This window comes from Osmerus mordax, chromosome 6, assembly GCF_038355195.1.
Source record: "Osmerus mordax isolate fOsmMor3 chromosome 6, fOsmMor3.pri, whole genome shotgun sequence".
NCBI classification, from domain to species: domain Eukaryota; kingdom Metazoa; phylum Chordata; class Actinopteri; order Osmeriformes; family Osmeridae; genus Osmerus; species Osmerus mordax.
Window position 1 is genome coordinate 4,474,218 of NC_090055.1, and position 144,179 is coordinate 4,618,396.

At 41.0% G+C, this 144,179-nt stretch overlaps 3 protein-coding genes across 9 annotated transcripts in view; 1 reads left to right on the forward strand and 2 right to left on the reverse strand.

Annotated features, from left to right (window-relative positions):
• The window catches only part of ptpn23a (protein tyrosine phosphatase, non-receptor type 23, a), a 12,375-nt gene extending 9,817 nt beyond the window's left edge, over window positions 1–2,558 (reverse strand). For all 3 annotated transcript variants that reach the window (XM_067238022.1, XM_067238021.1, XM_067238020.1), the window contains exons 1-5: window positions 2,417–2,558; window positions 980–1,054; window positions 714–841; window positions 476–552; window positions 127–176 (exon numbers count right to left, since the gene is read on the reverse strand). In XM_067238022.1, coding sequence (XP_067094123.1) covers window positions 127–176; window positions 476–552; window positions 714–841; window positions 980–1,054; window positions 2,417–2,500 — 414 coding nt within the window. In that variant the 5' untranslated portion in view covers window positions 2,501–2,558. The remainder of the gene's footprint in view (window positions 1–126; window positions 177–475; window positions 553–713; window positions 842–979; window positions 1,055–2,416) is intronic.
• A 1,288-nt stretch (window positions 2,559–3,846) lies between these two features.
• LOC136944266 (GA-binding protein subunit beta-1-like) lies at window positions 3,847–9,443 on the forward strand. 3 transcript variants are annotated; one of them, XM_067237951.1, is made up of 9 exons: window positions 3,847–3,949; window positions 4,644–4,751; window positions 5,090–5,257; window positions 5,507–5,701; window positions 6,084–6,192; window positions 6,704–6,790; window positions 7,215–7,379; window positions 7,529–7,641; window positions 7,771–9,443. In XM_067237951.1, exons 2-9 carry the CDS (start codon window positions 4,644–4,646, stop codon window positions 8,314–8,316), a joined length of 1,491 nt encoding a protein of 496 aa, XP_067094052.1. In that variant the 5' UTR covers window positions 3,847–3,949; the 3' UTR covers window positions 8,317–9,443. The 3 variants fall into 3 exon arrangements, with proteins under 3 accessions (XP_067094052.1, XP_067094054.1, XP_067094053.1); XM_067237952.1 differs by having other exon boundaries at window positions 3,865–3,949; window positions 4,641–4,751; XM_067237953.1 differs by lacking the exon at window positions 6,704–6,790.
• A 13,240-nt stretch (window positions 9,444–22,683) lies between these two features.
• sema6cb (semaphorin 6Cb) lies at window positions 22,684–102,187 on the reverse strand. 3 transcript variants are annotated; one of them, XM_067237592.1, is made up of 21 exons: window positions 102,046–102,187; window positions 90,462–90,568; window positions 67,898–68,064; window positions 51,696–51,894; window positions 49,957–50,071; window positions 49,642–49,699; window positions 47,994–48,050; window positions 47,583–47,684; window positions 44,914–45,004; window positions 44,526–44,648; window positions 44,242–44,330; window positions 43,869–44,086; window positions 43,616–43,747; window positions 43,222–43,377; window positions 42,463–42,636; window positions 42,133–42,270; window positions 39,813–39,893; window positions 36,843–36,901; window positions 36,575–36,625; window positions 34,184–34,339; window positions 22,684–26,384 (listed from the first exon to the last, which is right to left on the reverse strand). In XM_067237592.1, exons 4-21 carry the CDS (start codon window positions 51,835–51,837, stop codon window positions 25,069–25,071), a joined length of 3,258 nt encoding a protein of 1,085 aa, XP_067093693.1. In that variant the 5' UTR covers window positions 51,838–51,894; window positions 67,898–68,064; window positions 90,462–90,568; window positions 102,046–102,187; the 3' UTR covers window positions 22,684–25,068. The 3 variants fall into 3 exon arrangements, with proteins under 3 accessions (XP_067093693.1, XP_067093694.1, XP_067093695.1); XM_067237593.1 differs by lacking the exon at window positions 67,898–68,064; XM_067237594.1 differs by lacking the exon at window positions 34,184–34,339.
• Between the last annotated feature and the right edge of the window lie 41,992 nt (window positions 102,188–144,179).

Sequence of the window (144,179 nt, forward strand, 5' to 3'; positions counted from 1 at the left end):
TGTAGAGAGAGAGAGAAAGAAACACACAGAGAAAATATGAGAGAGATATACTTGGTTGTCTGAATAAGCCACATGCTTCACATGCTGAATGAAGACAAAACCTTGAACACGCGTTTCCATGCTCACCTCCTCTGACACCCGGTTGTCCATGGCTCCCAACATGGAGTGGAGAGCACCTAGAAATAAATCAATGTAAGGATATTGGGTAATCTAAATCAAGTGAAAATATCAAGTAGCAACATGAAGGTCTAGGAAAGGAAATGGACTGTTGGTCCACTTAAGAGTTTTTGCACTCAAATGTAGGTTAATCTCTTCATAACTTCGGTTAACCTAAAATCGGTCCAGCAAATATGCTTTAGGACACTTGACTGCTCCACCTTTTTGAGGTGTATTTGAAAATTGTAAAAGACACAGTTGGATCTAGGGCCAAAATCAGGCAGTTACGTTCTACGTTACAGCTTGCTATGACTCTCACCAAGGTTGTAGAGGATGCAGGCTTGCTCATAGCTGATGTCATCGTGGGTAACCGTCTTTCCAGAGAAAATCTCTGTCCTGACAACATTTTGTAAGACGGTCATTAGTTGTAATATACACAATCCAATATTGTTACTATTTGTATACAGAAAATGTACACCACTTTAATAGTTTATACCCTTTACAACCTTCAAGCCTACAATCAAAATAGTAAATACATTTGTGTATTCATATCTTACCATGAGATTGGTACAGCTGCCTCCTGTCCAGGGCCCAAGGGCACTCGGCTCTGGAGGTAGTGCAGTTGACCAAAGTACTTCCTCAACGTGCTGCATCCCTCAAAGTCCCGTGTCACATTCACCGCACTCTGGCAAAATGAGATGAACATTGTTAATTTATAGTGATCATTTGTGGCTTTTAAATACCAAGCTGTAACTCCACTAGCCAGATCGCCTACACAATGTTTTGTTGTCAGGGGTAGACGGCAAACCTGAAAAATCAATACCTGTCTTAGTGTTTCCAGCTTTTTCAGCTGTTCATTGTAGTTGTCTGGATTCTCCCCATAGTTCTTAAGGATGAACTGAAATAAATGTGAGACAAAATAGGTTTTTGGTTATACTCTGTAAAATAAATGGTGGAAAAATATAGTATTTCCATATTATTATTAGACAGTACCGCAGTGTGTACACTTGTGTTTTGAGCATTTAGAAAAACACATGTTTTAAGGCTACATGCTTAACTCACATAGTGGAGGGCCTCATCTTAACCTCTTAATGACTCTTTATCCTGTCATGCCTTGCTACAACATATTCTGCCCGACTGGTATCTAGTAATCTAATCTTCAGACTCATAGGACCAAACCCTTACATAAAGAGTTCGAAATGCACAGTATAATACATTTATTCATTTAGCTTGTATCCATTCCTAGCTTTTAGGATTCATTTTATCCAAAATTACGTACAGCACATAGGGATTTGAACCTGAGAACTCTTGATCTGCAGTCAAATGATCTTAACACCTCATCTACACTGCAAAGCTATTGAAAAGGTAAAATCGAAGGGATACAAACGGTCATAACCCAAAAACAAAACTGTACAACTCTGGATCTTTTCATATTAATCTTAAATAAGCTTTCACAAATATTCTATTGTATCAGAAAATACTGTCTCCCCATCAGTAATTACATTACAGCAAAGGTGTTGTAATATTATCTGGGGCAGTGAAGAGGAAAGAAGGAAAGGTGGAAGGAAGTGGACTTCTCGTAAAATTCTGAGACTATATACAGTAATGCCCTTGTATGACTACAGTGATTTAGCTAGCCTACATTGAGAAAAACGCAGTTAGCACTAGCTAGCTATCTCGTGAGCTATGTGACACATTCACTGCTTAAGCAATTAACTGCATGTGACAGTAACATAATGCTCTATTCTTTCCATCGACACGATGACTCCTAAGGCCGATTACTTTGCGATTCTGAACTGGATCAGGAATACTTTAGATCCTACTCGATACTTGGTTTGCTATTTACGGCAGTTAGGGGTAGCTAGCAGCAACTGACTGGTTGCCTGACCAATTATTAATGTAGCTTGCTCACTAGATAGTTCTATTTCAAGCGTTGACACTGTCAGCTAGCCGGCTACTTAATAACTTGACTCGCTCTGGCCTGATGTAAACAAAGGCGGTGCCGAGGGTAGCTACAGTGCTGTTACTAGCGACTCTTAACTAGCTGCATACGGTGACTAGTACTGTAGCTAGCTTGAGACAACGCAGAAGCTGGCTAGTTACTGAAATACGCTATATATTTGAGCAAAACTTTCAATGTTTACGTTTGGCTAATTAGTCAACCACTGTGTATCTCGTTAGCTAATCTTGACCGTTGACTTCCGATTCCAGCCCTCCCCCCACAGTGCCCTGTTGCTCCACTCCCCACAACCAAGCTCACCTGCCTTACAGACGGGCTGAACTGAAACTCCCCAGCCTCTTTCAGATCCAGCCAGATCATCGGCATTCGGGGTACCGCCTCCATAGCGGGGAAGAGTACTCTTGTTTTCAAAGCCTTCCCTTCAACTATACCCTTAACTGCGGTGCCTGATATAGTTTTTCTTAGAAATCATGAGAAAACAGTGACATGTCCCCGTTTACACCTCACCAGGAAACTGGATGGACGGTAAGGATATGACGTCAGTAAGGATTTTCTAATGCGCAAGCGTTCGCAGAAATAATTAAAGCCCGTATGGACTCAAAGATCTTAGAAATAACATTATGTCCACAGATGGATCGTTACTGTACTTAATTAATTTTGTTCTGGTATCAGTAGTTAACTTAACTATTTATTTTTCTGACAACTTTTTACTTTCCCTCTTTACATTTTTTTACACAAAGGATGTGACAGGGGGTTAGCGATGTCGACATGACTGAGAAAAGAGACATTCCTGATCAGTGATCATCACCCATGGCCATATATGAGGGAGATGTTACATTTACATTTAGTCATGTTCGAAATTGTCGGTCATTAATAATAAAAAAAAAATACACTACAGACACGCAGCGCATTTTCCAGGAATCCATATGATGTGAGTGAGGTCCAGTACCAGCGTACTTAAGTAGATTTTTCTGACAAACTTTTACTAAAACAGTTAATGAATACTTTTGTCTTAAGTACATGTCAGAGCCCATCCTTCTTAACTTGAGTGAAAAAGAGTGGTCAGTAGCCTACTTCAACTTTTACCAGTCTTTTTTTAACATTTAGTATCTGCACTTCTACTTGAGTGAAGGATGTAGATGTTGTGTCCTCGGGCAAGGCACTTCACCCTACTTGCCTCGGGGAGAATGTCCCTGTACTTACTGTAAGTCGCTCTGGATAAGAGCGTCTGCTAAATGACTAAATGTAAATGTAAGGATGTGTGTAGGTATATTTTGCCATCTCTGTTAGACCCACTGGCAAGGTCTTTGTAAAAATGTGTGGTTATACCCTCCCCCCCCATCAAGCAGAGAAGACTTCTGATTTTCTCACGATTTCAAAGCCTAATTTAAGATACTTGTCGGTGGTTTTTGTCCATTCCAATTTGGATGAGTAGTTGACAACACATTCTTCGGGTGATGAACTTAAAACTAATTTTCAGTTCTGCTTTACAGCCACTTTAACCGTTTAGTTGGCGAGACTCAAACTAGTCAACTATCACCGCAGCACAAACTGGATTTTGTCTAATAACATACCAGTTTCTAATTCACTGCTAATACAGAATGACTGAATAGAAACTAAGAAAAGGCGATTTTCAAAATGTTTGAAAAAGTGCGCCAAGAATATACTGCGCAGTCGGCACTATTTCCAGTTCCGTTGTGTCAAGCCGCCATATTTGACCCACAAATAATGAAAACAATGATATTTGCTTAGCTTGAAAGTTTCGAAAGTGTATCAAACACACATTCTGGTTTGTAAACATAAGAGTTTATCTTGAGCCACTGAGTCCCTAAGGTGAGTTATGCTTGATATTATTAGCTTTGTTAAAATTCGTAGAATGTTTGGCTGGGCTTAATCAAGTCTGCCATACTAAGCTGCAGTAGCTAAACTAGCCAGTCAGATAATACCTAGGGAGTTTGCAGTATGTTTGTTTAGCTAGCTTGTCTTGCATTACAGCACACGCAGTGTATATGTCATAAACCGTATTCTGTCTTTCTGACCAGTATAAGAATTACTTGTAAATAAATAATTACAAGGTTTTAATGTTTCTTAATGCTAGCTAGCCTGGTAGTCTTCTGTGCCTCTTTCGTGGTGCCTTAGTTTTTAGCTAGCGGATGTGGAAATGGCAAGTACTGTATCGGTGCCTCTGATTTGGCATCCGTAGAATAGGTTCAACTTCCACCGGAACATCAATTATCGGGACATCATTATACTTATATAAATAAATCCTTATTTCCATGTAAATAATTTGATAGGTGTGCCCACCTAGCTATGTCGAACTGTGCTGTGTAGTCTACATGCAACTGTTCTTGCTTTGCACTGAAAAAGTAAAAAGTAAACTACGAATATCTTAACAGTGAGGGATAGAGACACTTAAATATATTAAACTTAAATGGTGGACAATGTTTTTACGTCATTCCTTTTCTAAATGCGAATTATTGATGTTCCGTGCCACCTGGTGAAAAAAAGTTTGACTACATCCCAGCAGATGTCGCTAGTGGATCTGGGGAAGCGCCTGTTGGAGGCTGCACGGGCAGGGCAGGACGACGATGTCAGGTCTCTAATGGCCAATGGGGCCCCGTTCACCACGGACTGGGTAAGGCCTGTTACATACTGTACATTACATAGAGGGCCTTTTTTTTCTTCAAATTATTACACGTTATAAGCTGTAGTCAATAAATTGAATGAGGAGATTGTTACAGTAATGTCAAATAAAGCGCAAACCATGTTTACATTTACATTTAGTCATTTAGCAGACGCTCTTATCCAGAGCAACTTACAGTAAGTACAGGGACATTCCCCCGAGGCAAGTAGGGAGAAGTGCCTTGCCCAAGGACACAACGTCATTTAGCACGGCCGGGAATCGAACCAGCAACCTTCTGATTACTAACTAGATTCCCTAACCACTCAACCATCTCACCTCCATTTTTCCAGCTGGGTACATCCCCTCTTCATTTAGCTGCTCAGTATGGACACCATTCTACTGCAGAGGTGCTTCTCAGAGCAGGTGTCAGCAGGGACGCCCGGACCAAAGTGGATAGAACACCTCTTCACATGGCGGCAACAGAGGGCCATTCAAGTATAGTGGAGCTGCTAGTAAGGGTAAGGATAATGGTCCTCACTGCAGCTGTACTATTGTGGAGAAACAGAAAAGGTATATATTAAATGTTAGGTGGCTTACCCAGATCCTGGAATGTTTCTGCATCCTCTTTTAGTACAACACAGCATGATGTTCTATTACTCGGTTTACATTTGGGTGACTTTTCTCTGTTAAATCACTAATTATCTAAGGCTAAATTAAGGAAAAAGTCCTTCCCGTTCTCACCTATGCATCTCTATGCTCTTCAACAGAGTGGGGCGGACATAAACGCTAAGGACATGCTTAAGATGACAGCACTTCACTGGGCAGCCCAGCATGGTCACAGGGAGGTGGCTGAGCTGCTGCTCAAATACGGCGCTGACGTTCACTCTCTCAGCAAGTTTGACAAGACCCCCTTCGACATTGCAATGGACACCAGCAACACAGAACTTATGATACTGCTACAGGTGAAGGGAGGGTTTGTGTGTTGTTGCTCGAAATGTGACTGATGTTTTCTTGTTGTGTAGTGCTTGCAAATGGCAAACAGATCCCCTGCTTTTAAGTTTCTGCCAGTGTTGCTATGGTTTCAGTGATAGTAATATTCTCAGCTACAGAAATACACATGATCCTATACTTTCAGCAACTAAACCCTCATTTAGAAAAGAGAATTGCATTATGCAATATATTGAGGCCCTAGGCTGGGAACAGTTGTACAGTACTGTATGTGGGAGGTATTGTATCAGTATTAGATCTGTGTGTGTGTGTGTGTGTGTGTGTGTGTGTGTGTGTGTGTGTGTGTGTGTGTGTGTGTGTGTGTGTGTGTGTGTGTGTGTGTGTGTGTCTTTCTAGGATGGTATGCAGAACCAGGTTAACATGAATCCAGAGCCTCAGTACATCATCCCTGCAAGTGGTGTACTAAACCTCTCAGACCTAGTGACCACAACTAAGAGCACTCCAGGTAAGAGGCACCCCACCCTGCATCAAAACAAGTTCAACATTCCACTACTCCGCTATGGATAAATTAAGCTGAATTAAAATGACACTTCACAAGCAGGTTCATTTATGTCTTGTACAGTGAATGTATGGTGTATTGGGAGTATTTCAATAAACACACATTTCAACACTAAAAACATCAAAACCCCATGAAACAGATTAAATGTGATTTTAAACCAAATCAAAGATGAATCGAATAAGGTAGCAGCATTTATATTTTAAACAGTGAATTTATGGTCTATATGGAATATTTAACTCAACGAAAATAAAATACTTAAGACCATGTCTCCCCGGTGTTCTCGGTACGCTCTCTTAAGCAATATCATTCTAATCTTGAAATACATCAAAGACAGAAAGAATAGGGAAACAATTGTGCAGTGTGCAGGTGGCATACGTCTACTGTATACAGACAGTCTCTCAGAAATGCAAGGTGATGAAGTAAGAAAGTGAACAGTGCACCATCTGTTGTCACCCAGGAGAACCTGGCTCAACCACCTCAGTTCTGGCTACCCTTGCAGCCCTGGCAGAGGCCTCTGGACCCATGGGGAAGTCCAATGGTGCTGGTAATAATACTAATAATACACTTAAAATAAAGGGCGGAATCTCACATAGTGGGTGTACTGTTTGAGAGACCACACCCTTCAGAATGATAGTTTCAAACACATGTAAATTATTCACATGGGGGGGCATGGAAAACCTGTAAAAAAAATAATAATAATGGAAGAAAAGGAAAGGAAAGAATAAAATACTAATAATTTAATCGTAAAATCACTTTTGGAATGTACACGCAGAAAAGTTTTGAAAATTAGCTTTTTGGTCATAGGTATCAAGTTTAAAATAGGCATGGAAATCCATAGGTCAAAAGGCTTGGGGAGCCTGTTATAGACTGTGGTCACAATATAATACTAATGTATTTGGATCATGCCAGCATTCACTGTAGCTTTGAAGAAAAAAGGATTTGGATGTTATATCGTCTTTTCCCCTCAGGCAAATCGGAGGATGCAATAGCGGCAGATTCCGTGGACTCAGCCATACAGCATATGGTGGGCGATGGGGGTCAAAGGGTCATCACCATAGTAACAGATCAACATGGTAACCTGCAACCAGCTGGGCTTGGAAAGCAGTTCTTTGTTACCATGCAGGGCCAGCAAAGTGAGCAGAAAACAATAAAAACATATTTCTACATAATGTTTTATGTGTTGTTATTATTATGTATTTTTTGAGTTATGTTTTTTCTTAGTATATAGAATTGGACTGTTATGTTGTATGCTAAAATGCCTTGCTCTGAAATTGCTCTGTAGTGGTGGCAGTTCCAGCTGGTCATATCACAGAGGAAGTAGTGGAGGAAGAACTTCAGATACCCACTCCCTCACGGAAGAGGAGGACAGAACCATCCGCCAATCACAGCCCCAAGGTTAGACAATAATTGCATGTGCTTACTGCATGTATTACTGATCAATTTGCACCTGAATCCCATCTTGAGTTTCTGATGGCTTCAATGGCTTCCATCCTCTTCACCATGTGATTTTGTGTGTTTTTCCAGAAGGGGAAAGATAGTCGTGAGCAACTCCAAAAGCAGCTGCAGGAGGCTAACAGGAAGGCCCAGGAGTACCGTCAGCAACTCTTGCAGAAGGAGCAGGAGGCTGAGCAGTACCGCCTCAGACTGGAGCAGGCTATGGCCAGCGGGCAAGCCAACAAGCCTACTGCTGTCTCTAGATCACAAGTTAAGGAGGAGGTTGTTCAGGAGGAACAACTTGAGGTGGAAGAGACTGGTGGATTGGTAATGGGAGTTGGAGAAGTGGTGGGAATTGGAGAGGTTGTGGGAGGTGGAGAGGAGGACAGAGTTGAAGGAGATGAGGATAAGATAGAGGGAGAGAAAGAAGTAGGGGAGGACATTGTAGAAGGAGAGGAGGATGCTGTCATTCTCCCAGAAGACACCATTCTGGTAAAAGTGGGGGAGTTGGATGCAGGGGAGGAAGGGGAGCAGGTGGCTCTTGAAGAAACGGAGGAAAGGGAGAAGGTCAAAAGCAAGGTCACCACCCCAAAGAGAGGCAGAGGTCGAGGGAGAGGTAGACGTAGGAGGTTTTAGTCATGTTGTTTTTCTGCTTGTTTGTTGTTACAATATGTTATAGTCTATGTTTTTATATTAATACAACCTGTCATAATTGTCATGTGGTATTTGTAAATATATTGCTAAATCTTTTTATACAAGCCATTGCAGTTAGCACTAGTTAAAGCCCATACTGATATTCTTGGAGGGTGCTGCTGTCTAGGCACACACAAGTCTTAGTCTATTAGTCCCCAATAATCAGTAGCAGTATTTGACTGCATGAAAAGTTGTTGAATAGCTAACGCTGTACATATTGAGAGTTTGATGTGATAGAACCTTGAAGCAAGGTTTTTCAAAAGCATTTTTATAGATTACACTGCAATTAACATTTTTTACATCCATGAAAGAAATCTTGTCATGTAAATACAATTTAAAAGAATGATGTATGTTACATATACAGTACCATGTAGCTTTACCTATGTTTTTACTTCTTTAGCAGATTCGTAATGCCTAGAAAGTCATACCTAAAATGTTTAGATGGAACTAGCATTTGTTACATCAGTAATGGGTCTGTCTCCTCTTTGCCAACCTTTGTTATCTTTTGGGACAGCTAATTTGAAAATATGCACCCTCAGTGCTGTTGTTTCTGCCTTTCTTCTTTAAGAGTTGTTGAAAAAGTTTAAATACTTAATAAGACAGCTGTGAGTATGTGACCATGTGTGGTTAAGGTCGGTGTGTGCTATACTATTCACATGGTTGTGGTGCGACCTTAACTACAACTAAGCCTTAATTTCCCAACTCTGTGATTTTGTAGAATGGTTAGGTGTACCAGGCACAACATACTACCTATGTGTTTTTGACCACAAACATCTAGCAATTTTAATTTCTCAGTCATAGAAAGGTTGTATTGCTTAAATCTTTTTTCGTTTTTGTATTGTAACTTTAACATGCAACACCATTAATGTGATTTGTAAATTATTCTTTTTTACTGGATGTGATCTCAAAATACAGCATCATTGTACAGTTTTAAAAATCTCAAAACTTACTGTCAAAGAAACACTTATAACACTTTGCACTCTTAAGAAGGGTTTCTAATATTGGTTTGTAACTACATTTAACCTCTTTATAAACTGTTTTGTATTTTTTGTAATAAAACACTATTGGGATCTTTGTCTGTGTAGTAGTAGGTTTTTATAAAACATGAATAGTTATGATTGTGTTTATCTTGGAAAATGTCACAATAATGAAGTTGGTTTGTATGAGATATGACCCTTTCTTGAGCAAATAGATGTAATCAATAAATTACTCTACTGATATTATATCCATACACTTTTTGTCTATTGTCATACTTCAATTGACTTGCCATGACAATTACTGTTTTTGGCCTATTATTGAACTTAAATTAATCTTGCAATACTGAGTACAACACATCAATATTACAACACAAGGGAGGTCTTTGCTCTGCAAAATCAATTGTGTAATACCAACACTGTTCTTTCTCTTGGGAAATATGTTCATAGACCATTAAATTGACTTATGGCTGAATACAGAAATACATTTTTGGGGGGAGGGAAATATTAATTTGAGGCCTACAATTAGGGCGGCTGAGTGTAGACTGTAAAATGCAACTTAGCTTAGCCTACTTAAACTAAACTAATTAGCCCTTAAGATAAGTACTTTGTGACCCTGTTTAGAAGTATGGACCCTCAGTGGTTCATGTCTTTAATATTATCATTAAACTTAAATTTACTGTAGAGTATATGTAAATTATTATGGGATGATCTGTCCATCAAGGACAGGAAGACTTTTACATCCAAGATCGCTGCTATGAAGCATTTAAAATAAGTAACATATATACCAAAACGTTAATAAACATACAATCCATTCATCCATTAATAGATTTAGATCTTCTGCTTCAATATGTACAATTATTTAATGCAAATTTCTGTCTCAGATAATTATATGTCAAGGCACCACAGTTTCAGAGTAGATTGTTATTCTGCATGATATTGGATCCATCTCATTTGAAAGGACAGACCCTGCCTGCAGCTCGAGCAAATGTGGTTATGTCTGTATTGGCCTGATGAAAGCCAGACAAAGTGTCTGGATCGACAAAATCCAAGCAGACGGCTGTAAGCCACCTCTGTCACAAACTGATAAAACATTCCCCCAATACTGTATGCTGCTGATATCAGGAGCTTCAAAAAAAGGTCCAATGAAACAATGTCTGTTAATAACACAAATGCGGAAATATTTGTGATCATTTTTAATATGAAAAACAGATTACTTCAGGCAAACATCACAAGTTCAATGTACGTTTTTAACACTGACAAAAGCAACATGTGTTGCTATGTTTATGCAACATACCAAAAGCTGTAAAACACTTATTGAAAGCACTACACAATGCCCGCCATCATGCTATGAGAGTATACCATATCACAAACATGCATTAATACTTCACATCAACACAGACAGCAAGGTATCACTATTGAACAAATGCTTTTGGATAGGAAAAGGCCACAGCATATCACAAGAACCCCATACCAAGTGTCAAGTCCCAGGGTAGTGGAACGAGCATAATTTGCACTGTTTGGCAGTTTTATGACTCTTAGCAAAGTGCAAGCCATCTTAATGTATGCACAAGGCTGGTTTATCTCACAGCTAACTATTTGTAAACAATCTACACTATAAGGCATACAGTTGAAGATTTTCCCAGACAAAGAGCCACATACAGAGTTCATAAAGGGATGGACAAGAGATTACATTATCATTTGTGCAGATCTGGCATACCAACTGTGTATATGCCAACTGCAGGCAGTTATATGCTTTATGTTTTGTTTGTTTGTATGTTGTTGTTTCCTTTTTTTGTATAATTTAAATAATCGCATGTGGGTACTACACAGAAACATATCTAAGACAAAACTATGAAACCTTTTGATTCTTTTTCTTAAAAACATATTATTAGGCACAAGGAACAGCACAGTAAACATGTTTTTCAATATACCTCATTTGGTTTATGACTCCTTAAACACCAAAGGTCTGGGGCCATCTGAAAGGACCAACATTGAATAGTTAACACATCCATTGCTGACATTGAACATCTACGGTTGAGTCCAGAGAGAAATAAAGGGAAAGTTCACCCACTTTTGTAATACTGTAGGCCTAAACAGTTTTTCCATCACTGATTGTCTACATCTTTGTATATCCTTCCCACCAATCTTAACAACATTTGCAACAGAGACGTTGCAAATGTACAGGCAACACAGTAGACCTGGTTTTGAAATGGCATATTCAGAGTTATGGAGTTATGGAGTTTGTAAAGCTCTTTCTTGTAAGTCGCTTTGGATAAAAGCGTCTGAGGGTGGCTGTGGCAACGAGGTAGTCCATACCTGATGGATGTGATGCAGAAGTTGTGGATGTACCTTAAACAGTAAATATGATGTAAGCGTTGTATGAACTTATGTGGAGTTGTTTCTTACATTTTATGGTCAGCATTTACAGATTACAGAGAAGCTTTGACTGTGAAATGTGGTGCATCGATAACACACACTCCTTAAAAATGTACGGCGGTGTTTACCGCAAAGATGTAGCCCTGGTGATTTGGCAGTCATTTGTTCACAATGAGAAAATAAACGACGTTTTACAAGCACTAAACTTAGGAACAATTAATTGTTTTTCTCTTGCAACAAGGGAACTCTTCGGCCTTAAGGGCACTTCAGACGATGCGGTAGTCAAACGTGTCCTTTTCAGTATGGTCGGTCCAGTTGGAGGAGGGCATGCTGCGGTAGGGGTCCAGCAGGATCCGGAAGCAGCGCACAATGAGCAGTGCCAGGAATATAAACAGAAGCAGAACAAACACAAATGCAGCCTTCTGCTCCAGTGTCAGATAAGAAGGCATATGGTGGCCACCGCCCGAGGCAGACAAGGTACTGCTAAAGAATCCCTCGCCCATCCTGGGCACATCCATTACTGCTCACTGCTCCCAGTCTCTTTTTGCCACTCAGAGATGTAGGATGATGGTAGAGGCCTGAAGTAGGAAATTCCTGTGTAGGATGCCAAACAAAGCAAACAGAAGGCAAGGCATTGCATTCAATAACTAAAGCTGTTGAAAAGGAATGATTGAGGACCACAGTCATGCAGCGGGCAGGGAACATAATGTACTGTAGATGAAGTGAAAGCATTGTAGTTTAGAGCATATCATGTATTTTCCTCCTCAAACACACTTGTGTAAATGTCTGTGCATCACGATAAGAGGCACTTTTGGGGTTACGGCAAATCCATCATGGTTTTGCAAGCCTTTAGCGTTGTCACAGAAAATCACAACACCACCTGTAATTATAGGATACCAGAACTGTTTTTGTGTGATGGCTCATGGCGACAAGACAGGTGAAAGCAGTCTTTGCTCTCTACAAATCTCTGCCAGGGACTCTCCGGAGAAGAGACTTCAACCCTGCCTCACTTTGACAGACAGAGGACTGAGCGTGCTGTAATCCATCACACTTAGTGCTCAGAAATTCAATTTTACACTAGTGACTTATTGCTGTTATGGTGGAATTTGACAGCTGATGTGGCAGTAAACTCAGCTGAAGAAGGACCATGGCAAGAATTCACAATATCAATATATTATTATATTAGCCAATCAATATCAAGCTTGTTGGTAAATGGAATAAGAAATGAAATTCTGAAGCGAAATTCTGAAGTGAATTACTGAAGTGAATTATATCATAAACAACGCACATTTGATCTGCCATCAAGTGCTAACCACTTATCTATAGCCCCCCCCCCCCCCCCCCCCCTTAACTCCATTACGAAAACATGATATTGACAGCTTGTATTGATAATTATATGATGCCATTTGTTGTTTGACTGTCCTATAATGTTCATTTGCATCGTCACTGTGTAAGCCTGCGGCAGCCCTAGTGTCTGAAGCTATTTGGCCTACATCGTTTAGTAAGCTTCAATTACGTACAAAGGTAAAATCTACATTGGTGTTACACTGGATCAAACAATGAATTATTTAATTGCTTTTGTAAAATTGTGAAAGAATCAAAATGTCATGCTTTAACCACCTGGAACAATGGTAGCTATTATAATTTGCTTCAGTCCGTTTGTTAAGGCGTAGTACAGTCATTAGGTCTTGAAAATCCCTCGGCCTAAATTAAATGGCATTAATGAATTGTATGAAGAACTCCGTCACAGTTGGCATTTCTGTGTTAGCATTTTTGTTGTTGATGGAAAGAAGTTTAAGGTCCTACTTTATATGTGAAAACATTAAGTTGTCAAACCTTAACCTGATAGAATGGCATTGTTTTAAAGACCAATATACAGTTGTAGGCAACATTCTACGTTAAAATGAGGATTTTCAGCCACTATTAGTGCAACGTGCCATATCAACACGCATTTCTCAAGAATTGTGCAATGAAACCGGCACGTGTTGCGCATCGAGCATCTAACACATCGCATCCATTTGGACTGTAATGTCGCGTATAGGGCGATAACCTACCCCCCACAACGCCTAGTGTAAACAACAAATAAGTGTAGACACAAATTTGAAAAAATAGCGTTACTTTGAAATCCATAGCCTTTAAAAAGAAAAGAAAACCATTGATGTCATTTCATTTGAAAACGCCACTAACCTGTTACTGTAGAAGAGCGCGGGAAATGTTCTCTGTGCAAACCCTATTTCCAAATGTATTTTTCGTTACAGCCTATCATAAATTGTGAACAAACTATAACGGTTATCAAAACGTAGCTGGCTTCCCCTATATTTTCAAATATCAACGTTCTCTCAAACTCATCCTTTCGTCGTCTAGTTGCCCATCTCACACACACCTACACTGAAGAAAACGAAGTGGCGGCGGTATCTCGTCGCCAATGGCAACCTGTTGCCATAGTAATCCTCTCAGGCAGGTATTATTTGTGGATGTTAAGGTGTGGTTCCTCCTCACTGAGGGGAAATTAATTTGCTGATACCCTCAATATTATTGCCATAGCCTACTGAAGTCTTGCACTTTTGATTGGTGTGTAGCAACAACAATGTACACACTTCCACCATGGGAAATATAGGCTAGAGGCTACCATATCCTCTCATGGAAGATATACTTTCAGTCCTTACTCAATTAGGACTATATTTCAGATGACTATTTTATCAAAACTCAAAAACTCACACCAACAATGTTTTTAATGCTTTGTACTAATGTCTTAAATGACGCCATTTATCCTTTTCATGGGTCTTTCATGACATGGCTTGAAAAGCCTTGCTTCCCCAAATTTGAAATGAATATAGGGCTTACTTTTCTTCGCCAATGCGCTCATGTTTAACCTTTGAAGCCTATTAAATCTAAGTTCTCCAACCTTTATTCTGTTCAGACTTTTTTACATCAATTTAACCTTTGAAATGATTCCCTTGTTTGCACATTATAGCAATTAGGCCTATCGCTTGTATATTAGGATAGGTCTTGACAAACACCATACTCATGGATTGGAAACAGCTCTGCCAAGCTGTCTAAAAAGTGTTAATAATCTTTAAGTCATGACACATATTTTAATTTAATGTCATCTTATTTAGTTTTTTAATTGGTCCTGTGTCATTGGGTAGAACCTAGATTTCTTAGGAAGCAGTGGGGGGTTTCTGCACTTTAATTTCATCCACTAAAATCCAGACTGGATTCAATAATTATTAATTTGACTCCTTCAGTGTGAACAGGGGTGACTGAGGTGAGCAGGATAAAATCGTCCGAAGCAATGTCCAGGTTGCAGTGAAAAGAAACCTTTTTGGCAGTAATAATATGGCAGAGAGGTAGATTCAAGTTCATTGACTTACAGTCTAAACCTTCTAACATTTAGTAAATTGTTATATTTCTTAGAACCTGGCCTTATCTTTTTCGGCACAGCAAAATTACAAATCTAATTATCAAAGGCGTGGTCTGCAACAAGGCAACAAAAAAAGGGGAAATAATTCCACCATAAAGACTTATACTGCCCTCTGATGGTAGCTTGACACTACTGCTACTGACCACTACTGACACAAAAGTACATTAGGCTTTTTAGTATATCCTATATTACAGGCTAAGCTTGTTTGTACTGCTAATTTAGCATATGTAGTTTTGGGACATTAGGGCATAATCTTAACGGTGCCTTTCCTTGTGGATACGGCTGGTATAACGTAATGAAGTATCTATAATGTGATTATTACAAAGCACTTCACCCTTTAATTACTCTTACATGATTACTTAGGTCAATTATAATATCAACAACATTGAATGATCACACTGATCGAAAGGTAGTAGATGTTTGTAATCATCAGTCAAGCCAGTATTTGTATTACTTGATGGGTTTCATAGTAATGGAAAGAATACCAGGAATAACCATAAAATGCAGATTAGAATAAGAAACTGTTATTATGCCTAATGCCTTAGTTTGAAGAACAGTGCAGTACATTTGAAAGTAAATACATCGTTTCTAAAATGTTTGTGTAAGCATGTTGCATGCCTGCAGTTATTGCTAAATACCTTGTCTTAAAACTTGTTATATAGCACAATATTAAACATGACATAATAATTACATTTAGTCATTTTTTAGCAGACGCTCTTATCCAGAGCCAAATTACAATATAATGCGTGATCATACAATATTGCAATTACAAATTTGAGGTAAGCATTTATAAAATGATGTCTGCACATTAGCAATTTTACATTTCAATTTGTTCTTTTATGCTACAATCAATAGTCCTCTTCCTTTTTTTTCTTTTTTTTCTCAGTGGAATGATAGTAAGTGGGCATGTGAGTAACATTATTGTACAGAAGCCCCCAATGAAAATTGGGGGCTTGGAGTCAAATTAGGGCAAGCAAGGAGGGCTCTATGGTTTTGTGCCACCAGGTGTCAGTACAGAGCTATGAATCACATACTCATGATGCAAACGTTTCACAAGGACAGTTAGATGCCATACAATAAATTATATACCATCAGAAATGGCAAAAGTACACACATCCTTTACTCAAGTAGAAGTACAGATACTCATATTTAAAAAGACTCTGGTAAAAGTTGAAGTACTGACTACACTTTCACTCAAGTTAAAGTAAAGAAGTATGGGAGTATGGGAGTCAGGTGGCTGAGCGGTTAGAGAATCGGGCTAGTAATCAGAAGGTCGCCGGTTCGATTCCCGGCTGTGCATAATGACATTGTGTCCTTGGGCAAGGCACTTCACCCTACTTGCCTTGGGGGAATGTCCCTGTACTTACTGTAAGTCGCTCTGGATAAGAGCGTCTGCTAAATGACTAAATGTAAATGTATGGGCTCTGTCATATACTTAATTAAAAGTAATAATTACATTGACCTATTTGAGTAAAAAGTTGTTTATCTAATAAAGTATATTAAGTAGACATAGCGTTCCCATCTTTGCAACAGTGTAACAACAATGTAATCACAGTGTAATGATGTTGTAATAACGATGTAAAACTGTGTAAAAGTGTAATAAAAACTTAACAGTGTTACAACAGTGTAACTTGAACAGGAAGTGTTACATTTCCTGGAATGACTGAGAAAGTTATGGAGGCTTGGCTCTTGCTAGACGTAGCACTGTACTGCTCTTCTGTGTCCTGCTCAAGCTCTCAAAGTCCCATCTCCCTCTTCTTTGGCTTTCTCTTTCCCTCCCTCCCAGTGTCTCACAAACATGCGCACACTCACATCATAGTAAGTGTTGATGATGTCATATCATGTCTGACTGTCTTCCCTTTGAAAAGGGACTCAGAAATCATGTTAAGCTCCTAAAACATTTGAATGCATTTTCCAACCAAGCAGTCCATATATGTTTATTACCTCACCCTATTAACCTTTCCGTTGCCACAAGAAGGTTTTGGGTTGTTTGTTATTTGAATTAATAAGGCAGTGTGCTGAGAAGCATCAGCGATTTTACCGCGGGTGCAGGGGGTTCATTTGCACCACCTACTGTTGGGAAGAAAACATTTACATTTTCCAATTAATGTAAAAAAACAATGAAATGTTTTTAAGTGAAGTCAGAGTTGTTTGTTCTATCATGGTTTGCTGTACTCTAATGATAATTTTTTTATTTTAAGATCTAGTATACACTTTGAGCATGTTTTTGTTAGCAAAAAAATAAAAATCACTACCCGTTGCACCCCCAGTTTTAAAACCTAAAATCGCCTATGCTGAGAAGGTTGGGTTGGAATACAATAATGGTTACAAAATGGCTGGCTCACACATTGATTATGCTTTATGAACTATTGTAGTTATATTTCTATAAGAAATGTTCTATTTTAATTCTCATTTTAGCCTTCTTTGTGTTCTATAAAAAGCCATGCTATATTGTGCTTACATGAGTGTCTAATAGTGGGATGAATAAACCAGTTATTTTCCCAACAAATTCACCAGAAAAATTCTAGAGCAGAATATCCATAGAATCATATCTCAAGTAAAAACATTTGGTTTCTACACCGATCTTTAGACACTGCAACCCTGGTCTCTGGAAATAGCCCAGCCAATTTAAAATGACAAAAAGTAAAAATCTTCCCGGCATGAAAAGAAAATCTGCCTTTCTTAAAACTGTCAACCTCTCAGTCTCACTGTGACAGTAATGATTCTAAGACTGTAAGGCTGTGCCATTTAGAGCAATATGCAATTTAACACAACAAAATTGTTAAGATGGCAGATAAGAAAGAAGAAAATGATGTGTCAGGGACAGTTGGAAAAGAAGGACTGGAAATAGGGTCTGAATTATTAGGCTGGGTGTGCTTCTGTTCAGGAACTAATTGAGTACACATGAAATGGGTGAAGGTGGTTCAGGTAGTAGATTCTGAGGGGCAGTTGATTCAGTCGGCGATATCACTCATCATGCAAATCCAATCACACTCATCAGCGAAAAAAGTATATTCAAGGCCAAAAAGACTGATGGTTTTATTGTTTTGCATTTCAGCTTCATTTATGATTGTAAAAGTGTAAATGGACAGGAAACGTAGGGGAAAGAGAGAGGGGAGGACATTCAGCAAACGTCTGAAACAGAACAAATGATGGAATAAAGTCTTCAGAGGTTGGGTTTCTTGGGCAGGGAGCCGTCGCACAGCTGAACCATACTGCCAAAATACAAAGTGTATGAAAACTCATTAAAATCATGCTGGAATACAATGGGTCTCCTGTCTGAACCATCTTCAAGGATGTGGCCTATATTGTCAGCACTGGCAGCCTGTATGGCTGTCTGTGAATTCTAAAGTCACAGTATCTGAAAATCTGCTTCAAGTCTACTATGAGATATTCAGACAAGAAGTGGTGGGAAACAGGGGAGTACACAAGAGTAGGAAAAATGTGGGACACATTACAAGAAGAACAGGTTACTGTAGGTAAGACATTGCCTGTCGGTTGAACAATGCAGTAATGATAATGAACACCTGCTAAAGGCTGAGAAAACTTGAGTCATAGTTTGGGTCCCTGTTGGTCTAGTTTTCCTCTAAGAAAAAGCTGTTGCTTTGGTATCCAGGTCACACAGCTGATCTCAAAGGTGAACCACGGATGAATGCTGTATCATGATGTTGACATTCATATTTGTGCCTCCAGTCTCAAATCTCAAAGCAGAAAGATTGCTATTAAGCATATAAATGAGAAGATTCTCCCCCGGGATAAGCAGACTATCATTACTTTGTTTACAACCCATGCAAGTCATATAGGCTATTAACTGAAGGTTAGTATAACTCATATTTGATCAACTCTTCTCCATGGCAGATATTCCATAGAACATTGTATTGACATGGAGTTAGTTACAGCTGAAGACTAATCAACCGATCAGTCAGGTGGCTGATCGGTTAGGGAAGCGGGCTAGTAATCAGAAGGTCGTCAGTTCGATTCCCGGCAGTTCCAAATGACATTGTGTTTTTGGGCAAGGCACTTCACCCTACTTGCCTCGGGGGGTATGTCCCTGTACTTACTGTAAGTCGCTCTGGATAAGAGCGTCTGCTAAATGTAAATGTAGTAAAGGTAAATATTAACAATTCCAGTTCATGGTGAGGTGCTAAATATTTTCCTGACTAAGGCCTGATAAATGGCTGGAAAATCTCAAATTGTCACCTCCGTTACTCTGTAATGAATTCCTCTCAGTCCATGGCAAACAGATTGTCATGGGCACATAAAAACACTGTCAGGTCAAAAAACCAAGACTTGAACACATTTTTACAGACCAACAAAATCAGAACATGAAAAGTGGCATCTGGCTATACATTTCATTTTGTATTTTTACCAGAATATCATCAACAGTCAATCAAAAGTATACAGTATGTGCAAAATGGTACAGTTCATTTGTGTACAAGATATGCAGTACGATATATTAGTTTGGACTGAAGGAGGTCGGTTTGGACTGGTTGTGCTTGGGGACTTCCAGTTGGCTGACAATAGTCAGTCTGACAGGTCCAGACAGGCTGGAGGGGCCTGGAGGGGTAATTGGGGTGGGATGTCCTGGGCAGGACAGGTGCAGGGCTGAGCAGGTTGGGACAGGCAGGGAACATTGGCATGGATAGGGAATGGGGATGGCAAGAGATATAGGGGTCAGGGTAGTGAGGCAGACGAGGGTGGTGGCAAAAGGGAGCCTTTAGAAACAGACAGGCACAGGTGTCTCCTTGTCTCTGGGTGAAAGTGTCAAAAGTGCTGAGGTGAGACTTCTGCTGAGCAGGAACAAACTGGATTGAACTGGTACCGCGCCATGTGCCCTCTCTACTGTAGTGTTGGGGGTGTGGCGCGAGCCATGCGTTTTGTGCGTGCCAAACATACCAACCATACCACATTGCTTCCCACTGACCTAAGCTCTTACTGTGGCTGGGTTCAGTGTAACTACCCCCACACCCTCCAGTGTAAAGGCAACAGGGATTGAGTAAAGATAGCGTGGTTGTGTGTATAGTGTGTCTACAGTACCATATACCAACATGCAACTCAGCACTGTAGATACATTCAATGACTCTTCAAAGATTGATGAGTAGGCATGATTTTTATTTTCTCTGTTCCTAAACATTTTTGATTGTCTTTATGGAGAAGAAAATCAAATCAATTTTGGAGTAGTTGGCTGAGGGTAGAGAAGGCCAGGTCAGCTGGATAGTAATGCTAGACCTGTCTGCATGGGTCCAAATTTGGCCTGGTATACCACAGAGGAACCATTAGTTTTAGTAAAATCTGAGATCCTAGGCAATAATTTATCTATTACAGTACTGCCAGTCAAACTATGTTTAATTTCATGACAGCTACATTTGGTTGGTTATAAGGAAATTTCATGCACGTTTGTGCCATTCAGCCAAACTACACTACTGCCACTGCAATTGCCTTTCAAAAACAGTCTTTCATGAAAACAAAATAGCTGTGTGTTGATGTTGTGTGTTTCTACAAGTGTTTATGAACCCTATAAAGGCAAATGTGCTGTGGTCTGTGGCCTAGCCCTCCAAACCCCTCTCTGGGAGTTCATCCAGAATGGGGCCTACTTTTAGAACAAATATTGCAGGGAATCTAAGGAGCTTAACTTATGGATACTATACTTTGAGAGAGAGAGTTTTTTGCGTAACTATGTTTAAGCTATGCTTAATGTTTTATCATCAGTATTGTAGACCAATCTTGTAAATTCAACATCAGCCCTCTCAACACATACTATACACCAAAGTTAATTCAAAAAAAATTAAACAACTTGAATCATATTATTTTTCCCAATGTCAATGTACTCTGACAGGAGACTGAATTAAAAGTAAAAACGTCTTTATTGTCATCTTCAGCAAGTTGTTCCTGTCACAAAATAAGATGAAAGACTTGGTGGTATAAAATAAGCTTAAATTAATATCCGGCTTAATGAGGAGTTTCTTTAGATCCTTTAAATCGAGTCTTGGGGGCAATCATTTTAACACTGCTCATCCGTAAAATCGCAGCATGAATCTTTCCTCCAAAAGTTGGTGCCCACATCCCGTACCGTTGTTGAAGCTCAAATGCAGAGTCAGTGAAGGAAGAAAACTTTTACTCTCTGATTGAGGCAGGAGACTTTGTGGTGTACTTTGGAGAAAACTGTATGAGTAATGAAGTAGCTACTGTTACCTTAGCAAACGTTTTACAATGCAATGTCAAATGTGACATAACCTACGTTCGTAGACATTATTACAGTACGATCCAGTCAAATTTCATGTCTCTTTCACTGTCTGACACTGTATTCTGCGGACTGTCAAATACTTACCATGTGGTAAAGGTTATACAGTAACATTACATCAGGGTCACCACCTTTGTTTCAGGTGAGTGACAGTGATGAATGAGAGCACCACAAAGAAAACCATGAAAGGGTGATGGAAAGGTAAAATATGACCACAGGAAGGGGACAAGCAGCATTACATGTGTTCTGAAACTGGTATCAATGTTTCCCCTTTCTTCTGCCTTTTATATACAGAAAAAAATGTCTTACAGGCAGTGATTATTTCACAGACAGGTCTCTGTGGTGAAAAATGACGCCTGCTTCTCCCCCGGCTTTTCAGACTTTTTCCAGCAGAGACATAATGAATTCTGATGCTGGCTGTCACTGTGCTGTCGCTAGGGTTGACACGTTGGGAATAGGAAGTCATTTCAAGGCGTGTCTCCCATGATTCCACTAGAGAGTGTGTGTGTGTGTGGGGAGGGTCAGTATGGAATAGCTGACAGTATATAAACCTATTTAAAGACAGAAAAATACATGTTTTGTAGAGTCAATGGTCAGACAGAGATTAAGGCAGATGTGGGCCATGCACAGTAATTGGAAAATGTATTTTTCTGTCAATCACGTGGTGTTCTTTCTTAGCTCTATATTCTATCAGTAATTTGAGTCTGGTCAACTTAGTAAGTCGAATGACCAGACTCATTATACCGCAGGTTGCGTCTGAGCAGGTGAAAAGGGTTTTAAGGTTCAGATGTTTTTGTAAAGTTCATTTGAGAAGTCAGACACATAAAAGCTGACTTCCTTCTGATTTAAAGACAGCATTTTTGTTGCACGTCCAAAATAGTTAACGTTTTACTAATACAAGGTGCCTTATACAGTTTACTCAAGCAATTGAAGATATTGTTTTGTCTTTTTCTGATGTCAGCTTTGCTATTACTGTAAATTCCTAGTGGATAAAAATACATGAGTGAACACATTACTTTTGTGCTTCATAGTACAATCAACAGTGCATTAAATATATATTGGCTCATCACATTCAATTGTTCATTCTACTGAAACCTTAAAGAGTGTATTTCATGCAGTTTTCTTTAACCTGGTGGGATGATGTGGTGAGGCATTTTTACGACGTTGTTAATTGAAATGAATCAAGTTTTTCCTATATGTCAAAATAAAATAATTGACATATTTGTAACATATTCGACATGTAGATATTGTTACCATCATTTTATACATTTGTGACACATTTGAGACCGTGATTGGACTGAACTTTTTATTTATTTCTATTATAAGAGACATACAATGGTATTATTTTCGACCAAATTCATAATAGCTCAAGATATGTAGCCCCAAATCAACAAAAATACATAAAACTGAAACAATGATACCCCGTCCCAATAATGTATTTACACTCTGTGCAAGTTTAGATAATTCAAATACTCATAGCTAGTAGAGAAACTATTCCCTTTGCCATACAATCTCAATGCAAGCTTAGAAACTACACTTTAACTCACCAAGAACTGGTGTGAAACCGTAGCTGCCCCATTCCTCTAATGAGACATGGTCACATTCAAAACAAATCCAAATGTTTAATGGGAGCTTCCATACATAATCACATTTGGAAACTTGAACATGCGCATGTTATACCTAAATAACTATTTGGCTAACAGCACAGAAAATTGTCTAAAATTAGTTTGTAACATTATGTAGGTTTTTGTTTTATTCTGCTAGATATGCATTCAAGTGTGAACAGTAAACTTTGGGTCAGACCAACTCCAGGTACCTTAAGCGTATGTATTATAAAACATATGTAATGCTTACAATACCATTTTCAGATTTAGCAACAGTAGCTTTTTGTTTTGCACCAGTATTCCAGTAACCCATTCTAAGAATAACTGCCAGAAAGTACAGGTATAGACAGTTCCAGAGGGAGTGACACATCTAAGGCTGGTCCAACTGCCTCCTTTCTCCTTGAGGATAAATCTCATCAGACATTTGCAAAACCCGGAGGCCTGGGCGTCTCTTCCAAATGCTCTAAGGAGTGCTACTCTGAGGAACGTCTCTCCATGTCCAAGCTCATCGACTCAGAGAGTTCAGTTCATTTCTCCATAAACAAATGTCACAACTCCAGAACAGGTCTGAATGACTTATTCATGACTAGTCTTTGTCCCCTGCAGGGTTAAAAGAGGAAATCAATTGATATGTTTGAGTACCATAGGGTATGGTTCAAGAGATCTTCTCTCATGAATCTATTGAATACTTAATGTGTGAACAATTAAAATGTACAGATCATGAAATCCAGGGTGCCAGACATAAAAAGGAGGCAAACTAAGAATGAGTTGCCTCAGCTGGGATAGTTGTTCTGAAAATATGACAGGCTCACAGTTCAGAGATGTCAAAAACTCCTGGATAGAAATACAAATCTACAATAGCAATGACACATACAACCATAAAAAATTGAACACCTAGTATAATAGTATCATAGCTCCTTGCATTTTCCCTACCCCCATATCACATATATACTATTTAAATAAGGCACACATTTACACATACAATTAAAATTTGGCTAGTATTATTCCTTTATTTACAACCAATAGCCACAAAGTTAATAGTTATAGTAATCACAGTCCATACAATGAGAGTTTTTCCCAGATGGTCAGATTTCTAACTGATGGGGCTTCTGTCTGGTTGTCTTTGGGTCCTAAAGGGGTGAATTAACTATTTGTAAAGCACCAACATGAGAGGAACATCACTGAACGGACCTGTGCAATTGTTGTGGCCACCATTTCTTCATTTCCAACAAAACATGGTAAGTATTCACTTGTCAATTCACATCAGCAGTAAATAAGATACTTCCACTTTTTCTAAGAAGAAAAAAGCTCAATATTGTTGCCTTGGAACTTTCCTTTTTGACACAATTCACCAGTTGGTCATCATTTAAGTGGTCAAATTCACTACAGATGTGTTAATATACTGTATAATCAACATATGGTATCCAGCAGGATATTGCATCACTATTTTAGATGTCAAACAACAAGGGGTTAGATACTGAAAAAAGGATATTTACTTTCAAAGTAAGGCCTAAAAGGAGACATTTTTCATCCCCAGGTTACATATACTGCATATGTATATGTATACGTATACGGTGTAGATATGAACACACATATATACACACACACACATGCATATATTTATATAAACACATTCGGGGATCAGGTTTGGTTGCCAAAAGTACATCAGAAAAGGTAAGCAAAAGCAATTGTCATGGGAATTGCAAGAGGTTCTAGTTTGAAAGTCTTTAAGATGTCCAAACATTACCTAATGTCTCTGATGCCAGCCCCACCCATGAACTCTTTTAAATCCACACTGAGGACATTGGCAGCCTAATATAAAGTGATCACTTCAGCTACCAGAGTCCTTTCACTGTCTGATAGGCAAGTAGCAGTGCAATACCAATATGGTACAAAGATATTAATTGGACAAAAAGGGCAACAAAAAAGTTTGGTTGAGGTTTGGACAGCAGCAATGGCTGTCATGTAATCCAGGGCGATGTTTGTAACCCTTCACCCTCAGCCTTGTACTTTAGGGATAAGATGAGGCACAGTCCCTCTCTAGTCCAGATCCCCTTCTCCATTCTCCTCTCCTCAGTAGTTGAATTTTCCTTGTTGATTGACTGGTGAGGTGGCTGGGATGAAGAGGGGTTTTGGTGGGACATCGGGTTTAAGGGAGGCGGTCCGGCGGACGATAGCTCCACGGTGGAGGACCTCCTGTTGATCGCTGTTGTAACTGTGTTGCCGTGTTAAGTAGCCGTTAGGGATGAGTGGGTAGTGGACCTCGCAGGCACTGCCTGTCGAGTTCATCCGGGCCAGAAGGGGAGGTGGCGGATGGCCTCCACAGTTACGTTGGCTGAAGCTGTGCTGCCTGGGCACCATCCCTCCTCCTCCATTGGACATCTTAGTGGCAGCGGCGATAAGTGAGTGCCTCTGTGAGGAGTGCCTTCGCTCTAAGGTGGACTGGTGGTGCAATGGTATGTCTGGAGGCACGTCCATTCGGCGGGTAAGGCTGTCTCTAGGCAGGGTAGAAGAGCTGTAGTATGGCGCCGATTCCGTCTCTGGGATATGCGGCTGGACGCGGTTAGCGAAGGCTAGCTGACCTCCACTGATGCTGGCTGACAGTCCAGATGCAGTCATGACTTGGCCGTTCTTGCTGGCACTGGCTTCGTGAATATGCTTGAGCAGCTCGTCCAATGAGGTGACCTCCATGACCTTCTGGGAGTAGCAGGGATACGGCTGTTGAGCAAGGATGCGCTCCGTGTTATGGATCTTACGCTCTTCCAGGTGCAGGGGACCAGTGACCAGGGCTTGGCCGTTGGACAAGCCATGAGAGTAGGGGAAAACCTGCTGATGGAGCATGGCTGAGCTGGGCCTGGAGCTCAACCCCATATTGTGGGACTTTGGCTCCTTGGCATTGTTGCAGTTCTGGTTCTTCTCCCACTGGTTCTTGAAGGCCTTCATGCTCTTAATGGGTAGCTCTGGGGTGGAGTCCGGGGTAGGCAGACCTGAAAGCTCTGAGGAGTGGTGTAGGTGATGGGGGTGGACTAGGTCTCCCATGGTAACCCCGCTGTGATGTCCATTCCTTCTATGTTGGTGGTGCTCTTTGCCGTTGGGGAAAAAGGAGTTGTAGAGCTTGGGTGAAGAGACCTCTAATTTGTCCTCCTTGTTCTGACTGTCCAGGAGGCCGTTGAGCTTGGCCAGACTACGAAGGGACAGGGCATGGGGGATCGGTGCCTCAGGGTCCTTTGCTAGCCTCTTGGACTTGTGGCCTGTGTGGTTGCAGTAACAAGAGACCAGGAAGCCAGAGATGAATGCGCCGAGGACAAAGGCTACCAGCACACAGGCGATTAAGAGGGTGTAGTGAACACTGTGATTGGTCTTCTCAATCTCCGGGGGTCGCCGGACACCTTAAAATGAAAATAAGAGAAAATATCTTTTAGTACTATTACTGACAAAATAGATTGTACATTGTTGTTGTGAGCTAATAAAGCTTAGCAGCAGCAGCTTGGAAAGACAGGTTGTGTATATAGAAGAACCACTATGTGGGGGGCAAAGGTGTTCAAATTGGTCCCTCTGCTTTCTTCCATTCACTGATAATAAATCAATAAAATCTTTCTTGCCAGGACCATGGCTTTCGTCGCTAAGTGGAGAGAGCGGCAAAGGGCAAGAGCTCCCCTGAGAGTGAGAAATCAACTAAAAGTTAAGCAAAGGATTTAAATATTGATGAAAGTGCCAGCAGGAGTCTGATGTCATCTCCACAGGCTGTGCTTTCAATGTGAGGATCAGTGATGACACACCTGGCATGGTGAACTTGCCAAGTATGAAAAAAAGGGTCAGGCAACCAGCTCATTGAGTGTAGCATCCTAGCTAATACAGACATTAGCAAAGCTCTTATTTCAAGGTTAAGGAGGTGGTGCTCTGAAATGAAACAACTCAATATAACAACTGCAGTGAGAAAATTAAATAAAAACGTCCTTGCTTGGTGTGACCCTGCCACTTTATTTGCCTAATGGCATGCAAGGAGTGACAAGAGTGAAACCTGCCACCTTTCGCAATCAGTGCTCATTTGCGAAGGCTGCTACCATCTGTGGTGTTGGGCCTTTCTCCACCCTTAATGACAGTCTGTGGGAAAATGATTAGTCTAGGGATGGAATTGTATAGGCTGCACCAGGGGGAGAAGTGCAGGTGTTCCAAATGAGCTAATTTCAGCACGTAATAGATGCTCAGTTTGGGCTGCATGATAGAAAACTATGCAGCAAGTTTTTAAGCCTTGATGGTGCTTCATGAGATGTTGAGCATGATGATGATAGGGACAAGGAGTGTGAGAAATATAATTTGGTAAAAGGAGTGTTCCTTCTCCAATGAACTTACAAAGAAACATAATTTTCACACTGTGAGGCTACTTTTAACAAGGAAAATATTTTTTTGCAAACATTTTAGAGGACAGTTTGTGACAGTGCCTGAATCTGTCAAAATATATCAATAATATCTAATTTAATGTATTATTTTCAAACTGGTATGTATATCTAACATGATCCACTAGACAAAAATATTGTCTAGTGTAACAAACATTTATTGATGTACCAATTTAGGTAGTGGACAATGTTTTCAATAGAAAGCAGTGTGTGTGTTGCGTTGTGTGTCGTCTTGCTTTGAACAACCACTTTACAGTACATTTCTACATATTATCTCAACATCTCTCTGCATCCTAGTGAGGTGGAAAAGTAATTATCTCTGAGTGTGTTGAGAAACTCTTAGCTGGGTTCATGTGTTCAAAATACATGTTTTGTACCATGTATAGGGGATTCTTGAGTGAGACAATACTTCATGGATGCTGGTAATGGTTATTCCTGCTTTGCATGTAAAAACGTACATAATACCCCACCTTATAAGAAGTCTTGGTCTGTTTACAGTAAACGTGTTGCATGAACGATGGAAAAATGGTCGATCTGCTGTCTGTTCTTAGCTTGAGTTCATCACAACCTTCTTGAGCTGCAATCTCCCATACATTATGTATAAACCTTTACCTGATGACAATTTCAAGACTGCTAATAAGATTACTTACTAATGTTCCATAGCAACGTGTACGGCTGTCCTAGGACAATGTGAGACAAAGCAGCTTCAAATAGTTTCTCATGAACAGAAAGACCGCCTTTATCTCTGTGGCTCCATCCCACTTTCCTGTGGCTTTCTCTCAGCTACCTGTGACTCAGTCCCCTCGACTTCGACCCCCAAGGGCATGGTGACTTATTGAAGGGTTCCACATGGCCAGGGAGCTATGAGTCAAGCACCACAGTGGGGAGTGGGGAGTAGGGGGAGGGGGACACAGGGGAGGCACACAAATCTGACCCCACGCACAACTTGTCACAACATGTTTAAGAACCTGGCTGGATGACTCAATCGGCCCGTATGCGTGACATATGGTGGCGCAACCACAGTGAAATTAATACCCAGTGAATCATGTGGGAGGACTGGCGTGCTGTTTGACGGCACACAGGATGTCCACTACAAGGCAGGCAAACAATACACAGCACTGACTGTAGAACCGACTACAGAATTTTCTACAGAAGACTACAAAAGAACTGAAACTCTGAAGGGGGTGAATAGGGGAAAATAAATAAAATACTCATTGAAGGTTGATCATTTTTCTCATAGGTGACTGAGCAACAGGTTTGTGTCATGCAAATGATGATCTTCAGTGCAGAAGTGGTCTTTAAAGCTACTTGGAGCAACTCAATACTTACATGGCATTTGAAGCATTTCAAAGTATTTATTTTCACAGGTATAATTTTCAAATGGGTGTCTGTTCAAGAGAGACATAAAACAGCATCATGTGTGACGAAAAGGGCATCTAGCATTAAGGACACAGGTCTGCCAAAAGGTAGACAGATGGGATGTGAGTAGAGACAAGGAAAGGGAGAGAGATGTGCAGAGATGTGCCAAGAGAGAAAGGGAACATAGAGGGGGAGTGCAAAGGGATAGGCTAACATTCAACAAGGGGAAACTAGTAATGGGGAGAACATAATAAATAATAAAAGAAAATGACTCAAAAGTGGAAGAGGAAAAAAATATGAAAATAGAACACAGATAAAAGCAGGTGAAACCAAAATGACGGAAAAAGGGGGGGGGGGGGATTGATAAGAGAATATGCAAGGAGCAGATTGTAAGAGTGAGCAGGGAAGGGAGGAAAAGATGGAGAGACAGACGTGTCAGAGTGACAGATTGTCAAGTCTGGTGGGTTTTGAAGCACGGCGCACTGAAGCAGCTGTGTTGTGGTTCGAGAAAACTCCCGCCTGGCTCTCTCTCAACACAGTAGGAGAGGAGCTCTCAATTCTATCAATTCCATATTGTTAAAAATAGACAGTGCACCAGCTTATGTAAGCAGAATAAAGCCATAAACATGTCTGTTCACCACCAAACTAATTGGTGTTAGGTTCGGTTGGTTGGGGAGAACGTTATTTCCTGCAGCAGGTGACAAAGTGACTCGCTAAACAAATAGCAGGAACACAAAAAAAACATTTTACCAAGCTAGTGTTTACTCCCCAAGATCACATCTGAGAATACAGTACATCTTCAACAAAAGTAGTACAGTAGTGATTTAGAGCTATGATTGGCCATGAAGTGCCCATAGTTTAGCTATGGGCACTATTAACATCCAAGTTATCCTGATTTCAGTATTTGTTTACTGAACAACAATTTTTCTCTCAACCTCCAGCTCAATACCAAGGCAGAGTATCATTAATCTACTGGTGGTCAGAATAAATAGGATTGGTAACTTCAAAATTAAAGTTGCAAACTCCTTGACTCAATTTGGATCATGGTTTTCAGCCTTCCATATACTTCATTCATTGTAGGTTAGGTGACCTTGGATTTCACATTCTTTTGAATGCTAATGTAGAGCAGGTCTACTGAAAGTTAGGAGGATTTGGGGGATCTATGTGCAATACAGACACACTAGACTTTGGAAAACCTTTGACGTATGAAAATGTCAGTGCTGTTCTCAAGGGTGCACTTGAAGACTCATCCTTAAGTCTTTTTAATAATTGTTTTTACGTTGAGGGAAGAATCTCCAAAATAGACCAATTAGTTTCTGTTTCTCTACGCTGAGGAGAGCATCTAATAGTGCCATTAATGGCTGCTTCGTTCCATTGGGCGCCAATGAATCAAAATAGCCTGGGGATTTGGAGGCGAATATTACCCCGTACTAATGCCAAAGATTAATTTTTTGGGGTGGGAAAAATAACAACAAAATTAGTTCATGCAAGACTTCTGGCACTCTCAGAGTTGAAATAAAGTAGTAAAATGTAGAGAAAATAATTCTGACACAAATGTTCTACCACCTCTCAAAAGTACCTAGGTAAATGACTCAAAAGTAATAGCTTAAATACCTGATGTCTATGTGGGTTTGTGTGTTTGCGTATTTGTAGGTAAAGTATGTGTGTGTCTGCGTTTGAGTGTGCACCCGTGTAGAAGGGTCTGGGTGTTGAGTGAGTAAATTCAATCATGTACCTTCATTATACAAGATTTGCATAATATTCCACCTCAGTGCACAACCAATTGGATGCAGCTTGATTTATGCATTTTAAGTAATATGATATGTGATGATTTAACTGAATCATTAAAATGGAAAAATAGTGCTAATTTATTCCTTTTTCAATATAAATATGTTGATGCATGTAGAACATCAATATTTCATTACCATACATGTTGAATAGCTGTAAGCAATCAAAGTAATGTCAAATGTGGCAAGTAAAAGGACACTTGCCATATGTCTCTTTTACGTCACTTAACCAATGTTATTTCCTTTCACAGTTTGAGACCCCAGAACAGAAAGTTCAAGTGCTGTCTGATAAACTCATGAAACTCTTATCAAGACAGGCATAGCACAACATGCAATAAAAAGGTACATTTTACATGCAATTGCATCAGAAACAAAGAGAAAAGACATTCATCATTCAGTAACTGGCAAAGCAATTCCAAAGCAGTTCTCCGTTATTCATATAATCACCCACAATTATAATGTACAGTAACAGTGGAAAACCATCTTTGGATTGAGCATAGCTTTACCCAAATCCATGTGCTTGTAGACCACTGTTTGTAAACGAACCAAGCACAGTTTCAGGTACCAGTGCATGGTGCTGAAACTGGACATAAGTCATAGGAAAGGCAAAAGATCCAGAAGGAGAGTTCAACAAAGGAGGTAGGCAACTTAAGGGTTAGTGCAATCGAAAGAACAGGCAGGGGAAACAAAAATCTCCCGAGGGTTTAAGGAGACAGAATAAGGGGTAAGGGGTTAGGATTAGGAGTCAGGACAACTGCATGGCTGGATCTGCACTGTGGGCCTGGGGTTCACTGTGCATCTTGACTGTAAATATCAACATGGATTGCTAACAACCAAAATATTTTGGTTGATAGCAAGATAAGATACACTAAGCACATTGAATTACATTGTTGGAAGAACCAAGATTAGAATAGTTTGAGTGAAATGCTGACTTTCAGTTGAGTGGTGGTGTTGGCCTGGATAAATGCCATCATTGGTTGCTCATGGAAAGTTATTTACTATGATTAGTCAGAGGCTGTACAGTAATGTATGTTTTTAGTTAATGTGAAATGATATAATTTTTGTATTAAGTATTGTAGAAACTGAGTTGGCCTCAGGAAAACGTCATCTAGTTTGAATGACCTTTATTAAGTGACATTACGACATGCTTATGACTAAGTGAGGCTTCAACAAACAAGAGGGAATTTACTAAATGGGCACCACTTTACATGTTATGATGAATTACAACACCCATCTTGGGCATAGGGATGCCTGGTACTCTTAAAATTATTTAGAGTATATTAAAAGTTTTTTCAGGAAAGACTTAAATCTATGAAATACATTTCATATTTTCTCATTTTAGGGGTAAAAATATAATCTATCAAATTGCATCTAAGCCTAGCCAAGAAATGATGATGAAGTGTGTGTTTTGCTGTGGTCCGCCATGGTAAAAATAGCTTTTAAGTAACGAGCACCACGGTATAAATAACTCTTAAGAAACTGAACCTAGGAGGTTAGGACGCCAACGCTTCTTCAATGGAAAGATGGTTCAGTGGGAGTTCACTCTCTGCTGCTATAGTGCTATAATAAGTTGCATAGCCCTGCTTTGCTTGCGTCCAGTATTAAGTTATTTCTCTGTGCTTGTCAACTGAATTATCTGCTGGCAAGGTTTGTGTAAATCCACACAGATTCATTTGATTGTACTTAGTCCCTGGGAAAAGGGTAAATAAAATTAAAAGTAATGAGAAAAACAAACTAATGGTTCTGACAATGCGTAGGTTTAAGCATTTTCACACTATCCGAAAGTAGGCGTTATCCCTAGGTACAAACTAGTTGAAACTGGATGCTGGATATTTTCTAAATAGTGAGGTCTCAATAGGTTACTTATGTTTTGGTCCACCCGTATCTTTATATAACACTGCATACAAAAACCTGGGTGAATCATTTCACCTTTTAAATATATATATGTCAGAACATGTTACATAAATTGTTTACACAGGAAATGTAGTTGATGATGGAATTGATGGGACTGTTTGCTTTTTACTCTTTGAGCTTGTGGTGGGAGGCTTTGTGATCACCTCCAGTACAATTTATTTTAGTCTAGCTCTGCTTGTTGGTGCTCTGCTGAATCTGTTTGTAAGTGGGGTATCAGTTCTGATTCAACTGGCATTAAAGTTCACCATGTTAGCCCTTTAACACTTAGACACATCTATCCCGTTATTCCCTGAACCAAAACTATCATGCCCTCAATGCACCTCCAGGACAGGGCCTGAGTTTGCCAAGCAGAGTAAGTGAGACCCTTATGGAACTGCAACACTGTTGCTTCCATAACAGTTCCTCTCTTGCCTTATCAGTTGCTGGTTTCTTCTGATTGAACTGGCAGGCCAGCAACACGGTAGCGGCAGAAATAGATTGTGTGTCGCCCAAGTTTCTATTACGGTTTTTCCCTTGTCTGCCCGCTGGCCTCCGGCTGCTGGTTATTTATTTGTTATGGGCTTTTCTCATTTGAGTCTGAGTGGCTCATCATTGCAGCCAGAGCCGCTGTCAGCCTGAATGGAACCTCTCACGAGCTCAGAATTTATGGACTCTTGACAATGTGCCAGAGGAGCCGCGAGAAGGAGAAAAAGATATAGAATGTCCATTGGAAGTCTCTTAGACGAGTAGTCTTCCAAATATGCTGAAAATTCAGCGTGTTCAGCGTGGGTTTTCTGGGAGCTATCTGGGGATGACACCGAGGGGAAGCCTGGTTTGTTGCGGTTTGTGTTTACATTGTTGATACTCCTTACTGGGGAGAACAAAAAGGCAGTTTGTGTGTAGATCAGCTGAATGAGAGATGAGAGGGAGACAGGCGGGTGCAGTTTTGTTAGGACATGCACAGTGAATCTGATTTGAGGACTTAAATTAGATCTGCTGCAGTACCTACCAAAGTAATTATGCCTCTCTAACTCGTTTCTGCTTTGCTAAGACGGTCTAGACGTATAGTTCAACATAAGGGTACAGCTTTATTTACCGTTCTTGAGTTTTCTAATTGGCTCTCTAAAGATCTGTTCATTGACTGCCTTTAAATGCAGCTGTTTATGATCCACCAATTATGCACCATGCAAGTTAGTGTTGCATGACTTTTCAACTCAGAAATATCATGCTCGCTATTTATCATGTAACTATTTCATCAAGCCATGTTACTTCAAAACTGAGGATAAATTTAGCAATTCGTTGATCTGTGAGTGTGTTTGATTTGTAAGGGATAGATTTGTTAGTTAGTGACATTAAGTCATTTCCAGTGATTATGAGGGTTATGCCATGAACTTGCTATTGCGTATTTTTCCAGATCAGTCGGTGTGTTCCAAAGTCTTGTGCCAAATAGCAATAGATTACTGTGTAGGAAACATGCTCTGATTTATCTTACAGTGTGTATCTGTACACATTTAAATATGAGCTTTTACAACTACAGTCCATATTACGCATGTATGTCCATTTTGAAAATGTAAGTGGTGAAACGGCACTCCGACATAAGAATTGCATTGAAACTCACAGCACAGTCAGAAAAAATATGCAATAGTGAGAACACGGCGTTAGTCATTAAGAGGACAGTGAAGCCTCAGGGCCCAGCAGTAAAATCCATTGCAGGTCAAAGTTCAGCAGACACATACACCCCAACCCCCTTACCCTCCATCTCCACACTGATTGGCTCCGAGTCAGGTGACCCATGGTCGCCTACTGGAGGACTGCCATCAGGACCAGTGCCTCCCTCAGGGCCACCTGTCTCCTTTGGGAAAGTCGACCCCTGATAGGTTGTGCTGGCACTTGTGGGTGTAGTCTTTCCTGTTGTTGTATGAGGCGAGGGGGTAATAAAGTGACCCGTTAGTAAAATGACGCAAAAACACACTAAAGGCTAAACTCCTATTCGATAAAGTCACATTTTGGGGGCACCTGGAAAAGCAAGCAGATATATTCAGCATGAAAACAGATCACTGTCAAGACCTGCTTCATAAATTATATTAATAAAAAACAATGAAGACATCAATGTAAATGTAACAATTTAAAGTTGTTAAAATTGTGTTTAATTCAGACCTCCTGTGAACATGCATCCAACATTGCAGTTCCTATAGGTGCTAAATGTCTCCTTGATTTAGAACCAATTTCTCCAGCTTTTTATTGCCCTTAAAAGACAGCAGTCACGACTCTAGAGAAATGCAGTCATGCCCAATATGGTCATAATTTGACTGCAGAGAAGACTTCAACTTTCATACTCAAGACCTTTGTTACCGAACCATTGAGGAATCTATAGCCCCTGGCAGTCCAGTACATTTTACAGAAAATCCTTACTGTTGTGAACTTAGCCGGCTGGCAGGAGGTTCTATGAATTGTTCTTCCAGAGGAGACAAACATCTCTAACCTGTTTAAATTGTTCACTGTTGGTGGTTTTGCAGACATACATTATCGTAGATGAGAAAGGTCATAGCTTACAATAACTGTCTTATACGAATAAAAGCCCAAAAGAATCTAATCTAGTTACAGAAGTTGCTTGGTTGAAGCAAGGCCTGTAACCTACTGGACACACTCATACCATGAGTGCACTCTAACTGATAGTCTACAGTATGTCCTTGAAATGCTAAGCTGTACATACTGCTTTCAGCTTTTTAACTAATAAGCCAGCCAAAATATTAGCATACTGGTAAGCACCATCCCAGATTGAAAGCACAAGGTCTGTTTCCTTTCTCTGCCTGCCAGTTGACAGTTTTCGCTCCGAATAAGGTGCCCTGTAAGAGCACCATCTGTGCCAGGCAAATTAAAATGGCCCACCAGGGGAGTTCGGCCTTGGCACACTGGACAATAGCTTCAGGGTTGAATTATTTGTACAATTTATACCAATTGTGTGTACATTCGAGTGTGTACATTTGCTTTGTTTTCAAATTTACCATGGAATAAAAAGGACAACATACTACAGGGAATCATTTGATTACCCACCCTGCCAAGTGTGTGTCTTTCATCTCTACGGGATGGAATTGTTTGTGTCGAACGGAGGAGAGTGTCTGCCTTTGGTGCACCCTAAACGGAGACCAGTACCCACAAAAAGGGATCTTCTGTGTGAAACGCATCAAATGGTATAGAACAGCATGGATGTGCTAAGAGCCCTGCAGGATGAACCAACAGGGTAGCTCATCAAGTTCCACTGCCCACTGAGCAGCACATCCTCTATCAGCGAGTGTAACGCAAAAGCAAAGAGAGATGCCAGTCGGCTGACAGGTTAGCCTCTGTTTTAAGGAATGGATGAAGTAAATGGACGGAACACTCGATTGATGGTATTGTTCGGATGTAATGGGAAACATCTCTCATCGGAATGGTCTCGGTGCTGTGCTAATCACTACTGAAGACAAACTGCAACCATTTGAGATTTTGTCTAATCTATAAGACAACAGAATTGTGCTTCTTTTGCCAACATTGACGAGCTTTGGAGGAAAGCTAACCGCAAATTAACAAAGCAAAAAGTTTCCACACAACCAACATAATGGGAATTAGCAGATTGGAAACTTAAACTTAACTTAAATTAAAATAAGGGCACAAAACTATTTAGCTTTCAAATGTTGCATATAAGACATGGCCACTCTTCCAATTGTGTTTGCTGATGTTGAAGTGTACCTCAGTGGACTGCAAACATTAACATTCCCCTCTGAGCCTGGCTGTCCTCTGAGCTGTATGGCTACTCTGTGGGCAGTGGAGAAGTAATGGGACGTGACAGGGATGATGATCCTCCCAGATACAGGGAATTAGGCAGCTTGGCCACCGAAGCCGCTACCCTATCAAAAGAGTGATCGTGCGGCTGCTTCGGACAATAGATCCAATGTTAAAGCTGTCGTTTTGCGAGAGAGAGAGAGGTGGTAATGTCATTCTCCTTCCTTCACATGAACTCCTGTTGCAAAATGGGCCACCAAGGGGGGGGAAGGAGCATGCTTTGTTAACTGCAATAAAACGGAGATCTGTGGCAAACGAACCATGTAGCTGTGCACATAAATTCAGACAAATTCAAAAGGGGAAGATGAAGAGATGTCAACTAACCAAATGCTGAATCAGCAGCTGTGTTTTGCTTGCGTGTAGTCGCCAAGACGTCTAGAATGGAAAGAGGCATTGGAAAAAACAATATGAGACGCAAAAATAGGCTATTGTGTAAAACACTGCAAATTAGTATAAGTACAGTGGTAGTACATTGGCGACATTGTGAATTATGGTAGTCAAAATGTCTCTGTGTGAGACGCTGTTATAGGTTCAGTGTGTAAATGTAATGTTTTATCAAGAGGCATTAGAACAACTGACAGTCCAACCTTACCATGGCAGCTATCTGGGTACTGAGGGAAGATGTTTTCCACATCCTGTTCAAATCCGGCCCTGAGAGGAAAAAAAACAGAACAACTGAAAACGTCATCTTATTGCAGTGTTGTCTTCCAAACTGCATTTGTTCATGATGTAGAGAGCATCCAAAGGAAACTCAATGTGCATTGTCCAGTCAAGGTCCATGTGTTGAAATACTGTCTCTTTGTGGCAGTGGGATTCCGTGGGGGGACAGTGGAAGAAAATGTGACAGGAGGAATACAAGAAACAAATGATCTCATGTCCTGTAAATTTTTTCTTGTGGTGGAAACATTCTGTGGGTAAGGAGGTCGAGAGAACACAGTAGAACACCGATGCCAGTTTGCTAGGATACAATAAGGATATGTGGGTTTAGCAGTGCTAAACAATAGCTATAGGCAGTCTAAATTTTTCTGTGATGTAGCTTTTATATAGTGTTTTAAACAATATACAATTCCCGTTGCAAAATACTATTTGTTTTTCACCTGGGTCAATCACAAATCAAAGACTAAAAGTCAGCCAGAAACATCCCAAGGTGAATAATGAGATTCTTTAGATGCGTAGTGAAGCGACTGCCCCGTCAATGAAGCGGAACGTAACATGAGTGACAGTGATAGGTCTACAGGACGTATCGACTGTGGCGACGATCAAAGCAAATAATGTGAATGTTCATAGATGTCGGCTCAAAAGGCGTGCAGGAAACCCACCAGAGACAACACACAAACCCACGTCCACACGCAAGCTGACTTTACAGCCGACATTAACATATGACGTTTAAAGGAGTGAGTACAGGATCACTGAGCAAATCAAGACACAAAGAAGGGAAAGGGTGCTGGTGTAATAGGCAGGTGCAACAGAACAAATATGAGGAATCATAACCTTAATCATCTTTCCATGTTTGGCAGTGTGCTGACAGACAGCTGACAAATTGTGTGCCTGGTTAATGTGTTTGTGTGTTTCTGGTTTTGTGTGTGCCAAAACTATATGACCAGTGTTAACATTTGACTTCTTTGACTTTATACCCTCTTAACACAAATGAAAGACTGAAAAAGAGAGGAAGGTAGTATATGGAGCATGACTGCATCTGGCCTGCTTGGCTGAGAAAGAGAGAATGAAAGAAGGAGAGAGACAGAGAGAGGGGGAAACTGTGAAAATACTTTTCCTCTAGCACAACAAAATGTATGCCACCTTTGGAGGTAGAGAGTAGGGAAAGAGAGAACGATGGGATTTCTATAGTTTTTTTTAGTCCAGCCCCATTACAAGGTTTATGAGCTGCTGCATTTGGAGCCATGGTCATGCTTCAGTTCTGCCTATTTCACACCATTTCACCCCCTTCTCTCCTAAACCTCCTCTCTCCGTGGGTTGAGGGTAATGGCTCTATGTAGATTATTTTACCAATCTCTTAAATCATACTCTGTTGCTTTGTTGCATGGTGATGTGCACCCCATCTAAACCATCTAAAAATGAAGCCTGGGTGAGATTTTGATTACCTGACTGCCATGCACACCCTGCCCACACCCATACACTCGTGGATACACACACACACACACACACACACACACACATTCCAAAAGCCTAGAAAGATGGCCTGGCCCACCAGGAAAAACAAACAATTCAACCACTTATCACCCATCAAAATAATCAATTAGATGCAGTAAATTTGAGGATCATTCCTGGACAACAGCTGAGTTGTCGGCCTCTACACCCACACATTTATTTTACAGGCCATGTTTGTAGAAGCAAAAATGTCAGCATGTGACATAGGGGCATGCAGTATATCAGAGCAACACATACAGCTATGTCACCAAGTGTCTGGAGGCAACATAGGAGGAGAAATAATACCCTTTACAGCCTACTGCACTGGCTTCCCTCCCTCTGTCACTCCCCTCTATCCCTTTCTCGGTTTGGCAGACAGTGAGGTACACACAACGTGATTGAAACCCATACAGCTGAACATTATTTTCGATTCCATGCAACAGGGCAGAGAGAGAAAGATGGAGGGGTGGTGGAGGGTGGGGGTGGGGCGGGAGGAAGGGGCGGCAGAATGGGATTGATTGGCCTTTTGCTTGCGTGCACACATGCACATTGGCACACCGCTCTCGTTGCCGCCACGCTTGGTCGATAGCTTTAAGTGTCAAATGGCTCCCTTCCAGTTCATGAGAATGTATAAGTAAATTACATTTTGATCAACGGTTGTCCCTTCTCTCCCTGCAAGTGATGCTAAGAGCCCTCCGAACCCCCTGCCCTAAAAAACATTCACAGTTTAATTTCCCAGCGATTGGATACGTGATGCGTGTCTCCCAACAACATGGATTTTGTAGTTGAGAGATAGAGTTGACACATCTATTTTTTGTAGCTTTCAGAGGCATACATTCATCAGTCTGACAGTGCAGTCAAGTCAAACTTGAAATTAGGTATTGATTATTGAAAGCATACATGAAAGTGGCTTATACAGAACTGAGGTAAACAGCTAGAGTGGTTTCATTCAGATGCCGCATGTCTGAGGCATGATTGGTGCCAAAGACGGAACAGAACTCCAGGGTACAGAATCCCAGGGTCACACAGATTTTCCAGAATTCTGGGACAAGATGTGATAAAAGGTACTGTCCAAAACATACATTTTTACTTTTCAATTATACAGTTGCAAACTTAAAACCTTCAAGGTATCAATTATATGTGCTACCATGCCATACTATACTAATGTTGAAAAAAACTAAATGGAACTAGAAATTGAACATGCCCTAAAGAGGTAGCTTTTTTATGCATTTTTAAAACTCAGGTGGAACACCCATTTACAATCTTTTTATAAACATTTTATTTCCCAGTCATCAAATGCAAAAAATGCCAACATATGTTATAAAAACTAAGAATAAGGAACAAACATCAAACTAAAATGAGGTCTAAGTCTCACTGTTTGTTTGAGCATGTTGCATATGTAAAAGAGACTCACTTTAGTCCGGGTGCCACCATAACACAGGTCCCTGATGACCTCATCCACACACAGTAGGGGTCCCGTGAGGACAGACAGCTCCTAGAGAACAGACAGACAGGCAGAAAGTGTGACAACACTGTCACTTCACACTAGATGGTAACTTGGTTCTACCACCCACTAAATAACCGTACAATGTGTTGGAACAGCCTGCAAGATATAAAAGCTGTTCCAACACAATACATATGGATATGAGTAGATTTCACAAGACAATTACATTTATAGTAGAAAAATACAGCATAATGGGCCCAATCTTTAAGAGAAATAAAAAGCCTCCAGCTAAAAAAATGAAAGTAGGAAAGGAAAGAAATTAAATTGACGGCATTTCTTGGTTTACAAGTTTGTGCTAGCTACCTTCCTTAGCTTAAAGGTTAGCCTTTTGAAAACTCAGAAGCACAGTGCATCATGAGAGGGATGGCTAATAGCTGCTGTAGCATAGTTTGACAGTTTATATTTACATTTAGTCATTTAGCAGACGCTCTTATCCAGAGCGACTTACAGTAAGTACAGGGACAGTCTCCCAGAGGCAAGTAGGGTGAAGTGCCTTGCCCAAGGACACAACGTCATTTGCATGGCCGGGAATTGAACCAACAACCTTCTGATTAATAGCCCGACTCCCTAACCGCTCAGCCATCTGACCCCCCAGTTGTTGGTCAGTTCAGTTTGCCTTTGTAGACAGCCGTGCTTCAACTGCCCACCCCGGGTCTCAGATTGACAGAGACTTTCTGGGACATGGTGATATAGTCAAGTTGACAAGACAGAGGGCAGGACTCCTGGGACAAGGGACTATGGGTGAGAGAGGTCAGTCATATCCAGCATTGTTAGTACAAAAAACACACAGCAAGCTTTAGACTAAAGGTACTGTACAGGTAACAAGGGACTTGTTATGTAGGGTGGGAGCCTAATAACCCAAGGTTTTTACCCTCGTCTGTGAAGCAGACTGGAAAAAGACATCTCTCTCTCTCTCTCTCTCTCCCGTCAGCATATGGTGAAGATACAAGTGGTGCTACACTCAAGCACTGTGGGACCATGTGCTAGTATTTGCAGGACCCCACTGTCCCATAACACCTGAGATCATGACTTCTTGGCACTGTTTAACTGGGAGTTACCTGTCTACTGGGTAAAAGAAGGCTAAGATTTGTCCGCTATTTATGCCCTCAAAAATCTTAAAGTATATGGAATGTAGTCCTTTTGTAAATGCAGAGGAAGAATACACTTTCATAATTTTCCTTTGTGTTGAATGCAGGTTTGTAGATGTACTTGTACTGTACTGCATTTTGATTGAGGTCTTCTTTTGACCTGTTTCGCAATATTTTCCATCAAATGTCTATTTCACACAATGCCTTGCTGTCGTCATTCATAACACTGCAATTCTCTGAAATCCAATAGCGGGAGCTAGAGTGACAGAAAACCTACTTTTTCTTTTGTGATAAATATCGAGGCTACACTGCAAAAAGTGAAAAAGGGGGGGTTGAGGGAAAGATACACAAAATCTCATTTAGTCCTAGACAGATGGGGCCGCGTGGAGGAGAAGGATATGGAGCTGACACCTGACCCCTTGCAAGGCAGGATGGGGCTTACAGGGCCTCCTAATCCCTGGATGAGGTGCGCTGCGGTTCTTTCTGAAAGCACAACAGGCGAAGGCTCCGTAAGCCCTCTAAAAGTGAGACAGGCCCTATCTGCTTTCTCCACTCCTCTCCTTGGGCTTGAAAACACAGGCCTGCACTTGGCTCTCGCCCAATCAGCTGGTTCCAATTTGTGCGTAAATGCTGTGAGTACTTCTCGAGGCCCCGCAATGAGGCTTTAGCATGCTATGGGGGGGTTTGGCGTCCCAGTTTGAATTTGATACAAATCTTTTCAATTTTTTCTTCTTCTCTGGATTGAAGGACGATGAGGGAAGGGGTTACTGGGGATAGAATTCCTCACAACCCCAAAATAGAACATGAGATGGGAGAGTATGTTGGCTTGGACAAAAGCTTGCCTGACAATCTGCAAGAGACCTAGACTGCACTGAAATTATATTGGAATCATTATCATTAACTCTGTTAAACTGTATGTGTTTTCAATTACATACAGATAACCAACAAGGTGAAAAGGACAAACAGATGCGAATAGATTAAAGTATCTCGAGGCAAGTTTTTATTTATTAACCCCTACAGCATCAGTGTTTAGCCTGGTGCTACAGTGACAAAAAAACGAATGACATAATTCCACGACAGCAATATTCCAGTGTTAGAGCTAACAGGAATAGTAACAGCTCTCTAAACAGGGTGACACTCACGTCTTGCAGGAGCCGTAGTCGGAGCAGCGACTGAGAGGCACGCGGATCACACAGCCGGAGAAGGCCACAAACAGGGCGTGGTGATCCCTGTCGAGCTCCAATCCCAGGACTCGTCTGTCCTCGCCACGAATGTTACACCTACACACGAGAAGAAGAAAAAAATTACATAAAAACATGGGGGATGGATGGAAGCGATAAGCAGAAACTGTCGACAAGTCACAAGTAAACAATTTTTTTCAAGTTCGCAAATTGACAAGCTTGGTACGGCGCTACGGTGACTCAGAGATGCAGGCAGTCCTGTAGTACGTTAAAGAAAGATACAGTACTGACTTGGTGGGATTATAGACATCAACATCCTCCAGTAGCTGTGTGCCGAAGGACGCGTTGGAATGGGTGCTGGCCAAGATCTTCAGCACCCGGCCATTCTCCGACCCCAGAAATACAACTGTGTGATTCTTGTAGGGCCCTGCAGATGTATCCACGGCTATCTGCGTCAACTTGAACCTGGATGGTAAAGAATGAAAACATGATCAGAAATACACACCTCTGATGTTTATAGAACACACCAACAAAGCAACTGCACACTTAATAAGTTAATAATTAAGCGTGGGAGGATATGGATAAGCAATGTGATGGCGTTTCCAGAACACAGCATTTGCAGGAAAAACTGCCCTCTAAAGACACTGGCGTTAATACACCAAAATGACTTCTGTTCAGTCATCTATGGGAAGCTTTGAGGCAGATGTAGTGCCTGAAGTAGGCAGATGTGAGCCTGCGTGCCCCGCCGCCTCTCTGCAGTATGGAACACGCGTCTGGTTGGCTGTCAGAACTCTGGGCTTTTCAACGTGAGCTTCACGGCAGGGGGCACAGCAAGGGGGCTGTCAGACACACACCTCTCACATGGATCACACACTCCCCCATTGCTTAGATGGCTGGATTAACAGATGAGATCTTCCATATCGATTTTCAAAAATCCCATTCTGAACCGTCCTTCCTTTTAATGGAAAGGTTTCCCTCTCCAGTGTAAATCTAGTGTTTTACATCCATCCACAGACTCACCCATCCTATTGATCAACACCCCCCCCCTACCTGCTGGTGGTGCGGGTGAAGCAGGGACGATCGTTGACAGAGGGCACAGCCTCATCCATGAGGGGATAGGACTTGATGAAGGTCAACGTGTCATCAGGAAAGGTGGTAGAGGACTTGTAAGCTGCAGCAGATCCGTCACCTGCACAGCAGCCTGGCCTGTCGAAGCACAAAGGAAAGGCAGAGGCAGTTGAGATTCAAACTCCATGAGACAGATGCACCCCGGTGAAAAGACTGCAGCTGTTCATTCCCGATGGCAAAGCATGAGTGAGCGTCAACATTTTGTTTCACTAAATAATAAAAGACGACATTAGCACACTCCCTTGTAAACCTTCAATAAACAATTGATATTGTATAGTTTGACAATGTCCTTCTCCCACTGAGTCGACTGCCTCACCGGGGCGTGGGCACCTGCTCCTCAGGCACGGGCGTCCAGGCCGACTCGCTGGTCCTCTGCTCCTTAAACTTCCCACTGAAGGACTTCTCAATGTCATCCATGTAGAAGGCACACACGGCTGAGCCAGTGATACTGAGAAGCACACGTACAGAGGTTGCACACTTCATTTGGGGGCCACAGTGTGCACTCAATGAAAATTGGAGTTATTTTACATGTTCATCCCAGCAAAATTAGCTAAGATGGTGTGACTGACCTGTTGGCTTGAGTGGTAAAGACCCCCAGCACGGCTGGACGATGGTTGATCTGTAGCACGTTAGTCAGTGACTGGAGAACGTCAAAGTAGAAGAAGGAATCACCCGGAACCGAGCAGTTGAGCCGCGCTTTTAGAAAAGAGGTCCAGTAACGTTCGAGAACCCGTGGAGAACCTCCGTTGTCGTTCTTACAAACACGGGCCACTCTGGAGAACACAACCTTGAGAAAATAGAAAATGGTCATTTAATTATTTGAGATAGTGTTATATGATTTGATCATAATTGTTGTTTTGTGATATTAATTCTGGTAAAGATACATTGTGCAATTATAAATCTTGCTTGTTTTAACTCATTTACATTGACATTTATTATCACCTTGCCAAGCGTGGTGTACTCTACGGCTATCTCGCTGAAGAAGAAGTACACATAGTTCCCATACTCAATGGCATGGAGAAAATGTGGCTCTGAGGAAACAAAAGTTGACTTCTGAAACCTTGACATGAAACTACGTGTTATTCACAACAAACAATTTTTCCAGGAGTAAAGGGGTTTTACTGGAGCAACCCCAATAAGGTTCCTCACAAACTGAATTACTAAAATACCAAGATATGTTCTGTGGGTGAAATCTATTGATTCCCATGACAGATATATGGTCTTACCTCGAAGCCATTTGGAGTCATACTTCACAGTACGAAGCACCGGACTGCTTTCTCCAAGACTACGGTAAATCACAGCATCACTGGCCAAAAAGTCTGTCATGGTGGCTGAATAGAAATCTCCACCTAAAAAGGCGAAACCAAAAATGTGCTCATTAGAAAGAAAATATTCCCCAGTTTTCACATAACCAGCATAAGCCCATTATCTCTGTGTGTGTATTTTTGTCCATCCTAACCTATTTTTAACCTGTAAGGCAGAGTGGAATAGATGGAGCCACACTCAGCCATGTGAACTTTGTCTAAATGTCACTGGAAAGTTGGCAGGATTGACCGCAGGTTAAGTTATGTTCACGCCCAGATGACAAGTTCCTCTGTCCAGAGTTGTACTTACCGGCAAAGAGGCCTACGTTTGACTGGCGTGACTCAAATGGACAACGTGCCTGGCCCACCACCTCCTCCCCATCCTGCTCCAGTGTTGACATCTAGATAAACGAAGACATGGAGCTCTTAGAAATAAGCAATTTGAGTGAAAGTAACACTAACTCAATATAAAACAATACTACAGTGTTTCCTCTATGTAGATTTTGCCGTAGCAGTATAACTTATGTTGTCAGTTCATTTAAGCCTGTTATTGTATTAGTATATAGTTCTTGCAAATTTAAATTAAGTTAACTGGTGATTTTCGTTGTTTGTATTCTTCACCTGCTAGCTAAAGTGGTTGTTGATTTGATGGCGATTGCTGAACGCTCTTGCTCTTGTTTGTATTTTAGGTGCATTATTATGCTAAAGTAGTTACACTGCATTAAGATAATGTAATTAATAGTGGGTTTATTGTTATTATTTGCTACAGAATGCTTAGCCTATATGTCAAGATCAAATTAAGCAGACAGTGTACATTCTTTAGAGTGGTCTACCTTAATCGATAGGCTAGGCTACTGACCATTTACAAGACGTACCTCAATTATTAATTTGCAGCATTTATGCCATTTAGAACATACGTACTATGCACTCTAAATGAGTCTCTTCTGTAACAATTGGACTTGCTTGGAAGTTTACGCGATTGAGGTCGTCATGGTCTATTCACAACAAAACCAAGAGGTGGGCATTGATGCAGTTTAAAAATCATTCTCTTTACCCATCATGAGGTGGAGAGAATTGTGTACCGAAAAAGTCTCTTTAGACTAGAAGGAAATGCTGTACTGTACAAGCATCATACAGATTAGTTAGCAGATCAGTCAAATATAAATGTAATTGTCGTTAACCGTTTAGTCTTGGCGGCAACGAGGATATACGCTCCTGACATACACATTGACCACAGATCTTTCGCAGCTATTTTTGCCTCCACAGTTAACAAGGGCATAAACCTAGCCTCAGACAATGAGTGTGAATCTCACTGGGGTGGTGGGGGAACGAGGGGGCAAAACATGACCCCTGGGGGGAAGTCATACAAAGCCATGCTCTGGTGAACAGCTGCCTTCACACAAGTGGTGACAGCCCGTTAACATGTACGTCTGTGTACACTGCTATGTGACTTGTTCCAATTAGGTGGGCATGTAAAGATGATTTGGCTATTGTTATGATCCAAATGCAATAACTATTATTTAGAGTAATGTATTTAAGGAAAGCAGGTCCTACTTATGCGCCACTGGTCCACTTTACTTTACCTCACATTTCCTCAGAATAAATGTCTGGGTTGGAGGTTAGACCTCCCTGGTCAAGTAAACCACCTGCTTGGTGCATACAACATCTGACTTGTGTCCAGCTGTCTCAGATTACTAGTTAACCCTTGTGTTATCTTCGGGTCGTTCTGACCCATCAGTCATTGTGACCCACCGTCGTATTGCGACAACTTTACCGCATACAAAAACAAAGTGAAGCATTTTCTTTTAACCGTTGGGCTGTCTCAGACCCCCCACATTGCAAAGGTTAAAAGAAAATTATTTTTATTTGTTTTTGTATTGGGTAAAATTGGGTAAACACAACGATGGTTCGTTATGAACCTTTGGGTCATGTGACCCGAAGGCAGCACGAGGGTTAAAAGGCCAAGTGGGGTTATAGGGTATTTTCCATGGAAAACACACTGTGCAAAATAAAACATCTTAATCCACCCAGACCCCCACCCACGTTCTTCCACCTAGCATTCTCCTGATCCCACCGCAGCCCTGTCTTTTCACAGACACTCCATGACATGATTTACGTTTCTGCACACTCTTCCCAGTTTTCCGGGCAGTTGCCTTCCCTAGCTCTCCCTGAGCAAGAGGGACCAGGAGACGAAGATGGGGGAACAATCTGTTAAGCAGAAAATGTAAATCAACGACTTCTATAGGGAGTCTGTAGTGGAGAGAGAGTAGAGCCTCGGTCTGTGCACGGATCTCGTCGGCTCCCCGCTGACTTCTTTCTTGCTCGCTGAGATTTACACGCCGTAGAACGTTATGTCCCTGAATCCTCCAGAATAGCACCTTGTGAGTCATGGTGGATGACTGTGAAGTCATCTATTAAACTCAAGCAGACTGATGAATTGCATTTCGCCCAAGCAGATCTCAAACTTTTACGCATATAGACTTCTCAGTCTATATGCGTACCGTTACTGTGACTTTATCAACATTTTCGCCGGTGTATGTTTTCAATTAGTAGTTACATTCTTTTAGCACCTTTTGCAGTACTAATCATTTTAACAGTCGAATAGGCCTGCAGACTCACTGGCACTGAGCTGTTTCATGGAACAGAAGAACCCCTCCCTCCCAGGATTCTTACTCAAGTTTCCTGGCAGGATTTTCTCTTGCATCCCCCTTCTTGACTTCCTCTTCCATCTCCCTTGTCTTCCTCCTCCCCCCACTCTCACATGCATTTAAATCTAACGTTTGCCTTCAGACGAGTCCGTATTGTAAATATATAGTTTTTCCTGATCAAATTATACTGTAGATACTGATCCTGTTATCAATAATGACACGTTTTTCATTGTTCCACAATTTAAACAGCTCTGTCAAGTGTTCGTGTGCCTGAGTTTGTGTTCATAGCTGTTTGTAGCCGGCACACATAACAGAAAGATCTGCATCCTACCTTGTAGTTGCGGCAGGTGGGGTTGAAGGCGTTGGTTCCGCAAGCAAACAGAGTCTCGTCATTGCGCGGCACCAACACTTTGATGTAGTTGTAGCACTCATCCTGTCAAAGACACAGCTGGGTTTCAAGGTACAGCATTGACTACTGTCACTCCAGCTGCAGTTTGGTTGCAGAGCTTAAACATGAGGCTACGCAAGCTGACACACAAACTCATATTTCAGTCATTATCATAATCCCTATGCTGATCCCCATGGTTTCACAGCAGCTTTGGGAGGCTGAGGCTATGCCAAACCCAGTGTCTGTGTCTACAGATACCTGTAGCGCTGAGTTTGATAAGAAATCTGCACAATAGTTTTGTGCCACTGTCTTGTTTTGCAGGGGAGGGAGAGAGGTGTAAATAGAAATACTCACGCTGTTTTTCCCCCTCACTGTGCATTTCTCCACATCCTTTGTCTTCCAAGTCAATTTCTGAAAAGCACAGACAACCAACTGTCAGCTTGAGGACACTTTTTGTTGTTGCTCACAATCACTGAAGTGCTATTAGGAGACAGCTGTGATGAAAACCTCATTAACTTCAATAAAACACGGGAAAAAAAACAAACAGACAAACATCTAAAGCGCTTTAGGAGGTGTGCCTAGCTTCATCAATGTACATCTAAAGACTTCTGTCACTGAACAATAAACATCACCCATATAATATCGCTACAACTAGGATTCCTCCCATACATATCTAGCATGATGACACACACAAAGCATCAAATACTGATTAATCACGGCAACTTTATGAACATGTCTAGGCAGTGTATTAGTGAGTTGCTAGCCCTGGTATTCTTCTTCTCATCTCCTGGCAGTGGCCACCCAATGTGGCTCCACTGGTGGCGGTAATCGGAAGAGATCCATCAACATGTTAACAAGGTCGCCCAGATGAAGATTTAATGCACTGTCCACCCGATCTGATCCACCGTCGTTTGAGCCAACGTGATTTACTGTCCATCGCCATGGGAGCTACAAACTAATCAAGACTGGGAGGACACGGGACAAGAGCACAACTGGGCACGCTCAGGCACGATAGAGCAAAGGTTATCCCCTCATGACCAAAAGGGGGATGAGAAATAGTATCTCCCCAGTCCTCCAGTCTTACTTCTCTTAAAATATCTTGGTTGGATGGGCGTCAGCACTATATTAATAATGTTGCTACTAAGTACTCTTGGGCAAGTTAAATGAGCTTTCTTAAATCCTTGCTCATGTGCATGAAGCCCTCTGAGATTTCGAGTGGAGATGGTTCTGGTGAGGGCGCTGTTTTGGAATTAGGTCAAAGAAAACCAATAGGGATCGATGAAGCAGGGACTGAGGCACACTAATGATCTCAGGGAAGTAGATCAAGAAGCATGGAGAAGCGAGTATTAAACAGCAGGGTGTTGCTACGGTGAGGGCTGAAGTCGGATGTGAAAGTCTCTGGCTTTCTTCATAGTAGATAAGCAAGTCGCTGTTCTGTGGACGTGTTCAATCTTAGGCTTCTATTACACAGTTTACAATGAGGCTAGACTGTAGCTCAAGCAGATCATGCTTCTCACTTCCTTACACTGGAATCAAAACAAATCAATAGCTTGCTTCTCCTTGACACTGAGTGAGGCCCTTATTGGAATGGAACCCGCTACCCCGCAACAAATCTAAATACAATGGGGATCCGGGCTTGTGCCTTGAAGGGCTTTTTATTTAAGTGCAATCATGTTTGACAAATGAGATTTGGATGGGAGTGATAGCCCTTCAAAAGCCAGGAGTAAACTATTGTTGGACATCTTTCTGAAGTATGTCTGGGTATTGCTAAGGCTGGGTAAGAGTAGATGAAAGAAACGCAAAATTTCTCGACAAACATTTCAAAGGATGCTTCAAACGAAAGCAGATTTTGTTTGTCAACTGAAGGAGTGCCAGGGAGTGCAAAAAAGGAAGTTGTCTACACTAAAGTACTGTGGCCAAAAACACATGTCTCATTGTCAAGTCCTGCAGAAAGATAAAATCGTCAAATATTATATGTAAATCAAGTCATTGACATTTTTACCTGTTGTGGGATAAGATTCTCAGAGGATGTGGCGAGATTGATAGCAAAAACATTGTCCCTGCAAGAAAAGAGAAATTCGGATTAACAATGTATTTCTCCTCTGAACAAACTATCCTTTTTGCATCAACAAAAACTTATTTCACCACCAAAATAATTCCCCTAGATTAAATGTTATTAATTAGGTTGAAAACTGAAAAATAGAGATGAAAGAGGACAGCTATATTTTGTAAATATGAAAGGTACGACATAAGCATTAGCTGTCTAGTAAACCAGAGGTAAGATGATAGGAGAAGTGTGAGAGACAAGTGGACCAACCTGGCTGCAATATAAAGCATGTGGTTGATCCGGAGCATCCTTTGGAAATCCAAGCCCAGTCGTACGGTGTCATTGTCCGACATTAGGCCTTGAAAGCTGGGGTATAAGTAGGAGTCTGTGTGGGGAGGTGAGAAAAAGAAAACCATTAGCTCCATCAATTTATGACTCAACCAATTGCACCAGACGCTATAAAAATCAAGTATGTGATTCCATTGGAAATTGAGTGTATTCAGGCACACAAAAAGAGACTATTTGAGGGCAATGGGATACAGAGACAGAGGGAGGGAGAGAGACTGACTTTACATTGCGTTTTCATTAGACCACACTTTCGCCGTTTTTATGTTCTCCTTATTTCTTCTCCTTCACACCTACAAGACTAACACTAATCACATGGATTTCACTGAATGTCGATGTTAATCCTAAATTACTGGAGTTAGACAAAATGAAAGCTCTGCAACAAAAGCATGTCTGGGGTTGATTAGATGTTGATCTGACTAGTCTTGGTCTAGGCAGCTAGACCAAGACTAGCTCCGCATTTAAGTGTTCTCCCCAGTGTTTCTCCTACCATTATATTAGGGGGGAGCCCCGCCCCCCAACGGCACCCCCCGCCCCCCCCGGAAGGTCAAGTTAATAAAGAATACAAATAAAAAATCTTTATTTTTTATATAGCGCCCGATCACAAAATAAGTCATTTTGCTTGCTCTTTTATTAAACAAACTAAATGGCCTTATGTTATTTATTTTATTTACACGACGGCATGTCATTTCTGTCTCTACATGGTCGCTGTCGCTGCCCCCCCCCCCCCCACCCCCCCAAAGCTGTAAACCTTGGGGAAAACACTGCTCCCATCTGACCATGTTGCTGGCACTGTATTAGCAGGCCTTCTGAAAACACAGCACTAAAATGTACTATCGCTGCAGGAACCCTCTCTTTCCCTTACCCAACCTGACTGTTTAAAGATTTAACTTTTTGATGGCTGGCTGAGCAACACAACCCTGGCACACACCCCCCCCCCCCCCACCTTGCCTGACCTAACATCAACAGCCTATGCCTTTAATTACACCTCAGCACTTTTACTTCCTTTTAAAAAGTTTTTTTTTTTTTTTGCCTAACAACCTTTAACCCAGTTCCCTCCAATTAGATGGAGCGAGAGAGATTTCTGGGACGAGTCTGAGGATGTATTAACATACATAATGGACATCCCGCAGAGTTGTGAGGGCTTGTGACGCGCTGTCACCTGCAGGAACCAGGGTGACAAATGGCTCTCATTACACCTGGGAGGGAGCTCCACATATAGGACTATTAGCGTGGCTATTTCTGCTAGTGGCCATGTTACACTCCTCCAGATAGATCAATTACAGTGTGTGGGGCCATAGTCTCAGTCACCTCTTAAATCAATTATGGGACCAGTGCATTTACCACAAGGACCTCCTCCACAGACCTCCCCATTGATTTGGTGCCACAGATGCGTACTCAACGTGGTCCAAAATGACTGTGCAATGAATGTCACTGAAGTCAATAGTCTTCAGGACCAATATTATTAGTGTGTAACTTTTAAACTGTACTCTGAACTTGATAATAGTATACTTTAACCAACTGCCCACATGCAGTACTCCTGACAGAAGACAAGTAAAAAGAATGTTCTGACCAAAAAAGGTGCTATATTCCGTGTCTACACTCCCAGGCATCCACTCCTGGACAAAAAATAACTATAACAACACAATGCATCTGTTGCTTACACTCTCTCCCCACGATGCTGATTGGTTCCAAGTCCTGGGGGAAGGGCGTGGCTCCCCAGGACAGCTGAGGTAATACGGCAGTGAGGGAGAGAGCCAGTAGTGCCACCAGAAGGGGCCGAGGCGACCCGGTTACCAGCCTCATGTTGGCAGGAGTTCCCAAGCCTCACAAGTGCATGACCAGCAGCAGCGACGGCACCACCTATCAGAGATAAAACAAATGCATGTACATTTCAGGAAACATGCAGAATACAAGTTGAAACGTACGACGCTGTAAAATGTACATAATGGAGGATAATATCATCATAGTATCACATTTATTATAATCATGGTATTACTCTTACTTGTGATACCAAGCCAGCATACTCATGCCTATAGCTAGCTGAGATAAATGATAGGTGAAAAGCGGTGCGTCTGAATGCAGGCAAGGGATACAATTTTAGAGAGCGAGAGAGAGCTACGGCACTGGACGCCACACCTTCCTCATTTACTCCCACTCTCCAGCCTTTCACAGGTGACTTAACCCAATTAACCACTTTTTACACTGGGGAATGCACTTCCGTCTGGCTACTATGACACTCGGCCTTAAGGGAGGTCTTTAAGTACCAATGTTTAACAGGAGATGCAAAAATAAATAAATAAATCAGACCTAAAAAACACAAGACCGGCTTCTGTCAAAAGGTTGTATGGCATCCTGGAGCTCTGAATTATTAATAGCTCAGGTAGCTATGCGTCAAACTGGAATTGTCTAGAAATGCTAATTAGCACATCTGTTTCGCGACCAGGGTGAAAGACAGCAACAGATGGATGGCACTGGGATTAGTTCGAGCAAAATTCTGAAAAGCTGTGACCTGTGTTTGGAGCCAACTTAACAGGGGCGGAGTGTCCTCTAAGGTTTACTTCTCAGCCATTTCAGGTTCAAGTACTTTGTGAGGGGAGTCGAGCAGTCCAGTTTTAATGGTCGTCGAAAACAAAGTCAACACAGATAGCAACCGCCATCAATATTGATAACAGCTCCTCATTCGGATTCAGAGGCGTTGGCTGCATTTAGTGATGAGGTCGAGCGATGATCATGCGCCATAAATCGAAGGGGGGGGGGGGAAGTGTCTGTTCCTGTTTACTTCATGAATTACAGCCTCTTGCGTGTCCTGCCTGGGCGATATAAGAGGAGCTTATGGCTGATGGATGAGACTCACGCACCGATACAGAATTTTAGCTCCAAGGAGAACCTGCTTGCTTGAACAAACAGAATAAGTTCCTGCTGGGCCACAGCCAACAGCAGGTTTCCCAAAAGCCATGGATGACTAATCTGACCTCCATCTACTCGCCATCATTATCCAAGTCTTCGAGGTAAACCTGGGGCTTTTCTGCTGCTGCTTTATACATGCTTGAAATAAACTGGAAAACATCTTAACAAAGTTGCAGTTATAATATGCTAAATAGATTCAAATGGTGTATACTGGATGCTCACATTCCTTGACCTATGATCCAAATATGCATATAGCGACAATTAAAACATATAGATGTGGCGGTCAATGCCTGAAGGAATGGAGTGAGGCCACAGACGATATCGACGAGTACAGGATACTTTATCCAATGGCATATAGCCAGAAGAATCGGAAGATGACTCACACACAACACCACAACTATAGTTAGCACAAATAGCTTACGTAAGACCAGCCAATGTTCTGAACCTCCCGCTTATCAATTTCCACACAACAACACCACAAACAGGATGGGGCTCTGGATCTCTGTTAACGCTTTCAAATCACCGAGCAGGGGGTATGGAGTACGCTCTGTTGAGAGGAACTGCACGACGTAATCCGATTAAATGATAACTACAGTGATGTACTGAAAAGCAAACAAAACCTTCTTTAATGTGTCGCTTCTCCTTAAATTGGTTTCACGGTACAAGGTAGGGGTGGTAGGGATTTAGTTCAGAGTCACGACTCAATTAGAATACTATTGTGAAAATGTACTGTATAACCTCCATTGTTATGCATCGTGTATGATGGGGATGAATGTAAAAATAAGGATCTCTTCCATGCTTCCAAGTGAGTAGCTGATGCGTGGATGGGAATCATGGGTAATGCTAATGCTTGTTTAAAAGATGTGAGTGCTCTGTCCACATTGTCTGAGTGGGAGGGCTTGTGCTGTCTGCCTTAAATCCCAAATGAGAAGCTGTCCAGTTTGATTTCCCCAGGAATCATGACATCATCCCCTGTATATGAAGAATCTGATGCGATCTGTGGGACTGATATTGGTTCGAAATAACAGAAATTATCTGAAATACAAACCCAGGGTCCATTGGCGACTGCCACGCCTCAAACTGCCCACCAAAAATGTGTTAGACACAAACACCACACCCGTCCGTGCAAACATCCGAGTGATGTAGTGCACTTTTGGCATTTAAAGCTTGCAGTATTTCTTTAATTAATCAACAGCACACTGCAAAGTGACTGGTAAGAAGAAGCCGATGAGCTGACAGCTGTCGATAACATATAAGCATCTTCTTATCCGGTTCCAGACACACTCTCTTCACCTCTCTCTCTCTCTCTCTCTCTCTCTCTCTCTCTCTCTCTCTCTCTCTCTCACCCCCCCCTCCACCCCCCACATTTCTCTTTCCCTGTGTTTCGGAATGAAGGGCAGAGACTTTTGTTTTTAATGAACTGGAGTTGCTAAGCCATCTGTGAGGCACTGGCAGTTGGGCCTCTTTGCAGGGCAAGGGATTGCAGGCCGCTAGGGCAGTTCTATTGATTATCTGACATTCATTTGGATTAGCCAACAGAGCTGGTTCTGTATTTTGATGAGACATCCTCAGTCTTCTTAGAGGCTTTCATGATGTAAAAGGAGACTTAATGACATGGAAATGTGAGTCTTTATGGGGTGGGGAGGGCGAGGCCATGGTATCATCTTTAAAAAGGATCCATTTTCATTGATACATAAACTTTATGAGTCAATCTTTATGACCCACCCAGTTTGGCCAGGGACCACTATTCCATAAAAAGATACAATTAAAATCATAAAATGCCAAATTTATCTTCAATCAACTGCGTTATACACCTGTCTGCTTTGGGAATGACATAAATGTTGTGCCGACACCTGCTACACAAAACTAAATAAAGGCACAAGCAGAATCATAGAACCCCTAATGTTCTATGACCTCTTATAATGAACACCAGCACTTCAACTGGGGTTGAGGCTAAACAAAAATTGTTTTTGACAGCTCGGGAATAGCCAAACTACTTTTCACCTCTCTACCTCTGTGCATTGGGAAGCCTCTGAGCTCACTCAAGGTCTGAGTTCGTGGTTGCAGAAATTGAAAGCCCCCCTCCAAACACACACTTTCCCACCCTTGGTATACATTGGCCTACATAATGAGGGAGTGTGTCCCTTGCCTCCCTTGTCATTTCAAACACGATTAGCCACATTAGCCTCTGCTCTCCATGGACCATTAACCACCCAGGGCTCGGGTGGGAACCATGCCATTGCAATGGCGATGAGCAGGGACAGTGGCCAGATGACATGCTGGCTGCATTTTGTGTATCGTGTGTTAGGGCATTCGAGTCCACCTCATTTGAGCAAAACATATCAGTTTAGCTTGTCCAGAAAGTCCGGCAAGTGAAGTAAAGGGACCTAGGTTGAGAAAGTACAGGGTACTAGAGTAAGTTAGTTCAAGAAAAAAGCAGATAACTTGTACAATGCAGAGCCCAGGACAACACTTGAATATATTGTCAAGATTCTAGAATTCTTTCCAAGCTTGCCTCTTTTTCAATTCAGCAAAACAAGATTCCCCAATACCTCACCAATGTTCTGCTACTAAGACCTCATGAGATCTTCAGGAGGACAACAAACCCGGGACACGCATCTTCTGTGACCCGACAACACAAAGGACATCTTTGTTAGAGTTTGGAGTCCACATCATCACTGACCTCCTTTTGCAAAGTACATCTGACTGCCAATATCTAAACTAGGTCCCATGATGCAGCTCACATGGCTAACAATTAGCCACAAAGAGAAGCTCTCACTGAGTTTTTGTGACACTCACAATTCTCCTCCAGAGTCATACTCACAACGATGAAAAGGACATAGTTCTATGATTCTACCTATGTCTACACAAACTCCTGTTTTTAAGAGGTTTGTCACTCTAAGAGAGAGTGACAAACCTCTAAGAGTCCTCTAAGAGACAGAAAGATGATGCTTCTCGTGAATCTGTTTTCTGCCCGGCGGTCATTCCAACTCCCCATGCGACCCCCTTAGACGGGAGGGAACTTTGCTAATTAGATTTCCAACGGCTAACCACACAGACGTTGCGGAGGCAAATTGGAATTGGGATCAAGGAGCACCGGGCAATAATTGAGGAACAGTCCCCGAAGGCGGTTTCGATATGGGATGATTTTCTGACAAGAGTTCATTCTATAGTAGCACCAAAATTAACTTATTTTAAGCTTAGTGCCAATGAAAGCACCTTATAAAGGCACCTCTACAAGTTCACTAACATCTATCCAATCCAGTAGACTTCAGGCCTTTGGGTGAGCCTACTTTAGTAATACAGAGAAAGTAGTGTTTGGAACGAGTATTTTTCTTCTTTTCTTATTCCCAAGAGCAACAATGTGGTACGTCAAACGTTGGATGATATTTCTAGTATGGTGTAACTTTGGCCCATCAAGTAAGGAAATGGTGATCAGGGTGAGGCCAAAAGATTGAATGGGCTGTTAAATACAATAAAAATACATGTCAGAGGAAGTGATGGGTATCTTGGTGGGATTCGAGAGGTCCTGCAGAGTTAACTCCAGAGAGGAACCTCGGTGACAACATTTTGAGATGTCATTTACTATGCAGGGTCAACTAGGAGTGACGGCTAGCTCCTTTTCTCCTGGCAGAAAATGAAAATCAATGGTCCCAATAGCCCCTGAGGTTTGGGATTAGAGTGTCAAATGGATGGTGTCCGTATCAGACGATCTTTCCTTATAGTCTTTATCTGAGCAGTGGCATGGACAGCAGGGCCAAGATGGCATTCAGAGTGAGAAATGTCTGGCAGTGGAGGTCAGGACCTCCTCTGCCATCAATGCCACTCATCCCGCCCTCTAAGGACAATGCTTCACCCTCCATACCGACACACACTTCGAGCAAATTGATGGATCATCCAGGGGGACCGGACGTTTATCATCACCCTATGTCCCCTCAGTCTTCCTCCTCCATATTGAACAGTCTGTGCAGACTAGACACTGTTTGTCAACCTGTTCAATCGTGCTTCTCCCTGTGTCACCGACTCATCGTCATAAGACTGAAGCAGGGCTCATATAAAGTTCACATACAGAGTCAACAAAAGAACTAGGAAGTACCCATTCAATTTAAATAAACCACAGTCTGTGCTCTGAAAACAGACATAACACTGATGTTTCAAAAGGTATACATGGTGATCACTCGAACACAACAGAATAGGGATTTATTGTTGAAAAGGTAGAAACTCCAGTGCTGTTTTGTGTTCCCGGTGTCCAGTATCAGTACAGTATGAAAAAAGTGTTTTTGCAGTCTCCTGTTTTGCCCTGAACCTGTAAGGCATCCCGCCACAACGGGCTGGTTGGCCAGACTTCAGAGGGAGGGATCTATGCCAGACACAGACACAGAGGCGGTTCTGCGATCGATTGGGAAAACGCTGAGAGCGTCATCCATCGTCTTTGTGTCTACTTTGGATAAAAAATTCCAATCAGCGAAAGAGATATCGGGCACTCTTATGGTATCCTTTTGATTTGTCTGCTTCTTGTCAATTATTTACCTTTATCTTCAGATAAGCTTGTAATTCAATGGCCTTTAATAATTACTGTGCGTCATATTCCAAGGAGGTGTCCACGGGTCACCTCATTAAAAGCAAGCGCAAAAATCTACAGGATGTCATTTAAGCTCCCTCTTCACCTCCATCCCTAATTCCCCACTTCATGCCTAACTCTGAATGTTAACTACCCCTTCTCTCAATCATCCCATCATCAATAATTCAAAGTGTTTTTCAGAAACACTACCTGAACCTGTATTGACAGAAACTCAAGCACTGTCATTCCCTCAAGGGCACCATAATTGGATACCCCAAGTCCGCTGCTGTAGAATCCGGGTGGGAGAAAGGGTCTGTGTTGCTTATTTTTTGTTGTTGGTCTGTGTGTGTGGGCTTCTATTTTTACCTTTCTATTTCAGTACTTAAAACCGACAGCCTCCAGACCCAACTGCAGGAGTCATCCCCCTCTGACTTTACCTCAAGGATGTTTAAAATGTGGGCGGGAAAGTGCTTGGCTATCTTAACCGTGGAGAACGAATTGTGGAATAAGTGCAGTGGTGACTTACTTAGCAAATTCACCGTTGGAGCTTTAGTAGAGTTATACATGCTGTTTTTCAAAGGCTGCAATGTGCTATGTTGGATTGAAACTGTTCTGTACATTTTTACAAAGTTGTTTTAGAATATCTGAATGACTCTAAAAAGGACACTCTAGTACACCACTACAGCTCATGCCTCACATCTCAATATGTCATTTTGAACATGAAGGGAGACTTCCTTAAACATCAAACATTTGGCATGGAAATATGTGCCAAGCATAGAAATATGAAATATATGAATCTCATTTGAAGTGTTTCTTCATCTGACAGCTAAAACAATAGGTGCAGAGACAGCACCTAGCCCCACACACACACACTCACTATGTAGACTGTGATATTGCTGGAACATTTTCCCAGAACCTCCCCCCCCCAGGGTTGGAGAGGACAGACGAGAGCAGCCAGAAAAAGATATTCCCCACACTGCTGGGAAGATAAAACGCACTGCAACCACAGACAGAGGGAAAGAACGAAGGGGAGAGAAAGAGGAGGGTGAACAGGCCTCGCTGTCACAGCTCATCAGTTCCATCAGAATCCTCCAGTGACTCTTTAACATCACCAAAGGGGAAGGTGGCCCCAGACACCGCCCCGGCTCACAGGTACCATACAGCAGGGGTAAAAGATGGCCGGCTCCACTGCTAAAATGTCCCTTGGAGGGGAAACAAGCTGATGGTGTGAGGGAACATCAAGGTAAACGGCTTGAATGCTTTTCGTTGATTAAATTTGGGCTCCATGGGAGGCCGGGTGTGTGAGACAGTGAGGGGGAGAGTGTGAGAGAGAGACAGTAAGGGTGTGTGTGTATTCATCTGTGCCTTTGTGTGTGTGCTGCAGAACCACCTAATAATACTGCTCTGATTACTGATTAGGCTCTGTGGATGGCATTTTGACTGGGCATGGCAAACCCTGGTTTTGCTGCCAATGCAGAGAGTAGCAATCACCCAAAATAAACACACTGCATAGGGAAAGCCTGTCAATCAAAAGCAGTGAGCTAGGATGACGAGAGAGACTACCATAATTATGCAAATTGCTGACAGTAAAAGATAAAAGGTCGAACGGACTCCAAACTTGGATTTAGGGGTTTAGAACCCTTGTCAGATGGTGTAAACCATCACCTGGAACAGCTGGCATACAAAAACATTGATTGAAATCAGGGAGAGAATTAGAATTGAGACAACCAGGGGAAATACTCTAATCTAAACAGGCATTATCTCACAAGGAGATAAAGATGAGCCTAATACAATAGAAGCATGGTCAACAGAATGAAAAGGTCTATAAAAACATGCAGCAATGGAAACTTCATGACCCTGAAGGGTGCTTCAACTGAGGACAGTCTTTATGATCCTTTCTTGGTGCTTTTGTATGCGTCTCAGTTGTGGAGGTTGCACACAATAAGGGAGTGAACCATCTATATTAACAGAGAAGCTCTTTGATCTCCATCTCCATAACTTTCCAGCAAATGGAACCTCCCGAGGCACCAATTAGCTCTGCGCACCGTTTGTACTTCGAACTCTCCTCATTCAAAAATGGCAGACGATCTGTATGAATTATCCATGTGGCAGATATTTTGTACCCTTCTGATTAAAAGTGGATTTGGGTTTGCACAGTGCTCCGAAGTGTGGTTTAAGTCAGTTTTACAAGGAATGAGGGGTGATGCATCAAATACATATTTACTCATCTCTGCTGCTTTTTGCCCTGCTGAAAATAATTATATTCCATTAGGTCGAATAGTTCAATAATCAACCAATCTAACAATCCAAGTTTGTGGGTATTCTTTTGATTCAAGAGACATGTGGAATTGTACGCATGCTAACTTCCAGCTTGGGCTCAAAGTCATACATACATGCAAAACAAAGAAATGGAGCAGCTTAGAGTTGATCAACAAAAAGTGAAAAGCAGAGAAATTCTATCTGTTGCCTTTTATCCCTGTTTAGCAGATGCAATCACACAGCAGTCTCTGCCCTGATCTATCCTTGTCACATTACCCGAGAAGATAATACGAAAGAGAAGGGGTGTGGGTAAGAGAGGATAATGTGTGTGACATTGTATGTTCTGAGCACAAAATGGCAGCGCTGGTTTTATAAATGAATGATTTTTCCAATCTTAGGAGTCGATGCTGATGAAGGAGAATATAAATCAGAAGAAGAGTGGAGGTTCTCAGGGAGAACGCTGCTTGAGGGTAATGGTATTATCATGCCTATCTGCCTGACTGTTCCTAAGGAGATTAAACGCTTCATCATTGTCTATAGGACAAACAGTCCTGTTCCTGAACATGCACCCCATTATCAAACACCTTCCTCATCAAGACCCCCATTCCTACATTTCATTGCAACATCAGCCCACACTAGATGCCCAAGGAAAGGAGTCATTAAACAGGAGTATCAGGGCATCTCTGCCCTTGAGCATGGTACTCTTCAGGGGCCTAGGGCCCCAACATCATCATTTGCACTGTCTCAAGCTGATGACCTAGTCTTGAGGCATCATAAATGCCTTGGAGGCTTTCGGCTCCATTTATCCCATCTTATTGTTGTGGCTATATCCCTTTCCCTCAACGAATGCGAATGGCCATCGGCGGCGAGTGTAAAGAACGAGAAGTGTGGCTCTTCACAGCCTGCTGAAGGCTGCATTGTGTCAGTATGAAGTACCGTCAAATGCTGGTGTTGGTGGATCTGACGGCAGTGTTTGGCCTAGGGACAAAACACTGAGCTGTTGGCGAGGCGGTCGTTGTAAATGAGTTGAGGGTGACGTCTCGACGGCTCACTGGTCTGGAATCAGCTGCACAATCAATTCCACCATGCCGCTGCAGTCTGCCAGGCCTGCTGGCAACTACAGTGAATGTTGTTAAGACTTGTTGAAGATATGGGGGGGGGGGGGGGGGGGGGATAGGGGCATTGATAAGCTGCTTGCCAAAGAGTGAGTCAACTTAATTTCAGTAAATCAACTTTACAACCACACTACATTCCTATGGGAAAAAACACAACCATCCAACCACATTTGTCATTCACTAAATGCCAAAACATCCAATAAATTGAATTTGAGAGACCATAAGAGATCCTAGAGTATGTTTAAATGGAGCTGAATTTATTTTCTCCTTCTTCAAGCCACAATGGATATTAAGTATTATTTAAGTATTATTACAATGGCAAAAATGCCATTGTGTTTAGAATGCTACCAGGAAGAAGGGAGAGGGTGTTTTGATTGACATCTGCTGATGGGCCAACCAAATAAAAACCTTAAACAGCCAATATATCATTGCATCGCTACACTCGCATAAACAGATGCACTGCGGCTTTCAATAACCACTTTGAAAATGAAGTCATATTTAGCTGGCTACCACATTGTTTCTTTGTGATATAGCCAACATTATATTCTTTACAAGCATTTCTTCAAGGTTTGAAACAAGGTGAGAGCCACGGAATACAGCTCTGCGGTGTTCCAAAGAAAACAACAGTCTCCCCTGTGGATCAAAGCAGCCCATGTAGTATTTATCTGTCGAGTCTCCCGCCGTGCTGGTGTCGATGTGTTCCGCTCATCTGCATTTGATGTCCTGAATTTAGAAGTGTAACGTGGTAGGCACAAAGAGAACGAAGGAATCAAGACTAGACAATTCCGCACGGGGAGGGCCGGCTTGAAAGATGGACAGAGAAAAGGAGAAGGGAGACAAACTAAATCTCTCGTCGTTTCCATGCAAAGTTCACCCACAAACTCACTACCTCCCACTCATTCATCCACTCACAGGACTGAGCATGAAACTACAATAATAGGACAGAGGGAAGACGACCATGTTTGTCTATAACAGGTTAGATTGGGATGTGTGTGTGCTGTTGGGCCTGGATAGCGGTGTCATTAAGTGTGAGGGCATGATAAATGCACTCCGCTTGTTGGCTTTGAGATTCTCATTAGTCTGTGTGCAAGAAGAGACCAGAGGCCATTACTCTTGTGTTTGCTGCGACATGAAGCAGGGTCGTTCTGTGTTTGTGTGAGAGTTTGAGAGGTTGTGTGTTTCCTGTCTGCGTCATGGGAACATGTTTGTGCTTATGGTAAATGTGTGTGCAACAAATGGATGCATGACTGTATTGGTGTGTGTGCGTGTATCTGATAAAAGGGACAGATATGCATGAGTGCATGAGTGATTAGGGTGTCATTTTGAACAGAGCCATATCTGCTAGACCAGTCTGTATGTGTATCTTCTTGTACGTTGCTTCTTGTGCTATATCAAGTTAATCAGGGGCACTTTCCGTGACAATGTCAGACGGCCACAGACCTGCTCATCTCCATCACTAGCTAGAACACAGTCGTCTGGACGTCTGGCCCAATCGATACTAGGGTGATTGTGTCTGGCCAGGTCTCCTGTTACCTCTTTCGTCTTCTAACTGCACAGCAGGTGACACACTGTGTGTGCTGGCAGCCACTCACATCGGGGCTGGCTTATCATAGAATGTAGAAGGAAATGTGAGAACAGAGGAGTACAGGGCCAGTGACATTTTAATTTGTCTCAGGGTGATATGGTTTGTCAAACTATTCCTGGACCTCATCTACCAGCAGCCTTATTTGCTCACTTGGAGGACGGCTTTCAACCCTCTCGAGAAATCCCACAATGTTGTCGTTGTGACCTTGACGTTCAATTGCCATTTTCTTCCTCCTAGGAAAGGCCTTGTGGAGTGGGAATTGGATTGAGCCTCAATTGCAGGTGGCGCTGATCCTGCATAGCATACTGTAGGGCTAAGGCAATTCTTTTGTCTAGAATTAGACATGAACAATCAAAGTATGGGGTGAAAAGGTTGATGGGAGTGCCTCACTGGGCCTGAGGCTAGTGGGATAACTACAGGATTGGGTGACCTTTCTGACATTACCTTAACATAACATTAAAGCATATAGAAAGACCACCCTTGCCCATGGGTAGAATGCATTTGGTTTTCCAACTAATCTTAAAAAAATACAAAAATGAAATGAGTTACTGTATACTTAAATTAAGACAATATTGTGTCTAAGCACATCCAGTATGTAGTGACACCTTAGAAACTGTATCCATGCATAGAGATAGCCATTTGTTGCATGTTGAAGCATTCAAAAAACGAATCCAGAATTGAGATATGACTGAACATCTATCTAAATAACACCAAAATAAAATAACTAAATATTCTGGTTTGTCAAATGTCAGTTAAACAAGGCCTGACAAAGATCTAATCAAATGATTGTGATTGTAATTCATTCCAAAATGAATACAGCAATATTCCCTTGAAACCGATTAGAAAGTTCATTAAATACTGAACATGAAAGACTACAGTACAATAACCATTACAATAACTCTAGTAGAGAAAAACCTGTTATAACAATTAAAATACTGTATACACCTTACTTTTCATTACTTCTTTAATAAAAATCTTTAGGGGATTAATTGCTACATGGACCCCTATTCATTGTGATTGTAGGACCCATTCCATATTCCATTCCGCTTTTACTCTGTAAAAATATTATTAAGCAGGTCAAGTCAAATCAAAAGAGACTGACCATGTCCGAGTTTATCTGTAACCAAATCTAAATCTGACTTTGAAAGAGCTAAACCTGAGTACTGAGCAAATTAAACAACCAATAACTTAATAAAGTGGCAATGACTGTGTAGTAGAGCACTTTCCATTATGTCGATTTACAATCTAAAATTAGCCATGCTCATGGTTTTTGGCTTTCGGTGTGGACATCCACGTTAATCTTTTAGATTTTCCTTGGTTCCCAGGATTGGCACTGCAGATGTCTTTTGTGTGAACTTGAGTTCCGGCCATATGCCACCGCAGCCCTGACCATGAGACACAGACTTTTTAATCAGCGGTCTCAGTGACGGAGCACATTCGGTCCTCCAGGCTGGGGCTTTGAAGCCATAGCTGATGTGAAGCTTATTCTCTGACTATTAGATGCAACCAGGATTAAGTTAAAATAAAAGTGACTTCATAACTGTCTGCTTATATGACCAATGTAATGACTGAGCATCAATAGAATTACAAAAGGCTTTACCTACAGCCACTTGCCTTGAGTTGTAAAACTGACTTAAACACACTGGTCTAATACAGTCTAAATTCCCCATCCAAATCTATCAATTTTCCCCATTACTACAAGGACAGTGCAAGGTTTTTATGGTTTTTTAAAAACATTTTGTGTTCACCTTGGTGTACACAGACATGGGGCAAAGTCAAGATGACAAGTGCAAACAGCCAAAAGCCAAAAAAAGAGATTCTATTAAAACTCAAGTTGCTATTTTGGGCGACAGCCAACTGTTCAAGTAGATTAATTAAAAATTTGTTCAAGACTCATGTGAAGGGTGAAATGACTAAATATTAACTTAATGGTGATTGATTGTATTAGAATTTTGCAATAGTGGCTCTAACAAACATATTAAGTTAATGCAAGACAAACTACTTCCATGTACACTAGTGTTAAAGGCAAACCTATGTGCATCCATTTACAGTTTCTGCTTAATCTTCCCTCAATTATCCTTGCAAGGGCTGAACAACGTCCTACATATTTATTTAGTGAACATGACTTTAAGCACGCAATCTTATATTGTCTAGAATTCTTTGTTTAAACAAAAGAGGCCTGAGAATAAATCACCTCGCTAGAGTCGACCACAATCACTGAACCAGAGTCGTCTTCCTGATTCTGATCTTTATCCTAGCAGTCAGCAAGAAGGGTGAGGGGAGGTCAGACGGGCTCCTTATAACCAGCCTGGTTGTTGACTTTGTAGAACTCGTTCTGTGGTTTTAGATGCATTGCTTTCCTATTTGGAGAGATGATTTATTCAGACCCTTGATGCAGCTTTTCTTTCACAGAATCTTTTGAGGGTTTCTGTGAATCTGTCAACCCCAGAAGAGTCCAAGTAATGGGGGAGTGACGCCTGCAGACTGTTTGTGCTGACAGTGGATGAGCTGTTATCGTAGAGGGAGTACTGATTTTTTCTTCACAGCTATTGCGTGCACGTGCAAGTGTGTGTGTGTCAAACTGAGGTTTGGCTCGATCCCAACATCCTGGAGTGTCTACAATTGTGTGGACAACCCATCAAACATTTCACACTGTGTAGTGTTACTGGGGAGGATGTTTTACTGTCCAAGGAAGTTTTAAAATCGAAATCCCTTACCTTTTACGCTTTCAATGAAATAGGTTACGGTGCATTTTGATTTGTATATAGTTTCATGTTAACTCAAAGTTACCCATAAACTGAAATGAAAACAAACAATCTTTCCATTCATTCATAGGGAGATGGGGTCTGTGGAAGATCAAATTCAAATATTCTGCAGTTAGGCCTCTTCTGTTCTTTGATTTACAGTATCTCCTTCATTCTGTCTCCAAGTTCTCCCTCAGAAGCTGGCTTGGGTGTTCCACAGGATGCATCACATCCGTGGATTGATATCCGGGGCTTAATTCAGTGTGTCCACAGAATATTAAGACAACGTGGGAAAGTTATTCCGGCACGTTCAGGGTGAAAGGTCCCAAAGCCTGTAATTATCCCATCTATCCATCCATGGCTCAAGGAATTGGGGGGATGATTTTGATCGCTTAACATTAGAGGATTGCTTTTAAGGCAGAATCTTAGCACACACAAATGCTGCATCTGCTTGCAAAAATATTGAAGAACAAGTTTATTTTTGCTAGCCCATGCGGGTAGAAGAATTTGCATGCTTACTGTAGAGCTAAACCACACTATGAATCATATTTCGGTGTTCCCGGAAAAACTTTGTTAATAGGGTCAACTGGGACTTTGACCTAAAGCTGCTAACCCTTGTCATTCTGGCTGTGGCAGCTCTGTAAACATGATGTTTCATGACATGCAAGGTGCACTGCAGCCCAGCTAGGCTATTCCTTTATTGTTAAGTCCCCTAGGTCTGTCATTAGTCTGGGGTGCCATCTCTGTGAAATCTTTACCCAGCCCTTGATGCTTCTCTGGGGGGAGCGGAGCAGAGAGGGTTTGACAGTTTGAAAGCCACTCCGCTGCACACATCATTGGTAGTAATGGGCAGGGAAACAGGGTATAAGGGAAATGTGTGTGAGTGTGTGTGAGTGTACACACAGGGGGTTAGGGAGTCAGGATTACACAAGCGGAGCATGTGTGGCGGCTCAGTGGAGAGATCAATTCATGTCACCGCCGCAAACGGCGTGACAACCAGTCCCCTTCCCAGTCGCCATCTGCCTCTTCTCCTTTGCCAATTTGTCACAGCACATCCGAGTGTGGCCATGCCCTCGTTTAACATTGAGAAAAGCGGCTCCGGGAACAAGGAAGGAAGGAAGGAAGGAGGGATGGAGAAAGGAGAAAATAAAGATACTAGCATAGACTGAGAGGCATGAGCCCTGGAAATGAAGTGAGAGGGCAGCTAGAGTTCAGAACCGAGGTCAATGGCAGACTGCTGAAAGACATTTCTGGGTCAACTGGCAGTATATTCACCAAAGTGCAAAGTTGGACCAGTGTTCTTCCATCTGAGTCAGAGCACATACAACAGTATGTGGGTTAGAACTGACAACACACGTAGTTTAATCAAAGATTTATTATGGATACTCAATTGTATACAAAAATGCATTTATGCCAGACAAACGTGTTTGGGGCAGAGGAATAGATCCAGGCAGATCGGACATCACGAAAGCAGAGCACGCAAGAAACAAGCTCATGTTTTTGTATGTTACTTGAGAGGCAGTGCAACAACAAGGTTTGCAGTAATGTATGTAAGATATGAATAGAATTGCACACACTTCTCCCAGTATGTCACGACAGAGGGAGGGAGACAGGGCCTTTTGTTAGGGGAGTGGGTGACAAGATATCCAAGAAATGTGAGACTCATGTCCTTCTTGTGTGCGCACAAACAAACACACTCCCAGACATTCCGCCATGACAATTCCTCCATTCAAGGTACCAGTCTGATCATGTTTCACGCCCATGTGGCCTGCTTTGATTGCCGTTATTCCCCATTTTAAGCCCTTTTCCGATGTCTCTATGGTGGCCGTAATGAAAAGGAGAAAATGGTTGTCCACATCGGTGCCAGCCACAGGACCACTCTACCATACCACCACCAAGCCAGTGACCCAATCCAATTTGGCACACCTAACCACACATCCCCTTTATACAGATCCTTCATAACCTACCCAGATTGATTCTCTCCCTCTGCCAACAACATACAATGTAACTGGCTGGCTTGCATTCACTTTGACACACAATGGCCCCACAATGGCCAGGGGTGTACGTACACCTACCTAGCCAGAGGAGGGATGACAGTACAAAGGCAATGCTTAATAAGGTGCATGAATAGAGGTGTTCATCCCCATGCCAACAGAATGACAGCAAATAAGGGCACAGGGGAATGTAGATTGTGACGTGGACCAAAAAAATTGTTGTTGTTATATAAAATGTGTCTGTCACAAGGCTCGTGTTGGTACGGTAAGCACTGACTGAAAGCTGTGAAGAGCGCTATTCCACTGTGGAAAACCCTCTTGTTGATACAGATACATGCTTACCCAATCAGCTATGGGGCATTATCCGAAAAGGCCATTACAACAAAAACAAGTGACACAAGTGTCTCTTATGCTGATCATCCATTACTGTAGCTAATTCAGTCCTCAAGAGTTGGACCCATTGCTAACCTCTGGAATGCGAAACTGTATGATTCAGCATGTGTTTGACACACTTCATAAAATGTATAAAATGGAATACAAGTCTATGACTAGATATAAGGGGACTGCACTGGTGTTGCTATCCATAACATCATAATGAGCCTGTGTCCAAATTCTCCTTTGAATGTACCACATCGACAGTTTGAAAGTCACTTACTGTGTAATAAAAGGAGGAGTTTGTTAACGTACAGTCTACTCACTTGTTTGTTCAGTAAAGACGGCTGACTGGCAGAATCTTCAGTTCCTTCGAGCAACCACAGGAGAATTCCGAGGGGACAGAGCAAGGGTGTTTGGGGCCAGCTGTGCTGCTGAAGGGCCTGGGGGTCAACCCCCCCCACCTCAATTTTACACAACTCAGCAAAACGTCCTGTGAGGGTAACCAGAGAGAAGAAAACCTGAGTGAGCTGCAACAGTGTTGGCTCAGTATGTAGAACGACAGGACGCAAAGCCTCAAAGCACAGCTGTGCTACACACACACACACTGGCCAGTAACCCCAGGGTCTTTTAACGCAAGGATACCCAGGCCACTGACCAGTGACCGACAGAGATGCGGTGTACAGTGTGTGTGCGTGAGTGTGTGTGGCAAACATCCTTTTAGCACAATCTTCTCTGTCTCTTTACTGTCATAACATCGCGGCTAACACAAGCGGAGGGTCTGTAAATAGAACCAGATGTGATGGGGCTCAGCAGGGGTAGAAGTTCGAAATGGCTAAGTAAGGAGCAGGGAAAGTCTGTAAGAATATATTTCTTTAAGTGTGGAAAATATCTTGTATTGTGCAAAAACTACATTTCATCGTGGTATGGAAACTCAATACAGGCATCAACCCCTGCTAAAGTTCCTTACAAACAAATAAGGTACTTGTAGTTCTTGATGTTATTACAACAGTTGTTGCGTAGCTGTAACAGTAGTTCAAGGTTGTTGTTGCTTACAACTCGGATGTTCTTTTGGGGAACTGTTAAGGACACCTTTGCAGATTTGTAAAAAAAAATTAATAAAGAAAAGTCCCTGGAGCTCTTTTCAGAACCCACAAACTAATTTACTCTTGACTCATTTTCACTATCCATCAGGGGTTCAAACTGCAGCTACTCTATCACCGTCCCGGTTCCCCAACTGTATTGTCATCCTTTTAAAAACCTCCCTATAAAACCAGCCTTATGCTGATGAGAGCGCATGATAGATGATTCTGTCTCTAATCCATTCCAGCAAAGCCAGCACTTTTATGACTGGCTGTCTAACGACCACTGGTGACAAATGGCAAGTGGTCAATGGATGATGTTCAGCAGGATCCACTCCTACAGCACACACTTGCACACAGAAATTAGCATACCCCCAAAAAATGGAGACAGATTTCATGGTTGTAACCACAGAGCAATCCGATACATCCTGAGCTATAGCGCATGCATGTCCCACTCACTGACTAACTTGACACAAGAGACAAGGGTATTTTTCTAGAACCCCCTGGAACCAGGCAGCTGACTACAGCTGCTGAGAACTCAGGCTGAGTCACAGGCTACCAATGAGGGTGTCATGAACTCATGATGGGTCTATAAACCCATAACCACCTCTGCATTCTCCACATTAACTTGTCGTGCATGGGTGCATTGGCATAGGGGCTCATAGTGACTAAGCCTGTGTGGAGAAGTCAAAAGCTGTTCAAGCCCTTTATGGGAATGACACAGGGACACAACCAAGGGAAATAGACAAATACTGAATAGTGAGTGATGTCATCTGGTAGGAGTTGTTGAAGACCACTATAGGGTTGATTACAAACAACCTATCTCACTCGTCTCACTGTTCTAATTGTTAAGCTGGAGACCACTGTAGTTAATTATGGCAGACCACAGCCGTTTTAAAGCACCATCACTAGGGTGCTCAACAACAACAACCATACAAAGCTAGCTATATCAGCAGTCACTGGCACAGAGGTTAGATAAATTAAAGTCAGCAGACTTAGCTAAATAGTGCAAAATGAACCCCATGTCTGTGCAATGTAAAAGCTAACAGCGTAAGCAAGGGGTTTCATTGTTTTGCTAGGTTGTTTTTCAGAGCGTGACATGGAATAGCTTGCAATATCGATTTCACAGAACGCAAACTGCTACAGGGCTTCTACTTCATAACTTACACTGTCAGATCTGTCAACGAGAAGCCTCGTTTCAATGTCATGGAAATACACGCATTATCTAGTCTTGATTGTTATGTGACTGTGCTGCAATCATTCTATCCTAGTTGGGTCCTGTAATTTCGAATCTCATTTTATGGAAATAGTCCCATTGAGAGGCCCTCCTAATCGTGCTATAATAATGTCTAGGTAAGCCCCATTAACCAAACTGGCTTTTCACAGCACAGCACTCCTATTACACAGTGTCCCCATGCATTTTCTGATCCGTCCTGCCATTCCGTCTTCAGTCTCCTCACTCAAATCATTTGTTTGTTTTTTTACACTCTCTATGCCTCCATAAATCTTTCATCCTTTAAAGCCCCCCAAGATTTACCCCACCAAATATATGCTAAATCTTCTCTCCCTCCTCCACCCTTCCCTGATCTCTTCTGAAATCCCACCCCCCCCCTCCTCCCTCCAGATATCTCCCAGCAGGCCTAGCGATGTTCACTGGGCTGTGGTGGAGGTGATCAATGGCCCCTGGCTGTGGGCGCCTAGGGGCCCCCAGGCTTCTGAAATGGAGGCATTAATAATGCAGGGTCCGGTCTGTCATATAGGCCATTACGAGGGGGAGGCGGGGGCGGGGGCAACTGATTGATTGCTAATTGGATTAATCTGCTGTGTTTCGGGAGAAAGGAGAATGTAATAGACTGGAGCCTTGGCAAGTGGGTGTGTAATAGGGGGAGCTTGGCATTCTGGGATTCAAGACAAAGAATAAAGAGGTTGATGCTATTTCTTTTCATTAATAAGACGTCAGGATCAGAAGAGAGTACATCTTAAGATATTTTAGCAAAATGTGCACAAGTTCATGCACTTTTCTAGTGTTTGTTAGACATGAAAGTACTACATGGTGAGAGTTTAAATAGGCTCCATTCTGTTGAAAATTAGTACCTTGGTTTAATAAAAACAACATTTTGGGCCTTTGCTCCCTTATTATTAGGCCATACTACATCAGAGACACTCTTCCATGCTCTCTATAATGGCCTCTGAGTTGGCCTAAAAAAACTAGAGTAAAAAAAAAAGTATTTACCACAAAAAAAGCCCATTATGATGTTATTGCATTTTTTTATGAGACCATTTCCACCTTTATTTCCTCAAAACTATCTTGCAAAAAAAGCAATATGGCCGAGCTCCAGATTTGGTGTAATATGTTTGATGATAATGTTCAGCAGTGAACAGTGCCGTTAGGACAACAGAAGAGCATGGGAGTTTTTTTTGTTAGGATAAAATAAACCTGGTGAAATGTTGCAGCATAGAGAAGTTCCAGCATTTTTCTTTTTGCTTCTGAAAAACATGGATGTGTGTCTGAGAGCCTGTGTGCAACGTCGGTATGGTCCCACTCATTACACACACACCCACATCCTGATTTAACGCTTTAGCACTGATCCACTTCCACTGGCATACAGCACATACAGGACCTGAGAGTGTGTCCTCCTCAGCACAGTAGAAAGCCAACTCGTACTCAGCTTGGGAACAGAAGCATCCAGCCAAAGGCTTTGCGGCACAGAATGTCGCAGTTTAGCTTGAGGACCTGGACAGGGGACCATTGTAACGACAATAGATTTGCTCAGAAATGGTGGCAGGGTTTTGATGGTAATTTTCCAACTGTTGGAACACCCATGGTTGCAATGGATAAATGGATAAACATGCAAGTAAAAAATATAAAGCTGTAAGCACATAATGATTTTTGAATACAATTGAGAGCCCTTTCACAGAAAGTTAGAAATAATAATGTATTTGTTGACCTGTGGGATATTTCTGTTCATATGCCTATGCATTCCTTTATAATTATATGGATACTCTCTCGTTCACTCACACACGCGCACACACACTCACCACTGATCACCCCACTGTGTAGGGGACTTTTTCACACAGCGCTATCCAAACATCCGGGCTTCCTCCATTGGTAGTCTGAGCCTATCTGTTCTTTCCCTCCATGTTCTGCACCTGCACCCCTTTCCCCTCCCCCTCACCCCAACACTTTCTCCTTTCTTCACCCCATGGCCAGCGCCTGTGGCTGGCTGCAGAGAGAGGGCACGCTGCGCTAATTGAAAGCGACTCTGACTCGTCCATTTTCCCAGGCGCTCTGGCTAGTGCCCCATTGCTTGCCTCTGCTGGCGGTTGACAACTGACCTTTCAGCGGCGGTGTGCTATAGCGTGAACTCTGGCCTCAGAGCTCTGTCGTCTTCCTTGTCACCCCTGCCCCTCTCTCCTACACACACACACACACACACACACACCTCTTCAGACAGATGGCGACAGGCAAAAATTGCAGAGTTGCACTTCCTTGCTTACCCTGATGTATGTCTACCTACCTAAACCTTTCCGTTTCTGTAACATTTTAAAGCTGGATGTTTTGACGATAGTTCTTTGTCATACAGACTGAGAATTTGATGAACCCCTAAAAAGTCATTCAAAAAGATTATCACAGTTTCTTTCCTTTAAATGGGATTTCCCTCTGAAATGAGGCACGCGTTCCCTATAGCAATGGGCCTGTTATGATTTTCTCTGGAGAACAGGACTGCGGCCCGTAATTGAATAGGCTCACGGCTGAATCATAAATCACATTGAGACAGCATGCTATACAAACTGACACCCCCAATCTGGAAACCTGTGTCTTTATTAAAAATTGCATTATATTGTTAAAAAGAGACACCGCTCTGCCCTTACTTTGCCTTATGCATGTCCCCAAACCCTTTTCCATCACAGTCACACATTCACCAGAGGACTCCAGGACTGTACACAGATTTCATGTTGAAGGTGCATTTCATTGTTAGTGATTGCCTGTGTGTGAAAGGCATGGGCACCTCTGTGACCAGCACAGCGAAAGCAGAAACAACGTACTGAACCGCAATAAGATGTACAGTGGTGAGTTAGGGCTGCTAAAGAGCAGACATGGATGACGTAAGGGAAATGTACAGCATAAGTGCCCTCGCCTTCAACCTGAAGGCAATTTGAAGCTACAATTGAGTTTAGCCTATTGGTTGAATCATTCATGAGGGTTAAGGAATACCTCTGCCATTTAAAAGTTGCTCATGCTGAGATGTGCTTAGGGACAAGGAATGGAAGTCTATTAAGCAGTGTCTAATTTTGAAGTCAAAGCCATTGACTGCTTCATTCATGTAAGCAATCAAGACTGAAAGAAAACATCTCTCTCAAACTTGAAACACCCATTTCCCTTATCCATGCACACACAAGAGGCACCCCTTAGTAAACACACTGGAAGAAACATAAACCTTCAAACGGAGCCAGGCTGTTGTGAGACAGGAACATAAACAGCATACTTTAAATGGATACTGTAGCAGTACCAACAAAATTCAATTGTACAAAGACATGAGTCAAGGCGGTTTATCTTCAAATCGCTTTCCCTGTAATCCGACCTGAAAATGTGAATCTATAGGGACGTGTTTAGGGTCTCTCTTCGTCTCACACACGCTCTCAGACACACACACAGAGGTGCAGAGTAGATCTTTATCACACCCGAGCGTGCTCTAGAACCCCCTTCGCCAAAAGTCGTCTACCAAGGCTGCCCCCTCACCTGTGTCAACACAACATATCCTCCCAGGGTAGGAGCCTGGACTGAGGAGAGCAGGAGGGCAGCCATGCAGGGTAGGGTAGGGTAGCTGGAGTTAGGTGGCTGGGTGCAGCTCACAGAGGATCTCACACAAATGTCAAGCCTGGGCTCCATTTCATTATCTTATCTGACATGGTGCAGAACTCACCGAGCAAAAGAACGCACCGAGCAAAAGAAAGATGGAACCAGACAAATAATTCTTGGATTACAGCCCTGATGTGTCATTTCTTGCGTTCCGTGGGGAGGAGGTGGGGGCACAACCTCTGCCGTTCCTTCCATCCTCACTCTTCCAGTGCTTGTCAATAGAGCGCTGTGATCCCTATTAGATGACGCGATAATGAACGGCTGTGTCATTTTGACAGCCGTTGGCGCAGGCTTCGTTTCTTCGGCTCTCAAGGTCTCCCTGTAAAAATGGCACCTAGACAGACAAAATTTCATATTGTCTAAAATCCTCAAATCTGTCTGGCCATCTCGAAATGTCTGAGAGCCCAGGCTTTTTCCTTCAATACAGTGTGTGGATTACTTTTCACGCTAGCGACGATTGTAGGGGATAATGTCAAATGCAGCTCAAGGTGAGGGTCATTATTTGCCTTAGATCTTTAATCTACCTGGTTATAATACTGATGACACACACATACCTGTATTTAAAAAGATCTGAGGAGTATTATACTGTACTACTACTACAAGGCTTATACACCTCCAGCTTCTGTAAAAAATGTGGCAACACTTCACATAAATGTTACATTAACCATCATGGAACTAAATGGAAATATTTTTGTGATAACCTACACCAGTAGAATATAATTTAATTACATGGCAACTCTTATGTAACTACAATGTTTTACTGTAGGGCAGTTGATGTAACCTTAATGTAAAGTTCACAAAACTGCCCAAGCCCCAGGAGTGACTCATGGCAATCACGAAGGACACAAAAATAGAACAGACGATCAAAGTGGACAAACAACGTGCGTAGCACTGTACACAGAAACAAAACAACATTCCTCGAGTCCTACGAGGCAAAGGAAAGAGACCATTAACATGCTATTTTGGTCGTATCTGTTCATGCGTTGAGGTGGTTGCCTTTCTGGTTTTGTGTCAATTGATGTTCTTCATCTTTCTTCAGACAGCTAGTATGAGTTGCGGAACGCTGTTCCACATTCCTCGCACAGGCTTTGAAAGTTCACCATGACATTTCCTGTGGAGTAGCATTCTCCTCCCTGCCCATACAGCATGTCAATGAGGTGCTAACCACAGAGGTGTTCAATTCCAAAACAACATATAAAGTCTAGACACATCGAAACTCTTAAGCATGTGAGACATGCTTCCACACTCACCCCCAAAAAAATCCACTTCTGTTCATTGCATAACAAGTCCCTATATAATAACTGTGGAAAATATAGAAAATATACAAAAATGATCACACACTGTCTAGATCCCAATGTAGAATGATAAAATATCACTAAAAGTTTACTTTGCATCTTAAATGTAAAGCACCTTTTAATCCTGATAATCTTTTAGTGATACTTTTCCAGCTAATTTACAGTTACTGTAGCATTGAGATGTAGACTTGGCAGGAGGTTTGCATTAGCTCATGTTTTCTCTCTCTCTCAATCTGTCTCTCTTTGCATCTCCCTCCCTCACATATAGCAGACTTGTGTTATTTGTTGAAACAACCCTTTTTCCTCCCACAACGTAAACAGCTGCTAAAACTAAAACAGAGCCCAGCATACGCAGAGACAAAAAAACATTCTCTACGCATGTCAGTTACCAGGCCAATAAACTAACCTCTCACACCATAAAGAAGACCTCAAATAGAGGGGGCTTTAGATAAAAAAGGCATACGTTATTGTTGAACTTTGCGCTTCTGATGCTTGATCTTCTACAGTATGTCCACAGTATGTTTGTGGATACTACAGGGAAGCATTTGTTCCAAAACTGGGCTGAACATGTCACCAGTCCAAAACCTATCATGACGTAATGATCAGACCACGAATTGTACACACTGGCCTGAATTCTAAACAACAGTGATGAAATACATTAAATCACTTCAAATGCTTTTGAGCCACTGTCAAACATTATTCATGGCCTTTCAAATGAAAATACAGCTTGGCCTTCGTGTTCTCTCCCTACTGCTAATGGCTACTTAATGACTGGGGTGTGTAAACATGGTAGGTGAATGAATGGATGCAGTAAGATCCTGTAGAGGGTGAGGTGTGCCTGCATGACACTATGCTGTGAGCCTGGCACACTTCTGTGTTTTGGAAGGAGACCCATGGAAACTGATGGGTCATGTGGGCTGCCAGGCCGGCCCCGGCAACAGGCCCGACTCTGGTCTACTAATGGGCTTCTGGGTTTGGAGCTTCCACTCGTCGGCATCACACTGATGTCTGAGCCAAGACCGGTCTCTTTCCATCTCCCCACAAGCAACACAGTGAGACTTGGTGTTGACCGAGGCTGCGTGAACACACAGCTGTTTAACGGATCCACGCAAGAAAACACACGAGCAGAGATGTGGGCTACAGTTCACTAGAAAGCGGAAAATAGACTTTTACTGGAGAGGTAAAAATAAGGCAGCTTATCGAGTCGATTTGCTGTGTCAAAAAAAGAAAATAGAAACTGGAAAGAGAGAAAGGGTGCAAGAGGGAAACAAATATAAATAAATATGAAGCTGAAAAGGTGGCAAGGCCCCCAGTGTACCCCACAGTGGGCCATTTTACAGCCACACAGACTGACTAACCCTGACAGGTCAGCTGGAAGACTTGCTGCCAAGAGAAACCTTCGGCGGAAATGGCAGGCACAAAGCTGAATACACACGCACACGCTCTCCATCTCAATTTCCCCTCTCTTTGCACGCAGATCACCACCTCCCAGAACAGCAAAACAATTTCCTTTTCAATCTGCCACACAATAACTGGGCCACTGTTTATTGACCTTTTGCACGGTGCTTTTCATCAGGCAATCAGTTCCCTGCTCCAGGTACAAAAATATAATCTGGGCCCACGGCCCAACACTGTAAACTCGCCACCTTCCAGTTGGCTGGAGTCACTAACCCTGTTTCTACATTCAAATGAGGACGTGGGATGAGAGACCCATGGGACGATCCAATTCAGTATTGCCAGTCGTTTGTTATGTACACTGATTGAAAATTCATGGGAGACCATGAGAATTCATCTCAGTCTCAACACTTGTGAAATAAGTTAATAACAAAATAATACTAGAGCTCAGACAACAGATATTCAAGGGAGCGAATGAAAGCAAGCAAATACCTTTTGGGGGGAATCTACAGCAGGAGCCTCTTATTTTACAATGAAGAGTTGTGTGATTTTTTTTACGATTTCTCCTTGCGTCGTCGCTTTCGTTTGTTTATTTGGGTGGAGCAGCTCTGTTGCTTTGGAGCCTTTCTGTCTTTTCTGTGGGATGAGGTTTTGGAGATGGTGAAGTGTTGACAGGAGCTCTGTCGTGGCAGAAACCTCCCGGTGCCAAGTGAATAACGGTGACGGGGCGACTCTCGCTCAGCTGATGAGCGACGGGAAGCCAGGCGGGCGGGCGGTGGCTTATCTGCCCAAACAGCTGGAGTGCACCACACCTCCCGCGGTGAGAGCTGCCGCGACTCAACGACACCACACAAGGAGAGAGAGAGCGAGTGAAAGAATACGTGAAAACGAGGGGAGGGGGAGGAAGGTAAAGATAAGTGGCAGTCAGAGAGAGGCAGACAGAAAAGAGAGAAGATGAGGGAGATACAATAAGAGGTGACGGTTGGGAAATGTGTATAGGAAGAAAGGGGGTGGGTAGCAGTGATGGGGGGGCTTGAGTAAAAGGAAGGAGTGATAACACTTCTGCATGCCGCCCCCACTCTCTCTCCCTCTCCCGCTCGTAGATTACACCAACCTTGTTCTGCTGCTCACCCACAGCTCGTTCCCCTTTCTCTGCCCCTGCCTTGCTAGAGAGCGCCCGCTCCCTATGTAACCATCCCTAACACACCGGAATTCCATGTGGGAAATCGCGTCGTGCCAAACTCATCTCCAGAGCCTGTGGGGTGTTGACTAAGCTGCGAGGGGCTGCTGTCTGGAAGCTGCACTGGGCTTTGTACAAGGTGTGAATGTGAGACCCAGGTGTCACTTTAATAGAGACCCAAGCAATACAGCAAAGCTGAATTTACCAACAGGCACCTTACTTTGCATCTTTGTGCACACTGCACACCAACTGATAAATAAGGGAGTTGAGAAACCGTTTTTTTTATTACCTTAAAAGTGAATGGTTGGATCACTTAAACGTCTCATTCAGCTGTAGCTACAGCGCTATACAAAACAGAAAAAAGCAAGAGAGGGCAGTCTGCCTCTGAGTCTGTCTGCTTTTTTGTCATTGATGGTTCCTCTTTCAACTATTGGAATAAAATTACAGCTGGAACCATCTGATTGATGAAATCAATAATCTAATCTAATGTAATCTAATTGATGAAAATGCTATGTCTACAAGCGCCTTTTTTTACACAAAGGAGTCTCCCTGCATCCCGCAATTCATCATAAAAATGCAGGGAGGCTCCATTCCTTTTACGTTTAGTAATTTAGCAGACACTCTTATCCAGAGCGACTTACAGTAAGTACAGGGCCATTCCCCCGAGGCAAGTAGGGTGAAGTGCCTTGCCCATGGACACAACGTCCTTTTGCATGGCCAGGAATCGAACCGGTAACCTTCTGTAATAATAGCCCGATTCCCTAACCACTCACCTGACTCCCTTTTAATCCAAGTTACACACAAATGCCAGGTCATGTTATGTTGCCTGAACCTTCCTGCACCGCTTTAGTATGGGAAGTTAAGTGGAGAGTTCCAAGTTTGCCAATATTTAGCCCAGCCCATTTGTGGTAACCCAATAACTGGACAGCTTAAAGAAAAGAAATGTAGGCATGCTCGATTTGTTTCTTGGCCACTAAAGAACATGTTTCTATTATATTCACGACACAGAGCAGTAATTATCAGCATCAAAGGTTTGGGATTGTGAAAAATAACAATGGCGACACTGTTACCCCTCTTTACTCCAAACCGACCCTGGGTCTTGACCACCCCATACTTTAGTTGCTTTTCAAGATTATCGCACACTTTGTGAACCCAGTTGTCTGTGAACAATCAGAGAAACCAAAACTGAGAGCAAACAAACTCCTGCCATCCAGGTTGTGGTAAACTCAACTGACTACAAAACTGCCAACTACGACCAAGTGCGCCAACCCCTGTGTAGAAACAGACCATACAAAGAGTTTAATGAGGATAAACACTCATTTTAAAAAGACACAGCATAGCATGCTCTTGCAACCCCACAGCACAGCCAATAGATGGTACTTTGGAAATGTGTTTGCCTCAGCAAGGGCGCAGATATCTCTTTATTTTCTTTCTTTCTCTAATTTTTCTTGGCAAGTCAGCAGTGGTAATTGGCATGCATGTCCTGGCAGTGCACTAGACGAGCTGGGTCTCGAATTTGGGCACGAAGTACAACGGCTCCGCTATGCCCACGTAATTTGGTTAAAGCTATGATTCAGCTACAGGCAGAGTCCTGTAGTGCTCTACTGATATAATCCATCACTTCAAATTCATCCATTCTCTCTAATAAAACAACAAACTGTGACACACTATTTCCCTTCCCACGCCAACTCACCAGCAGGTTACCACTCCTTAGGAATCAACAGCAGTCTGAGTTTACCAGAGCTTCCGACTACCCCAACTGTGTCAAAAGCTGCAAGGAGAGGCAAGAAGTAGCTGGGATAAGTGGGTGGGGGGAGAGGGGGAAATAAGAAGTGGTGGTGGTGGTGATGGGGGGGTGGGGGGGGGATGGGGGGTGACGAATCTTGTCATTAACCTTGCCTAGGTCCGGGGAGAGCCAAAGGATGAGAAGGGGGTGAGAGGGACAGTAGGGAGTAGGGAGGCAGGAAGACTGCTGCCACAGGGGTCTGTCTCCTAACTGCGCTGCACTGTGAGAACGCCTGGAAGCCAGATGGTCTGAGGAATTGATCAGAGGAGATTGTCCAGAGACCAGCAGAGACAGCAGGCTATATTTAAATATGAAGTGCATCTATCCCGTACGTTTCCAATGCAATAAACAGTCAATGGAATTTCTAGGTGTTTGAATTTGGGCCCAACAGTAACTTTGGAGATCAATGGAAGAAGATGCATGGTAGAATGTGAATTGGATTATTTACATCAGATATATTAGGTAACTATCAGGGATAAGTTTTGCTAACGGTTCTTCACATTATCTTATAGCTAAGTGTTTACCAAACAGACCAACTACTTGGATATAACAACCTTGAGAGCAAGAGAACAATATCAGCGTCTTTGCAGGGTGTGTGTGGACCAGAATTTCAAATAGAACAGAGAAATAAACCATTCGGTTATCCTGTCGCTGTGTCACTCTGGTGTCCTTTGGAGAGCTGTCCTACTTTCAGCCTGGTCTCTGTGTGACATCCATCTTTTACTGAGAAATGGCAGGCCCCTCCCACCCTGCCAGTCTCATTTTCCCCATCTATTGTTCAGTGTTCAGAGATGGAGCCCAGCACCAGCCATCACCAAAACCTCTCCAATACCTGGCCGCACAACTGATAAGCAGACAGACATGCAGGTGAGAGTAAAGGCTAGAATATAGCGCATTGAAACTAGAAAATAACACATCCAGTCACTAGGTGTAGGCATTTATTCTGTCTTACCTGAATATGACTATTCAGATTCAAGGCCAGTGTTCTCGTAGTGTTAGTTTTTTTATCTGTGCTTACTTATCATTCAGCCATACTCCAAACCCACTTAGCTTCCAGAGTTTTGTCATGGCACAATAATAATCAGGTAAGAAATGCATGGATATTTTGCCCATGTGCCAAATGGCAGGTTAACTGAAAGACCTTTGAATAGGTGGATCCTAGTTCTGTATTGGAATCCCTTGGGCCCCAGATAGTTCTGTCTGTTCAGAGAACCATCATCGCCGTGGTAATCACCAACTGACACAGGCAAATAGACTGACCTCAATTGACTCATGGGAGAACACCGGAAAAAGCCAAGGGTCAGTGAACCCAAAAGAATCCGGGGCACGAAACTGTCCCTGTAATACTATTCAAGGAATTCCCGTTAACATTAGGGCTTTGAGGAGACAGCTTGCTACTTCAGGAGGAATAGAAAAACGTGCACAAACACACGGAGGAGAGAGGTTTGCTCCATTGGCTCCAAGAGGAATGCTAATTAGGCCATGAGAAACAAGACGGCTCTCTCTGAAATGTCACATCCTTGTGAGAAGAGCAGGGATTGCGCTGGGTTAGACAGACTTCTCTGAACTAATGTAAGCCAGTGTTTACTTACCTCTCTCAAGGCATTTCTTGAGCTCCCTACTCTATTTCCCTCAGCCTCTTTCAGCGAGCTCCTTCCCATCTCTTTCCTTCTGACTTTCCGTTTCTCTGTTGATGAATGCTTTAATTTTAAGTAAGCCTTTTTTGGCCACAATTATTTTATAAAAATTTGCAATTAGCAAGCAGAAAGAAGATAAATCTATCCAAAAGGGCAAAAAGGGAGAAATTACGAGTGGACAGCTGTAGGACTCATCTTGAGCACAGTTCTGTCTTTCCAAGTAGTCCTTATTTTTTTCTCTTCTTTTATCAAAACCTCCACCTTTCACCCTTACAGGAAAGGTCAGAATAAAGTTGATAAGGCAGTGTACACAGCATACAGACAGTTCTGAGAACATAGATCATAGAGGGATATTAGTGTAAACAAATAGAGTGGTTTGTAATGAAAGGCGACACTTGAAGAGTGTGTTGGCCTTTTTAAATGGCAGGCCTCATTATCCACCTGGGTTCATTACATTTAAATGGAAGAAACTGAGATGAAGGGAACACTGTTAACGGAATAGAATACACACAGGCAACAAAATCTAAGCAAGAAATTAGATTTATGAAAAATGTTTGAGGTACCTTTCCATTTAGTCAATGCATTACGTTTGTTGATGGACTGCACCCGAAAGTGTGGGCCCTGTGCACAGGAGCCTTTCATTGAACTATTATGAGCAGAGCAAATGTAATGAGCCTGTCACAGCATGACTCAGGTGCTTGTGCCTCCACTAACCCCCTCCACTCCTGCACTCCCATCACAACCAGCTCAGCCAGTCACCCAAAAATCGGTTCTTTTGATACTATATAATAAACACTGCAGGGGCTTTAAAAATACGGATTTAGTTTTAGTGTAAACAAATATATATAGATATATATATATATATATAAGGACAAAAGAAGAAAACTACAGGCTCTGGTGAGCTGAATGGGTTACACGCAGGCCGCCAGCTTGCATTTCGTCTTAGTGTCTTGATTTGTTTAGAGAGTGTCGGTGACATGCTAAAAAGAGACTCCCTCTCCCTTAGCCTTGCCAATGGCTACAAAGTTGCTGAACGTCACTCAAGATCTTTCAGCCACCAGGAAAAAAAAACGGGTGACTAAAAGAGAGGCAGAGAGCAAGCGGAAAAGATAGAGGCTGAGGAAGAGAGACGTCACGCATCCTAATCCTGGCCTCCTGTGGCGCTCGCTGTATAATCTGAGAAGAGACTGTGGTATTCACATTTCAAAGGTGGAATATGTCAGAGATTGAACATTCCTGACTTCCAAACCAAGCACCGTAAACACTTGTTATGCGTTGCCTTTTTTTCAACCGTCTCTGGTAGGGCTGTCCCCACTCAGTCGACAAGTCGATTTTCTGGTCGATATGCTCTCGGTCGACTAAGATTTTTTTAGTCGAGCTGCCCTACGGCAGTGTGAGATCTGATGCCCGCTTGTGTCATCATTGCTGAATTAACAAAATGTTCTACAGAAATTGTAGATTATATTATTTAAGACAAATAAAGCAACTCTAAAAATATATAATTTAAAAGAAAAGGTGTTACTGTTTTCCCTTTCGTTAATCTGCGCTTTGTTTTGGTTTGGTATTTTGCACACGGCACAAGCACAATTGGCTGCCGAACTACAAACTCTGCCATAGCCTACTTTGTGGTGTTATTAGTCAAAATGGCAAAGAAATCTGTGGTATGGCAGCATTTCATTAAAGTACATTTACAAAGTACCGGGTGACTCGAAAAACGTTGAATGCAAATGCTTGGTCGACCAAAGAAAATCTTAGTCGGGGACAGCCCTAGTCTCTGGCACTGTTCACCATTTGTTGTTAGTTGATATGTTTCTTAGTGTGTTGCTGGTCTAGAGTAAAAACACAAGACTAATGTTTTGTTGGTTCAATAACCCCTAAAGCCGAACTGATCCACCACTTGTTTCCACACGCATCGAAGGGCGTGGGAATATCTTTCTAACCAATCAATGCAGTTGGAAGAGTTACCCTGAAGTATCGACTTGAACTGTTTTACCACACATCTACATGCCTGTTGTGGCCAACTGCCATGGAAAAGAAAGGTTCAAAAGTGTAAATCTATTCTCTGTTTTCGCAATACCTAACAGATCCCACAATGACACCATACTGATTTGTTTCAATATCTTAAATATTCAAAACATTTCAATGCTTTGTGACTTTCCCTTTGTGATTAGGATTCTATTTGTTCCATCATGAACTGAGAACATGAATCTTTCATTAGAGAACCCACACTGGTATTAAAATTGTGAAAGTTCTCTCTGACACACAAACATCAATCAGCTCTTGTTAGCATTAAACTGGATTCTATCACGCTTGGCCCTGAACAAACATTGCCTGTAGGCTTTTGGCACACTTGAATAGTGTGCGCTAATGTTAAACATGCAATCAATGTTGACATGCCTTTTCATGTTGCATCAAGCGACTGCGAATGACAGTTAAGGTGGTGAAGAGCCCTAATTCTCGGCTGACATTTCAGATTTGAATATGAAAACATAATGTAAAACGGTGATTAAAACCCAATTAGAGTGCGTGCAGTAGAAAAGTCAATTAGCGCTTCAGAGGCTGAGAATGGGCAGCTGCCAAGGTGAGGACAGAGGAAGAAGACAAAGACGACGAGATTAAGCGACAGGGGAGGTAGGAAAGGAGTAGGAGAAGAATAGAAGAGTCCGAAACGAAGCCATGAAAGGATGTCCAACACAAGACTCATGATGATGCAATTTGAAGTAGAAAACGGATTTGTGTCCCTCCTGTCACCAACCACACATACATCGTGCCCACTTTGCATTATGTTGTGTTCAAGGGTTTTAGCCAATGGAGGGACAAGTTGAGCCCCATTTAGAAAAAGCCACGAAATAAACAAAGCCTATGCAAATTACTCCATTACACAGTCCCAGAGCTTCCCTCCCAGTTGACCTCCGTCTGATTGATCCAGAATAATTTATTTACTCCTGTAATGACCGTTGAATATGAAGGAGAGATCGAGAGATAGTGAGCGCGAGAGAGAGAGAGCACGGCCATGGTGTCCCTGTCTGGTTTTGATCACCGGCCCTCAGCCCACAGGGAGCGGTGTTCGCCGTGTTGAAATACAGTGGTGGTGACACGCTGTCGCTGGAGCCGCGGCTCCGTGGGAGAGCAGCCAGAGGCATATGCAGGCACAAATCAACCGCCACACACGCCTCCCTCCCTTTTCATGACAAAACCAGCTTTGGTCCTGGTGGACTCGGCAACAAAAAAAAAACTGCAAAATGAATTAACGAAGAAGCAGTGGAGTGCTCTGCGCTTCAAATCACTGAGAATGGCTGGAAATTTGCGATACATATAACACGTAACACTCTTGCACTGAGGTGCCTGGGAGTAATGAGGAGGCTGGAAACCGAGGGGATCTTTTTAGAGGGGTGCCAACCAGGGTCTGAGATGGTTTGCTTTGAGTACATTTGTTATTGAAGTCTGATGATAGGGATACAGTCGACAGCCCAAGTCTGGTCTTAACACTTAAGGGTTCCTCATTACTCGTGATGATATCGATGATATCCACACGAAACCAGGGGTTGCGTGTGGATACAAAGATACACACAATTGCAACGCACCAAGTCTTGCAGTCACGCACTCACTTGTGTCCCAGTGAAAACAACTACAGGGTGAAGTGTTTACATTGATTATTTTACCCTAAGATCTGCCGGGTGAAAAAAGGAATAAGGAAGATCTGGAAATGTATAAAAAGAAAAACATTTCAATTCGATATAAATTGGGGTCATTGACCGTGCATGTGCCAGATGTTCAGCAATGTCAGCTCTACTCTGTCCAACAAGGCAAGCAGGCATTGCTCATATGTGTGTGTGTGTGTGTGTCCTTATCAAAGTAATTTCATAAGGAATTCAAACTCTAATGGTTTGACAAAAACAGTTCCATGTAAGTTGTCCTCGATATACATTTGCATGTGACTTATTCTTTCTTGTGTTTGTGGGTGTGTTCCTTCAGTCTCCATGTATCTTTTTTTAGATTGCAGTGTGGGTGTGTATGCAATTGAATGCATTGACATGCAAATTCGTTATTCTTTCCTCTTTATGGCTTTCATGTCCTTTCATGCATGTGTATCACTCCCAAACAGCCTCAAAAAGGTACCAGGCTGACTGTAACTAGAACAGCTGGTAGTTGACCAAGTCCCACTTTCACTAGCTTGAAAGAGTCATCCAAGGATTCACGTTGTTTACATTACACCACAGGAGAAATGCCTCAGCTTCATTGTCATGGTTTGGGCATTAGTCAAGGAAAGAGCAGACCTAGCAGCTTACTGTAGGCCACAGCTGAATGTGATCTGTGGCTTAACTGGATTCTAAACAGGGGGCGGATGGATCGGGAAGACAGTGTGCACATGTTTTTATTCAGGGAACATTTCATTATCCATAATAGCAATAATCATACACCCTTGGTGTGCAGAGGTGAGAGCCTGAAGCCTTTGGTGAGATGATTCAGCAAGGAGACAATATTCTCAATAAGAAATTTCATGCAAATCCTATAGTGACCATCCATAAAAATGTTAGATTTTAGGTAGGAAGTAAACTCCTGGTTTGGGAGATTAGACATACCTTACAGCATTATGATTCAAAAAGGGAGAAGCGCAGAACACCAACACAAAAAGAGGAAAAGGCCACTCACTTTTGGGCCAGGTTTGATTTGCCAATTTCAGTTATATCAAATCTGAATGCAGAGACGTGTTGTCTGTGTAGGCTATAATTTTTTCTAAACACCCAAGGGAGATGATAAACCATATTTGAGAATCTGGATTCAGTGATTCAGGGACTAGTTTTTTTTGCTCTACACACAGTTAAGTCAACTTTCTTTTCAGTTGGTGGTGATTTTTTGAGACACAGGTGTGTAGAGTCTTGCACTGGCAGTTAGACGAGTGCTATTGATTTTTTTCCTCTTTGCCCATTCTTGTCCAATCCATTTTCGCTGTTTAGAGGCACTGCAAAAACTCAGAAAGGACTATCAGCAACACGAGGTATACAGAGTTCTTTCCAGTGTTGTGTTTTCCTGAGAACCAGTTTGTTCTCTCATGGCATGCGCTTCAGCCAGGTAATGGCACCTGTTTCTACCTGCTGTGTCCTGTTCTCCGCCGGCCACTCCTCCCTCCAGCGTACTATATTCTTGCGCACATGAACACGCAATTATCAGCTGTCCAATCAAGCAAAGCTTTTTTCATGGCATACTGAAGCATAATTACTGGGCACCAAGGCGTATACTGTCAGGTAAGGAATACATGTTGGCAATTGCTTCAACACTTGTTGGGTTTTCCCCTTATTGCAAACAGTAACACAGATACAATTCCTTGGGGTTGTGTTTTGGAATTTGACTTTAGTGTTATGAATATGATTCATATAAGTCCTCAGAATTGCATAAAGAGCAATGTCCCTCAAAGTTGAGACTTGCCTTATCTTGTAGAAAGTGACCCCAACTGTCGACTGTCTCGGATTAAAACTCTTGACAACTTGAAACAGGGGTAAAAAAACAAAAACAATCCCTTGCTCCTCAGACCCCTTATGCTTAAGGAGACCAGGAGCCAAAACCTGAACAACACCTCCACAAGAGTGTGCTTGACAGGGCAATCAGAGTGTAATGGAATTGAAGTTCTCCACTTTCAGCCACAGAGTGCAGAATCACCATGGAAACCCAGATGGTGGTTTGGCAGTTTTGAGCGTTTTCAATTTGAAACACTTTTTGTTAGTAGGACCTTAGCTTTATGGAGCATCTGAAAGCGATTTCTTTCCAGCTCATGAAAAACCCCACTTAGATACCTTGCTTTTTCTCTTGTCTGCCCATCTTCCTTTACACCTTTTGTACGTACGGTAATCATGACATGCACATGGTGTGGGCGCGCTTTAGTTGTGGATGATGAAGGGTGGGAGATTGTAGGTAATGACAGGTCCATGGTCAGTGAAACTTCCTAGAGCTTACAGCAAAGCCTTTTGCTTACATTGCCATTTCAAATACCTACAGGAGGCAAGTGAATTGAATAAATAACGGACAAAATGCCAGAAACAAAAACGCAAAAAGCTGGAGACAAGCATATTGAAGCAATGCAGGAGGAGGTGGCACAGAGACGTGAAGACTGTGAATAGGGATGAGATTGGCTCACTGATGCCATGTGCTTTCCAATCACAGTCATATTGAAAAATCTTGGGTGAGTGAAGATAAGATGGATGGGAAATAAGGGTAGAAAAGAGATGGGAATAAATTATAACAGTGGATGAGACAGCTAAAACAGCCTGGAGAGAAGGTGATTGAAAATAACCACCAACAAGGTGAACAAACTTTATAGACTGAAAGAAAACAGTGTTGTATTTTATAGTAAGTACGTATGTGCGTGTGAGTGTGTGGTGGTGGTTACTCCATTTTAACACTGAACCCCTCTATGGGCTGATCAAAGTTATATTCTTATCCGTCTACCTCTTCTTCATCCATCTGCTCTTTTTGGCTAGCAGCTGAACCCATCTGAAGGGTGTGTGTTAAGGGAGTCAGAGTTGTGATTGGGGAGGGGTTTCTGAGAGACCAACCTTCCTTTAATGGTTTAGATCTTATTCCTCTACTGACAAAACAAATAGGAGCAAGTATAGTACTATGATCATTTCACATATGAATTCTTCAGCAGGGTGGCTATCATCTCAATAACCAAGCTGCATTAACACAAGCAGAGAAAATTTGCATTCCAGTAAACAGATTGCAATTACCCATTAGAAAGCATTCATGGGCAATTAATAAAGCAATCCCCTTAATGCTGCACCTAGGGAATGTATGAACATCAATTACACGAATTGGAGTCAATAAGATAAAAATATGTTTTAACATTTATTTATTTTTACAGTAGTAAACAACCCCTCACTGATGGAGAACAAAAATGTACCGGACAAAATCACCATACTCTAAGCAAGAGAACTTGAGAATGAGCAAAATAGTTCCTCTGTATTTGCTATGGAATCACCCATACTGAATAGGGTAGCGACATTTTGTATACTAATGTAGCCTTAGTTAGACAAAATCCTACTTATTGTGAACCTTTACAGAAGGAGAAGCTACTGTGTAGTTGTCTAAGCAGCACATTTTTATAGTATGGCAGGATAGGAGGCTACTGGATCTGAGTCACCCTTGCCACACATCCCGTCACTTTCATGATGGGGAAGAAGAAAAGAAAAACGTAATCCAGCGCCCCAGGAGTCCACTTAAGTTAATTACTAGGTTGCCCGAGCATGCTGCATTCGTTAAACAAACAAGAAGGCAAGTGTAAGCTGGGTGTGAAGGCTCCTTTATCGAAATCTTTGTTTTTATTGTAATCAAGGGTTTAAATGAACATGCCCTTAACTATCCAAGCAAAAAAGACACTTGATTACGCCATAGGAAATCTAACAGAGACAAATAACTTGGATGATTTCTACTTAAACAATTACAATTGTCTTTAATGAAAGCGGGTTGCTTTCACTTGGAATAATGCTTTTGTGTAAAAAGTATGTTTAAAGTAGCAAAGTTACACAAGGATGAATATTTGTAAAGTCATTAGATTGAGTGTCCCCATTACACTTCCATGTGTTATTAACTTGAAAGATTGTGTCACTGGAATACTAAACTTAACTTAAAAAATAGGTGAAGACAGCTGATTTCAACTTGGCCGGCAATAGCTTGTCCCAATCAAGCAAATTGCTGTCCCAAAAACATTTTTAACAGAATTACTAATAGTAATTCTTTACTAGACACTAACCTGGATTGAAAAACATTCATTATTAATGCTCTCTAGGGTCAAAGCTTTGTCCTTCCTCCTTATACTCAAGTGATTAGATACTATTCAGTTCAGGAACACAAAATGAAGATAAAAGTTTAAAGCTGCTATCTTTTTGTCCTGTCTCAAAGTAGTCTCTCCCTTGAGACTCTGCAGCATTACCTTTGGGATTGTGCAGGTGAAAGCTAAGGTGACCCCTTTCTGAGCATCTGAACAAGTTGGCTAGCTGTGAGCCTCGCTACCCCCCCCCCCCCCCTCCCCACACACAAACACACACCTTCTCAAACCCCATCTCCCTGTGACTTTGAAGACCAGCCAGTGAAGAGCTTTGAAAAGCCTTCTGCGATCTGCCCACCATGACCAGGCACAGGATTAACAAACCCCTGAAGGATACAGTTGGATGATGGAGGGGGTGGGGGGCGGGGGGTGGAGGGCAGCCTTTTTTGAAGGGGTAGCGTTTGCGCAAGCATTTCCCCTCTGGCCACAGCTGGAAGAATTAACAAGCTACTAAGGAAGCAGAGAACAGTCTCAAGTCTCTTTTTTTGGCTTCCCCAGCAACCAATTTGTGGGGAAGAACTGAAGGAGGCCGCTAATTCTGCCTGTGACCTCCTCTTGCCTCAACTGTCAGCCTTTGTTGTGCAGCTCATAGGGAATACTATTTTTCAGTCCCTCTTAACTTTGAGGTTCCAAAATCCATCCCAGAAGACGCCATCTTTGTGTCTGAGAGAATGAGGGTCTTGGATGACATACAGTATCATTAACAACATGTTAAATGTGGAGGAAACAATCCGAAGTTAGGTACTCGCCATGGTACAAAGTCAATAAATCTCATAGTTCAAGACCCAATCACTGATGCATGCAAGTTTGATGACAAGGGCGTAAGTTCAGTTGACTTAAAAAAGCTTCTCACCATTCACCCCCGATATCTCCTCCCCACAATTGTACTTCTGTCACCTCAAATCTCAACTCCACACCATCTCACATCGGGCTCTGTTCATCGTAGTTCCTTTCCTATTCTAAAACCACTCCAGATGGCACAGTGTCAGGCTGTTGGTTGCAGTCACTCTTTGCTTCAGTTGCTCAATTTCAGGCACAGGGTATAAAAGAAATTGAGGAAGGTTTGGGCCACGCTTCTTAGAGTTTACGTAGGCCAAATGGCAGGTTAATTAGGAATGCAGCCAGAGAAAACATGCTCTTTTTGGTGACAGAGGGGGAAAGTTCTCCAAGGATGTACTCATTTAGTCAAGTGGATGGCTTAGGAGGTTGTGAATAGACAATGTAGCACAGAAATGTTCAACATTCGAGTAGCAAACCGTAAGCAAGACGGACACCTATGCAGGTTACATGCCTTTGCCTTGCTAAGACATTCATGAAAATGTTCTTGTTGTTACAAGGTCATAGCAGGTGGGCACTTGGCCAACCATCTGGTACAGCCCACCCATTTGATGATCTGGGCTGGTACCACTGCAGCTTGGCCTAGTTCTCCCTTGCTTTTGTTTATGTCAGTTGGTCACTGTAGACACACATGTTGACTTTTAAATTGTCATCATGTTGCACATGATAACAATTTCCTTACAGCACATTTAAAGCCTACATACTTCTTGTTAACTAACCCCTTAAAATGATTTAAATATTAATGAAAAAATATGTGCAATCACTGAAATTAAAACTGTCTTAATTACATTTCCAGCACTATCCATTAATCAAGTTGTCATACTATTCATCCAACTAGCAGACCATTCTGCTCCCTCATTAAACCCATACAATTCATACATATTAGGAATTCCAAGGCTGTACAAAACTGTTTAGAGTGCATTCATGTCTTGAGATGACTTCCAATCAAGCTCCAACATTAATTTAATAACAACCCTGATACAATGCGCTTTTACCTTTTGCTCCAATCAATCAAAACCCCAAGATCTTGTGATGAGGCACTGTCGGATGCTTAGTTGTAGCTGATGAGTATGGTGGCCCAGAGTGATATCCCAGTGTCCATCTGAAGGGAAGCAAAAATAAATACATATTTATTTATATATTTACACTAAAATAATCTCATAATAACATAATGTCTATAGCAAAGGTTATAGACATGTCATGAGATTATTTTAGTGTGAATCAAAGACATTCTCAGAACAGTCCCAGTCAGGTTTTTAACCATACATTACAGAACTTCACACCTCAGAGTTTGAGTACCATGTCAATCAAATCTTTCCATCAGCATCATGCATCAATTAGTATGTTACAGAAAAGTGTGGCCATCTGCTGAATGAAGTTCCTCAGCACTGACAGTCTTGTTGATTAGGTGAGCCAACACAATATGTTTATTATTTATTCACTAACTCTGCATACTAATAATATCAGTTGATTCTTCGTGCTGTGCTGCTTTGTCAGCTGTCAACACATTAGTATAGCAGACAAGCTATTTTACCAAGCAGAAATATTGTTATTTTTACAGGTTTCATGAAGAGAGATACTCATTTCAGTAGCTGTGCAGTGGTGGTGTGCACCTATTTCAAATTAATGCTCCAACCATTCTATCAATACTTAGGCAAGCCATGGTATTATACATGTAATCTACAGTATGTATTTAATATGCAAATAACCTCAATAATATAATTTAAGATAATGTTGTCTACATAATCCATACTATATCAGAATTTATAATCAACTCGTACTTATAAGCAACCCACAAAATAGTTCAAATAAGATGTAACATGTAGGGAATAAATCATAGACTTAAAGCTGCCAAAATCTCAAGGCATCTCAGAACACAATCTGTTCTGAAAATCTGCTCAATGTGATTTAGTTCTTGCCAGATCACCACTTAGTGCAGAGTGGTTTGAGAAATCTAACTTTTTCGGACTCTGTACCCTTCAACAGGACATGGTGCAGCTAAATAAATGAAGGTGTGGTGGTTTGATAAGCAATGCTGCTCTTTTTGAAAAAGCTGACACCTACCTAAATGAAGCTTGATTTGGAAAATAAGATAAGGTTGAGAATAATCTGCTGCTTGAAAATCTCAAACCATAGGATGTAACTTTGCTTGCAATGTATCCCGCTTATATTGTGAGTTACAGTATGAGGAGTTAATCAAGCCTCAACCCTGTACCAACACACTGGATCCACGGGTGGACACATCAGAGACAAGCAGTATGCCACCACACAAAGAAACAAATCATTAAAAAAATTACGGTTTATAGGTACCACTGCCACAATAATTTTCAGAAATGAACCCCAAAACACCAGTTGGAAACACCACAAGAACTCAGTTTGAGTCAGTCTTGAAACATCAATCGCAACTATAAGACATAATGTTATGGAACGCGTTAACCTGATAATTGTTCTGTGAAATTCCTTCAGTCATGAAATTCTTGACTCTCCCTTTCAACGTTCGTGTGTACTTGAAGTTGGATTGAATTAGGTTAACTATAAATTGTCTGCAATTGTTTTTTGTGTAAAGCAGCAGCCCATAGATTAGCAACCTGATCAGATGGCAGCCACATGCTGCTGGTAAGTCTCCTAAACCTTAAATGAACCATCTAGCTTATTTATCTCCCATGGTCTCAAATGCAATACTAATAGCCCATATAGCCCTATCTGGGGGAATTTGGAAATGTGTTGGACCCTGGCCAACGTGATATAGTTATCTTCTTTTTTTGTGGGGTGGTGGGAGGGTGCTGGAAATAATATTAACAAATGTTGGTACTCAATCAACAAGCGTACCACAATAGATGAACTTCACTCGGGGTTACACAGAAATGTACTTTTTTTAAATGCATTAAAAGGTTCCAGACTTCAAATTGCTTTATAATTTGAGAAGTAGTAAGAAGAAGTAATGAAGAAAGTAAGACAAGGGATGCACAATTCAATCAACACTGAAGATCAATAAGCCACCTGTTAAAAGTTGTCTGAATGACTTAATTTTGGCTCCATCTACCAACAACTGGTCAATGCAATATCGACAAATCAAAGTAATTTTGCACTGAATACAGGTAAACCATTGGTCTAGTTCAATGAGGCTCTGACCATATCGCATGTGCGAATCAATTTAAAAGTGTCTGTAAAGGGGTCTCTATAGCAATACGTTTTTCACTGAAGATATGATCAAAGTAGAACGAGGAACAACTTAGAGAAACACATTATGAAACATACTGCACACTTCAGGGAAACGTTATCAAAGGAGGGTCTGGTACTAGCCGTGCCAGCTTAATCTGTTCCGACTGTGTATAGTTTATCCTGTAGAACTGAGAGGAACTATTCCACCCCCAGAGCTATAGCAGTTCTGTTCAGTCTGGGCTGCAACTCAAGTCTTGAGGAAACATAAACGCCCATTGCTTACCACAGGAAACTGAGAAAATGAAAAGAATTGGCTTCTAAACCATGTTAGAAGATGTTTATTTATGACTTGTTTTAGCAAGTCTGAAAGGAGCATTCTATAATCTCATCAGAAGTGTTCACACATAACTATTGGAAGGACAAAGACATCTTGCACCTGATACTTTGTGCTTCTACTACCGTCTTTGGGATACAGATCATTAACAGTGAAATAGGAAAGAATGTCTTCAGGGAACCAGAGTTCATCAGCCAAGAGTACAAAAAAGGATAAACATAACAAGCAGGAATGATCTGGCCAAGCAGTCCAGCAAGGCATAAACAAGAATCATGGTTTCAAACCAGAGACATAACTTGAAATCACAGCACAAAACAACAGTTATCAGCCAAAACATATTTTCGCTTACTGCACTATTAAACTAGGCTTGACCCAAGGAATTCCATTGTACCTAATTTTTTTCTAATCGGGTATACGATTCAAAAGTTTCGTCCAACTTTGACCCATTGGTGGCTCGAGTGCTTGAGCCGCAGACTTGAACTTTGGTGAAAAGAATCAGGAGACTGTTCCCAAACAGTGTACCAAATATAAAAACATTCATACATTCATTCAGCCCGCCATAGAAGATGAGTAGTAAGAAAAAAGGTAGAAACTCAATGGGTGCCTTTGCAGTTCCGTGTTTGGCCCCCATAAAGAAGAACCACACATCCCTAGGAAACAGAGAGTAACTGAGAACAGGGAGGAAGACATTGAGGAAAGGGATGGTGGGTGAACTCCATGCCCCCTCTCAGTCTCTTCTGTGCTGGCAGCAACTTGATTAATCATGGAGCCTAAGGCGGAAAGACTTAGCCGCTCATCATCCAGGATCATACCCCAGGATGAAGGATCAGGTCCGTCCAGGGCTCTGCATTACGTACTTGTAGAGATCATCCACAGCTTTGAAGCACCATGTCACAATGGGTGGTGCACCACCGACTGTGCTCCAAACTTATAGGTTGACCATATGGTTCTCCAAAATGGTATTATCCATTTGAAGTCATCATTAAAAAATAAAAAATGTGGTGGTATTGTCTTGAAAGCATACTACACCTAATACTAAACAGCAAGAGTATTTCTGATTCAATGCCATTGCTAAATGCTCATTATGATCTGCAGTATATCTAGCAAACCTTTTGAGCAAAATTGAGCATTTACTATGTAAACAAATCAAAGTCACTGTTTTAATATGGCAATGGGTATATATAACATTATATATGAACATATATGAAATATAACATTTCAATTTGTATCTGTCCTAGTTCACCCTTTGAATAGTCACTTTTGTAAAACATAGCACTATAAGATCAACCTTTTGCTTACAAAGTGTATCTGTGGGGGGAGGCATATATTGTTATACAAAAGAACTGCAAGAGACAGGCCAAGTCGTACTGTAGCCTACTCCATGTCAACAGTTTAAACAACAGACACACTGATGTGGTCTAGGAAAGTACAGAATTCCTAGTACGGAATTCAACTATGTACTGAAGTGCAGAGAGCAACCAACTGTGAACTTGGTGTAGGCTAAATGTTGGCTCTGTTGATTCTGTTCTTCCGTGTAGCTGTCTAACGTGGAAAAGTGTAGTATTTCAATGAAAGTGAAAACACACACACACACAGATGAGTAGGGCATGTTGTGAGTACTCCTCTCTCACCATTTATTCTAACCACATTTTGTTCTCAACATGGGGCAGGGGCAAGCGACTCGACCCCTGTGAACCCCTCCCCCTAACTGTGGCCCCAGTCTCCAGGCACCCAAAAACAAAATCAATCAGTATGCAGGTCATGCCACCTCCCCCCTTAGCTCCTCACTTTTGACCTTCCTGGGGCCCTCAGAGCATGACAGGGATTTGTCTTTGGGGCCGCTGTCTGGTGTGTGTCAGACGTTAACAAAGTCCTCATGTCAGAGGAAAGAGCAGCAGCTAACCCTGTCCACTGCCAACACAATCAATCCTGCTGAGGAATTCAAGGTGGTCTGACCCACGTCCAACCCTCCAGCTTAAACCAGGGCTCCAAGTTTGGCCGAGGGCTTTCCCTACGACTCCCTTTCACCCAATTGAAGGCCTGAATGACTGTCCAGGATGTGCTCGTGTTTCAAGAGTGGCACTGGTGGGTAAACCTAACTCAAACACACATTTCTTCGCTCTGCCCAATATCAAGCGACATACCTTTTATTTGACAACTGAACAACCCTGGCTGTGGAATTGGGACACCAGGGGGTTGGCATTAACATAGCATAATTACACTGGGGAAAGATCTAGTTAGCACAATACAATATCCTGAACACAATGAGAGACATGGCACATAATTCGTCCTCCCATCCACTGACAGTCAGTCTATGATATTGGAGATTTATTCCAGAATTCAGACTGTTAGTTTAACTGATGATTGTACATTCAGTATGATGATAGCCAGGGTCTTGCACACAGTGAATCTGATTAGCAGCTCTGGGATAACTCTCCACTACCGTCCCTCTGTTGGGCATTATCATGCTAATCTCTAAGAAAAAAATACATTTGACTGAATGGCACATGTAATAGAAGTCAGGGACCTCCAAAGCCAAGTGAGGGAAAATACATTCTGCACTGCCATGGCAAGGGCCTTGACAGATGGACATAGCTATTATGCTACTGCTTAATTAAAAGAACATTTAATTAAAAGGGTCTTTAGGTGAAAAGCTGCATCATTGTTTTCACTGACCTGAGTTTTTCCTCCATTACATATTCAATTTTCACACCAAAAAGAGGTCCAGCTGATGAGGCAAAAAGCTAATACGACACACCACAGAAGAGGGTACTGAACGCCTCTTTGTAGGGGACTGGGTTAGTTACATGAAATATTCCTTCCATTAAACAGTCAATGGACACATCAACTCCAAGATTGGGACCTTCTTAAATTTAACCAATTTAACCTCCTGCACCCCGTAGTCCAATATCTTCTTTCTATTTACTTTACGACTACATCATTTTGGAAAATATTTGTGGTACATTGTTGGGGGGTTGGGGAGTATTGAGCAGGATAGCAATTTCCTCTGGGGTGAGTTGAGTCCTCTCAGATTAGGTGATGAGGATGTGATGGAGGTTTGTCTGTTAAGTCTCCTCACCGTAAGATGACGTATTTAAGTAATATCAGGCTCTGCAGATTTAGCCTTGTTTACCTTGAGATGTTTTTCATACCGTCAGTCACCAGCAATTGCTCCTTAGGGAGAGACTGTCAAGGCAGAGAGAGAATGTGCAAAAGCAATAAAAGAGGATCAAATGAAGTCGCTTGGGATGCACTGGACCAGAGAAAGAAAGCGAGTGTGGTATGTGTACAAGTACTGAAGTTGGTGTGCAAAAGACTGACCATGGGTGTGTACAAATGTTTGCAACAGAAATTCTGTCCTCCCATATAGATAAAATAACAAGTCAATATCTTGACAGATCCCAACACACATGCACATACAGTACATCTGGGTTGATGAGTCACTGCGTACATGGTAAATTCTGACCCACCCGTGGAATGGAAAGAGTGCTCCACAGAGAAGACGGGGGCAATTTTACCAAACCTGGCGTGGTGCCCAGAGTAGATTTAGTGTTATGAACACCCCCCCACCCACACACACACACACAACCCCCTGTCCCTATTCCGCAACAGACTCGTTTTAAAAATAGATCTTATTAGGAGAAAGGGTTAGGAGTTCTTAGAAACTTAAGGAAATGACCAGGCTAAGAGTTCATTTAGGAACTAATCTTAAAGCCACCAAATAAAGCAAATATCTGATATCACAACATCGCTCAAAGATTAAGTGTAAAAAAAAAAAATGACACATTCACACAAAAGCAAAAAATACACACACATACTGGGAAATCAGATGTGGCATGGCACACTAAACAAGTGTGGGACTAGCCCAATTCCCCCCCCCCCCCCCCCCCCCAAAAAAAGTGGCATGATACTGCACCATTCTCTAAAAGGGATGGGTTTAATCAAAACACTTTGTGTAAATGAGTGCCACCCACCTTTTGAGTATATGCAGAGCTTGAATTGGCTATGATGAGGCATCTGTGACTTAAGGCAGGCAGAAAATGTTATCATGGGTTTTTAATTTCCTGCTTCATTTCACGTTTTGGGATCATAAAAATACTCATTTCCCAAATGTTCAATAAGCTACGATGAGACATGATCATAACTCTGAATGGGTTTGACAGGTACTAAACCCCTGTGCAGCAATGTGTGCCAAATTAGACAATAGTACCATCACATATTTACAGTGCCTTGAAAAAGTATTCACACCCTTTAAGAACCGCTTTGAAACCCTATTCATCTCATTCAACATTTCATCCTAATCTCATCATGAATTCTATATACTTTTTTCTGTGTCTTCGCACATTACCAAATATCAATTCAATAAATATTTTGCTCGATATTTCTAACTCTTTCACCAAATCTCTCTTACTCTGTGCACACTTTGCTGATCTTTCCTACATGGTCGGGAAATGTGAGTTAATTTCCAAGAACAACACCCCATGTGCTCGCACACTTGAGATTCTGGATCATGTTCAGTGCAACGGTTTTCTGGGTTGTTCACATTGCCAACAAAAGTATTTTGATAAAAAAAAAACTAACATACAGGGACTTACTAACACATTCATTTCTCGCAACCAACATGCATGCACAAAACATCTAGTGACTGAAATAAGACTATTATTGCAACACTGCTAAGACACATGTATTCTTGAACAACATTGAATGCTTTATGATGCAGCTTAGCCCAAAGAAAACACTCTGCTAGCCGGGGCCAGAAAAGTTGTGGACAGGATTGTGTAGTTTTAGAGACGGCTTGCTGCACTTTCTGCATGAGCGGTTAATCGATGAGTTGTAAGGGCTGCCCTCATTATGAAGTGATTAAGAGATCATCTGGAACACAAACCACTGCACCTTTAGTCTCTGCTAGCACTGCAGAAATCAATACTGCCTATGGCCAACTGCAATTCACCAGGAAGCTTGTTTTGTTAGCTCAGGCTTTTCCTCAAATTCCATATGATGAGGAGCATGGGGGAAACCATTCTGCTGCAAAATGGTTTATTTCCTACACTAAACAACCCATGGAGAGGAGTTTTGAATGCCCACTGCTATGCATGGTTATAATAATCTTGAAGGATGATGTATTTGCTCCTTTGGTCATTTGTTGCCATTGTAGTTTTGAGGGATTGTGGTTGAAAATGTACTGCTTAGCATTTAGAAAAATGGCAACTAGACATATGGTCTGGCAATCCTTGCTGTCATTGACTATTAATTAAGCACAATGCACAAATATAGATATAAAGCCTTATTTCTTTCAGAGCACACACACACTCACAGAAAATTTAGCAGAATCTTTGAGAAAGTTAAAATATATAATATATAAATAAACATTGTCTTGAATTACTCAATAGCATAGAACTTAAAATAAACTGACAATCCTAAATCACATGATGATACTAGCAACCTTCCCACTGTAGTAAGGAAACTTAAGTAAGTTATAACATAAACATGTAAAAGTATAGCCCTAAATAAAACTCAGGAGACCTTTACCAAGCTAAATGCATACATTATATTTGATTTGCTGACATGGCAGAGTGTAGATTATATTTCCCCTCTAAATGCTGGATCATTTCCTCTCTGTAACTTCATGGACCATAAACAAGTCAGCTATACCCAACATTCTTGTCCACAGCATCAGTGGATTGGCAGAATGTCCAGAGCCAATGTTTGACAAGGGGTTAATGTTTCTGAAAAGCGTTTGACAAAACCTCAGGAAGACAGTCAGTCTGGAAAGAAGAGACTAGGTTTGTCACTTGTCCAGCTTGTGGTCTGCCACCATTATGAAGTTTTTCTTCCCTCTTTCCTAAACTCTTCGACTGAACTCCAGCATTTTAACTCCCAAATATGATTGTACTGTTTATCCTGTCCTATGCTTACTACATTAGAGTGACAGGAGGGCAGCCACTGCATGTGTTCGTTTGAAGTAATCAGCAGTAATTACCAGACTATCACAGACTTCATTCACATTTCTAAAGAGAGTGAATAGGAAAGATATGTTTTGATATATAATATGACTAATTTCCCATTGAGGATCAATGAAAGTCCCGTATCTACTACTTCAATCAACAAAACATTCATCTTTAACTTAATCTTAATGTTTCTGGCATTATTACCTATAGTAAAACCTAATTCACTCTTGATATAGTTACTATTGATGTTACACCCCTGAAAAACCTCAAGAGCAATCAAAACACTGTGGTGACTGGTAAACTTCTGGCAACCAGCTCCACAGGTATAGCCAGCACAATGACTGAGGCCCCTCTTCAGTTGCCATGCATGATCTATGAGGCGTAAAGTCATGCTACCCCTACTTCATCCATTTGCAATGCTTGGTGCAACATGTTCATGTGAATTCTTACCACTGGTCATCCAAGGGGAGAGGGTCAGCCAAAAGGTCCAAGGCCTGGTGGTCTCAGCAGATAGCTGGGACAGGCCTGTCAAGAGTGAGCCCTTGGTTATGGATGATGGGAAGGCTCTTGGGCTGACAGGTAATAATTCACTCCCCAGGGGTCTGGGACCCTTCACTGGACACAAGGAGGCAGGCACGGAGAGGGATGGCCTTGCCTCCCCTCCCTTCCTCTACACCTCACCTCTGTCCAAGCTAAAGACATGGGGTTTCCACTGGCTGCCCAGTAACCATGGAAAACAAACTACCATCAATATGAAATATGAGTTGCCAGTCCAGTGATTCTCTCAGGTACAGGGACAAACAAAATCCCATATGCTGGGGATGAGGAGCTAAGATTAACTGTTGCTTCCTCAAGCACAACGCATTGCCAGGCCATTCTTTAGACTTCAGCGGCCCTTGAGAGCCGGAGGTAGTGCTTAGTCAGCTCAGACAAATTGTTACTTTCAAGGCTCCAAAACAATGGGTCTTAAAGGATTCAGTAAAAAGTTATATTGTGCTTAAAATAGGAGAGAAGCACTGTACTTCATTTGTATGGGCCTCTTTTTTTAAGCAAACATACAAAATACTATGGTATTAAGGTCTACTACACTGGTCGTAAAAATATTTGGGACGATTTTTAAGTGGTAGTGAAAGTTAACAAATGTGAGAGTAGGTAGTTGAAATGGCCCTTTTGTACATCCTTAAGCCATGGTACCGGGTTCCTAGGACAGAGCTTATTTCAACCCTCATTACCCTACAGACCATTAGGGTAGACATAGCCATCTGCACTGGGATGGCACCTCTACCAGACCCCACTTCAGATAAGACAAAAACTACAGGACCAATGGAAATTGGAAATCAAATTAAACCCTGGGCTGAATGCACCATTAGCCATACTAACCGAGTGGCAGCTCTTTCAGGGCAGAAATGAAAGTCGAGTGGTTGGCTTTCAATTTTTGGAGACGAGGAAGAACAAACTGTCTCGTGATACATTTCTCTCCCACACTCGCTTACTGCCATCATGCACCAATCCACTCAAATGACAGTAACTATTTGTATTGAGCTGGGTACTACCAGGTGTGTGCTTATGTGTGAGACAGCATAGGAAGGGCAACGCAAATGCAGATGTTAAAGGACCTTGTACAAGAGGGTTGGGCGATTGCACAAACATCATGTACAATTTCACCCCATGTTCTATGGGTCCTCTTTTGGCCAACTTACTATCTAGCACAATGCATCTGTTGAACGTGTGGCACCCATGACAAGCGTACAAATCTCAGCAGATTGTACATGATGTGGTGTACAAGTTAATCTGCCGAAACACTAAATATTCCTTTGATTCTATATATGAGGGAAAAAGTGCCATATTCTATGAAAGTCCTTGGGTATTGTGGATGACCAAACAGCCCACTAATTGACCTGTGCATACAGTAGCCTACATAAGATGCAGCTCTATGCGGAAGAAGACTAATACCATAGATTAATAAACCTGGGGATAAATATTCATCCAATTAAATGTGAGTGACTGATGGTGATTCATGCATTTTTGTAAAATATCTAGTGTAATTATACGGTAGGTTTACATGTAAGAAATCGCGACGACTGTCTGACGAACATTTATTATGTAAAATTCTAGAAAAGCCACAACCATTGCTAAGTTTGCACTGTGAATAAACTCAGTGTGGAATTCACATAATTCATATTTAGAATGTGGCTTGCAAGTCAACAAGTTGAATACCAGCTGGGCCAGCATAGGTGAAACAAATAAGGTGAGTCCAATAAGGGACTCAAAAGAGATCAGAAAGAGTGAAGCCAATGACGAAATGGACAGAAAGAAAAACTGTCCAAAAGGGTTCTTTGACCAAAATAACTAGGAAATATTTAGTAGGTTTGTATAATTTTTTCATTTACACACGATTTTAAAACATAACCTAACCATTTAGGCTACAAGACGGACTGTATTTCACGATGTCTAAGCCGCCCATCCACAGCATTTTTGGTTCTGTTACGTACTTTGTTTTGTTAAAGAAAATGTCCAGTAGCATATTGAACTAAAAGTAGCCTATTCACGTAGGTTTCCGCACAATTCCCCGAAAGAACAACCTGTTTTTCTTCTGTTAATGGACAGCTATACTTTGTGCAGTATAACACATTTATTCAGTTGGACTGACACCTACGGATAGGGTTGAAGTGAGGCATGCCAAACAGTGAAAATATCCCCAGACAGAGCATATTAATATAATATTATATAACTTGTAGCCTATACACAAATGCTGTGTAGATACAAGGCACAGTCAATCTTAACCTGGTCAATATTAATGCACAATTTGTCACAACCCCCAAAATTCATAGCCAGATTCAACGTAGTCTTGGTAAGTGGTAACAACTATGAAGACTCGGTATACCGAGTAGCCTACTAACATGTAGAGTTATGTCAGAAGCATACGGTAAATGTACAATTGTTTGGACTGGCAGAAAATGACTCGATATGCTTGTCACCTTGAAAAACGGATGCTATCAAGTGTTCATTGCCTTTACAGCCTACATTTGAGAAACCACAAAAGGACATCTTTAATAAATGAGAAAGTGCAGCTGCAGCAACATCAGCAGGACTGAGACGGAAAAGTGTCACAAGAAGTATGAGTAGAGTTCTTACCGTTTTCTCACGTTCAACGTGTTCGCAGTAGGGTTCGGGAGAGCGAAGCCTTGTATTATGCAAACATAAAGTCGCAGTACAGTTGCGTTGAGTAGATATGTTATTTTTCCGAAAAGGTTATATTCCCAGCGCGCGAAAGCAGCAAAAGAGCGCCTCTTACTATGACTGAGTCACCCAGAAGCGCTCGAGCTGTATCACAACATACTTCACCAGCAAAATAGCAGCCTCCGCAAAGACACGCCCTTGTACTGTATTGGCAGGCAGTTAGTCCAATAGCAGAGTAAGGAATGGTAGGCTACTAGACTATGTTTGGTACGTTTCTGTTCAAGCAATTGTGTTTCACTCCGCCTACCACATCTTACTTTTGTGAAGTTGAAATTTTTGCAGGGCTACAGTACAACTGGAACGCTGTAACCTGATCCAGACCAGCATCCACCAATGAGACTTCAGAGAGGGTATTTAAACCCCCCAAAACGTGACTTTCTCAAGTTTACTTTTCCTAAAAACCGAATCCATATTGAAATGTGTTCAGAATTTCCCAAGGCACACATTGTCAGAAACACATATTTGTAAGGACGCCATAGGCCTACTAAGTAAATAAGCTTAATCTTAATGATCCGTACTGTATGTAGACAATGTTAAATGTGCAACAGCAGTACCAGGTATGCATTTAAAACAGTTTTCACAACAATATGTTGGCGAAATGACGTTTGTGGAAACTGTATGAATGGTAGAAGATGCACACTGTAGACTGTAAAGGATGTGAGAGAACAGGGCTTCTGTTTTCCAAATAGAGATTGTAATGTGATGCACTTGCGAGGTGGACCAGGTGGTAATTGTCTGTTATTTGACAGTGCTTCACTGACACTTTGATAATAATCAAATACATACGTAGGTCTTTTCTGATACAGCAGATTAAGTAGGTTACCCTGATGTCACTGTATTTTCTCATAAATCCCATTGTAAAGTTGTCCTTCCTTCTGGCATGCGTATTCAGTAGCCTACATTCTACTTGGTGTAGCATTGTAAAATAAAATACAGATTTTGGTCAATTTATAGTCAATACTGATGTATCCCAGTCAGTTCTCTTGACAGGAAACATGCTCTGTGTACCTGGGTAATTTTCTCTCTGAAAGAGGGGGGAAGTCAATGAGATATGGGTGGACATGCTAAATCTACCAAGGCATGAGTTTTGTATCTAAAAGTGATAGCCTGGACTGTAAAATTAGCCTCATGTGAAATGTTGCTTTATATTTGATCTCTTTTCAAGACAGCCTCATGATTTAGTCAATTGTTTCACTAACACAAAACTTTCCTAGATTTGTAAAGTATGACCTATCGTATAGCAGTTTACATACATTTCTGCATGTAATGTATTATATATAATATGAGTGCAATGTGCCAAGCTTTTGCGACAGACCATGCAGTATTTGGAAAAAGACTGGTGCCTTTGCAATGACACTGCAATTCCCCTCAACAGAGGCACATTATCAAAATTCCAATACAGACAAGCATTGTAAATAGCCCTGCAACCATTGTTGACTCTTCACAATTACATTGCCCGAAGTCAGTTTAAGTGAGGAGAAAGCATGTGAGCACAATGGCTGTATTCTAATGGACCAGTGGGAATGACTTGCTGACTTTTGTCACCTGAGATCCAATTATGAAAAACTACAATTTAATATATCCATGTATCTTCCCATGGGTCTAATGCTGAGACAGGAAAAAACAAAAGGAAAAAAGATGATGGTAAATCATGATGGTACAGTTGTATTCTCTCTGCTATCAATGGGATTGAAGTGGGCCTACCTCCATAAAATATGACGTAAATCACAAACAATATAGCATATAGTAAGGGCCACAGTCATATGATTTTAAATATATATATATAAAATAACTTTATGCATGATCCACGCACATTTTTCTCTCTCTGTCTCTCTCTGTGTCTCTGTCTCTCTCACTCTAATATTCTATCTATCTTATTCTCTTTTAATCAGGAGGTCATGCCTTGTTGTGTTGATGTTGTGTCATCATCATGTCCTGTGAATCATGTGCTCACCCCATGAGTAATTTTCTAGTAAACAACTCAGAATTTTGTCACCAGAACAGGGAGAATTTTTCTTCATCTGTGTTCATCCTCAAAAACTAAGAGAACACGGTTATTGTCTATGTACACCGGGATCATGTTTTGAAATGATTATATCAGTACTAAAGCTCATCTTAAAACTCAAAGTGGCCAATATAAGGTTTACAAAACACATGCAGCAAATCTATAAACAGAAAGGTTGTGTGTAATTTAAGGTGACTGACAAAAGAAAAAAGCAACAATTGAAGAAAAAAGTGTATTAGTTTCATAAAAATTAATGAATGTTTATAGAGAAAAACACAATAACTAGTAAAGGCATAATGACGGAACAGCAGAATGTGCTGAATGGGGTGTGCGTGGATGTACTGTCAGATGATGTCAATGGAAAATGCCAGTACTTTAGAAAACCGCCCTTCCCTGTTGAAAGACTCAATTTGCATCTAGCTAAGAGAGGAGAAAAGCCTCCATCTTGCCAGAGTGGTAAAAACCACCATCCAAACTGCAAAATTACCTTGAGGTAAAAAAAAAACAAGCTTGTTCACTTTGGAGATAAAAAAGGAAGAGGCGGAAGGAGACAGATAAATGCAGCTTTGTTATAATTTTTTTAAAGATCTTTAAAAGGAGATTTTTTGTCATAGTATGTAACCAATACTAATTATCATTTAGTAATATACAGTATCTTAATGTCTGGTAATTTCCTAAGAGTCATCACCATCCTCATCTCCCTACAATATTCATCACATCCTAAAGGTTTCTACATATGATAACAACCTTAAACCATGAGATCATAATTGAGTGCAGAACAATAGCTCATTCATGTGGAGTGTCCATTTATCCGGGAACCATCCGTGAATGATCCTATCGTGTCATTAGGTCACCTTTAAATTGCATCATTCATTATGCACACAATGAAACTTCTGACAAAACAGCTGTAGACTCACTACAAACCAGATTGGTTTGCATTTTACACTTTGTGTCATTATGAACAAGTCTGGTTTTGTTACTGCACTAACACAACTTTGCGTGTTGAGTTATCAGACCCTTAAGAAATGATGACTCTTTTGACTCTCACGTGTTAAAACCACCTACAAGCTGTATTCAGGATGACCCAACGGCATAGGCAACAATTGAGCTATCTCTGCAGGACAAGTGAATAAGTATTTTTGGTAGGGTAGGACAGTTCAACCAGTGGCCCAACCCTGCCTGCAGAGCCATGTGCCTGAGGCACCAGGTCACAGTTGGTTTGTGGCCTCCTATGTCCTGGCCCAGGGTCTAACCAGTCAGCTCAACTACTGACATTGGTCTGACCTTCGACTGCCTGCCGGCTCCTTCTCATTATTCTCACTGGTGGGCAGTTAAACGCAGAGTCATGTAACAAAATGATCCAAGGACCCTTTTGCCCTGGGTGAATTATGAGCAGGATTTTAAACAGACCATATCATACCTGCTCTGTGTTAAGTTAATAAATCTAGATCTTTTATGAGGAGTGATTAAATGTTTTGCTGGGTCCATCTGCCGTAAGAGAGGAGCAGGGAGAATCGTCAGGGAAAATGGAAAACAATCCAGTTTCATTCAGCAATGCTTCGAGTCTAACAATATTGGTGTGGTATTTAACAGGCTGAAAATATCTCAAATATTTCCAGGCTCCATCAGTTGCTTGTCTGATAAAGGTTAACAAAAAGCTTTCATTTTAAAAGGTATTTTTGGGAAGATGAGGAACTGCCATGTGCATGGGGTTTTTAAATGTCATCATAATGCATTGTTCAATGCTTTTAATAGGCCATTAGGTTTTTGAAAAGCTCCAACCACTGCCAATTCAATCAATTACACACTTTACTGTTCACACACACAACACTCCACAGGGAGGAGACAGAAAGACATAAATATCAGTTGGTGAGAGAAGATGTAGAAAGTTGAATAGCATTACTTGTGCTGAAAGTGGACTAGTTATGCAGTGTTGATCAAACCAGCAGCGGGAGGGTATGGTGGAGGAGCAGGAGGGGGAGATCAGTAAGAGGAAAAGTGTTGACGACCCATAACTCGTTGGGGCATCTCGCCCCACACACACACCCGCACCCATGTCCTCCATCTATCTAATGTGTGCATATCTGTCTGTGTGCATGTTTACACACACAGACACATGCACACTCATACAGACACATACTCACAAATTCTAACAGGTTTCATATATACATGCTCTAGATATCGATGAAACTAGCATGTTTACTGATCATAGCCTGTACTCACCAAGACTAATTAGACTGTCAAAGGGAAAAAGACAGCGAGGGAGGGGGGATGCTTTCCTCCTTGTGAAGTGACAGCAATTATTCTGTACTGAATGTGGCTATGATGGCGACCCTTCTCCTGGAGGTGACAGGCGTACTGACACTGTTACTGCAGCCTAAATCTGTGCTGTCGGCTGTCGTCCATAGTGGTGAACAACAACAAACAAACAAGCAAACAGGAAGCGAGGGAATGTGCGGTCCTCAATCAAGAATATACCATTGCATTGTAAACATGACTTCAATTGCTCATCACACCAACTACAACTATTTAATTATACATTTTCACAATTGGATGACTAGTAATAAGAAAACACAATCTGAAAAAAGAATTAGCTTGTAATCTGGTCATTAGTTCATTATTCATCTTATTGCAAAATGCAATAAGTTAACATAGTGGACGTCCCACTAATAGCATACAATCAATATAACGCAGACGATAAGAAGGTGAAGTGATAAAAATGCCCCTCACATCCTGTCAACTCTACTGTACTTGACTGGTGCCCTCTGCCATGACTCTCCTCTCCTCAGCTCTCAATTACCAAGCCCCGCACGTACTCTTATACCTTGTTGTATGTATCCTCTCTTATAAAACCTCGCTGACTGTGTTACAGCCTGGGCCCTGTGTATCGTATATATCTGCATGACAATGTGGAGGCTGTTTTATTGCAATGTAATTTCCATCGCAGCCCTGACCTGAGTTGTCTGACGTGTTTCCTGCCTCTCTGTAATTGTCGTCCTTGTACTTTACCTTGGATAAACCAGGGACCAACGCACAGACTGACACGTCGCAATAGTTAAGGTTGCAGGCAGGTAGAGTAGGGGGAGAGGGGTGTGGAGAATGAGGAAAAGAGTGTTAAATAAATATAGAATGTGAGGATAAGATTGTGTGTGTGTGAGAGAGGGAGGGAGAGAGAGAGACAGAAAAGTTATAGTCTGTAATTGTCCTCAGCATGATTACTAATCCCATTCTGAGGCAGCTCATTTCCACAATCACATCATGAGCTTTCCACATGTACAGGTACCATTTAAGAAGTCCACAGTTCACACATAGGATAGCGCCCATTGTGACGCATAACAGAAACAGAACAGTTTACAGAAACGGTGGACATGGTATTGTTGGCCATCGCTTCTCTCTCCTAATCTGATTCTTTTCATTGGGAGATTAAATATGGCAATTGTTACTTTTACTCTCCCTCTGGATAAGTACAAAAAGAGATGCTGGTGTAACAGATGTGGCCACACTCCATCACAAGGTCGCCGATGTTCACCCCTCGCTGGGCTCAATCCCGCCACCTCTGACTTACCAAGCGCGACCACTACCAGCTATGCCAACGAAAAGCTAACTCTTCGTTGACGCGGGTGGCCTGTTATATACTTGAGGAGTGAGTTTTACCGATTCACACCGGTTATATTGGGAAGTAAGAGGGTTAGATGTCTTGCGTTTCAAAGTGGCTAACAGCAAACATACACTACAGCTATCCTTTGAATATCTGAACAAGAAGTGTGGAGGGGGGACAGGAGGGGGTTACAACAGTAGAATTTACTTCAACAGAGATGACGTCCTTTTCGCAGTTTTCCTCTTTTTCCTTTTTTTTTTTTCAAACTGGAAGATCTGATCAGGTAAAACCTTTTCACGCTCATCTCTCTCTTTCCATATCGGGGCGGGTGATACCTTGGTCTCTTAACCTCTGCCCCTGTGGTGCCGTGGTAAGGCTGCTAAGTCCTAGGTCAGTAACGACCTGCCAGGAGGGTGTATGGATGAGAACATGGAAAGAGAGAGCAAGGGCATAGCTACCCAGACTCAAGCTGATCCTGGGTCTTCCAAAGGCAGTTGGAGACAAAAATAATGACCTGCTAGCCTTAGCCATAATAACAAGGAGATTTGACATGGGGATTTCAGGGTTACATGTAGGAAAAGGTCCCCGGTGCGTGGGGAAGAGATTCATGGGACCATAGATGTTTCTATTCAACTGTGAAGGCTATGGTGTTCAATTAACCTTAATAACACAATTTTCTTTCTTCAGAGAATTACAGCATACCTGTTTGAAAATAAAATGATCAGTACAACATCTGAAAACATCCAAACCCACTAAGTACAAACAACAGAAGTCCCATTCAGCTTTCTGGTCACGCAGGAAGTCTGATGGAGGAGAAAAGGCAACCGGTGCAAGGGATTATGGGCTCCTGTTTGACCTTTACCGCTCTTGCATGGTGAAATGAGAAGCTCTCTCAGCGGACCGTGCAACTGTAGCCAGTCTGGCAATGTTCAACACATTAACCATATCCATATTCATAAAGTGAAGGTTCATGCACCACCTGTTCTCCATTGATCAGCCTTTTTATGAGGGAAATTGACAGATTAACTAACATGCGTTTAGTCTTCAGAAGGAGCTATGCTGCCCAGAGGAGATTGTAGAGATATTAAAACAAAACACTGGTTGGTATTTGAAGCTCTAAGCTGAGAAAATGTCCCAAAATGTTGCCATTACCAAGGTTTGCTAAATACCTTGTATAAAATGACTGATTAATGTTGAAAGCCTGTGGTCTATACACTGAAAGAGTTATGCAATTCTTCTCATCGGTGTAAATAATGTCAGACCCCGAGATGTTATCTCAATAACCTAACTTGACCCTTCAGAGACTTTTTGGAATTAATACAATTTGACACATCATTTTTGTTATATTTTACATGAAAGGAAACTAAGTTCCCAGATCAAATAGAATCTCAAACCAATGCAAATGTTGCTTGGAGATGAAAACTTTCATGATAGTCTCATGAATCGCAAGTGAGCTGAGAAACTCTCTTTGATACATCATGCCCATATTGGAGGGTCAAAGGTTGTTTCAGAGGATGAACTGCCCTTGGGCATACCCGCAGAGAGCTACTAGTCAGTTTAATCTCCTGTCAGAGTTGGAAGAGCTTCAACTCCTGCATTGTTAAACTGACCAGATAGCGTCATCTGTGAACCCTTTAACCTCAACTGGCCCTGTTCAAATATTACTGTCTTCAAAGAGGATGTAAACTGGAGATATGAGAAGAAGGGTCTGCTTGGAATGAACTCATATTTTATTCACAGGATCCAAAACACACTTAGGTTGTGTGTTTAACCAGAGCAAAATCTATGTTTTTGGTGTGCCTCATGTTGAAATGTTTTTTTAACTTATAAAGTAGATCAAGAGATCAAGCTCAGTTAAGTATCGACACAGAAACGTCCATACATTTCAAACAAACAGAACTCCTGCAATGGTTTGTTGTATCATGCTTTTACCAGAGGTATGTATGTTTATGTTTATTTTCTGTGGATGTTTAAATGAAGAAGAAGGAAAAAATACTCGATCATTATATTTCTTTTGTTGATGTTATTCCTGAATAAGTGTTTGTTTAATCACCACATTACCCATTCTAGGCCACACAGCTTAGAGCTTTGTAAGATGAATCCTCCGCCTATTATTTTCATTTAATAGTGACTGGGGGCAATAAGAGTAACAATTTAGTGACAATGGGAATTGATTTGTTGGTGGGGTAGTGAAATATGTTGATGTTATTTTCTATTTACGCCCTATGGATACTCTAACCTTTTCCACCCACACAAAAGCTGTTTTCTTTCGACTAATGTGCTCACAGTGCAACACTGTTTATGTTCCTGACTTGCAGGTGCTCTTAAATTAAGTGTTCATGTTTATTAAAATAACGGCATCATATTAAAGGCAAAAGCACCTAGCCATTTTTAGAAATGGCACCTGATGGGACAACATTTATTTACAAACATGCACAAATACTTCAATGTTCAAGAAGGAGCGAGAGAGATTTAGAGAGAGAGAGCTTTTGATTTTAACCTTTATATGAGCTCGAGGTGTAAAGCATCAATTGCTATAACATGAATTGTTTTTGTTCTATTTGAAAAAATACAGTGGGTAAGTAAGTAAGTAAGTAAGTAAGACTTTATTTATATAGCACATTTCATACAAGAATTGTAGCTCAAGGTGCTTTACATAAAATCAATAAAAACAATAATACAAGTGATAAACAATTCAAACAAAAATAAAAATCCCAATAAGATCTCTGTTCAAGAGAGAAAACAACTTTAAAAGTAGGAAAACCCTTTTGAGATAAAATTACTTGAATGCTTCGGTAAAAAGGTAGGTTTTAAGCTGTCTTTTAAAAATGTCTAGAGTGTTTGCTTCCCTAATATTTATGGGTAAATTGTTCCATAGTTTTGGGGCGTAATTGACAAAGGCCGAATCACCAATCTTCTTATGACTGCTTCTGGTGACCTCTAATAGGCCTGCATTTGATGATCGCAGTGTTCTAGCTGTTGTGTAGTTTATAAAGGAGTTAGCAATGTAGCTAGGTCCTTGTCCGTGTAGAGCTTTGTATGTGAGGAAAAGGACCTTAAAGTCAATTCTGAAGGTAACAGGGAGCCAGTGTAAAGTAGCTAGGACCGGACTAATGTGTTCTCTCCTTTTAGTTTTGGTTAATAATCTAGCTGCAGAATTTTGAATGAGCTGTAGTCTTTCAGTGGTTTTCTTGGGAAGACCAGTGAAAAGTGCGTTACAGTAGTCCAGCCGGCTGGATATAAAATCATGAATTGTGGGTAGAGATTGTGTTTACACTAAAAACCAATCCAATCAAGACATGGCATGTATTTTATACCATCTCATAATCAATGGAATGAATTTTCACAAATGTATTATGCATTCATCCCAAATCTTGAATTTATGAATCTAGCATACCAGAATGTCTTTTTTAACCAAGCACCCACTTTTTCTTCTAAATCCACCTCCTTCTCGGTTGGTCACTGATGCATATGAATGAGCTGAAGGTGGCATCAGTTTAGAATCTTGCCTGAAGACGCTGCTGGTTTCTATTAAAGGGAACATAAATCAGTCAGTCGCAGCCAGTGGCCCCCGTGGGCACAGTGCCAGACTCGCGTGGCACACCCTGTGCTTGTTAGTGTCACCAGACAGCCTGGTTGACTGGAACAGAGTGACAGTGTGTATGTTTATTCTCTGACATGACCATAACTGCGCTTAAGAAACTACTGCAGGCAATTTTGAGTGATGTTTGTCCTGGAGACATCAGATGATATTTTACTGTGTCTGTCTTCATGTGTTTTTGTCACAAGTCATGGCTACCAGTTTACACAAGAAAATGTGCGCAGTTGCACTACAGCCATGCAGGTGCATACAATTCATACAATTCTGGTCTGCTTATATACCGGTACCTTGAGCCTATGTATGTGTATGAACAATGGGTATGTTCTATGAGTTGGTTCAACTGTTGTATGCTATTGTACACTCATCAATTATATCCTTAGAAAATAAATGTATGACCGTTTTGTTGAAATATCTTGAATGTACACAATAGACACACTAGTAACTTCTTGTTTTATCACACTACTTTTTCATGATCTAAATAGGATGAGCAAGGACTATCATGTTCTCACACAAAGGTAACTGTATACTTAAATACCAATGCTATTGCAGTGAAAAGTCTATTGATGTCACCTAAGCTAATTAATACTATTACTGTCACTTTTACAACTGCAGTTAATGTAGACAACGATGTTTATTAATGAGATCTGTATTAATGAGAGCAAAAGCTTTTTAGAGGCCATGTCTTTAATCAAGGCATAGAGCTTGTCTTATGACTTCTGGACTGTGCATATTAAAGAATGGTTATTAAGCAAAAAGTTGACAACTTTAAACATGTAAAGTCTGACCTCTTGACCTTCTGTGGACAGAAAATAACACCCCACAAATCTTGTAAAAACCTCCTGGTTAACGATTGAAATTCTCAAGTAAATAAACAAATGTCAGTTGTGCTTTGGATAGCAGACTCCTACTGCCACTGGGTTGTAAAATGTGGGTGCTCTAAACTCTTAACTCTCTCCTCTACACACTCATGCGTGTGCACACACACAAAGACACACACAAACAAACGCAAAGTTATAACTTGCTCAAAACTGGTTTTCATTTATATATCCCATGCACAACTCAACCCTCACCACCAACCCCCAGAATTAATCTGACCCACACGGTTTTACCCTCCCACAGTCAAATTCCATTAGAGGAAAAGTATCTGAAACGTCCACAGCCCTGGAGCCCCCATCAGTAAATTACTTCAAATAATGAAGAACATGTGGATCAGGGGTTTGTGTGTGTGTGAATGTGTGTATGTATTTTGTCTGCGAGTGAGGGGGAAGTTTGATAGTTCATTTGCGGAAATGTTTGAGTGTGAATGTTGGGGGAGAGGGTGCTCCAAGAGATTACTCCAAGGGGTGGTTATGCAGATTTGGAAAAACTATAGGATTCCAGAGGTGAAATGTTTTTCTCTCAACTATGAGATTGCTTTTAGTGATGGCACATAGGGAAAAAGATTATAGAGAGTAACATTGACTTCCAGTCTGGAAGTCAAAGTTAACAGGACAGTAACTTTTGGTCTGTAACTAACAATTGGTCTGTGATGTGGCTGGTTAAGCTTTTAAAAAGTGTAATTCATCTCTTCCATAAGAGTATGGGGGCACAGTACCTGCCGCCCCACAGCAAGAAGGTCCTGAGTTTGATTTCTGCACTTCTCAGGTCAGGCCAAGAAACAAGAAAGAACCAAGTGTGCATTACTATTAATCCAAAACATATGGAACGCATTATCGAAATGTACTTTACCCACTTATAGCTGTGGTTAAGAATGTTTCTGTTGTGAAGCTTTATTGCTAGTAAACAGCATTGGGGTGGACAGTCCTTGTTTCCCTTGGGTTCTTTAAAAATGATGTTGCAGAGAGGAATGCCTGTAACGAGGCATATGACAAAATACATTTAATGATCATTAAACAGTTACTACTCCTCTACTACATGCATACATTTTACACTGCATACTCCACACAGGCCTGACCTGAGAAGTGCAGGACCTTCTTGCTGTGAGGCGGCAGGTACTGTGCCCCCATACTCTTATGGAAGAGATGAATTACACTTTTTAAAAGCTTAACCAGCCACATCACAGACCAATGGTTTCAGTTACTGTCCTGGGCATAAAGTCTTATCATTCAAAGCTTAGCTTTCTGCCACTGCAAGACAAGACAGAGCAAGCAGAAACCCTGCAGCTACATCCAACTCAGTAGTTCTTTAGATCCCAATCCATTTTAATTAGCAAAATATGTACAAGATTTTTATATTTAATATGCTAATTGGTGTATGTATACATCCAATCTGACATTATATACATCCATATATCCATTATAACACTTTCAATGCCAATTTTTCTGTAACCTTCTTTACCAGGTAGCCAGTTAAGCCAGGACTTTATCCAGTGTGAAGCTAAACAACAAGCCAGGTTCATGTGTTTGAGGTAAAGAGTCAATTCTTTAAGGGACACACACAGGAGGTACGGGCACCTCATACTGAGAAAACCATAAATCAAAGACATCCCATTGGGTAGAGACACAAGAGGAGGCCAGAGGTGGGCAATGTTACAGCGCTAGGCTGCCAATTGGCCGACAGTTTTATAATAAATTCAGTTTGATTATACCACTGTAGGGGAATGCCACATGGTATGACAAATAATCAAATGGGGGTTGTCACCAAAACAAGGGGCAGTCCAATTTAACGCTGGGTGGCCAGCGACTAGTGGTTCTGAAATAACTCAATGAAGCTGTACTGACCTTGCAGAGACTGTGTAGTGGGTGTGTCTGTGTATGCTTCACCAGGTCAACATTACAGGATTAGCGACCTAATGATACGAAAAAGAAAGAAGAAACCTTTATTACATCCCAACACCATGGCAAATATACACACTCGTGCAAGAAGCAGTGGAACACAAAGAGCCTTTTCGTATCACGCAAAGCGTTAAGGATGGACTCATGAAGAACAACAAATGGCACAACAGAGAATTCAATGCATCAGTATCTATCTGATGAATTCAAACCCAGTCTGGTGTGGGTTGTAAAACGATAAAATATACTGCATGTTCTTCTTCTGATTTGAAATCTGACATATTTTTTGCATTTACATTAGCTGTCCCATTTTCTTGTTCTAGAATCATTGTCAAGGGATTTCACAGTGAATACCTTTTGACGGCTGTCAGTATTTGTTGATGAAGTCAATCGTTACTGATCTTTTTTCAGGAGTAAAGAACTAACGGAGTGTGTGGTCTACAAAAATAAGGTTTTGGTCAGACACAATCCATTGTCTGCCTCTAAAACATAAAGTTTTAGATTTCACCCATCTCTAAATAAGGTTTGCTGAGCTTCAGAAAAAAACTTGTAAGAAATCTTTGGTGTGCAAGTACTGCAGGACTGGTTCCCTTTTACTTCTGAGCTCAAAGTGGATCATGCAGTGGGCGATGTGCGTGTGCACATGTCTGGATCAAGGGATTGTGCTCATTCATACCATTCACCTGCCAGTCATCTTGTGTGGATGCATCTGAGTGTATGCACATCGTTTTAGTACTCATCGGCGTGTGTGTATGCTCATAGGAACTTTAAGTAAGTTATAAACTATCCTCTAATTCTTTCCTTCCCTGTCACATCCCCTTCAACAACAGGGACAATTACTGATGTAGGGAAGGTGGCAGAGAGAAAGAGTAGGGGAGAGGGGGAAGAAAGATTAAGGGGATGAGGAAGTGGGAGAGACAGGGAGAGAAAAATAAAGGAAAGGAGGGAAAGGAGACTGATTGAAGGAGAAAAGTAAGAGTGAGACAACTGTGACAGGGTGGGTAGATGGTGGGTAGGTTTCTAGTGTTCTGACACTAAAGAAATAAGCAAATAGCAAAAATAATAGAGCCCTCACACCCATTTCCATTATATCCTTTAGACTGAGAAAGAGCATTATTGTACTCTAGTAGCTCAGTGAAAAAAACAGTAAATGTATGGCTATTGCAGCACATGCCCTTCAATAGTCTTAGTTCAACTGTTTGTCGTGGCTAATGCAATTTTTCTGCTCTTTTATTTGATTAGTGCCACTGAAAGCATAATCCTTCTTCATCCTTGAGCTGGGTGATTTATTTGTTTGGAATTGTTTGTCTTTCCGTCATCCATTTGTTTGGAATTTGCAATAAAGGTCATCTTGACAGTGTGAAGGATAGAACATGATAGAACAATGTATGTGTGGGGTAGACGTGTGTGGTGTTGGTGTGAATGTATTTAGATTGTGTGTGTCTGTGTGTTTGTGTGCACATTTGTATTAAGGGGAATGCGTCCTTGATTATGTGCTTGTGTGTGCAAATGTACTGTATGTCTCTGATGATGATTTGTGTTTGTGTACATAAATATACATGTTTGAGCCAAGTCAATCGAGTATTAAGGGAAAAAAACATTCAGTGTTTCACCTGCCTATTTCATTTCCTAATGGCTGCGTATCGATTGCACAACCTCTCAATCAATATTTGCTATGCACGGCGTGCCTCTCACAATAAACATCTTGTGCCATCTGATAGGATTTCACTGCGGACATATCTGCCTGGAAAAGTATTGCTTGTCGAAATACGTGGTGACATTGGAGAGTAAATTTTTTATGATTATAATAATTGAACATTGAATCTATCATGTTCTTGTTCTTGGGGCAAATTAAATATGAATGCCAAGATTAACAGCACTAAATGGCATGCAGAAATTGACGAAAAATCTTCTCCTTCAACATCAACAGAATGGACAGATGCAAGGGCAAAAATAACTACACAAAGGTAATATGACAAAGACTACTTAAAAGACTAGATTTGAACCCTAAACTCGTGCACTTAAACATCAGCACAAATACACACATAGCCATTCTGTCTTTGTACTTCCACATTAAGGCTCTAAATTAGAGTTTTAATGCTATTGTGGATAAAACACTTTGTCCTCCCCATCTCAATGTTAGATTACTTCTTTTTTGTCTTCCATCAAAACAATTCTCCTCTAATCTGTCTCTGGAGCAAGTCCTCATAATAGTCAACAACAACAACAGAGTCCCTCATGATGAGTAATTGCATTAAAAACTAATATCCATTGCCTCCCAAATGGGTAAACAAAACATATATTCCCAATAACAAAATTGTGACATGCCACTAATCATCAAGATATTACAAAAGGATGAACTAATTAATGTACCTGCTGAGAGAAGATTACCACTGTTGCAGAGAAGATCCCAATGCTGTCAATCTAATCTAATAGAAACTTAACATCAGAAGCTTCAAACTTAGACTGTTGATTAACTCTGGGAAATGTGCTAACTGGCTTGCACACTATCAAACATTTGTGTATCACCTATTTTCTATCCGCAATGTGGGGTTCTTTTAGGTTTAATTCAACGTGGTTAGAATCCATATAAACATGAGACAATAAGTCAATTGTCAAAGGTTTTCAGTATTTAACAAAGTACTTTGGAAACTTTTCTTAAGAATTAATGTGATGAAAAGTCTAACCATACAACATACAATGACAGAATAACAAATGTAAGCCCATAAATTGATAATGAAACAGATGTATTAAATTATTATGAAACATCTTATGAGACATTGTTAGTCTGCAACTTCCGAGCATGAAATTAAAAAAAGATAGTCCATGGTCCATCATCTCAAGCCAGAAATTTGAAAAAACAAGCTTCTTGTCAAAGATAAAGCTTTGAACAGACAATATTCAGGAAGTCATACAATGTAGTATAGAACTGTGCCAGTGTGGTACAGGGACAATACTCGATTCTTTGGGCCTTGATGGTGGAAGAAATGTTGAAGAGTCATGAAAAGGTGCATTATATCAAACTGTAATCCACTGCTTACTGTCAGGGAATCATTCATCTTTTTCTAAAGGCTGTAATTTTAGGCTAATGCGGCTTAATGTGCTTCAATTTGGCTATTCATGGTATTGTCGGAAAGGCACTTCACAATGATAGTTTCATTGTGAGATATGCCACAGGCGTAAATGTCGGCACTTCTTACGTTTTGATTCCGCAGTTTAAGCCCCCTCTCTTTTGAAGAGGTCTGTCATTAACCACTGACCAATTAACAATAACTTAATATTACAACTAACGATTACTTTATAACTTTTTTTTACAGTTGTTTTATGTTCTGAATACAATAAACTGCTATATTAGCTCATGAGAACATGACCCTTGGTCATGTTCAGGAGAGAAATATGCGGGAGGAACATCAAGGCCATTTCTAGTAGCCCTATCTAAAGACTAAACAAAAGCTATGTAGCACCATGAATGCAGAGTCTTGCTTGCGAAGGCTATTTTAATTGTCACCCCGCCATCCCATATTGTGATACTATTTAACTGGGGGACTAGAACTGTTTTTGTAGTTGGGAAATGCTAAGGGAATGACAACATAGTGCTAAAGAAGATAGTAAAGTAAAGTGAAGCTTCTATGTACCCTTGACTTTAATGACACACACATACATGTAATCAACATGCAAATGTTTCATTACTCAGAACACAAGTCATTCTGCAACCACTCAACAGCAGACTTATTCACTGTCGATCACTCACTTAATCTCTCTCTCTTTGCCCCTCTTTTATTCACAATACGTTTTTCATCTATTTCAAAGCTCATTCCTCCCTTGAGTCTTCTGTTTGGCAGGGCTCGCCTTGTGTCTGTGAATTGCCTGGCTGAGAGATGCCAGTGACAGGGTCATGACCAGTCTGTCACCAGGCTTGCCTGGCAGTGCCAGGGGACAGGGCACCAGCTACAGGGAACGGGTGAGGGAGATGTCCTTCAAAGTCAAAACTATAATAAGGACTTACAGCACGTCACAACATTTTGTTTCGGCACTTCCTCTGCGACCCAATGTATGAGACACAGATGTAAGAATATACACAGGCTTTCTCAGCTTTCTGGTTTGATACCAATTTTTCCTTAAAGATCAGAAGTTTATAAACAACAAGGCCCCAGCCTGACCGAAGGATCAACTCTAGATATTCCTGGGGAGGTTCTTCAGTGTTGTTTGCAGAATGCCAATGAAGGGGTCAACCTGGACTGTTTATTAAGATGGTTGGTTTATCCTTGTTTGTTTAGAATTCACCTATGCTTGTTCAGTAACAAGCATAGGTGAACACAGGTTTTGTCACGTTTCGCAGTGCTTTCTGTTCACGTCATGCTCTGTACATCGGCCAAGCTGCCAGGCTGCAGGCTTGTTTGCACAAATTATTTAGGACTTCCTCTACAATGACTTCTTTTGTGTGACTTCTATGCTTCCATTATTCAAAGTTATGCAGACATAATATAATACACTGTAGGCTACTTGCTTTTTAATAAATACACACCAACACTTGCCAGAAAGCTATAGTAACAGCAACAAGTAGGCTTAGCCCTTGTAACGGTGAATAGATTAAAGACAGTGAGCTGACCATGAACTACTGGAAAACATTATACTTTCACATAACCCAAGACTTATGCCTTCTTAGTTTGCTGTCTTCCATGATTGGATAGAGTCGCTCTGGCAGGGAAGGAAGATGTTCATTAAAAGCCATGCACAATCGGCAACAAAGCGGTAAGAGGCCTTAGAGGACGGGTTGCACTCACAATCGAACAGCTGTCAGCTCAGCCACACAATACCAATCGATTAGATGGCAGGGCACGAATCACTTTGCCTGGCAAGTGAAGGTATATATTCTCTCCAGTCTGGATGTGGGTTGGATTTGCATTTTTGGGAGACAGGGGCTTCCTGTGTGTATGCTTACGAGAGACACTTATGAGAGTGTGTGCGTAATGCATGAGACTTTTGCTTAGTTACACCAGTAACAGTGGGAGAGATTGCCATGTCCTTAGATAGCATTTTAGGTGGTTATTTCTCTCTGTAACTATCTGTCTCTCACAGTTCAATTTAGCTGTCCTCATTTAATGGTAAAACACTTTAAACCAGACTAAATATACTTAATATAACAGGGACTTATAATATCTGTGTGATCATGTTGACTCCTAACCCGGCACACACTGTCACTTTAAATTACAGACCATTCTGTTGAATACCAATGAGCAGATTAGCCCGTAGGAGACAAAAAGTTTGAATAAAATCCCATAAAGGTTTTTTTTATGGTTCCACATAAGCACCATTACCAAAAAAGCACAGTGAATCCATAAATCCCACAAGACATTATTATGGCTTATAGATAATAAGAGGATTTGAAACATTATTCACAAGGATGATCTGTCTTTTTTGGACCTCAGATCAAAAGACTGCCGATCACAATCTGCGTTGTATGTCTCTAAGGGTTTCAGCGAATGTAATCCTTGATGATCGCATACAGAAGCTATGTTGAATTCATAGCTAAAAATAATGCAAGGAAAATAAATTAAATGCAGACTAGAAAATTACCACATATTAGCCTATCCAATGTCTCCTCATCAATAATTTGTTGTCATATAAAATGATTGTGAATACATTCTTGATATGAAATTCAATTTGAATCTCTCAAACGTTCTGAATCTCTGATTAAGCATTACTTTATTAGGAGGAAAACAAATAGATTTATTTTCTTCAGAAAAGGCAGTTTATCTTAATTTACATAAAGTAGGTGGGGGAAAAAAGGTTGTTATAAAAACTATTGACTGAGGTGTTGACATACAGTAACATATACTACAGTATATCAATGAAAATATTCCCTAATTATTAATCAATGTCAATTAATATGTATTGTGGGGTCAGACTGCATCATCGCTCTTTGAAGTCTAAATTAAGGATCACTCCAAACATTAGATATGAAACAACCCATGGCCTTGGAGACACAGACACTGTATGCCTAGAGTGAGAGAGCAGCTAAAAATTATAACCATCTGGATATTTCCATGTTTCCTCACTGTCCTTAAATCTTCCATATGACTGGCCCTATTTTCTTTAACCATTCCAGGTTCAACACAGCCAACAGACAGCGCTCTATCTGTTAAAAAAGAAACTGCTTGCAATAGAGGCAGTTTTCTCATTTCAGACACTTATTATACTAAACTGTAATACACTGACATACCGTATAAGCTCTGTGGACAAAATACTGGCAGATAATGTTGGAATACAACATAGACCCAGTCTTAAAGAACCAGCCTTGTCTAAACAGACGACCATGAATTCTGAATCCACAGTCCATAGTATCAATCTCCTTTCCCATCCATCCATCTTTCCATCCATCCATCCATCCATCCATCATCAACCGCTTATCCGTTTCCGGGTTGTACAAATTGAACAAATACTGCTTTTGGCACTGACCTGAGATGTCATGGCATCATCCTATATTTGAGTGAGGTGCCATTGATGGTGCCACTGAAACTGCATGTAATAAGACAAAAATGGGGTCACACAGTTATGGTAACATATTGGACTTCTAAAACCCAGGCTGAGGTTGACTGGATTTATGTGTTAAACTCTGGAAATAACTTCAAGCCTGTGCTGATGCTCCGTAATGATATAATAGGGCTATGGAGTGCTTGAGGGAAACATTTTGAGCCAAGATCCCAAGGAATTAAGTAATAAAAGGCATGGTTAGCTGCCTCACAGACTGGACTGGATTCAAGGGAGTCAGTTGGCTGAGCGGTGAGGGAGTCGGGCAAGTAATCCGAAGGTTGCCAGTTCGATTCCCAGTCATGCCAACTGACGTTGTGTCCTTGGGCAAGGCACTTCACCCTACTTGCCTCGGGGGAATGTCCCTGTACTTACTGTAAGTCGCTCTGGATAAGAGCGTCTGCTAAATGACTAAATGTAAATGTAAGATGATTCTGCGTCCTTTACCACTGACAGCTTGTAAATCAAATGCCATAAGATACCTTCGATTCTTTATAAACGGCACCTTTTTTTGACATATAAATGGTAAATGATGATTCCTTTTTTTATGAATGCCTGTTTTCCAAAAATGTTTTCACAAAGATTTGTTCAACTTTAACTTCTAGTTACGTCACATCAGTAGCTATACTATCTACTGTAGAATAACTACACTGCATCTTCTAAAATGGTGTAATCACAAAAGGTACATGTAACAGTGGGGGTGGGTGGTGCACAACACTGCTACTGTTGCACTGCATTACCTGGATAAAGTGGAGTCATCCATCTTGTTCCTAGTCACAGAGTTTCATATCATAGAGCCTATGATAGATGGGATCTGGGAGCTTTTTTGTGTCAAAGGTCAAGATCTCTCTGGCTTTCGTTGATGTGGCTTGAACTCAGCATGTCAGCATAGACACCAGTTCACAGCCACCAAGGGAAAGAGGAGTGATCTGGCTGTAATATTTCACTGAGGAATGGTTTACATGACATTGATTAATCTAGCAGATTTTTTTATTGTATTTTAATACAATGGTTTAGTGATATTACAAAACAACTGTAAAACACATTGTAAATAATCCTCAGCTCAATCTTCCCAGCTGTCCATGTATTACATCTCACCAGTTCTCTTCAGTGACTTTATTAAAAAAACTGGAAACTAGTAATTGCGTAATCTCATAACAAACACTCTCCCAGCCATCTCTGGCTTCATCTCCCTAATTACAGCCCTTTAGTTCTGTAACAGTGACAGCGTGGCACTAATTGCTTTCTCTATAATTGTGGTACCTTTTTTGATACTATACTTCCCAGATATAAAGAAAGGGAAGTCATTTGCCATCTGTGCTAAAGGTTCCTAGACCTGGTAGAATCTGTGTACATTTAGGAAGCGGGAGCAAACATGGTAGCTATCATTACAGTAGCCTTGCTGAGCAGTTATCATAACAATTATTCATTAGGATGACAAGAAACAGGTGAATAATGGGTGTTTAGTGCTATATGTCATGGTTTTAACTTGTGGAGCGCTTGTGGATTCAATTAAAGCAATGCAATCAATACAGTAGCCTGCTGTGCATTTGATTAATGGCTTACTATGCAGCAGTAGGAAATATAGACAGATACTCAGACTAACAGACAGGAGACAGCACACATGTAATAAGCTAACAAAATGAATGATCTGTCCTCTTACTAAAGTTGAGCATTTATTTTAACTTGTGGTTTCAATGATGATACTTAAGGTGACATGACATGAAAACTTCACTTTAGGAGGTTATTTAACATTAATATGAGTTCCCCTAGCCTGCCTTTGGTCCCCCAGTAGCTAGAATTTTCGATAGGTGTAAACCAAGCCCTGGGTGTTCTTCTCCGCCTTTGAGAAAATGCTGGCTCAATTGCTCTGTTTGAAAATCTCCTCCTTGTGACGTCACAAGGAGGAAGGTTACCTCCCCTCTCTCTGCTTTGCCCGACCAGAGAATCTGGTCCGCCCATAAGAAACTGAGCTACGACCGTGCAAGTGTTTTTATCCTCGAGAGACATCATGGCTTGCAAACGAACGAAGCATTACATTTGCTCAGTTTGGATGTACAAAGGAAAACAAAAATCTTTTTTACAGTTCCTTCATCTGAGCCTCTGAAGACCCAGTGTCTTAATTGTATTTTATCTGGAAATGCTCCTACACAACTTCTGTTGTAGGCGCATTTGTTTTGTATCTGCGCCAAACACTTCAGCCACGACTGTTTCCTCAACTTGAGCTAATACAAAACTGGCCTTGCTGAAATTAAATTAAGGATCAGTATTAACTCTCCTTCGTCCAGCTACTAACCTCGGACAAGTAAGTTAACTAACGCTATATCATTTTGTAGCTTTACTGTATATGGTTACCTAGCTTGCAACCCTTAGAATGTGGCTGTAACATCAGCTCTGCAGCTAACAGCTGAGTTACTGTCGCTAATGTAATGTAAAGGTAGATAGCATCAAGTATGTGTGTGAATACACATGCTGTAACGTGAGTGTTGTACACTTCTTTGTTGGATAACCGTTCTGCTGTTGGTGTTATGGCGCGCGCGATATCCGCCTTTCCCCTCATTGAAATGACTGTGTGTACCTCTGCAAACCAGGGTTATCAGATGAGAATGGGCAAATTCGAGGCATCTGACAGCAACGGGGCTACAGCCATTGCGATATATCCATTGTAAACATTAGCGCATGGTGCCGCCCCTCCGCTCCTCATTACCATTTAAAGCTACAGACACCAAAACAGCGCGTTCTGAGGAAAGCTCCTTGTGGGACTGCTAGTAGTGGCTGTAATTCTGCACCAAGGCTGAATTTCGGGAGACTTCTGATACAGTATTAGGGGACCACTAAGGCTTATATAAAAGAATCCAAAAACAGCATGTCATGTAACCTTTAACAATGGACCTTCGAGTGCATTTGCAAGTACATTGTATATGAATTCACAATATTTGTTTACATATTTGGACGAATACTTACTATACACTGTTGTATTCAATGCAAACAATTTAATTAAATGAATAAGTTATCTTTCCACATCATTTAATTATGTCAATGCTATTTTTGCTTTATTTTTTCATATATTTTTTGTGTGCCTAAGACTTGTGCACAGTACTGTATTGAAAAAATCAGACAGTTCCATACCTATCTAATTTTGGATTTGGGACCCTACAGACTGTGACATAAAGTACAGTTTTAAGTTTCAGTGAACTCCCCATTCCCTTTTTAAAGAATTAGCTGACAGATCATAAAAGGGAAAGGATTAAACTTCTTGGTCACATCCAGTCTGGGGACTGAAACGGATAAATTAGGTTTTAATAAGGTCTTTTAATCCCTGAGGCTATCTCTCTCGCACTGTCTCAACAAAAGTTACAATGAGCCCAAGTGCATTGTTGTACAGGTTAGTCACCCTGACTTCCACTTTAATACAGTCTATTGAAGCAAACTCTTACCACACTTGCCATAACAAGATGACAGTACCTCAATGCCCCCACATCCTTTCCTATTTTGTGACATACAGTATACATGTTCAAAGTTTGCGTCATATTTTTCTTCAACTATACCTGAAGTTACTTGAATATTACAGATTAGTCTTGTTAAAAACATTACATGACTATACTGTAAAATTACACGGAATTATTCTAAAAATTGTATCAACAACGCTAGTAGTAAATGTAATGTTACCAATTTTACTAGATGACTAGAAAACCTTGCATGTTGGTTTTTAAAAGGCCATTGCCAGACAAAGAGACTCTGTGAAGTTACACTTGAGGAAGACACTTGTTAATGGTAAAAGTGTCTCAACACACCAGGTGGTACTCTCTGCACAGAAAGCAGTTCAATCACCCAAGTAGGAGCCCAAGTAAGAAATGTAATGAATACTCTCTCAGAAACTAACACACTTAAAATCTTACTGCGGCTAAAATTCTGCAAACCATTGTTTTTTAGTCAATATTTTTGTCATTCGGACTTGTATATCACAATCTTGTCAAGGCTTGGTACAGACAGGCATGCAGGAATCATTATGTCACCTCATTGGGGATTAACCATTGTAATTACTTTCCCCTCACAGCTATCGACTTTGGGATTGGCCTCCTCGAGCAACATGCCATTCAAATCAATTGCAGTGATCTGCAAAATGTTTGCATGATAAGATATGCTTAGGTGTTTCTCTGGCTTTGTAATACCGTTTGCATTGAATAGATAAGGCTTATTGTTTCCAGGGGTGATCTTTCCACATCTAGCACCATTCTTATTTAGATGAATTTGCTTGGGAAAAGGACATAACCAAACAAAAGTGCAGGCTGGAGGAGATAAATAATCTGTTTTCTACACATAACATACATAAGAGAAGCCCTACTACATTGAATCACCCATTGCATCTATCTGGCTATACAGTATTGTTCTTATACAATGCTGTGCTTATTATGCAAAACAAGCATCTTGGTTTATGGAGTGGTGGCATACAGCCATGCTCATACTGTATGTTTTTGCCATTTTCACAGCATCCAACTGAGTAAATGATGTCAGCCGCAGAATCAATCATGCCATTTGCTCAACAAGGCAATTACCAACACTAGCAATAAATTCCAGAAGGCAAATATGTGAGCAAAAATAACTATTGACGAGCACAATGCTCAATACAAGATGTAGATATACTGGAAGACCACAAAAATGTGTTTTTTAAGGTGGCAGAGTTGAAGTCTTGACATATAGAAGCTAGACACAACAAATTGGACAAAGTATGGACAGGTTAGATTGCTGATAAGTAGGTAGTTTTGAGACCAAATAACCCTTGAGCACTGATATGGATGACACTCGGTAATTGAACAGATCCTGGTTGGTATCTTCCCAATGTGAGAGCAAATGGATCATATGGCATTTTTGCTGTCAGTCCTAATGCCGCAAATGGCCGTGAATTGTCTCCAAACTACTTTGATAGTCTCTTCAACACCAGACTCTTTGACTCCAGGGTAGAGAAAAAAGGGATTAGGGGAGAGAACCAGACACAAAAAAGCAATGAGGAAGGAAGGAAAGATAAGGGAATGAGAAGACAAAAATAGAGGAATAGAGAACCGAAGTACCGAGGCTCATTCGGGGAGGTAGAATGGATGGCTGAGACCAAACATTCTGCCTAGACAGTGTCAATGGTAGACATACAGAGCTAGGTAGGAACAAGAGGGTGGCTTGTCAGTGTTAGGGGAGCGTTAATGAGGATCTCGGGGCAGCTGAGCACAGTCCACACTATTAGTGTGGCGGCTGTGCATTAGTCCAGAGATGGCTATATTTAAGCTGCAGTCAGGATCAATTGGGCCTCCTAATGCAACACAATGAGGTGGACGCCTCCAGGAAGAGAGAGGTTCAAGCACTCACTGCCAGACTTCCACAGCACATCTTAATCTGAGTTCATTAATAATGTTGAAAGTAACTCACATTTTTGCAGCCAATAAAAGCCTGTACATATTTGTTTTAGAGTACAGGGTGTCTTTTATTCAACACAGAAACAGTTTTCTCTTTTAATCAACAATCGTTGTGATTAGTTGAAAAGAAGTTGGCTGCCAGGCAACTGCAAACCTGTTTTGTAAATGTAAATGAAAAGGAACTTGTTAGAACTTGGTTAGTATTTGCAGGAATTATTTATAGGAAGTGTTACATATTCTCAGATGCATTAAAGTTATATATTAAGCGTAATGTAGATGTGTGAAAAGTGATGGGTGAGTGACTCTCATAGAATCCTTAAAGTCAGGGTATCCATAGTTGAGTTGTATTGAAGCACACAAACCTTCACCAGCACCTACAGTGCAATGACACCTAATTTAACATGATAAAATTCCCAAAGAGACAATCCAACATTCTTGCCAACATTCTTTTCTTCACTTAGCCACAAGATTTTGCTAAATCTTTCACAGAGTTGAATACATAGTCCGGTTCCTGAGATAATTGAGCCACAGACACACAGACAGAGTCCTGCCTTTATAGTCTGATTAGGAGCAGGCTGGTAGAAAACAAAATTATATAGGGTTTTCCCTCTTTACTTTGAAAAGTATATTCCAGTGCAATTTACCTGTCTGTTATTTCTTTCTTAATCCTTTCTTTATCCATCTTTAATCAGACTAGACACACAAATTGCTTCGGCATGATTGTCTATAGTGAAATATAACCCTCATAAGAGAAAAGCTATTTGTGGGCAATGGTAACTTCATGCAGGGATTATTAATAGCTTGTTCTCAACATCTAAGATAGATATAGGGCAAGAAATGGGCTGTTCCACAATCAATCAAATTATATAATACTGACAAATTAAATGTCATTAGAATGCCAGTGATTAAATATGTAACAGCTACTGTGACAAATCACAAATAATTCACACACAAATGAAACCTTTTCATGGTCTATTTTGGTCCAATTCCTAGTCCGATTACTGTCTTGTACTGGGCCACATCGCTTCATTTTATCAGATGGATTCTTTGATCATATTTTTTTGTTGAAATTGCCTAGTGTGTACACTGCATATCTGGAAATGGTTATCTCACTGGGTTACTGTGGTTAAATTTCTAATCACTTTCTTGACAATCAGGATTTTTAGTTCATTGCCTACACAAAAAGTTGTTAAATTTTCCTAAACAAAGCAGTTACAACAGTCTCAGAGAAAGAGATTCACTGCTCCCAACACATGACAACTCTCAGACTAGAGAGTTTATAGTTGGAGCTCTCCTTTTAGTCATGACAAGTAACGTTTAGCCAGTACTTTCTCCTGACCCCGAACATCTATTAACCCTGACACATAGACACAATATACTCTTATTAATAGCAAGCTTCCATGAGAACGTACTAACTAGTATCCAATGACTAGTTCTATTGATTAGTGAATAATGTAAGCACACAGGAAATCCCAATTTCTTCCACAGTGGTAGTGCATGAGATGTGGAAGGTTGAGTGTTCGAATCCCAGGTGTCGAGGAAGGTCGGCCAATAGTAACATTTCACGGTCGGTCTGTGTCTTGGCACAAGGGGTCACATATTTTTTATAGCTGTCATCAGGTTGAAAAAATATTTTCGAAAGGTAAATTAGTTTTTTTAAAGAAAGTTCCCCCCCTGTATATTACAGTCTGGACATTTATAATGCAACGGTGAATGTTAATCAGATAATTATATCAAGTTTCTTCTATACACCAGTCTTTCACACTGAGAACACAGGGGGAACATAATTCCCTGGAAGCCTGGGGAAAGTGGTTACCCCCCTGTATGTTGCAGTCTGGCTATTTATAAAGCAATACAGTGAGGCTGGTGGTGTATGTTACTGTGATCATTATGTATAGCAAGTTTCATCTATACACCAGTCTTTTACACTGAGAACACAGGGGGAACAGATTTCCCGAATGCCTGAAATACCAACCAACCATATTGAGAGGACTTGTATGAGTAACCACAGTAGGTTTAAGGCATCTGACACTTTCAAGTTAGCAGGGGGTGCATTGCATTCACATCAAATGGAAAACATGGCCTGTCCTGAAATGCAAACCCCCCCCCTCCCCCCCCCCCCATTAAATTATTGAAATTTTGGCCAAGAGTAACCTTTTGCGGTGGATATGTGCCTTGGCACAAGAGGTCACATATTTAAAATACTTTTGAAACAAATTTTCAAAAAATGGTTTCAAAAGGTTGAAAAATATTTGTGAATAAATAAATTAAACTTTTTCTTCTAATGTATTTTTTTCACATCTGGACCGGATAGCTGTCGTCAGAATATGTTGACATGCTGAGCCCACTGCCGAGTCTCCCTAGTCCACATTATAAGACAATTTAGCTGCACTGACTATAAACGTTCACTCTTATTTGTTTTTGCAGCTATGCAAGCTGCCCAGCGGCCCCACCCCTCCACCTAAGGCTATGTGAAAAAACAACAATGACAACACCGTTCTGCTTTTTCAAGAGTAAACTTTCTATGTGATTGAAGTGGTGGATGCAATGAAGTGGGGTGTTTTTTAATTGTGTAATTGTGGCGGCAAAATCGTTCATGTGTTACAAATCCTGGCGGGAGGGTGATGTCCCTGCAAGCTGCCTAATTATGCAGCCAGGCTAAGCGAATGAGTGTCACAAACAATCAGGACAGAATGCTGAGCTCACAATAGTTACAGTAGCTACTACAAATGTTTGTGACAAGCGATAGTACAGTACAATATTGCAGGGCTCTCAAGTTTTTTAAAACGTTTGGCGTAAGATTCCTATACCTGTATACGTTTGGGTAAAAATGTCGGTATTGAGGACAACATGATTTGAAGGGTGGGTCCTTTTTCTGGTTGGGTTTGTACTTTGGTTTGCAAATGGTACCGGCCAATGAAATGAGTAATCTTTGTGAATATACTACTACTTAGGAGTGGGAAAGGTTCTCAAAGAAGCAGGAACAGAGAACGTTTATGCTGTATATGTTATGGATGGAAGTTATCATAAGTATTGAACAGAAATGTTGTGTCTGTTACATTATGTGATGTTTAACAGGCAGTGGCAGCACAGTGTTTATCCCCATCATTGTACCACTATCAGTAGGTATACCTTGTCTGGATTATCCAAACCTATAAATACCCACACAAGCAAAGAATATTTCCAGCAGGTCCTTGAATCTGAGGGAAGAAGAAAGAAGCTTTAAAGCAAAACAGCCATTCTGGATTCATAAATTGCTATTATATAGTATTTTATGTGAACTAAGATTAAGTGGTGGTTGGAGGGTGGTCTAAACTAAAAATACTAAAACAACATCAAGATAAATCAAATTTCGTTTCAAAGACTAAGAACTAAAAGACTATTCATAACATCTCATCCTAAAAATTCCTCATAAGCCAAGCCAACACTCAACCATTTAGAGAAATAATTGCCTTATCTGTGGAGTCTGGATGAGTTCTCTTTTAGGGTGAGTACACCAGTATTTCAGAATCACAAAGAGAACCAAAAATGTGTTTTAGATCCCCCTATTGTTGGTATTCAGTGCAATATACCAATTTATCCTCCTCATGATACAAGTACTAATCTAACAGACGAGGAGGGAAAATTGGTTGTCATGAAGCCTCTGTTATATTGAATTTCACCTCGAGAATCCAATGTGTGTGTGTTAGTTTGTGTGTCTGGGTGTGTGTGTGTGGATGAGCTGTAATATCCAAAGATGATATTGAAAATATACACAATATCTTTGTCTTTGATATCTGTTTAATATTTAATGTTAGACCATATAATACATTTTAGAAAGACTTGATGTTGTCCAATGTATGGTTATTAAATGGTTAGTTGCACATAGAAACTCACATTACATTCTGTTATATTCTGTGATGTATTTGAAACTGTCATGACCTTTAGTTTATTCATACTGTACTATGCAACTGTAAAAGAAATAGGCAAATCATGTCTGTAATGGGAAAACTATATGAGCTTACCTGTAATATCCCTTTTGATTGTTTGGTCTTGCATGCTACTGTACACACACACAAACACGTGAGTGTGACTTCCCATCAGCGTGTCAGTTGAAGTGTGTGTGTGTGGGTTTGTGTGTATCATGGGAGTCAGGTGGCTGAGCGGTTAGGGAAGCGGGCTTGTAATCAGAAGGTTGCCAGTTCGATTCCCGGCCGTGCCAGATGACGTTGTGTCCTTGGGCAAGGCACTTCACCCTACTTGCCTCGGGGGAGAATGTCCCTGTACTTACTGTAAGTCGCTCTGGATAAGAGCGTCTGCTAAATGACTAAATGTAAATGTAAATGTATCTGTGTGCAGGCTGCACATCTCCGTTACCTCAAGCTCGTAAGAGTGTATGCCACCCAAACACCTCCGGGGAGCTGGGGACACCTAACAGAGCTGACAGCGCATGACTAAATACCCTCCTGAGACCATTTCAATGGAACTGACTGCTCCAATGAGGCAGGGTGGAGGAGACAAAGCATGTGCGAGTGGAGGGGACACAGACGGATGGAAAGGGCTGAGCTGGATGTGTCAATCTTCTAAGTTGGGTGACAACGAGGGGTTTTGTGGAAAATGGAGGCTGGGAGACACACAGACCATGCCATAGTGCTCCACTGAGGAAACTGAACTATTGTCCCTTTCATTCGGTTCTGACCATGTTTTGTCTGCTTGGAGGGATGGGAAGCTTGGTGACAATGAGGTTGATGGATGTCTGCATCTTTGGTAATGATTATTCTTTATAAAATGGGACTATGGTTTTGTCGATGTATGGTGGGTGTAAGAGAGTATTTGATTGAGAAAGATAATTCTATTACGAAGCAGTCATGCAAAATCTTTCCTCCAATTTTCTACTTGAAAATACTGCATGCCTATCAACTAAAGTTGTGTTAGAACTGTGCTGCCTCACTACATCCTGGCACATTTTCAGATTTCACCTTCATGTTAGTTCAAAGTCAAGTGCTGATGCTTCAAGCTACAGTTGGGATAGCCCAGTTGAATCAATCAATTAACAAATAACTCTGCTGCACTTGAAGATAGACTAATCAAACCCAGCACCATTAGAAAATCTATCAAGTTGACAATTTTGATTGGCCGTACACTCCAGTTGATTATAAAGGGGTCTGATAAAACACACGTTGATTATGGTCTCAGGTCAGGAACATGGCATGGTGCCTCCAGCCCAAATGCTAGAGGAAGAAAATCAGTGTTCCTAGATTACCTTTGCTGAATGACAGATTTTTTTAAAATTATGTTGCGATCATTTAAGGACATAGTGAAGAATCTAATCTCACCTTTTTGTTTATGATCTGCTTTGGAGAGCAGAAAGACAAACAGTATCATAATGGCAAAGAGAGAAACCATGTCATGTAAATCATCACCGCAGTCTTTACTGACATAAAAAAAGAAATAGATAGTAACAGAGGGAAATACATGCAGCAAATGGATGAGGTTCAACATTGCTGTTGACTTTCAACTACCTTTTTCTCTCATGAAATTACAGAAAAGGAGGAATATAACTTATTGATTTTTGGTTTTGTTACTACACTTATTTTGAATCTCGATAAAGGTTGAGTATCAGTGCTCCAAAAAATCAGTTATGTACATCATGCCTAAATGCATTATCACAAAGATGTATGTGGGCATTTGCTATGCATTGCTATCTCATTAGCGCCAAAGCGCTAATGAGAAGCGAGTCAACTCCAGGGAGTCATGTGGCTGAGCGGTGAGGGAGTTGGGCTAGTAATCTGAAGGTTGCCAGTTCGATTCCAGGCCGTGTCAAATGACGTTGTGTCCTTGGGCAAGGCACTTCACCCTACTTGCCCCGGGGAGAATGTCTTTGTACTTACTGTAAGTCGCTCTGGATAAGAGCGTCTGCTAAATGACTAAATGTAAAGCAACAACAGGCATATTATCTTCATGCTCCGTCTGCAGTGGTGGACCCCACTTTATCTAGCGCTCGCTGTTTCTCATGCATGTGTTTTGGTGTATTCATCATTTTGAGTAAAATAACAAATTATGTAGATGAAATCTAAAATGGTCCATTCAGCAGATTTCCTCTTTTTCATTCAATGTCTTTTGCACTTTTGGTTGTTCTTCAATGAATCAATTGAAGCCCGGGGCCATACATCACTCTGTCATCTGAAAGCAGGAAATGAATGTTGTTTGCATAGACCTTTTGTGCCTATTTCATTTTTCCCATTCCAAAAGATCTGAAAAGACTGAAGAATAAAAAGGGAATAAGGGAGGGACAGGGAGCAAAATGTTGACCAAAAACAAAACAAAATGTAATCTTAGAAAGGTGTCTGTAAATGTATTATAGAACATTTTGCTCTCGAAACTGATCATGGGGATAAAAACTAGGGCGATTGGTTGCAATATATTGACACAGAAATGAGGGAAATGACCAAATCCAAGCTGGGTAGCGGAAGAAACCTCTTGGACTCCTGAATTTCCTCATCTTCCTGTGAAGTCTCTGAAACTACCAACCATGCAGAGGAGTCAAACACAGGCCTCAGGCCAAAGTTTAATGTTCCTATTCCTCCTTCCTTATCATAGTCCTCATCTCTTCTCAGGAGGTCAGGCAATAGTGGTTGTGTCCAATTCCCCCTTGATAATTCAAGAGTCAACAGTAACTATGCTGCCCTAATCGGGTGCAAAGAACACACACACACATACATAGCTCCCCATACAAATGAACACACATAAAACACATACACGCACACAGGCCACATTCACCCTCAATGCTTAAGCTTTTGAAATCGAAGTGCCACAGAACATGCCTGTGAATATACATTGAGAATTAGGGGAAAGATTGTGATGGGACACAGTCCCATCTCTTGAGCTCTTAATCAAAGTTCACACAAGCAACATTTTAGCTACTGTCCCTGATGTAAAAACTGTATGGACAACTATCATAAACTGTAGCAATCTGCTGAGTCTGCTGAATCTGAAGTTTTTACATTCCAGAATGGCATTGACTTCTTTAAAATGTATTGATTCAGCCACCTTAACTAAATGTGATATACAAAGGCACAAAGAGTATATAAGAAAGAGTTGCACTGCCAACACAATCAATATAAGATAAGAATAAAAAAATAACTGTCACTGTAATTTTCTCTTACTGATATCATTTGTATTCTCACCAACAGGGAATAACTGTGTTCCTTTCCTCTGTATCCCAGAACAGCTGAACATGAGCCACACACTTGGAACCATCACAAACACCATAGCATGCACCTTCTGTCTCACATTAGAACAGTTATCAGTGCTTCAAGGTCCCGAGAACAGAATTTCATGCATACATAAAATATGAGCCGTAATGACTAGTCCCTTATTACAGCAATGTGCAATTACCATCATAATGATTTGCCATTTATTTGCTTTTACAGCAATGTGAAGAATTGGGTTTAATTAATAATTTGTGAATATGAAATTAATTGAAAGAAACTGTAGCAGCAGCTGTGCGGGTGTCCCTGTTTTGCATAAAGGGCACAATTAAATGATTTGCTGCCATTTTGAAATGTGACCTGGTTTGAAGACTAAATGCAGGAGGAGGAAAGGATTGATGGAGGAAAGAGAGCTGCAATGAGAAAGCTGACATGTAGGGTGTAAGACTCGTCGCTGTCATTGGCAGAAAATAACCTGACACCCATAGTTCATTTTAAGATGATCTAATGAACAAATGAATGTTTTTTCACGACTTGCTTATGTGCTCTTCTAGCAATGACTTTGACCATTGACTTATCAAGTAGGAAGTAGCATTTCGGACAAATTGTCTATTTGCCCGTTCTGTGGGTGCAATGCTCTGGTTGTTTGCCACCAACTCATCTAGTTCTTCATCGTGTTGCCTACAGTTCAAGTTCAACTTCATTGTCATGTGTATGAAAACAACCCACTACAGACCTACATAGACTATGTACACAATGCACTTGTATGTATACATTAAATACACAATATACAGTACAAAATAACATGACATATTATACAAAACCAATGTGGTGTGCATCTGGGTGTGGCAGCTGTTCAGCAACCTGACCTGAGTTGAGTGGTGTGTGATTTGATGCTTCGACAATGTTTTTAGGATGGAAGGAGTGGAAACAGAACATGAGTGGAGTGCTATCCTGATGCTGTTATTTTTTTGTTGTTGCAGCAAGTGGTGTAAATGTTAGGTAGCTCTGTGTCATTGATTTTTTTTCTGCTGTCTTTACAGTCCTTTGTAGCAATCCTGGGAGCCAGGTTGCCAAACCACACTGTGACATTGACTGTTAGAACATTCTCAATGTACAATGATACACAAGACCCTTGGTACACAAACCAAAACTCCTGAGACACCTCAGAAACGACCTACTCTGCTGTGCCTTCTTGAAGATGCAGTTGGTGTTGAGAGACCATGTGAGGGTGTCTCGAGATATGTACTTCAAGAAATCTAAAACCATCCTCAATTTTAACAGACAACCTTTTGATGTCAATATTTTGCACTGATCCAACAATGATTTGTTTTGTGTTATTGACATCAAGAAAGAGGTTGTTGTCATGGATCCACATTGATGGATCTTCCACTTACTGTACTTCAGTGACCAGACTTCAGGCTCAAAATCCAGTGAAACCATTGACATCTCTCTGGTCTGGAGATAGTAAACGTAAAAATTATTAATACATTTATCATATAGAAATTTTATTTTTGAATATCAGTAATTTGTTCATCACACACAAGGTAGAACACAAACTCTTATAATATATGCATTGTAGTGTTTCACTTTTGAGCTGTAGCAAACCGTCCTCCTAAAAATTAAAAAAGAAGAAGCTGGAATCATTGAAAAGGCACCACATCGATGTCTTTGGAACAGCACTTGCTGTTCTCATTTGCTTTTAAATTATCACTGGATATCAATAGCCTCAAGGCTGAGACTGCATTTGTTTAGAATGGTCACCCTGCTGTAAGAGTCAATACAGAGTGGTGGAGGCTTGGTTTATGTGTTGTAGTTACTTTTGTATTTATTTAATGAACATTGTGTTCCTGGGCAGGATGGTATGAAGCATTGAAAAGGGTAGCGTACAAAAGTATGATCTTTGATGTCTAGAAATAGACAAAACATATTCTTACTGTAGCTAAATGGAATGGTAATATAGTCCCATGGGAAAATAAATGAAAAGAACAGGTTATGAAAGGCTTTTATTCATCATCTACTTGTAGTGAGGACACAACATATGTTTCCACACAGTTGAAAAAATGTCCTTGAGCTGAAATGGAAGACATAGGATCAAAATTCTGAGAAAGATCCTTTTTCCACCAGTAGTCTTTCACTTCACTTGCCCCTTCCTCTATTAACACACAGGATTAACTTTGCTGTGTTCCTGAACATCAATCCATCCATACTGTATGTCTGGGAAAGCTGAAGCATGCGGTACATCTGTATTCCCATTTCCACAGGCGGGTGATGGATGAAAGTCAGCAGATTGTGGCAGCCAAAACCAATTTCTCCAGGAATGCTGCAACAATTTCTCATGACATCTGCTGTCCCGTAAAATGAAACTAATACAATCTGACGGGCACATATGACAACTTTTTGCTTGTAAGATTTTGGCTACTTAACCCAAATGAAATAATAATAATAACAATTTCTAAATTAAATAATAAAGTACAAGAGATGTGTGTCAATGGACAAAAAACAACAACAACAACAGAAAACTTAGGCCTACAGTTATCAATAGTGACCAACTCTTTATAAGTGAGTTCGATGTGTTGAATCTGTTACATTTACATTTAGTCATTTAGCAGACGCTCTTATCCAGAGCGACTTACAGTAAGTACAGGGACATTCTCCCCAAGGCAAGTAGGGTGAAGTGCCTTGCCCAAGGACCCAACGTCATTTCGGCACGGCCAGGAATCGAACTGGCAACCTTCTGATTACTAGCCCGCTTCCCTAACCGCTCAGCCACCTGACTCCCAGCTGACTGTTGATCTATCTTATTTTATATCATTCCCAAGCTAAATATTTCTGGGTCATAATTTCTTTTTAATCAAGGATTAAATGAAAATAACATTTCCGTTCAAAGCACATTTATTCCACCCCCCACACTTCCTTTGCGGTTCTCATTATTGTTGTTTAATGCATTTGAGATCAGGTTTATAACCCCCTGTTCTGAAAAGCTCTTTATTCATTCTGTGGAATTCCCCCCATCCGCCGATTCTCCTCCTGACTCAGAAAGGCTATATGAAATAACACTGTTTCAATTTAGACTCCTCCGTCTATAACTAGATGGAGTTCAAAAGGTGTTTAATCTCACCTGCCACTCAAGAGACATGGCAGGAAGACTGACAAGAACAGAGCATAAAACAGTATCCATGGTGTGCACAGTGTCTGCTGGAGTAAGAGGACTAGTACTTTTTGATGAAACATCTTTGTGGATCCAGTGGTCTTCAGGAGCCAAATCCCGTGAAGGAGTATTTAGTTATTACCTCTGCAGGAGTACTTTAGGTCCTCGTCTACAAAGGTTAATGCATGGTCTTGTAATCAAGATTGTTTGTTCTGGACATAAAGCCCCCATATGCCGGTACACATCAAAACCATTGTGGGAGACCCTTGTCTAATTCCCAAATGGGTGGTCCATTACTCACTGTGTAAAGTCTGACTTGAATTTCTGGAGTTCAACACCAGAATACCCATCATTCTCTTTTGTTGCAGGCTGATAAATCACAGTTCCTAATCAGGGTATAAATATGCATGAGTCCTACTCAGAGTGGTTTTGGAGGTGTAACTCTCCACAATGGGCTGTCAAGCAGCCTCAAACATGTCACACATTCTCAAGAGAAAGTTTAGAGGTTGGGAAACCATGGTTGAACTCCTTTTTGGGTTTCAAATTCCCTTGAAAAAAAGGATGAACAAAATGCATTAAGTAGATATGCAGGATGAGTGACACTTACTTGAATGGGGTCTTCATAAGTATTCATAAAACTAATGGGAAACGGTTCCTAAAATCTAATTTTATTTGCTGGAGTTATGGATGATCACATCAGAACTCATGAAGCTGTTATGAGTGATTTCATAAAGGTGTCATTGAATGCTTATGAAGACCCTCTTCAAGTAAACTGTTACCGATATTTTGAGTTATATTATTCTAACATTACAGAAACTATCTCACAAGCCTCTTCTCATTAATTCATGGGGATGAAATATGAGGTGGTCAAAAATGAACAATTATGGAAAACTATAAATTTATGACCAATTTGGACAAGGGTATAAGAGTGTCAGAGACCAGAGATGAACGTGTTTTCAATTTGGGGTCTCTTAGTGCCTGCCAGGTTTTCTCTCCCTGCTTTAAAGCACCATTTCTCCTTGTACTAATTGAATACTCCCTCTTTCTCTTGCCGCACAATCATGTATTGCTCATCTATCATTGTTTGTTGGGAGCCAGTGTGGCGTCCTTTCCGCTGACTTTGAGAGACCACTTCATCTTATTTGTTTGTTCCCTGACACAGGCATGATGCACTCGACCGGGTGGGCCATTTAGAAGCTGGGTAGCATTCAAGATGGATTGCTTTATCATGCAACGCTACCATGTGCAGTGGTTTTGTAAAAGAATCGTTTACAGAGGTTATTTGTCACAAATAAACTATTACTATCACTGACAGTTAGTTGACTTAATTGATTAGCTACTGCATGGAAACCAGAGTACCGAGCTACAATAATGGAGGATGTGGACTTCTTGTAGTGCAACCTGAGATGACATTCTCAACATTCTATACTGAACTATTCGAATACAGTCTTCTCACATAGACCAGAAAACAAACTATTCTCTTTGATAGGTATTTTGCAATTTCAATTTCTATCTTTCTATATTGATAGTATTATTGAATATAAAGTCAGCCTACGTCCACTGTGTGGACACATCTCTTCACCTCATGAGAGATGAGAAAACAAGATGACTGCACTTGAAAGCAAGCAGACCACAAAAGCTAGAAGAAGTTCATACTCTGTAAACATAAAAGTCCCTACAACCAGAACATGAGCATACAAGAAGAAACCTATGGGAGTCGTTGCTCATGGCACACTGTAAATGTCATGAATATTTAGAGTTGAGCAAGCAGGCCAGTACACAAGTGGTGGGCGGACTGCGATTGGAGGGCTACATAGCAGTAAACCTCAGGTGGAATGGAGAGAACATGATTTCTCTAGATATGAGGTGACATTTATTGGAGAATATCTTCCATCATGGGAACCTTCAATTAGATGCAAGTCACTCGGTCTAATCTATTTACCTTCTGTCCTCTTCCAACATCGATCCATCCTGCAGAGCAGACTCGGAACAGATACAGCAGAAAGAGAGGAGGAACATTTCAAAATGGTCAACAATGCTATTTTCCAGGGTGCTTTCACATGAAGAGATACAGTATACTATAAATATAACTTACCTGTCTGGACACATCATCAATCTATTGTCATAATCCATTAATGTATCAATGAAACAATAGCTTCAAGAAAAGCACTGAAGGCATTTCAATCCATTGAGTCTTATGCAGAATGGGTTTTGATATTCTAGACTTTGACTTTGTGACTTGCAACATTATTAATTAACCACAACACTTTGTGATTGCATCTTCAGTAGCAAAGATAATTTGCAGAGACTTTCGCAGAATCTAAAGGTTCTTTAAAATTGAATGACCAAGCATGAAGCCTGCAACTTTTAACCCACATACACATGGGTTTCAATGTAATGTTTTATTTTTTAATTCCATTCACTTTGTCTTCAGGTTCCTTTCAGGTGAATCTTTGTGAAGGTTTCTGTATCTGTCCTATGCTTTTTACCTTTCTCTGATGATATTTACTGCTGCTGCTGGAACATGAGGTTTTGTATTTTTATCCCAGATGGCCATGGTTTGTTTCTCTCCACTGCCAAAAGAGTTGCTTCTCCGGAGGACAGGCTGAATAGGCGGAGTCTGTCTTAATCAAAACAGCAGCTCTTTGCCAGCCCTGTCTGCTCCTCTGAAGAATATAATGGGATGAAAGCCACTGTAGGTGACCAGATGAATCCAGCTTCAACCCCAGCTACTATGCCTTTCTTAGGGTGTTGAAAATGCAGTTGGTCTCGGTAGGTTACACTGTAATGGGAATTGTCAAAAGAACAGTGTTGAAAATGACACAGCACACACAGAAAATAAGCATAAGAATATAAAAGTTAATTCAGATAAAACAATACTTAACCAAAACAATGCTGAGAGAGTCTGGCTATAAAAACGCAATCATACAGTTTATTATTAGTGTAAAGACATTTTAATCAAACTGTGTTCAATTGGAATTGTCATTATTACACTTACATAGATTTAGGAATCTGACAACTCTATGACAGCATATGTGGTAACACTTTATAATAAGTCAAAGCTTTATGGCATTTAAAAAGTGTTAACTAATAGTTAGTTAATCCTTTATAAAACATTTTGAAACATTAACAATACATTATTAAATAGTTAATAAGCTTATTATTAAACACTATGTTGATCATTAATAAACACTGTGAAAAATTATGGATTTTATTCATAATACAATTAATAAGGTGTTTGATAACTGCATTATCATACTTTATAGACAGCTTGTTAATATAGTTGCAAACCAGTAGTTTAAAAGGTGTTAATGGTACATGAGTTGGTATAGAAAGCATTAGCAAATGGTGAACAAACCATTTACAAACAAATCGTTTTAACAAATCGAGGCGACAAAGCGTTTGTAAGGTAATGAGACCTACGGTCTCGGTTACCAAATGTTTTAACAAATCTCTGCTTTCAAAGGCGTTTGCAGACCTGTCGAGGAGTAAACATTTGCGGTTTATTACAGCCATTTTTTGAAAATAAAATACAGCTTTGGGTAAACAACTTTTATACCAATTCTACTGTATTGCTTCTTAATGGAAATACATTACTATTTTATTAACCAGGTAAATGAATAAACAGCTATTTCTTTAAAAAAAAAACACATCTATAGTCTTTCTATAAATGTTTAATAAGGCATAGATAGTTCACACTTAAGATTAAGTTACGCAAAAGCCTTAACTAACAGTTAGTAAATGCTTTATTAACTTGCATTACTAATCAGATTTTGCATCCTTAGTAAGTCTTTATAAAATAGTTGTTAAGATATCTGCTAAGTATTAGTGTACATCATGTATTCGACTTGGCGTACATTAATTAAAGACAAAAGTAAATATGTTGTTAGTTATTTACTCATGCTTTGTAAAGGTAATGTAAATGGTGTGTTCACCATTTGCTAATTCTTTCTATACCAGCTCATGTACCACTAACACCTCTTAAACTACTGGTTTGCAGCTATATTAACAAGCTGTCTATAAAGTATGATAATGCAGTTATCAAACACCTTATGAATTGTATTATGAATAAAATCCATAATTTTTAACAGTGTTTATTAATGATCAACATAGTGTTTAATAATAAGCTTATTAACTATTTAATAGTGTATTGTTAATGTTTCAAAATGTTTTATAAAAGATTAACTAACTATTAGTTAACACTTTGTAAATGCCAAAAAGCGTTGACTTATTATAAAGTGTTACCGCGTATGTTTATAATGAGGAAACATAGTCAACTTAGTCATTTTCAGCAAGTAATTACAATTAGAATACAGGATGCTTCTTTGACCACAGAGATACAGACAATGTTGTTGTCAATCTCTTTGAGAGGTGAGAAAATAGAGGCTGTTCTTTTGGCAGGCAGTCACCCAACTTGAGGAGGTTATGTTCAGGCAACTGGCATATGAAAGTCTGTCATCCGTTTTATTTGATTAGTGTAATTGCCGTAATGTTCACGCAAGTGAAGTATTCCACTTAAATATCAACTCAGACCCTCTAGACTTGTTGGGTTGCACTCATCTCCCCAAACATGCAACTCTCAATTGAATGAGGACCCTCTGCATAGACCTCATCACTTATACCATGCGACGAAAATGAAGATACCAATGTACAAACTACTCCACACTACAATACCAGTTCACCTTTAATGTTTTCTAATTGCTAACCCTATCTCATTACAAACCACAATCTACTTACATCCTTTTAACAACACCAACATTTTATGCAAGAGAGGAACTATGAGAGAAAAACACATTCTGACATTCACCCATATTGAAACAGGGCAGAAGTAATTTAATGTCCTAGAAGTAACAGTGTCAAGCCATAATAGTAAAATACTATAATTTGTAGGTTAACGAATAATCCCCACATACTATGTAACCAAAATGACCAAAACGAAATAGGTTTGTATTTGTAATGTCTCTATAACTGGTATGAAGGTACCTTTTGGACCATAATGCATTATGAAATGCTTGATGTCTAATGTCATCTTACCATTCCCTCTGGCAGCAGTGCACAGTTCCCAAGGAGTTCACATTGTCTGTTGACATTTCCCTGGTTTGTCCTACAATGCCTTTTCCACCTCAGGAAAAACACGATACACTGACGTTATCAAGTGGTTGCCCGGGCGATAACATTTGGACTCAGCTGTGATGAAGATGAAAAGAGTAAAACCAAAGCATGAATATGGTGGACTCAAGGCGTAATCATTTGAGCTAGTTCTGGTTCAGTGTTTATGTTGTGCTACATGAAGAATTGAGTCACTAATGACCAAAGATGATATTTACTGTAAATTTTTTAGGGGAAAATTGTGGGAGAGAGGAGAGATAGAGGAAGAAATAAAACAACACAGACACAGAGAGCGAGATAGAGAGGAATGACAGATTCTTTCAGCTATTTAATGGGGTCAAGCCCAAAAATATTTCATTTTCCCTTCAGTCCATATCACCAATTTAACCCTATCTAGCCGGCCCATTCAAATATGGGTCGAAAAAGACCCATAAGACCCGCCTTAATATCTTTGCCGTCCAATCACCGATTTTATTTCTGAAAACTGCCAGATACTCATGACAAGTTAAGCTCAAAGTACATATCATTGGTTAAGGGGTTACTGGGAGGGGAAAATAAATGTATCGTCTGCAACGGCAGCCATTGTTTTTCGAGGCGGAGCCAGAGCGGAGACCATGGGAGATTGCCTACAGTGTTAGATTTACAGCTTCGAATTGAAATCTGAGACGATATTCTGAGTAAAGACAAGTTTATTAATATGTGTTGTCAATATTGTCAATTAAAAGTCTAAACTTTTTACATACGAAGAATTTGTTTGTGGGAGTGATGCGAGTTTTTTCCAGAAAAAAACTCGCGTTCTGCCGTGTCCGGCAGGACAGGCAGTAATGACGTTAGTAGCACTGTTTAGCCTCGATTTGAGCAGATTTCTAAAAAACTTAGAAAAACAACATTAACTAGCTAGATTATATAAACTGTAAGCTAAATGTACATGCCTTGTTTGGCCAATTCGGTCGATTGTGGAAGAAACTCCAACGTTTTTTAGTTATCGAGAGGAGTATCCAGCCATAGCGCTAGCTACTTTTGGGGCAGAGAAATGTAGGTTTCCCCCATGTTTCCACGTGTTTCCATGTAGTCACTAGAATGGTCATAACTTTTAATCAAAATATGATATTTCTAATCTGTCTTCTGTTCCACATTGCCCACAGATGTGTGGATATTCCACCTGCTCAAAGTTTTCCTCCATCTTGTAATTAAAGTGGTTAAAAATGAAGTTGTCTGATGAGGTATGGTGGATGGAGAAGTTTTTGTAAAAAATGGCTGCCTGAAATCACCTTGATAAAATATGATTTGCCTTAAGTAATCATATATTTATTCACATCATAAAAATCCCCTAGTTCTGTTCTTCAATATGGTGTCAACAGTTAAGGTGTATGATTTAATATGAAAATTCATAAAATTTGCATATTAATATGAATATCATATTTCAACAGCATATGGAATGTTTGGAATGTTGGCTTAGGCAGCATCATCTCAGACAGTCCATTAGCAGTGATGAAAAAAATACCCTACAATTGGAGTGGCAAAATAGCCATGTGAATATTGTTTATTGCTGCAAAACGTTTGTCCCAAAATGGATCCCAAAAGGTTTCTGTAAAAGCCACACAATCGTTATCTTATGTATTTTCAATAGTCTTGTATTTTTAACTGCACTGTCTCTTCAGGTGGTCGGTGTGTTCACCTGAGTTTGGGTGGTAGTGAATATTTTTGGCAAATTAATGATTTGGTAACGGGTACCAGTTTGATGTTCTTGTTTCTTAAGTTGAAGAATAGATGTTATAACTCATTTCCTTCAACTGGAACTGAATTATTTGTTGTTATGTTCAGTCCCTTCGCGTCTAGGACTGTCTGCATAGGCCATAGTCGCTATAGTTTAGATAGGCTACATTATGCATTTCGTAGTGCATTCAGTACGATTCATTATGACTCAACATTCTTCTCCTGTCAGAAAGTACTTGATAAAGCATACTGCCATGTACACTGTAGATAGACAACATTTCCAGTGTTGCTAGCTGTTGTTAATCTGTTAGCAGTTAACAGTTGCAAACAGATGTGGAGTGAAATACAAAAAAGGTTTAGCAAGTCTGTCAGATTATGTTGTTTGGCACATGATGTACTTTGAGATACCTCTAAATTTGAATTATTTAAGTCTAGTTTCAGTAAACTATCTTTAAATGTAGGCTTAGCATTATTTTACATGAGAAAGGTTAAATCACAAGCATGAAATTCCCTATTTTGAATATGCCAACACATCTATTTTTCATGTGGCTTAAACACCTGTCTGTGTAGAATCCTCTCAAAGGTACATCCACAACTGGCCTCTGGGAAAGGGGCAAAAGAAATGTCTGCGAATAAAAGAAACAGGTAACCATGAGGATCCCTTGCATGTAACCATTTTGTCTGCCTCATGTGCGTCCTGTGGTAGAAGGGTACTGGTGACCTTGATGAAAAGGAAATTATTTTAGAAAGGGAGTGAGGTGGGATTTTTTTGGGGGGGTGTTCTCAGAGGGAGGTGAGGGATTGATGCCAGCTCTCTGCTGTGGACTGTCAGACTGTTATCAATGCGATTGAGCTCCAACTGTGGGGGAGAAGGAAAGAAAGGGGAGGGGGAAGGCACACAGAGAGAGACGAGAGACAGTGACTGAATAACCATGCCAGAACAGAAGGATGA

Coding starts and splice junctions, on each gene's coding strand:
- LOC136944266 (XM_067237951.1), top strand. CDS start 4,644: ATGTCGCTAGTGGATCTGGGGAAGCGCCTGTTGGAGGCTGCACGGGCA. Junction 4,752..5,089: donor CCCCGTTCACCACGGACTGG/GTAAGGCCTGTT, acceptor CCATTTTTCCAG/CTGGGTACATCCCCTCTTCA. Junction 6,193..6,703: donor CACAACTAAGAGCACTCCAG/GTAAGAGGCACC, acceptor GTTGTCACCCAG/GAGAACCTGGCTCAACCACC.
- sema6cb (XM_067237593.1), bottom strand. CDS start 51,837: ATGAGGCTGGTAACCGGGTCGCCTCGGCCCCTTCTGGTGGCACTACTG. Junction 50,072..51,695: donor CAGCATCGTGGGGAGAGAGT/GTAAGCAACAGA, acceptor CTCCCCACACAG/ACTCCTACTTATACCCCAGC. Junction 36,902..39,812: donor ATGGTGGCACCCGGACTAAA/GTGAGTCTCTTT, acceptor TTTTCCTCTCAG/GGCCGGATTTGAACAGGATG.